General features: G+C 46.7%; 1 protein-coding gene across 1 annotated transcript; it reads right to left on the bottom strand.

Annotated features, from left to right (window-relative positions):
• Positions 1-7,902: 7,902 nt before the first annotated feature.
• CCNJL (cyclin J like) lies at positions 7,903-70,132 on the bottom strand. Its single transcript, XM_068981285.1, has 6 exons — positions 70,031-70,132; positions 69,527-69,641; positions 40,187-40,400; positions 11,432-11,734; positions 9,764-9,923; positions 7,903-8,317 (listed from the first exon to the last, which is right to left on the bottom strand). The coding sequence occupies exons 2-6, from the start codon at positions 69,590-69,592 to the stop codon at positions 7,903-7,905; spliced, it is 1,158 nt and encodes a 385-aa protein (XP_068837386.1). The 5' UTR covers positions 69,593-69,641; positions 70,031-70,132.
• Positions 70,133-109,030: the final 38,898 nt, after the last annotated feature.

The raw sequence follows: 109,030 nt of genomic DNA on the forward strand, positions 1-109,030 counted from the left end.
GAGGTCCCTGTGGGCCCCATGTCACCACAGAGACTTGGGGTGTGGACAGGTGTGGACCTAAGACCCCTGGCCCCAGAGAAAGGGCACAGATGGTGCTCGAGAGGCATGGTGGGCACATCTCTGTGGTCCCTGCCGCTACCTGCCACCCACACTCAGGGTGGAGAGATCACTCTTTCTCAAGAGACAAATGTCCCCCGGGAGGGGTGACACACTGACTCTCAGATGGGCCACAAGAAAGTGTATCAGAAGCAGGGGGCAGGACTGGTGATTCCCTGGCAGGACTCGCTGCTGCTGGGCGCCGAGGCTGCACAGACACTGGAATGGATGCGCCAGCCAGGAGCAGTGCTTCAGCATGGCTGGGGTCTCTGCTCATTCACTGCGGAGTCCTTCCTTTGGGCCTCAGTTTACCCACGGGTACAAGAGAGGGCCAGGAGGACCAATGAGGGACTGAGGAGAAATGGGAGTCATGAGATGACAAAGGGGTTATGGGTGCGCCAGGCAGGAACTGAAACGTCATGGATTGAACTAGCAGGGCTTGGATGGGGGGCCAGGGAGGAACTTGGAGAGGCTGCAGTGGGATGGGAAAGGTGATCAGAAAGGTCACTCTGACCCTCAGGTAGGTGCCTGGACCTCTGCATCAGGGAGGATTCCAAGGCCGCACCTGGACTGAGCAAATGTCCCTGCCTGATCGCAGTGTCTGTTCGGGGCATGGAGAGGAGGAGAGGGGTCTGCCTGCCCCTTGGATAGATCATCCCTAACCTCGAATGGGATTTTTTCATTCTCGTCTTTCCTCGGTGCCACCCTGAGTTGTTCTCCCTTTTGTTTAATTGGCTATACCACACTGCACACAGGATCCTCAGCTCTGGGGATCAAACCTGTGCCCCCTGCTGTGGAAGTACGGAGTCTTAACCAGTGGACCGCCAGAAAAGTGCTTCACCCTGACTTCTTTTTACCCCATACTTTTCTCCAGGACAATTCTTTTGTTTTTACTACAAAGGAAACTTTTTATCACTTTCATACATGGAAAGCCATCATCATTTTCCATAAATAGATTTAAACTATTTTAAAAAGTCAAAGCTGAACAATATTGACTTTGAGCTGGATTCTGTTGTCAAAGCTGTGAGCCTTAGGCCTCCCTCTGTGAAAAGGGAAAGAGCCGTACAATAGCCAGTAGCACCAAACAGGAAACTCTCTCCTTCCCTCATCAAAATGCCTGCAGGACTCCATGACAAGAGAAAAATGCACCCTCCTTAAGAACTGAATTATCTAAGTGTCCATCAGTGGATGAATGGATAAAGATGTTTCACACACACACACACACACACACACACACAGGAATACTATTCAGCCATAAAAAAAATTAAATCCTGCCATTTGCAACAACATCGATGGAGCCTGAAGTGGAGTGAAAGTGGCTCAGTTGTGTCCCACTCTTTGTGACCCCATGGACTATACAGTCCATGGAATTCTCCAGGCCAGAACACTGGAGTGCGTAGCCTTTCCCTTTTCCAGGGGATCTTCCCAGCCCATGTTTCCCGCATTGCAGGTAGATTCTTTACCAGCTGAGCCACAAGGGAAGCCCTAGAGCCTGAAGGTATTATATTAAGTCAGATGGAGAAAGACTTTTTCGGTGGTCCACATGATTTCAAAATAAAATAAACTCATAGATAGATACAGAAACAGGTTAGTGGTTACTAGAGAGTCTGGCATACAACAGGTGCTTAATAAGCGCTATGCTACCTGACCTCAGGTACTTGCAGCCTGTGTAATCTACAGTCTTTCACTCTCAGGAGCCTGCCTCAGCCTGGACAGATGGCACAGCCCAGCTCACTGGCAGCTCAGCCCTTGCCTCCTCCCACATTGTGCCCTGAAACTTGTTTCTTTCCAAGAACAGCACTCAGCCTCCCCTACCCACCCACCAAGTCAGGACCCTGTGAATTCCAGCATTTTGCCAAGACTTATTGTTAATTAAGTGAACTAGAAAAGCATTAAATTAAACTAACACTGTTCCTGTTTTCTGTTCAGACTGAATAATTACTCATAATGAGCTTGGATAATAAGTCTCTAAATGAGAGTTAAATACAACTAGGTGGAAAACTGAGAGAGAAGGGATAAGAGAAAGAGTAGAAGAGAAAGGAAGAGTTGGGAGGAGAGAGATTGTTTTTGTTTTGGTAACCGACTCAAGAACAAATTCAAACACTGCAGCCAGTGTTATAGAGTCACAGACTCAGAGAACAGAACCTCAGAGCTCAACTAGTTTAAATTCTGTATTTCAGATATGAAAACCAAGGCTCAGAGAGGTGAAGAGATTTATCTAAGGTCACATAGCTGAGCAAGTCTCCTGAGAGAAATGTGGGGCTGGGCATCACCGGCTGATGGAGGCTTCAGGTTCTAATTCCACTTCATGGGAGTAAGTGGAGTAAGGTGAGATGCGGTGAGGTATCCATTTTACCGGCATCTTGGAAAAGAAGTTTCCTCACCCAGAAGAATGGACACAGGTTAAGAGCTCTGACTCCAGAGTCACATTGCCAGGGTTCAAATCTCTCTTCTGCCACCTAGAAGCTGTGTCGCCTGGGGTAAGTGCATCCATTTCTCTGAGCCTCAGATTCCTCACCTGTCGGTGGGGATCAAAACTGCACTTACCTAGGAAGAGCTGCCACGCTACGAAGTAACTAGCCACTGTGAAATGGCCACCATCACCTCCATCATCAGCACCACCATTCTCAAGCCAGTGCGATGAAAGTGCCAGGAGTGCCTCCTCCACTCACGCGTGAGTCATGCGGGCGTGCTGCGGTGTTTCTCAGCGTCTTATCTTGTCCGTGTGTAAAACAGCTAATAAAGCCTCCCCTTCTTGGGTGGTAGAGGCGTTTCACGGGTGAAAATCCATGAAAGTTAGATGCGCATCACCATTCTGCTGCACGGTCGAAGGTGCCCCTTTACCCTGACCCTTGGGAACCGTCGCTACCAACCACTTCCCTCCCACCAAGCTCACTTGCTGTTAACAGGAGCTTCTCAAAAGTATCCTTAAAGACCACCACTAGGTGGCGCTCTACCACGCACCTGTGGTCCCAGGGACCCCTGGGTTGTGCATGTATGCTGGGGGCGGGACAGGTGGTTGACCAGTGAAACCCGGAGTGATTGGGCCTTGGGGTGGGTGTGGATGTGTTCTCTGGGGGGTTGGGGGGTCAACTCAGAGGCCACGTAGCTCCTCAGTCCAGCACATCTAAGTGCAAAACAGTTCACTATTGCCTGTGGGCCTCTGAACCTCAGTATCACCTGAAAAACTGTGATTGTAGATAATGCTAGGTCATGATGTTGAGAGAATAAAAGAGGAGCGGGGGGTAAGAGAGCATGAGGAAAGTGTCACGTACAGGGCCTGGAACACAGTAAATGCTCACTGAACAGGATCCTTACGGGTGGTTTGACTGGTAGAATAGGCATACAGAGGGTCAGAGCTTCTAGAACAAGAAGACCAAATCCTGACATGCATACACATTTCCTCGGGGGCATATTAAAAGGGCAGCCCAGGCCCAAACGCAGACCTACAGAATGGGACACTTTAGGTATGAAGACCAGAAAGCTGTAATTCTTCCAAAGTGCTGTCCAGCCAGGTGTGACCTTGCAGATCATTCCAGTCCCAATCCTCCTATTTCACAGATGAAAAAACTGAGATCCAGAAAAGGGGACTGACCTGCCATGTCTGCACAGTCAGGGAGTAGCAGAAGTTCTGACTTCTAGTATATGCTGTCTGCTGTGGCTCTGGCAAGGGCAGAACTTGAAATACTCACTGGAGATGGGCCAGCAGAAGGCTGACCACTTAAGTTCCTCTCCCTTAAAAGTCAGAGCTGGGCTGAAGGGAGGTGAAGCTCTGGGGCTCATCTGAGCACCACCCCTCAAAAAGGAGTGGTCCACTTTTGAGTCCTCAAAGGATGCACTGTTGGATAATGATTCCATATATTCCATGCTTTCTTATCATAAATCTAAAATGCAGCCCAGCCTGACAATGTTCCCACCTTTACAGATGATGAGACAGAAGTTCAGAGGAGAGAGGAAGCTCTTCTCAAGGTCACCTAGCTGAAGGCAGGCAAACTCAGATCTTCCACCTCTTAGGTCCAATGTTCTTGTCTACACACCAGAAATTGTAAGTTTTTAGGCTAAGAATCTCCCTAACCGCCAATGTGTTTCATTGGTCTTCTATTGCATTACAATTTTTTTGGTAGCTTTTAAAATTACAAATAATTAGATTTCCTAGAAAGTGTAGACTTTCAGGTTCTCTGAAAATTTGAAGTGGCAATATACAGCTTACATCCCTGAAAGGCATGATGATGATGAAGCCAGCCGTATCCCTTACAGGGGAACACAGGCTTCAATAGTCCCCACCATCTCACACTGTCTCAGTCATCCAGCTGATCTACTCACTGTTACCTGCCTGATCCTGATGGGCCTTTGGATTTGACACTCCTGCTAAGGGCTATGGCCTTTCTGCTGAAATTTGTCACAAGCGGCTTCCCTGAGGAACACAGAATGAGATTAATGAGACTGCTAAGATTCTTTCACTGGAACTCAGTGCCAGCTATTGCCAGAACCAGCCCAAAGGTAGGGTCCCTGCCAGGGGATGCTCGGGGAATGCCCCAAGCAGGATCTCAGATCTTCACCTTCACAGATGAGGCTGGAGGATCCCCTCCCAGGTCAAGAGCCTGTTGGAGGCAGGCAGATGGAGCTGTAAATCATATTAGCCTGCGGCAGCTGTGCGAAACCGGCTCTGTCTGCTACTGAGCATGCTCTAAGAACCCCCTGGGACCCTGTCAATCAGGAGCACCAATGCCTGGTAACCCTTTTACAAACCTGTATCCATTACTCTGTTATGTCTTCTCCAGCAGGTGAGCGGGATGGCCCGCGGGAGCCTTGCACTCATCCTAAACCCCTGAGGCACCTCAGGGTGGCAGGGCAGCTCCTGGCTGCCTGAGTTTGAATTATGGCTCCTTCCTTCACCTGACCTTAGGCAAAGAACTCCTCTGTGCCCGTTTTTCTGGTCTGTAAGATAACAGCTGATAATAGCTCCTACTTTGTAGGCTTATGAGGATGATTATATAGGAAATAATATGAATGAATTCCTTAGCACAGTGCTTTACTAAGCAAATAATAAACGCCAGCTGGGTGATGAGCACTACTATCTACAAGTATCTATATATTTTATTGGCTGGAGGTGGTTTAGGGCACAGCCCTCAAACTCAGTAAACAAGATGATTCCAGGTGATTTAACAGCTATGATGAAAATGAAAGGGGTAATGAAACGGACCTGGGGGATGATAGAGACCTCATTGGAAGGTGTTCTGTGGGTTAAGGTTTTTCAACCACAGCACTGTTGTCATTTGGGGCCAGTCCATTTTTCACTGTGGGGACTGTCCTGTGCATTGCAGGACGTTTAACAGCATCCTGGATTCTACCTGCTAAATGCCAACCATGCCCCTCTCCCAACTGTGACCACCAGACGTTGCCAAAATCCCATGGAGGGCAAAAATGAGCCCTGCAGAGAATCACTGATTAAGGGGTTAGTAGAGAGGAGTGTCGGAGAAGGCAATGGCAACCCACTCCAGTACTATTATTGCCTGGAAAATCCCATGGGCGGAGGAGCCTGGTAGGCTGCAGTCCATGAGGTCGCTAAGAGTTGGACACGACCGAGTGACTTCACTTTCACTTTTCACTTTCATGCATTGGAGAAGGAAATGGTAACCCACTGCAGTGTTCTTGCCTGGAGAATCCCAGGGACGGGGGAGCCTGGTGGGCTGCCTTCTATGGGGTCACACAGAGTTGGACATGACTAAAGCGACTTAGCAGCAGCAGCAGAGAGGAGTGTTCAGATGACAGAACAGATGGCTTTGGAGAGATGGATTTTGAACCTAGAGGGCATGAGGAAGTGGAACCTTAGCTCGGATCCCAATGCAGGCATTCACAATGTTTGGCCAATTTTCTTAGAATAAATCACTCTCACTACATATACAATGGGCTCTGTTTTTCTGGAGAGCCCTGCCTATTTGGTGGTGGTGCTGGGCTGACTCTTGCAGCTCAGCCCAGGCCCCAGGGAGGCATAGCTCCAGCTCAGAGGGCAGGAGCTCTTCTTGCAGTCACCCACTCCTCCCCGACAACCTCTGGGTACCAGTGTGAATCCCTGGGGCTAACGAGGAAGAGAGAGGGAGGGCTAGCTGAGAGAAGGCCAGGAAGAGAACCCAGAGAGGCCACAAATAGGTGATGTATTTATTGCAGGACCACTTTTTCTCTGGGCTGGGCTGGCTGTGAGGCTCTATTTGGGGGGAGACCCTCACAAATGGCCAGACCCAGAAAAGACAGACACAATAACTCGGAATCCAAACCAGTTGCACATAAATAGAAGGAGGCTGGCAAGGAAAAAGAGAAAACAAACGAACGTGCACTTTCCTATGCTAGTGTGACAACGTGACCCCTCCATGCCGGTGTCTAGGCTCTTCTTTCACTCAGCTTCCGTGCTGAGGCTCCCATCAGCTCCGAAAACCACCTTCGGATCTGACTTCCAGCAGTCCCTCTGCCAGTCTCCTAGACTGGCAACCAAGTCAAGGAAACCAAAATGGGTTCTTCTTTAAGAAACAAACCAAAATACGCTTCCATGGTTCTTTGCACCTCCCGGTCCCAGGGGATGAACAATGTGACCACTGACCCCAAACCAACCAAAAAATAAAATACACTGAGCACAAGCCGTGAGTCAGAATAAAAACATATTGCACATGGTTCCAAGAGTCTTCCTGAGAGCCCTCTCACTGCAGAGACCCAAATACCAGCTTTTGATCCAATCCATCGGTGGCTGTCAGTGGTGTCACAGACCCCACACGCCCCCAAATCCAGCTGGCGTCAGGCGTACATTCCACATTATGATCCTTTGCTCTGAGCCAAATGCAAGGCCAAGGCTGGGTTTAACCTCATGCACTAGAAGCATGCGGTGGAGGGAGGGAGGTGGGGGTTGCTGGTGTTAAATCTTTGTCTACTTTTCAACAGTCTTTTTTCTCTGGGTGGTTATCGAAGTTCTACAGATGAACAGAGCATCCAAGATGTGGAATCTTCTGGAACCGAGAGCTTGGAAAGTGGTTCTCCCCAACCATACATTTTTGCAAAAGGGAGCTCTGTGGTTAATCAGGGGTCCATCCCAAGCTGGGTTAAAACCTACAGCCCACGCATGGGACGGGCAGTGTAGCAATCACCAATGTTTTTCTCCTAAGCAATTTTCAAGTATCACAAAATCCCTGATATAGCATGTAAACAAGACATCTTACTGAACAGAAAGCTAGGTCACTTCGGGAAGCAGCAACACGTGAAACATCTAAAAGGCTGAAGAAGGTTTTAGGTTCCACAACAAATCAAGACAGCTGCTCACTGTGTCTCGGGAGGCAGACGCATACCCAGGCCCCTGCGGATGGAGCCAGATGGCATCTACTGGGGTTCCTGAGAGCATGTCAGGCCACCCCCTTTTCAATGGTGTAGCTGCCATCAGCAAAGAATAAAGGCGTCTTCGATGCTAAAACCTGGAGGTGCTCGTGCACTGCAGGTCTGCATCCAGCCTCCTGGCCTCTTCCCAAGTCGTCCTCGACCCACTGGGCCCCTCTCCAGAGGGGGGCCACTGAGCCACCCTCCTGCACCCTAACCACAAGTGGAAGACATTTTTCCAGAGGAATGCTCTCGGGTGAGGTATGTCATTACTTGTTTTGCTCTGGGTCAGTTTTATTTAAAAAGACCACAGACGCGCTCTGTTCAAGGGCCCTGAGGCTCTCTGTGGGGATGGCCCCTCCCAGGTGCCTCGCTGGGCTAGGCTCCCCTGGTCAGCATCCTCTTCCTCTGCCCGGGTCTCCAAGGCCTCCCTGTGTGGCTAAAGGTGCCCTATCTATCAAAACAGCCTGCGGGGAATGCATGACCCCCACTGAAGTAACTGCTCCCATAGGTGGCGGCGAGGCAGTGCCTGGGCTCGGCTGCGATCGCCATCTGCATGCTGAAGGACGCGGGCAGCGGCACAGGACACACGTCCAGGGGCTGGAGGGTGGGGTACAGGGCGTGGAGGGATGAGCTGGTGCCCCCTGAGAGCAGGGTCCCCGAGCGGTGGGCTTGCAGCGAGTCCCGATAGGCCAAGCACAGGTCCTGCACGGGGGCCTGGAATTGGGCCAGCGCCGTCGCTGACGGCTGGCTGAGGCCCGGGTAGGCGGGTGGCTGGAACAGCACCTGGGTGGGTGAGCCGGGCACCATTGCCAAGGCCTGGCTCTTGACAGCAACGGCATCCTTGAGGACGTTGTCATAAGCTCTGAAAGGAAAGGACTGGGTGAGACGTGGGAGGCCAGAGGCCGCAGCGCCAGTCACCTGCCTTGCTGAGTGGGATGCGACCCATGTGCTGCTGGCCTCCCCTGGCTTGTGCTCACTGCCTCAGCTGATCTCCGACTAAACCCAGGCCCCAGATCTCAGTTTGGATCTGCTTCCCACAAAAGCCCGGCAACCCGCAAGACTAACCTAGCTGTTCATGCAGACCCTCTGCACTGCCCCTACTTGGCGGTCAACACTGCAGACGATAACTTTCAGGGCACTACGTGGCCCCTAGTGTGGAGTTTAAGCTTCGAGAGGGAGGGCCCGTCTGCTTTTGCTCATCACTGCATCCTCACACAGGGCACAGGAACTGCCTGCTGGTGCTTAGGCGAGCACCCCTTCTGCCTTCAAGACACTTTTGGTCAGCTCCATTCCCGGCTGAGATGGAGTTATGAGACTTAGCAGATTTCAAACAGGTTGTCCCCAGGGGCCTAACTGTCTCCATCTGAAAAGCAGGATAGAACAGGTTTTTTTCCATCTCAAAAAAAGAGAAAAGCTTCTCATAATAAATTTGTTTTGGGAAAACAATTAGAGGCTTTGGTAAGAAAAAAACAAGTGAAGCTGTAGCAGGTCTGAGCAGGGGGCTACCCCAGAGCCTTGGAGAAGAGGCATGGCTGGTGGCTAAGTATCTGGGACACTTGTCCTCATTCAGGTCAGACCATATTCTCCAGCTTTCAAAAGGCAGAGATTTTAAAATCAGGGCTAGGGAGCATGACTGATTTCAGAGGATTGAGACAAAGGCAGCTGTACCAGGAGGGTGAGAGATGGCTCTTCAGAGGCGTGGCTCTGAAGTGAGCGGGACCAGCACACAGGAGATGCTGCCAGCCGTTGGATGCAAGAGAGACCAAGTACAGCCAGCTGAGAGCTTTCGGTCCTCTCTGTCCTCCTCCCTGCAGTCACTACTCTTTGGCCTCCAAGATCAGTTTCAGGGTGCTGTGTCTTTCAGCATCCTCTCTGAAACACTGAACATTTCCTCCACAAGATTCCTAGGCTATGGTCTCTTAAGTGAAGCCACTCTGGGCTGAGCAGGCTAAGAGTTCACTTTGTGACCACGTCTGAGAAAAGCAGCTCATAATGAGGGTCTCTCCATGTGATCACCCAGAAGACTGACTGATATATTGGGTCAAAGAGGCCAGACACTCAGAAAAATGTGCAGTGAGCCCCTCTTCTCCTGCACTCTTGACCTGACAACTGCAAACCCAAAGCTACCCAAAATAGGAAGGACCAACTCCCCAAATCTGAATTCTATCAGGAGTCATGGTGGTTCACTTTCTGTGAGCCACCAGGACACCATAAGCGTTTAACTGCAGAAAATCACCTGAGGTGGGCCTTATGAGCAAGTGGAACTTGGCTATTTCAGAAACACAAAAGGATCAGGAGAGGAGCTTACACCAGCAGGATTTCGATGCACGTGCTGAGATGTTCCAGGGAGTAGTTTGAGATCCTCTGCAAGTCTCTGGTCCAATAGGGAGAAAGCTGAAGGCAAATCCTAGAGGCCCCAACGCAGGCTGCAGCCACCACGGAAGGCTGGAATTTATAGAAAATATGATCTGGAAGAGAATCACAGAGAGAGTCACCATCAGAAGCCTGGCCTTGGAGCTCTGCCTTGTGCTCCCTGGGAACTGGGAGACAAACGATTAGGTCCAAGGTTGTTCACCATACACGCAGTGCAGAGGGTCCACATGAAAAATTAAAATAGCATGAATTTTCATTCTTAAAGCACCTCAGCTCTCGGTCTGCGATTTCTGATGTCAGCCTAGAGCAGCGATTGTCAAAATACATCCCTGGCTTCCAGGGGCTGCAAGGGACTTGCTGATGCTACAAGGAGAAACACTAAACATCTGTCCTTCCTTTGAAAGACAGTGGTGAACACACACCATTTCAAAGACTTCTGTTTGGGGTGCTGACTAAAGGCTATTTAGTAACGAAGCCTGGCCCACAGCAGGAACTCACTGAAAATCTGCTGAAGAACGAACAAACAAATGAATGTTAAGAATTTGATATTCATAAATTTACTCAGTAATCTTCCCCTCACCCCACCCCAGATTTATTGACAAACAACTGACAAATACTGTATATTTATGATGTACAGTGTGATGTTTTGCTATAAGTAAACACTGAAATAATATGAGAAATCTTAATGTCCTACTAAGATATTTGGCAACCCGGCAAAGCTGGTACTAATATGTGCAAAGGCAAACTGCTCAAATTCCCACAATTCTCATGAAGAATAGTTGCTTATCTGCACATTACTTTCCTGTCTTAAACTGTTCATGACTTTCAATGATTTCAACATTTGCCTCTTAAAGTATGAATTAGGCAGGGTGGTATGGTTATAAGCACAGTCAAGAGTCAGACTCCCCAGCTTCAAATCCTAGCAATAACCTTAGGATAAGTTACTTCACATCTTGAGTATCAATTAAGGAAACTGATTTGTAAAATGAGAGTAGCATAAGTGATCTTCATGTGAAGTTGCTGTGAGGTTCAAATGAAACAAGACATGCAGAGCACTGCCTGGTGTACACTAAGTGTTTACTTACTGCTTAATATCACAATTGTTGATATTGTTACTCATAACCATTTTGGCTTGGAGTGGGTTATCAGGTGGTTAAATCAACAGTATTTCTGACCTAGTGTTGTACCTAATACCTAGATCTTAATACCCAGATCTTAAGACACTTTAAGCAAAAGTCTCCAAATGGTAAAAGTGTATTGCTAAAGCAGATGGAAACAAAACCCTCTTCCCCATCCTACCTGTACGATACTCTTTCAGAATGACCTACCTGTGACTCTGGGCTACTCAGATCATTTGCAGTGTTCCAAGTGAGTTAAAAACTACCAGGCAGGTGATCAGTAAACAGACTACAGGCTGCCTGCACACAAGCTACTCCTCCTTTACATATTATTGCTAACTCACTCCGTTTCTGCTTACCCCTGCAAATCTTTCTCTGCCTATCCCTGCAAAGTGGGGGTGATCTGGTGATGTGGATGCACTGGCCCCTGACTCTGGCTCCCATGTGGGTGGGGAAGCATGGACAGGCCTTGACATTGGCCCCACCTTGCAGGGTGACCTCTAGGAAGTAGTGGGCATACTCCTTGAGGCACTCTTTGGTCTTGCGGGGGCAGGTGGTGGGCCAGCTGTGGCAGTGGTGGTCCTTCTGGCTGACGGAGGCTAAGAGGTAGTAGTCGAGGAAGTGGGCAGGCGTAGGCAGGCAGAGGTTCCAGCCAAAGGCCTCCAGCAGCAGCAGCTCTGTACTCAGCAGCTCCTTCCTGGTGAGGGAGAAGTTTTGGCTGCTCAGGATCCTGGTGCTGTTTATCTGCTCCAGCTTGGGGACGTGGTCTTCCCGATCCTCGAACTTACCTAAGGGAGAAGCAGAGATTACGTAAGACAGCACTTGCTGTAAAGGCCCTCTTTATAGTACCCAGATGGTGCTGGCAAGGAGAAGAGCAAGCCCAAAGGCACAGATTACAGATCTATCACACTTGAGCTCGAATCCCCACACCATCACTTCCAGCTGTGTGATCATGGAAACATGTCTCATCCTCTCTGTGCCTCAGTTCTCTATGTAAAATGGAACTTATACCTCCTAAAGCTTTTGTTAGATTCAATGAGATAACACACACCAAATGTACAGACCAGCGCGTGGATCACAGAAGATGTTCAACAGCAGTTAGCAATAGCAGCAAGGGCCTGGGCCCTCCTGTCTGGTCTGTACTAATTCAACATCAGGACTGGTCAGGGGGCCACAGTCACGGGGACCTTGTAAATCTGGCCTGTCGTTGCAGATGTGGAAGAGCCCTTCAGTGGCTCCCCAGTATCTTCAATACTGAGCTTTAACGCTGTCAAAGGTTTCTGAGTTTGGATTTCCTTAAAACAGTTTTCTTGGGAGGTGAGCCTGGGGAAGATCTATAAGTAGGAGAAGGTAGAAAAGGGATGAAAGCCAAAGGGGCATTTTATCTTGAAGAGGTATCTAAACGCCATGTTCACTCCGGCATGATTCACAATAGCCAAGAAAGCCTAAGTGTCCACTGACAGATAATGAATAAAGAAAACAGTTATTTATATACAGTGGGTCCCATCATTTCATGGCAAATAGAAGGGGGAAAAGTGGAAACAGTGACAGACTTTATTTCCTTGGGCTCCAAAATTACTATGGATGGTGACTGCATCCATGAATTTAAAAGACACTTCCTCCCTGGAAGGAAAGCTACGACCAACCTGTACAGCATATTGAAAAGGAGAGACATCACTTTGCCCACAGAGGTCTGTATAGTCAAAGCTATGGTTTTCCCAGCAGTCGTGTACGAATCTGAGAACTGGATCATAAAGAAGGCTGAGTGCCTAAGAATTAATGCTTTCAAACTGTCGTGCTGGAGAAGACACTTGAGAGTCCCTTGGACTGCAAAGAGATCAAACCAGTCAATCCTAAGAGAAATCAACCCTCAGTATTCACTGGAAGGACTGGTGCTGAAGCTGAAACTCCAATATTTGGCCACCTGACGTGAAGAGTCGACTCACTGGAAAAGACCCTGATGCCAAGAAAGACTGAAGGCAGGAGGAGAAGAGGGGGGAACCGAGGATGGTTGGATGGCATCATCAACTCAATGGACATGAGTCTGAGCAAGCTCTGGGAGATGGTGAAGGACAGGGAAGCCTGGCGTGCTGCAGTCCATGGGGTTGCAAAGAGTCGGATATGACTTGTGTCAGAGCCTTTGTTCTTGAGGTCAGGTAATGATGTTCCTATAAAGCTCCACCAAATGAATGTTATTCCCTGTTCTGACACGAAAGGGCCAGGTCCCAGGTTCTGGGACCTTCACCCTCCAAGGCCCAGGTTCTGCCTGAGAGGAGGCAGAGCTCAGCTGGCAGCTTCCTCAGGGCCATGTCCCAATATCCTGCCCAGCTGTCATTGCCAAGGGAGCCAGGCACTCAGGACCCAACTGGCCCTCACGCTCCTCAAGCTGCCCATACGGCGGGGGCAGGTCCTGAAAACTGTGAGCCAGGCAGATGGCCACTGCTGTTAGGTCACAGACAGGGACTGAGGAGAGGTTCACAGCTGCCTTAATGCCTGGGCCAAGGCTAGTGAGTGGCCTTGGCAAGGGCTCTGGTGCCCTGCAGGACACAGTCCCCAGTCTGTTCTCTGGGCCCCCAGTTCACCCGCTGGCCCAGGGCTGGGTGAGTTGGGGGGGCCTAGGGGAGAAGGCCGCGATCCTCCTCTTAGCTCACTCTGCACCTCAGGACCACCACTTTCCAGTTGTCTGAATCCCCTCACTAACTGTTGTTGCTTGTGGGCGGGGCCCACTGCCCCGCTGTCCAATGGCAGAAAAGGACCACTAACAGTTCCTCTTTGATAGTTGGTTGCCAGTGGGCAGGGCCCACTGAAGCACCTACCAACGACTGAGCAGGACCCACTGCCTGGTAACGTGCAGAGTAATGCTGCACAGCAATGGCTACTATGCTAAGGGCTGAGCTCCCGGCACTGCGTTACAGTATTTGTTACATGCAGAATCTTTAAAAAATTGAACCCAGATACAGATAACAGATTGGTGTTTGCCAGAAGCGTGGTGGGGAATGGGATCAGAAGGTACAAACTTCTAGTTATAAGATAAATTAGTCCTGGGGATGTAACATAGGGTGTAGTGACTAGTTAACCATATTGTATATTTGAAAGTTGCTAAGACAGTAGACCTTAAAAGTTCTCATCTTAAAAGAAAAAAATTCTATGTGAGATTATGAATGTTAACTAATTGTGATTTCACAATATATGCATACATCAAACCATTATGTTGTACAACTTAAATCAATACATTATGCCAAATGCATCTCAATGAAACTGGAAAACATGGTGTCATGTAACTTCCCAGACAATGCTTTAAGAAGCCTTACAACTTTTTAAAAAATTATTATTTTATTTTGGCTGTGTTGAGTCTTAGTTGTGGCACACGAGATCTTCACTGTACCATGGCGGACCTTTCATTGCAGCACACGGACTCTCTAGTTGTGGCTTGCAATCTTAGTTACTCCAAAGTATGTGGGATCTTAGTTCCCCAACCAGAGATCGAACCCGCGTCTCCTGCATTGCAAAGTGGATTCTTAACCACTCGACGACCAGGAATGTCGAGAGAGACCTTACAGATTCAACTTAGCCCTACATGGAGTGTCATTCCCAGACCTCCATGTAAGGAAGCACATTTAGCCTCCTGGAGTCAAAGAAGCCACAAGGATGAGAACAGATGTGCCCAGGCAACATCCAGCACTGATTCTCATACATGAGAATGAGGCCACTCGGGACGTTCCAGGCCAGTGGATTCTCCAGCAACTCTATGAATGAGCCAAAGTGAAACCAACACAGAACCACCGTGCAGTGCACATTGCTGGTGTTTTAAATCACTACGTTTTGGGGTTGTTTGCACGAACAGATAACTGGAATATACTCATACCGGTGCACAGTGACAAAAAGATGTGAAATCCCACAGACTGACCTGTCACAAAGCTCGGAAAGGGACTTCCCTGGTGGTCCAGTAGTTAAGAATCTGCCTGCCAGTGCGGAGGACATGGGTTTGATTCCTGGTCTAGGAACTAAGATGCTCAGAGGCAACTAAGCCCATACACCACAATACTGAAGCCTAGCCACCCTAGAGCCCATGCTTTGCAACAAGAGAAGCCACCACAGTGAAAAGCCCTCGCATCACAACTAGAGAAAGTTCTCACACAGCAATGAAGACCCAGCACAGTCATAAATTAAATTAAATAATTTAAACAAATTTTTTTTAAAAGAAGTAATAGCCGAGTCCAGAGATAAACAGGCTCTAGGTTAGACATTTACAACTGGCTTCCTATTTGCATTTCTTGGGGCAGGAAGAAGTGGGCTTCAGACTGGACACTTCTAACCAGTCTCCTGCTTGCATTTCCTGACATAAGAGATAGGTGGGCTCCAGTTAAGGCATTTACAATCAGCCTCCTATTTGCCCTCCAAAATGGAAGTAACAACAGAAACAGGGGAAACAGCCAGACTTTGCCTCTTGTAAACACCTTAAGGTAATAGTCACGGCAAGGACAATGAGGGACAAAATCCTGCTTGAGTAAAGGATTAAGGAATTTCTGCTCCCCACTTTTTTGGATAGACACTACACATGCACAGAAAGGCTCCTTGTGAGCCAAAAGTCAGGGAATAATGCTGGACCATAATGAGTCCTGATCCTCCCAGAAGACTTCACTTCAAAATCTATCTTGGTTGAGGGGTGTGCGCACATCCAAGAGAGGGTCCCAGGGTAGGTCAGATGTGGAAAAAGAAACCAGATAATTGGCTAAAGGTAAACAAAGACCTGTAAGAACTGACCTATACAAATGATTTGCCCACCTCTTTACTGCATTCCTCCTCACTAAGGGGGACATCCACAACCTTTCTCTCTGGGCGTGCATCTCTGCCTTGCTTCTGTCTTAACAAACTGCTTCTCTGTGTGCTCTCCCACCTGTTACACGGTCTCTAATGATAAACTCTGTACCTGCATTTACAGTTCTTATCTCTATGATAAATGCATTTTTCACTGGGGGCAAAGATCCACAGGAAAATAGCTTCCAGCCTGTAACCCTGGTTGGTCTGGTGGCTGGGATTCCTGGTTTTCATCCAGGCTACCTGGGTTCAATTCCTGGGTAGGAAATTAAGATCCTACCTCACACACTGCTCACTGCTGCCTCACTGAGGTCATGATTACATACTGGAAGATCCTGGAAATAAACTGCATGAAATACATCCAAATGGAGCTAGATACAAACAAAAATAAAACACAAACCTTGGGTTATCCTGCTCAGGGTCAAGGGAATGGAGGATTTCCATAGTAATGCCGCTGGGCAGTCATCCATGGTAGAAGCCCCACAGGCAGCCTGAGCTGGAGGCAGCTCTACAGGAGAAACTGCTGGGGACTCCTAGCCTTCACACCAACGCTCAGGGAAACCACTCACACCGGACTGTGGCCTTGGCCACTGAAGTTTCCTGAAGGCACTGTGCCCTCCTTGCCGACGAGCCTTGGTTAGCGCAGCCCCTCTGCCCGAAGCCCCTTTTCCCATCGTCCTGCCATTCCACCAAGCTCACCCTGTCCTCCACCTCAAAGCCACTCCCCTTCGGAAGCCTTCCCTGACCACAGTCCCCACGTGCTGCCTGACACCCACCTCAGACGGTGTACCCAAGGCCTGACCTCAGTCCCATCACGCTGGCCTCCAAGTCCAGCCTCGCTGTGTGCAGAACAGCTGCTGGAGCAGGTGTCGGCAAAGGCAATGGGCGACCTAGTTGAGCTTGGAGCACACATCTGTTCCGACAGCGGGAAGAGCCAACAAAGAGTCCACACACCTGTGCACAACTGCCAGCGCCCCGTGACCCAGTTCTCAGCCGACACTCTCGCTCGCAGAGAGATAAGGAAGTAATCACTTCAGGCAGGCAGCCCTGCAGCAGAGACAACACACCCCTCACCAATGCCTCAGACGACGTCACTGAGAAACGAAAACACCGACTCTGGGAGGCCTGCATCTTCTCAGGGAGCCAGGCAACAGCCAGCCCACCGGATGGGCAGAGACGATGACATGCAGTTCTGGTCTTTGCCTCGGAGGAGGGACCAGTGCAGCCCAGACTCATCTCCTTCCCAGCCTGCCAGGCACAGCCCTGCCTCCAGAGCACACACCTTCCCTTGTACCAGGGCAACTCGGACAGGAAAAGGCGAGGACAGTGCTGCCCCTCCCCAGGAGGAAGAGGCCTTTGTATGATGAAATCCGGGGAGGGGGTGCTGCCTGCTGATCAGGCCTTGCCACGTTCCGCAGCCTCAGGGCCCCATGCCCTCCCCAAACACTGGATCCAACCACACCTGAAACGTGACCCCTCCTCCAGCGGGGTGTGCTCATGCCCTCACCCACCTTATCTCATGTCCTCCAGAGCTTTGATCAGAGGCCACTGGGTGTCATCAAGGCACTTCTCACACTCAAGATTTTTAAATTTCAAATCTACTGTCAGTGGCCAGCAGCTGGCCATTAATAGGTCACTAACAAGTATGAGAGCTTCCCTGGTGGCTCAGTGGTAAAGAATCTACCTGTCCATGCAGGTGATGTGGGTTCGATCCCTGGGTTGGGAAGATCCCCTGGAGAAGGAAATGGCAATCCACATCAGTATTCTTGCCTGGAGAATACCATGGACAGAGAAGCCTGGAAGGCTATAATCAGTGGGGTCGCAAAAGAGTCAGACACGACCCAGCAACCAAACCATCAACAAGTGTGAGCCCCAGAAGAATAGGAACCACATCCCACACGTTCTCAGCTGTGCCCAAGGTCCCAGCACAGTCCCTGGCACACAGTAGATGTCCCATGCCTATTTGTTGAGAGAATGAATGGTTCTCTCTGGATAGTTGAACTGTGCTTGTTGCTTCAGTCATATCCAACTCTTTGTGACCCTAAGGGATGTAGCCCGCCAGGCTCCTCTGTCCATGGGATTCTCCAGGCAAGAATATTTAAGTGGGTTGCCATGCCCTCCTCCAGGAGATCTTCCCCATCCCACCCAGGGATCGAACCCACATCTCCTGTGTCTCCTGCACTGTAGGCACATTCTTTACTGTCTGAGCCACCAGTAAGCCCTAGTTGAATTGCAAGCCGTATGAATTGTTCTCTGATGCTCTCTGATTATCTGTACTCCCTAATTTTTTTCTCCAATGATTCACATATTCTTTTGGCAACTTGAGAAAAAAACTTTTTTTGCCAACTTATTAAGGTTTCCCTGAACCTTGGGCTCACTTGAGTCAATGCTGTTCACAGGCACTCAATAGCTAGAGCTCTTTTCTTCCCAGAACAGAAGGTGAAGGTGAAGGTCACAGCTCTGGCAGAAATATCAATCATGCCGTAGTGGCACTGAGACCCTTCCATGGCTCTGCTGGCAGTCAGCCATCTATCCCAACAGGCTGCTGCTGCTGCTAAGTCACTTCAGTCGTGTCCGACTCTGTGTGATCCCATGGACTGCAGCCTACCAGGCTCCTCCGTCCATGCGATTTTCCAGATGAGAGTACTGGAGTGGGTTGCCATTGCCTTTTCCTTCTATAGATGAGGCTGAGGTTATTTAATGAAGCTGGGAAGCAGCATATCCATTTGAGAACCACAAGCCTCAACATCACCTAGGAACCTGTTAGAGAGGTGAATCCTTCAGCCCCACTAAGACCTACTGTATGAGACTCAAGGTGAGGCCTAGCAATCTGCATCCTAGCAAGCCCTCCAGGTGGCTCTTCGGCACACTCAAGTTTGAGAACCCCTGCTCTGGCACACTGTACTTCCTGCAGTTCTGTGGAAGTAGAAGAATCTCTCATCCAACCCGTCCCTTTAGATTAGTTCAATGTCGTACTCTGTGAAGCCTTGTCAAACTCCTCAGTCAGTAGACTGGGTTCCTAAAGCACCTTATCCTGCCCCTATCAGAGCCTTTGCCACACTGACTTTAATTGTCTCTGATGCTGGGCTACCTAAGGCAAGGAAGGGCATCTTATTCATTTCTATATCTTCAGCACTGGAATATAGTAGGCACTCAAAAACCGCTCCTAGAATGAACACATGAGTGAATAATCGATGCCACAGTGCAGAGTGGAGGAGGGGTAGAGAGTGAAGGGGTGGAGGAGGGTGCAGAACGAACCTCCCAGGGCCTTTCCAGCAATTTCACCCTGGAGTTGACTGAGCCCCAATTAACTTTTTTTTTTTTTTGGCCTCACCCTGCAGCATGTGGGATCTTATTTCTCCTACCAAGGGTCGAACCTGCGTCCCCGGCACTGGAAGTACAGAGTCTTAAGCACTGAACCACCAGGGAAGTCCCAAGGCCCAGTTTACTTTGCCCACCCTCCCCTGGCCTTCTCAGAGTGACACTGGCCTCTGAGGGTCCATATCCCAACAGGCAGATGTACTCAATCAGATTAGTTCCTCCCTGCCCTTGTTGCTTTCAAACTTTTCAGAGGTGTGCCTTTCCCACAGCTACCAGGACCCAAAGAATCACCCTGAAATGGAAAGGCCAGCAATTACTGAGGAATCTGATTCTCCGGCTGCCTCTGCTCCCCACACAGGGGAAGCTCCCTGGGGACTCACCGCACTGCAGGCTAGAGCAGGGCAGAGCTGGGTCTGAATCCTCAAGTTGACTCTGGACCTAAAAGCACTGAAATCCACAAGCTGTTCATTTCCTCTCTAGAAATATGCCCCATGTGGAGAAAGCATGGCTGTGCAGTATGCAAAGTCCTCTAAGACGTACCCAGCACAGAGAGATGGATGGAGCCCCATGCTGGGCTGGGCACTGGGCTTTGTGCTGGACACATGCTGGATGCCCCCAGGTAGGTTCTGTTCAGAGCCCCAGGGACTTAGAGGAAAAGGGCCTGCAAGCACTCAAGTCCATACCTAGGAGCGACCTCACAGCCCATGCTATTAGAACAACACATTTCACAGCCAGCAAAGATTTTATGAGTTTCTGACACTGCATATGCAGGGCATCCTTCTTCCCAGGTCTGGGGGCCAGGCAGCCCTTTGTTCCCAGCCTGCCAGCACCAAGCACCGCCACCCAGCTGCTTGCTCCTGACTGACAAAGGGCACAGACAACAAATGCCAGGAGTCTTCAGGCAGGTCCCCTGGAGGAGTGGGGGACAGAAGTCTAAGTCTTTCCAAGTCAGGCAAGAGCCACAATTTGCCTCCAACTTGTTTGATGTTCTTTTATTAGGAAAATTTTCAAATCCACAGGAGAGATGAAAGAACAGAACAATGAACCCAGATGACCCCTCCCCAGAGTCACCAATTGCTGACACAGAGCCACAAAATTCTGTGTGTGTGTATGTGTGTAGTATATAAATATTGGTTTTGCTGGACTATTTTAATTAAGTTGCAGACATGACATGCCACCCCTCGTTACTTCAGCATCCATCCCTGAGGTCATTTTCCTATATTATAATGCCAGTCACAATTCCAAGAACATCAACAGTAATGCAGTGACAGTTTCTAACATTCAATCCATATCTGGCTTTCCCCAAGGGTCCTGAAAATGCCTTTATAACCTTTGTTTTTTGGATCCAGATCCAACAAGGCTACACATGGTGTCTATTACATCGCTTTGGCCCCACTCTTTGTTTTTCATGACACCGACTCTGGATGAATCTGGGCCAGTTGTCTGGTACAGTGACCCATATCCTGGACTTCCCTGATTGTTCCCTCATTATCAAACAGTTTGGTCAACAAGACTACAGAAGCGATGCTTTGTTCCTACTGGGTCTCCTCAGGAATTATACAAGGTCAGTTTGTCCCAGCAATAGCGATGCTACGTTTGATCACTTGGTTAAGGAGCTGAAACCAGATCTCTCTATTTTAAAGGTACCACTCTCCTGTGAAATTAATAAGTCATCTGTGAGGTGACACCTCAAGATGAAGTGAATACCCTGTTTCCCAACAACCTTTAACTCAATGGTTTAGCATCCATGGATGATCCTTTCCTAAATAAATTGTTATACTGGGGTTGAAAAAAAAGAATTTAATCTGTATTTCATCTACATTTCATCTACCATTTCACCTACATTTTTCTTTTCACACTGTTCCAATTTCGAACAGTAGGAGTACTATCAACATACTAAGGTTAAAAAAAAAAAAAAATCCTAAGCTTCCCTGGTGGCTCAGGGGTAAAGAATCCACCTGCCAATGCAGAAGACATGGGTTCAATCCCTGGTCTGGCAAGATCCCACATGCCAAAGAGCAACTAAGCCCATGAGCCACAACTACTGAGCCTGTGCTCTAGAGCCGGAGAGCCGCCAGCAACTAAGTCCACGCACCCTAGAGCCACTGCTCCACCACAAGAGAAGGCACCACGATGCAGAGCCCATGCACCACGATGCAGAGCCCATGCACCACGATGCGGAGCCCATGCACCACAATGCAGAGCCCATGCACCACGATGCGGAGCCCATGCACCGCAGCTGGAGTAGCCCCCCCGCCAAAACTACAGACGCGCCCTCGAGACAAGGAAGACCCCGCACAACCAAAAATAAATAAACAAAATTATAAAAAGAAATCCTAAGCCTATCAAAGCACTCACCCTGAATCTGGGAGGCCAGTGGCACGCACATGAGCCCAATGCTAGTGGTGATGGCGAAACATGCAAACACCACCTTTGAGGATGTTCTGCGCATCAGCTGGCTGACTGCTCCCACACTCCGAGGGGCTGGTTCAAAGAGAGCCTGAGCCACTCTTGGAAGGTCACAGTTAGTAGACTGATGACATGTGTCCACCAAGTGGCCTAAACAGTCTCCACCACGGTGGCCAGACACTGAAAGCCAGCAAGCCTTGGAAAGGATATCCACACAATAGCTTTTTCTTTTTTAAAAAATGGTATTTTTAAAAATTGTAGTAAAATGCATATAACATAAAATGTACCACTTTAACCCTTTTAATTGTACTGATCAATGGCATTAAGTACATTCACACTATTGTGTAACCAATCTCCAGAACTCTTCATTTTGCAAAAACAGAAACTCTGTATCCACTTAACAACTCTCTGTTCCCCTCTCCCAGCCCCTGATAACTGCCTTTCTACTTTCTGTCTCTTGGAACTGACTAAAGATTAGCTCTTTCTTACTCTACCTACTGTCCTGACAATCAAGCCTTCAGTTCAGTTCAGTTCAGTCGCTCAGTCATGTCCGACTCTTCGCGACCCCATGAATTGCAGCACACCAGGCCTCCCTGTCTATCACCAACCCCTGGAGTTCACTCAAACTCACATCCATCGAGTCGGTGATGCCATCCAGCCATCTCATCCTCTGTTGTCCCCTTTTCCTCCTGCCCCCAATCCCTCCCAGCATCAGAGTCTTTTCCAATGAGTCAACTCTTCTCATGAGGTGGCCAAAGTACTGGAGTTTCAGCTTTAGCATCATTCCTTCCTAAGAACACCCAGGGATGACCTCCTTTACAATGGACTGGTTGGATCTCCTTGCAGTCCGCAGGACTCTCAAGAGTCTTCTCCAACACCACAGTTCAAAAGCAGCAATTCTTCGGCGTTCAGCCTTCTTCACAGTCCAATTCTCACATCCATACATGACCACTGGAAAAACTATAGCCTTGACTAGATAGACCTTTGTTGGCAAAGTAATGTCTCTGCTTTTGAATATGCTATCTAGGTTGGTCATAACTTTTCTTCCAAAGAGTAAGCGTCTTTTAATTTCATGGCTGCAGTCACCATCTGCAGTGATTTTGGAGCCCCCCAAAAATAAAGTGTGACACTGTTTCCACTGTTTCCCCATCTATTTCCCATGAAGTGATGGGACCAGATGCCATGATCTTCGTTTTCTGAATGTTGAGCTGTAAGCCAACTTTTTCACTCTCCTCTTTCACTTTCATCAAGAAGCTTTTTAGTTCCTCTTCACTTTCTGCCATAAGGGTGGTATCATCTGCATATCTGAGGTTATTGATATTTCTCCCGGCAATCTTGATTCCAGCTTGTGCGTCTTCCAGCCCAGCGTTTCTCATGATGTACTCTGCATAGAAGTTAAATAAGCAGGGTGACAATATACAGCCTTGATGTACTCCTTTTCCTATTTGGAACCAGTCTGTTGTTCCATGTCCAGTTCTAACTGTTGCTTCCTGACCTGCATATCGGTTTCTCAAGAAGCCAGTCAGGTGGTCTGGTATTCCCATCTCTTTCAGAATTTTCCACAGTTTATTGTGATCCACACAGTCAAAGGCTCTGGCATAGTTAATAAAGCAGAAATAGAGCATATCAAATAGAATACTGACTTTTCTGAAGTAGGACCAAGAGAAGCAATATTTTTAATTGCTTAAAAAACCCCCTCAAACTCTTAATTTCAGAAAATTTTGAATATTAAAAAAAAAAACAACCCACAGAGAAAATGTTATAATGAAACCCGATGAACGCATTATGAACCTTTAATGATCATCCACATTTACACTGTCTTTAGAAGAAGTCTTGCAACTTCCCTGGTGGGTCAGTGATTAAGACTCTGTGTTTCTATTTCAGGGGGTTCAGGTTCAATATCTGGTTGGAAAACTAAGATCCTGCATGCCACACAGGCAAAAGAGGAAAAAAAGAAAAAGAAAAGAAATATCCTTAAACAAAAAGGTAAATAAGCACAGAATGGGAGTTTTTCTTAAAAAAACTGGCCTTTTAATAAAAAGTTGACTGTTTCTCATGCCCGAGCTCAGTGCTGCCCACTCTCTACTAGACAGATTCCAGTTAATTTCTGCAAGAATCCTACATCCCTGGCAAGACACACACTTAAGAGATTCATTTAGGATTACCTGCTGCTCATTCAGGAGTTAAAGCTGGGCTCAGACATGAGGCCAAGGCCTCCTGGCTACAGAGACCAGGTTTTAATGCAACAGCTATGAAAACAATTCTTCTTTGCTAAAGAAGTGCAATGCCTTTTAAAACAGGCAAAGCTGCTCTTTCTCAAGAAAGGCCACTCTCCTATTTTAAAGTCTCCCCCCACACTCACCGCCCCCGCTTTTCATCTGAGACGGAGAAACAAAATGTTCTCGATCAGGGATTGAGACCCCATGGCTACTCCTTCTTCCAGCAGCCCTCGGCCCTACTCTGTGTGCAGCCGATGATAAAGGGAAGGGTGGTAAGCAGGTCAGAGGGTAAAGAGCCACTCTGGTGACTGCCTGGTCCTCCAGTGAACCTAACATCTTCTGACATGACTATAGAAGGTGCTGGGTGGTAGAGGAGGTGAAGACCCAAGAGGAAAGAGAAAGTCCTGCTGGAAAGGGCTTTTCCCCAATGGCTGGGAGAGGAAGTACTTGGGCCCTTTAGTTCCCAGGCTGGGCCAGGCAGAAAGACCTTTCTGATGCAAATTCTTCCTTAGATTCTTCTTTTAAGGGAGGGGAGACAGGTGGCCTTCAGGAAGAACAGGATTTTTTTGTTTGCTTTTTGTTTTGGAGCAAGATATTTAATGAGGGCTGAGCATCCTGCTACCAGGGGAAACCCAGATTCTGGGGGAGGGGGGTCCTTAATGGAAACAGTCAAGAATGCCTCCTCTCGAACCGTCACCCCCACCCCCACCAAGGATTTCAAGTTCAGGCTCAGGTGTTAGTTCTCCATCCTCACTGCTGTTATGATTTGCACGATTCTGGGCAATCACACGGAAACCTACACCCCAAAGGATGGTTGGGAAGGCTCAAGGAGACAGAAGGCAATATGATTGGCAAAGGACCCGGGGTAAAGCAATCGCTCCATAAATGGTAGCAGCTGCTGCTATTATTTGCTGAACATGGTATTTATTCTTTGCACCTTGGACCTGGGATGTTCTTCTAAAGTCCTGTTAGTTAAGCAGAGATGAACTAGCGTTGGCAGTCAATACTACAAGCATTTTCTTACAGGCTCTGAAAAAGGGGTGAAAGTAAGTCCAACCAAAGGCTCCCTCAGCCCCACTGATCCCACCGGCCAGGCTGTACCAGACCCCCAGAGAGAATGCCAGAGTGGCTCCAGCCTCCTTGCCCTAGACTGTGACCTTGAATTCCACCCTTCTGCTGGTGATTTCAAGGTTCCCAGAGCCCAGGAAGTCAAGGGCAGTGTGGGGTCCAAGGCCTTTCCCGGATGGGTCCTCCTCACAGGGGAGGGACTTTCCTAGTCTAACTAGTTGGCAAGAGGCAGAGAATCCACACACCAGGATGTGAGCCCCAGAGGGCATGTGGTTCACTCTGGGCTCCCCTCTGTCTCCCAGGCTCCAGCACTGCACAGCAGGCATCAAACAATGCAGGCAGCCCCCAGGGAGGCACAGCCTCAGGAACTGACAAGCAAACTCAGTTCATTCTGGGAACAACCCCAGAGGTTGGGAGTGTTTTCCACATGGAATTAGAAGCTCAGAAAGGTTAAGTGAGTTGCCCAATCACCCAGTTGTGAAGAGCAAGAGCAAAACGCAGTCTGGCTAGCTCCTTATTCCAATAGGATGGGAACATATCTGTCTTTGTAACATTGTAGATGCCCTTCACTTAGCACACCAGCCAGCACAAATTTAATACTTAAGCAGTTCTTTTTAAAATGTATACATAAATGGTTCCAAAGTCTAGAGTTTTCTATTCCACAAGCAAGAAATCTCAGATACAGTCACAAAGATCCTTGCAATCCCAGAAAGTCTCCGAGAGTATATTTATCTGGGCGCAGGAATCATGAACATGGGTGTCAGGCCAGCTGCAACCTCCCCATCTAACCACCCTGTTGTCCACAAATACTCACCTCTGTCAATCCTCCTCTTTATGCCATTTAGCAATTTAATCCCAGAGCCTTTCCACTAAAGATGTGTATGATCAAAGAGACTTACTTTTTCCTTCCAAAGCAAACTTTCTGCAATAAAGAATAGCCTCCCCTAGAGGATGTGGGGAAAAAAGGAAACCTCCTACACTGTTGGTGGGAACGTAAATTGGTGCAGCCACAGCGGAAAACAGTGAGGAGATTCCTCAGAAAATTAAAAACAGAATCATCATACGATCCAGCAATCCCATTCCTGGGCATATATCCAGGCAAAATCATAATTCAACAAGATATTATAGTCACATCACGTTACTCACAGCTAAGACATGGAAACAATCCAAACGCTCATCAACAGATGAGCAAGATGTGGAGCATGTATACTACGGAATACTACTCAGGCACAAAAAAGATTGAAACAATGCCATTTGCAGCAACCTGGATGGACCTGGAAATTAGCTACTAAGTCAGTCAGAAAGGGAAAAACAAATATCCTGCGGTATCACTTATATGTGGAATCCAAAGTATGACACAAATGAGCCGATCTATGAGAAAAACAGCATCAGGGACACAGAGAACAGACGTGACTGCCAAGGGGGAGGGTGATAGGGGAGGGATACACTGGGAGGGTGAGGCGAGCAGATGTAAGCGTTTATATATGAAATAGACAAATAACATCCTACCGTATAGCACAGGGAACTATATTCAACATTCTATGATCAGCCATAATGGAAAAGGATACATTAAGAAAACAATGTGTGTGTATATATATATGTAGGTATAAGGGAATCACTGCTGTAATGCAGGAATTAACACAACATTGTAAATCAACTATACTTCAATAAAAAGAAAATTTTAAAAAAAGGACAGATTCCTCTCCACCCAACCAGCTTTTCAATAAAAAGAAAATTTTTTTTTTTTAGTTATTGAGGCCAGAAGGTTGCTTCCTATTCATTCCCAAACAGGCCATGCTCATATGCAGCAGACAAGTGTCTTTCCAAGGAACCAGGGGCGACAGTCTGAGCAATCTGATGGAGAAGCCAGAGCCAGCACTGCGCGCAGGGCCACCCAGGCTCTCTGGGGGCCCGGTCAATCACCGGCTGCGCGGCTGGGGGCGAGCCTCAACCTCAGGGCATGAGCAACAGGAGTGACAGGAGGAGACAAAATGCTCGAGAGGATGGCACAAGGGCTCAGCATGCTCAGAAGGGCCCAGAGCTCAACAAACCCTGGAATGTGCACTGCTTTATAAACATCTGCTCGCTTCAGAGCCAACCATGCAGTCAGCCACAGGCGCAGTGCCAGCTTCACCTGAGGACCAGATTTCAGGTGGGAGAGAGAGAAAGCCAGGGACAGAGCAAGAAAACCCTCCCGCTGTAAGACAGTACTTCGGGGACTTCCCTGGTGGTCCAGTGGCTAAGACTCTGCACTCCCCATGTAGGGGGCCTAGGTTTGATCCCTGTTCAGGTTAGATCCCGCATGCCACAAATAAAGATTCCACATGCCACAACTAAGACTCAGCATGGCCAAATAAATAAATATTTTTTTAAAAAATTAGATCTTTAAAGAAAAAAAGAGTGCTTCGGTGGCAGTCTTCAGTGAAGGGAAGAACCTATAAAGACCACTATAGGTGGGAAGTGGGGAGCATCCTACACCCCCAGTCTGTCCTTGAAGACCTACCCCAGATGCACCGAATCCAAGAACCCCAGCCCCTCCAGGGATCTAGAGGTTAGGAAAATGTCCTGCAGAAACAAGCCTGTGATCCCAGCCAAACTGGGGCATCTGGGAGACCCAGCGGGAAGGTAAAGTGGGGTTCTTCCATGGTTGAGCTCCCTGCCTTCCTCAGGACACAAAGAAAGGCCCTTAAGGAATGTCCATGGTCCCTGCAATTCAAGATTCCTTTCACACACACACACCTACTACGCGCTGAGCCTGGGAGATGGTGGGGCCCGAGATGATCAGGTCCCTGGGCTCACCCTGCCTTTCAGAGCCTCCCCTCCTCACAGCAGGCTGTTCTGTTATGACTGCATCTTCAGGGTCCAGAACAGAGCAGAGCTCAATAAATAACGAATGAATGACTGAAAGCACATTTCTGACAGGCTGGCTCAATTCTGGAGTTTAACTCTGGACTGGAGGTGAGGCTGCGGGTAGTTGTTTTCTCCAGGAGGAAATTGTAAAAATGCCTCCGAGTCAGAGGTGGCATTCAGCCAGCTGGGTCACACACCGGCTTCCCTTCTGGCCGTGAGGGCTTCCCTGTCTCAGGATGGAGCAAACTGGCGCGATGACTTCACTCGCTGACCACAGCAAAGCCTGGGCTCTTTTGTGCTCCTCTTTAAAAGGGACTCAAATAATTTCAGAGTGTAAAAGCAGGGCCATGCAATGTGGTCCCCTGTCATGTACATAGCTGGTTTCTGGGGCCAGGGTCAAGCAGTGCTTTGTGCAGAGGAAGGGAGTTCTCCCTTGTAATGAAGGCCACTGCTTTGCAGAATGCCCCTGCCAGCTGACTTGGGCAGCTCCAGACCAGGCCTGACTGGGCTGCCAGCCACAGAAAAGCTGACAAGTTCTCTTCTGAGCTGAAGGCGTGGATGTCAGGAGTTCTGGATCCTTTGTTATTCCAACCTCTCTGCTTGGAGAAGGGAGAAGGGGGAGGGGGAGGAAAACGAGGAGGAAGAAGAGGAGGAGGTGGCGGGAGGAGGAGCAAGGCAGCAACCTTGGCCGCCTCTCTCAAGGTCAGAAAGGGGAGCCGCTTCCAATCAGGAGACCTGGTCCCTGGGGCTGAAGCTTCCATCCAGGTCAGCTGAAACGCGGCTCAGCAGACTCAGAAAGCACAGGAGCCAGGCATCTCCCAGTAACCTCTCTGGTTGCTGGTTTGAGTCTTCCTGCTATGGCCAAGAAGAGAATGACCTGCTCGGTGACAAAGGCTGCTGTTGTGTAGTGGCCGAAAGCAAGGACTCGGGACCACCTGGGTCCCCATCCGGGCTGCTCACCCAATTGGAAAGTTACCCAACCCCTGGGTCTCGGTTTCCTTCTCTGTCAACTGGAGGAAATAACAGTGCCTACTTCACAGGATGGTTTTGAAGATTAAATGAGCAAATCCACACAAAGAGTTCAAAACACCGCCTGGCCTGTAAACAATAAATCTTAACCATCCCATGATCACTGAGGCCAGGATCTGCCCTCCACCCCCAAATTCTGACTGTAGGAAAATAGGCAGCGGGTTTTCAAGTAGCTTTTATTGTAGCTACTACTTTTTTAAAGTAGCTTTCTACTTTTTTTATTTTCTAATTTTCTACAAGGAACAAATATCATTCTGCCACTGAGGAAAAACAGTTTCAACTTCTCGGAAATCAAGACGCCACTGTTGGGACCCTCGAAGCCAGAACCAGCAGACTAAGTGCCAGAGAAGGTTCCTAAACGTGGATCTGCCCTCGGTCAAGACGAGGATGTAGGGAGAGGCGAGGCATGCTCACTGAAGACCATCTTGAAAATCTAGGCAAACACAAATAATACAGTCTCATCTCGGGGGAATTTCCTGGCAGTCCACTGATTAGGATTCCACGCTCTCACTTCTGAGGGCCCAGGTTCAATCCCTGGTCTGGGAATTAAGATCTGCCAAAAAAAGAAAAAGATTAATCTCATCTGACCTCCCAGGGAAGGCTAGGTTGGCACATTTCCTTTGGGTCTGAAAGGAGTTTTAAAGCAAACCTTCTCTCTCGCCTCATTTCCAAGATCACCAAGAAAAGAAGGAACAATGATCCTACAGAAAAAAAGCCATGGTCACGTGCAGCCTGTTCACAGCACCAACTATGCCCAATGCTTGCCCAAGGATAAGGCATTAAAAAGTTTGTTGTTCAGACTTCCCTCGAGGTCCAGTGGTTAAGAATCCGCCTCCCAATGCACGGGACATTGGTCCCTGCCACCCCCTGGTCCAGGAAGATCCCACATGCCTCAGGGCAACTAAGCCCACGCGCCACAACTACTGAAGGCCACACCCTAGAGCCCGTGGTCCGCAACAGGAGAAGCCACCGCAATGAGAAGCTAGCAGCCCCTGCTCGCTGCAACTAGAGAAAGCCCATGCGCAGCAGCAAAGACTCAGTGCAGCCAAAAATAAATATTTTTTCTTTTTTAAAAAATCTGTCATTCGGAACACTGTAGAGGCCGCAGCCGTCAGGGACGACAATTCTGAAGCAAGTGTTTTCGACACCTCTGTGCATCCCAAGCTGTATGTGAAACAACACTATTGCGTGAACTGTACCATTCACAGCAAAGTAGTCAACCAGGCAGCATTCTCAGAAAGCGCCACCCTGAACAGCAGCACCCTGATTTAGACTGCAGGTGCTGCTCCACGACCTCCGCTGAAGCCCATGAAAGGAGATGAGTCCTTAAAGACTGAAGAAATACTGTTCTCCGAAAAGACAATAAAATGGAAATCATACTTTTCTTTTTAAAAAATAATTCTATTTATCTTTTTCCTTGGCTGTGCTGGGTCTTTGCTGCCTTGGGAGCTCCTCCCCATGTGCAGCGTGCAGGCTTCTCACTGAGGTGCCTTCCCTTGTTGCAGAGTACAGGCTCTAGGGCGCGCGAGGGCTTCAGTATGTGCAGAATGTGGGCTCAGTGGTCGGGGTGCATGGGCTTAGCTGCTCCGTGGCATCTTTCCAGACCAGGGTTCAAACCCACATCTCCTGCATGGGCAGGTGGATTCTTTACCACTGAGGCACCAGGGAAGCCTGGAAATTATACTGAAGAGAGAGTGGGAAAAAAAAGAAAAGAACCGAAAGCTGCCTTGCTGGTCCTACTGTAACCAATGCAGACATTGGTGGGTTTCTCACAGAGGGCAGAATGGTATGACCAGAGGTGTGGACCCCCACCACGCAGAGCCCAAGTCTCCTTGGCAAAGCACAGAAGGGCTCTAACCTGGAGGACAGCCTCTGGGTGTGGGGAACTGGTGGCCCAATGATGAAGGACTCTGAACTCTGCCCTCTAAGCCTTCAGCATTAGCAGGAGGATGCTTATAATGCAATTCTGGCTGTGAGAGCAGAGAAAGAACTGTAAGACACTGAGCATTCACTGCTCAGTGGGTTCAAGGTTACTGGAAATAAGAAAATAAAGATGCCTAGATTCCAGCAGCCAAACCGCAAATAGCATGAGGAGCAGAGAGAGTGCCCAATGTCGATATCCTAGTCATGGTGTGAGCTGAAGTGTTCTCCTAACAGTAAGGACACTCGGATCTTCGCAGCAGGGTGACTGGCTTGTTCTTGGCGTGTGCCCAGGACTTGCTGGTCATGCCTGGCTTGAAGCCTGCTTTCTTAGGATGCCGGCTTGATCTGCTTTGTGCCCTGCTATGTGCCGCTGAGTCTTCCAGGTAAACTCTACCATTCACCCCGACTCCCTGAGGTTGACTGCTGCGTCTGGCATACAGCAAAGGCGGAATACAGGTTTTTTGTGACTATTTTACTCATGTTGGGCCAAGGGCTCTTGAACACCTCATGATAGATCAACTCATGCAGCTCAAGTTTCCCCATCCCCTCAAAAAACCTCTGAGACCAGAACAGCAGGCCTTAGCCGAACAGGTCTGGGTACTAGACTTGCTAGGGCAAATGGCGCAATTTCTGTGTCCAGCCCAGTCAGCTGTCTGACGGGCACTTCACACAGAATCCCTCCCCTCAAATAGTTCTAAGCCTGCCAGTCTGCAGAAACAGGAACAGGAAATGGAAAATCACCACATCCTCGTTCACTGTACAGTAACACTGGAGCTGCTTGGCGTGGCCCTCACGTGACACACCACTGTTTCTAGCCTGCCTTGTGCTGTGTGGGCACCGCTGAAATACTACGGATTAGAATACGCACCACGGACACTGCAGCAGCTTTCTGGAGGAAGTAACACACACTGATCATATCAAGTGCATGCATCAAAAGTGAGACCCATCCTGACTTCTGAAATGTGAAACCATGGCTGGAAGGAAACACAGGGCCGACCACTCTTGCATGAGAGGCAGGGAGCACTGAATTATTTCCTGAACAGGGACAGCCAAGTTTCCTTGCAGATTTGAGTCTAATTCTATAAGCAAGTCTCACACTGTTTTGAGGCACACCCCTGAACAAGGCTACCTGGAAAAATTGCCCCCACTTACATCTGCTGAGACACAGGAGATGCAGGTTCGATCCCTGGGTTGGGAAGATCCTCTGGAGGATGAAATGGCAACTCACTCCAGTATTCTTGCCTGGAAAACCCCATGGACAGAGAAGCTTTGAGGGCTACAGTCCAAAGGGTTGCAAAAGTTACTCCGACATGACTGAGCATGCCGGCACACAAGCAGCCTGTGACTGGTGCCCCAGTGGGGTCCCAAGAATCCCCAGCTTTAGGGCGAGCTGGCATCTTCCTTCATCCCTGTCGAGCAGGGACATCAGAGGGATTAGGCTGCTTTCAAGTTTCCGAAACCTCAAAATCTCAGAGGGAATGACCCATCCCCCCACTCCGCTGGCAAAGAAGCTGCTTCTCAGCAGCTAAGTAGTCAAAGCAGGGGAAGGGGAGGGGAAGGATACAGGGGTGAGAGAGAGAGGAAGACAGTTTACTGAGAGAAAGACAGGCCTTTTCTGGAATCTGCGGAGGCCCAGAGGCAGTGCTTCTTTTGGTACCTTCACTAAGAGATGAGCCTACTGATGTCCGGCTTAAGAAGCCTTAGAAGCAGTTGTTGTGGGAACTCATTTCTTACCTGGGCGTCCTGGACAGGACAAGGCAGAAAGGTGGGATGCAAATACACTCCCCGCTGGGAAGCCCTAGCGGACAGTGATGAGGGGCCAGGATGAGGGAGGGACGTGGCTCTCCTTCTGATGGTGGAGAAGTGTGGCTCCAAAGGCTCCTGCACACTAAGTTCAACTGAAGGAAAAAAGGATCCTCAGCTGTTGGTTTCAGTGCAACCTACCAAAATCTTAAATGCACACACCTCTGACCAAAACCATCCCATCTCTGGGCATCTATCCCACAGACATACTTCAGTGTGCAAAGATGCAAAGGAAAGGACAGTTGTTGTCACATTGTGTAAAGCAGTGTAAAAAAAAAGGATGACAGTGTAAATATCCGTTGACAGAGAAATCATTCTATAGATGTCGGTGTTTATAACATGGAGAATTCTGCACTCAGTATAAAGAGTAAGGTGCCTCCACAAAGACTGACAGGAAAGATGTTCCCTAACGAACCACAAAGAAAGCACCTTTGGTGTTAACCCACTTGTGCAGATCTAACTGATTCTGATTATTCATGGTGCACACTGATCCGGTGAACAAAGAACCATGCTCCTAGAGGGAAGATACAGGGTTAGGTTCCTGTGAGTCTGATCACAATCAACCAACACATAAGCTTCTTTTTGGACTTCCCTAGTGGTTCTGTGGTTAAGAATCAGTCCCTGGTCCAAGAAGATGCCACATGGCACTGAGCAGCTATGTCCACATGCCACAACTCCTGAGCCCATGTGCCTAGAGCCCAAGCTCCAAAAGAGAAACCATGGCAACAAGAAGCCCACCCACAGAAGCTAGAGAAAACCTGAGTGCAGCAACAAAGACCCAGTGGGGCCACAAAACCCGCTACGTAACCTTTTCTGTGTATTTTTGTTTAATATATCATTGATTTATGATCACTGAACTCACAACTAACAGCACTATACCTTCTGCCTGAACAAAGCTTACCTAACACACAAATGTTCTCCTAACACACAGCACAGCCTTCCTAAAAGCAAGAACAGAATACTGTAGTTCAACATGATGGTGGGGGCTCATGTCACACAGCAAAATCACCAACAAGCAGAAAAATCAGAAAACATGACACTAAACAGAGTGGAAAAGGCCAGCTGACACTTGCTATTAGTATGAGAGCCGAAATGAGAAAGCACAGAGCTGCCCCACAAAGTTCTAGAAGTACAGGTTTGGGAGTTACAAATAAATTCCAGTGAGCAGGTGAATTTGCAAGTATGGAATCTTGGCTCATGAAAGCTGACTGACTGTATGTTTGTATACACACAGAATATTCCTAGAAAATACATTCGATCGGTTTTGGGCAAAGATATAAGAAACTGTTCCCATGAGTTGTCTCTGGAGAGTGGGATGGGCAACAGATTTTTTATTTTATCTTTGAATCTCATTACAAGTGAGTGTACCACTGCTAATTTTAAAACTCTACCAGAGGGAGATGGGCCTGCTACAGTTCTGTTCAGTTCAGTTGCTCAGTCGTGTCCGACTCCGTGACCCCGTGAACCGCAGCACCCCAGGCCTCCCTGTCCATCACCAACTCCCGGAGTTCACTCAAACTCACATCCATTGAGTCAGTGATGCCATCCAGCCATCTCATCCTCTGTCGTCCCCTTCTCCTCTTGCCCTCAATCTTTCCCAATATCAGAGTCTTTTCAAACGACTCAGCTCTTCGTATCAGGTGGCCAAAATATTGGAGTTTCAGCTTCAGCATCAGTCCTTCCAATGAATATTTAGGACTGATTTCCTTTAGGATGAACTGGTTGGATCTCCTTGCTGTCCAAGGGACTCTCAAGAGTCTTCTCCAACACCACAGTTCCAAAGCATCAATTCTTATGCGCTCAGCTTTCTTTATAGTTCAACTCTCACATCCATATACAACTACTGGAAAAACCATAGCCTTGACTAGATGAACCTTTGTTGGCAAAGTAATGTCTCTGCTTTTTAATATGCTGTCTAGGTTGGTCATAACTTTTCTTCCAAGGAGCAAACGTCTTTTAATTTCATAGCTGCAATCACCATCTGCAGTGATTTTGGAGAGTGGGATGGGCAACAGATTATTTTATTCTTTGAATTTTATTACAAGTGAGTATACCACTGCTAATTTTAAAACTCTACCAGAGGGAGACAGAACTACTACAGCGCAGAATAGCAGGACTGACTCAGGCCCAGCTAAGGGAGCCTGCCCTGCAGGAGGACCCAAGGACAGAGAGGGGTCCTTTCCTTGCAGAGACCACGGGATCACCCTCCTGCTTGATGCCTCCCTCTCCTGGGGAGAAGGATGAGGGCTTAGATGAAGGCCAGCACTGGACTCAGGCTCAGCTACAAAAAAATGGAAGTCAGAATTTTATCCCAAGAAACACACGGACTCATCTCCCTGAGCTCCCACAGCTTTTCACAAATCAGAAGTCAGGGGCTCACCAACAATTCAGCATTCAGAAACCTTGTTTTCCCAAGGAGTGGTCAGGGGTCCGAAAGTCACAGTGAAAGAAAACAGAAGCTTGCAAAGAGAAAGTATAATGGAATTGGGATTAGCTGGAAAGAAAGAATGAAAAAAAAAGAATGATAAAAGGAGGAAGGGAGGAAATCTGGCAATTTTGTTTACTGGGCAGTTTATACAGCTGTTAACCTATGATTCATTCCCTCCCCCACTCTGAGAAATGAAAATAGGTTTATTTTCTCAATTATGAAAATACATAAGTACATCTAGATCTGGAATGATACACCCCAAACTTTGGGAATGGGACTATGGATTTGGGGAGAAACTAATTTTTTCACGCTAGGTGCTTCTGTTCCTTTTGGATTCTTTTTAACAATAAAAACATACAGTAAAAAAAAAAAAATATATATATATATATACAGTAAGTCTCCTACATATGAACCTTTAAGTTGCAAACATTCAAAGATGCAAATGTGTGTTCTGTCAATGTCAGGCATGAGTGAAACTGCAGCTTGCTCTCTGTCTCCTAGTCCTGACAGTCCTTCAGCTCTACCATCTCCCGCCTCCTCTCCCTCCTCCCGTCAGTAATTCTTGCCTGTTCAATCGATACCAGCCCCTGTATGCCGGCTATTGTACTGTACTAGTGTACTTTTCAAGGTACTGTACTGCAAGATTAAAAACGTTTTATTTTTTGCTTTTGTTTTCATGTGTTATCTGTATGAAAAGTATTACAAACTTATTACAGTAGAGTACTGCACAGCAGATTGTGTTAGTCAGGTACCTAGGCTAACTTTGTTGGACTTACGAACAAGTTGGACTTATGAATGCACACTCAAAACAGAACTCGTTCGTATGTCGGGGACTTACTGCATCTCATACTTTTTATATCATCATCGTTAAGATCTTATACTACATTTAAGGCCTTGCCATCCTAGCTAAATGCCACTGGTCATGCCTCTTGCCTTTCTGGGTTTCTTTCCCTCCCTCTCTCCTTTCTCTCCTTCCCCGGTCCATATCCTGGGGATAAGGACTCAGCACACATTCATCCCTGAATGGCAATAACAAGGCAAAGGCGAAACTCCAAGTTTCCTTCAAAAAGTTCAGCACAGAATAACCACATATGGGCAGCAATTCCACTCCAATGTTGATACCCAAAAGAACTGAAAATAAATGTTCTAACAAAATTGGTGCTCAAATGTTCACAGCAGCACTAATCCTAGCAGCCAAAACGTGAAAACCACCCCAATGTCCATCAACATGTGAATGGATAAACAAACTGTAGTCCATCCATACAAGGCTGTATGTATCCATACAGCCATAACAAGGAATGAGGCACTGAAGTACTGACAGATACCACAACATGGATGAACCTTAAAAGAAACCAGACATGAAAAGGTCACACATTATATGATTCCTTTCCATATGCAATATCCAGAATAGGCAACTCCATACAGACACAAAACAGACTGGTGGTTGCCAGGGGCTGGGGACGGGCAGGAATGGGAACTGACTGCTTAATGGGGTACATGGGCACCTTCCAGAGTGATGGACATGTTCTGGAACTAGAGAGAGCTGATGGCTGTACAACAGTGGCATGTGAACTGAATGTCATGGGACCGCACACTTTACTGTGGTTAAAATGGTAGATTCTATGCTGTGATTTGAATTCTACCTCAATTTTAAAAAACAAAGCAAAATTCCAAACTGTGTGACTCTGGGCCTCTCTGAACCTACAGAATGGGCGGATGACTACACGGGCTGGTTGCGAGGCTTCCAAGTGATGTGCGTATGAAGTGGCTGGCACAGGGCTGGGTGTGTAGAAAGAGACCAGTAAACAACGCAGCCACCCCATCAGGACGATGATTATATGGCACCATCAGAGCCAACTCACCTGCAAGTGGTGGGGTTTCTGTGTTGTCGAATTGCCCTTTTAATTAAACAACAACAACCAAAAGACAGCTGGGGAGGGGTGCTGTATAAGACGTGAGACTACAGAAGAGAGTGGCTCTATTCGATTTATGGCACACTTATATCTAGATTATATCCAGATTGGGGCTTCCCTAGTGGCTCAGAGGATAAAGCATCTGCCTGCAATGCAGGAGACGGGTTCAATCCCTGGGTTGGGAAGATCCCCTGGAGAAGGAAATGGCAACCGACTCCAGTATTCTTGCCTGGAGAATCCCATGGACAGAGAAGCCTGGTGGGCTACAGTCCACAGGGTCGCAAAGAGTCGGACACAACTGAGCGACTTTACTCACTTATATCTAGATTATACTTACAGAAAGAGTCTCTCCAGGCTATCCTAGTGGCTCAGTGGTAAAGAATCTGCCTGCCAATGCAGGAGACATGAGTTTGATCCCTGAGTCGGGAAGATCCCCTGAAGGAGGAAGTGGCACCCCACTCCAGTATTCTTGCCTGGGAAATCCCATGGACAAAAGAGACTGGTGGGCTACAGTCTTTGGGGTCACAAAAGAGTCGGACACGACTAAGCAACTGAACAACAACAGGAGTCTCTCTTCTGTTAAGGAAGGAAATGAAGTTAACTTGGTCATACAAGGACTTCCCTGGTGGTCCAGGGGTTAAGAATCTACTTAGCAATGCAGGGGATGAAAAGTAAATAAATAAAACTTGATCACAGAGAGGCAAACGGCGGCTCTGCCACTAGTCCAACATGCACCAGCCCACAAACTCTTGCTTTTCTTCCTCCTTCCACAATCTGGAGACAGGGGTCCTTGACCGGCTCCTGTTTTATGGGAGCAGAGAAAGTGCATGTGGGTGAGGGGGTTCCACCTATGCAAGACCCTCACCTGGAAGCAGCTGCAAAAACCCAAGAACCGTCATCCTTCTTATCTGGGAATTAATTACTTGCTAGGAAATTAGCAGAACTCAGAACCTCCTGAGCAAGGTGACCTCCCTTGTGGCTGACAGTTGGCCTGGGGAGAAGCGGAGGAGGAATGAATAGGATTTCAGGCTGTCATGGAAACTTTTCTTGCCTGGGGCCCCTGAGCATATGGCAGGTGTCCTGAAAAATCCATTCCTGCCACTCGAGGCTGGCTGCCGCCCTCAGACGTGTGGGTGTGTCGGGGGCTCTGCCTCTCTGTCTGAAAGGCCCCCTCCCTCTGCCATGGCAGCCACTGAACAAAGAAGTCCCCAGCGCACACCTCCCGCCCCAGCTCCCCAGACAGACGCCGGAGCCTCGGGGGACCCATGGAAATCCAAGTCCCCCGCCCCAGGGGCCTCGATGCAGACCACAGATCACAGACAGCAGCAAGCCAGAGGCCACGGCGCAGACTCCCCGAGGCCCCCCGAAATGCGACACCCGTCCTGCCTTCCACTGACAGGGACGTCTCACCAGCCCCCAGCTCCTCCCAAGACCAAAGAGAGCTGTGTGCTGATTTGGGACTTTGAAGTAGCAAGCAGGCCAGTCTCCCAGCAAGCCGGTCTGCCTTATATCACAGGGGAAAGCCAGCTGGTCCAAGGTAGAGAAATCACAAATCCGGAAGGCTGTAAACCCAAAGCTGGCACAGGGATTATAGATAACTGCAGGTGGCAGGGTGGAAACCAAGGCAGAATGCTAAAAACTCTAATGCCATGTCTTTGGAACTGGGTGATGGTGATGAAGGGTTCGCAGCAGTGTGCCAGGGACAGACAAAGCCACTGGAGAAAATGGGCATGGTCTTCTTGAAGCATCAGTGGGAGTCAAAGAATGGGGAAGGGCCCCCTGTAACAAAATAGGACAATAATGTAATACAGCGACGAAGGCAAAATCTGATTAGATGGCAAGGAAATGTGACTGCAGCTGGTCACTTTGGGGTATCTGCTCTTCTGCATTAAGGGCAACTTGGAGAAGTGCGGACGCCCCACTCTAAGCGAACCCTTGGCTCCACTCATTTCCTTTAGTCCACAAATACTATATTCTGAGGCCTTCCTATGTGCTCCTTTCCCCTCTGAAACTCACTGCTTAGTGGGAGTGTGCTGCTCAGTCATTCAGTCCTGTCTGACTCTTGGACTGTAGCCTGCAGGTTGGACTGTGACCCCATGGACTGTAGTCTGCAGGTTCCTCTGTCCATGGGATTCTCCAGGCAAGAATGCTGGAGTAGGTAGCCATTCCCTTCTCCAGGGGCTCTTCCCGACCCAGGAATTGAACCAGCATCTCCGGAATCTCCTGCGTCTCCTGCACTGCAGGCGAATTCTTTACAGCTGAGCCATCAGGGAAGCCTGCTTAGTGGGGGAGGTGGGTTTTAATTAAAAATCCACGACGCCGTGGAACTGTACCTCAGAGACACCTTACGCCTTACATATGCACCACTCACTCTGCAGGCAGTGGTGGAGTCTTTCTTGGGGATGCAAGCGCAGGGCCCAAGTGCCGTCTAACCAAGACCGGATGGGCGGGGGAAGAGAATGGAGGCTCTGGGCAGAGGGAACAGCAAATGCAAAGCTCTGTGACAGGGGAACAGGGGGACTGGCTGGAATCCAGGGATGGAAGAGGAGAAAAGCATGAAGTCAGACAGGCAGGACCCTGACGGCTGGTCCTTTTAAGATTGTTGGCAAACCAGGGGGCAATTTTAAAGTGGCAGCATGGTATGGCAGACTGTGTTTGGACCAGACTAGGAGCATATTCATTTCCTACCCAGGCAGACAGACAGATGGTCAAAACCATGCTGTGTTTTAGTGAGGCCTCATTCAAAGAGGCCTGTGCCCAGGCCTGACAAGTATATGAAGGTCCTGCTTGGGCCCCACACAAGCAGTCACATTTCTAAACACGTCTAAGGACAGTGGTTGCTAGAGTTCCCCAGCCACCCACCTAGCACATTCAGAGGCCCTGTGTCAGAAAGGAGGTAACATGGGGTTAAGACACAGATTCTGGCATTGTGCATTTCTGGGCTCAAATCCTATCTGCTATAGACCCAAGCAAATTTCTTAACCTCTCTGTGCCTTGGTGAAATGCAGGTATTCAAACATCTGTCTTCTAGAGTCATTATGTAGATTCTTTTAAGATCAAGTTGCTAAAATCCTTATGCCTTATAGCCTGGTACATTTTAGATGCTAAAGAACATGCTGATTATTATTACTATAGCTTGCATTCAGCTAGGGCTTCCCTGGTAGCTCAGACGGTAAAGAGTCTCCCTGCAGTGCGGGAGATCCAGGTTTGATCCCTACATCGGGAAGATCTCCTGGAGAAGGAAATGGCAACCCACTCCAGTATTCTGGCCTGGGAAATCCCATGGATGGAGGAGCCTGGCAGGCTCCATTCCATGGGGTCACAAACAGTCGGACACGACTGAGCAACTTCACTTCTTCGCATTCAGCTAAGGATGAACACAGAAGATGCACAAAGACCATGGAAATGTAGAACAATTTGGGAGCATGTGGGCTCATGGAGGAAGCAGGGTCCACGTACTTGCGAGCAGGAGGCAGGAGACCGCCACGGCGTAGAGCTGCTTGGAGGTGGTGATGTCATAGCGATCCAGGAAGTGATCCAGCAGGTAGACAGCCAGGTGCCGGGCAGCGGGGCAGAGCTGGCAGTGGCTGCTCAGCCGGGTCAAGATGTCAACTAAGAACCGGCGGCTCTTCAGGAGCGGGGAGTGGGCTCGGAAGGTAGGCAGCTTCAGCTCCTGGAACACGTAGGGCAGAAGAGGGGGTCAGGGCTGCCTCCTGGGAGCCTCAAGCAGCATCAATTTCCTCCATTCCCTCTTTGCTTTCCTTCAGGCCCCAGATGGCCTTCGCTCTATTCTAGAAACTCTTGGACCATCCCCCTCCCGCCCTTGCTGAGCACGTGAAGTGTCAAGAATGTCAAGACAGAGGCAAGGGAAGCAGCCTGATCATTCCCAGCAAAAGGTCGACTGCCTGAGATGCACAAGGCCATAAAACACATAAGAGGACTTAAGTTGGAGTCCCAAGTCCAAATTCAGGTTTTTCCACTCAACCAGGTTGTATGACCTTGGTCAGCCCACCTTCACCTTGGCTTCCTTTCCAACAGCTGAGGATTAAATGAAAAATGGATATAAAGCACCAAGAACCCAGCAACCTCTCAGGGTCCTCGGCTTAATTTCCTCTGTGGGTAGGATTGTGAGAAACACTGTTTTGAAAAAAATTCAGTGTAAGAAAGGTTGTTAATTCTGAGCATAAGGACTTCCCTGGTGGTCCAGTGGTTTAGACTCCATGCTCCCAATGCAGGGGGGCCGGGTTCAATCCCTGGTCAGGGAACTAGATCCCACACGCCACAACTAAGAGTTCATATGCCACAACTAAGGATCGTGTATGCCACAACTACAACATCCTGCAGGACACAGTGAAGATCAGAGACCCTGAGTGCCACGGCTCAGACCTGGCCCAGCCTAATGGAAACTAGAGTACAGAGAGCTCCAAATAGCCTTCGCCCAGACTCATTAGTTGTTACTTACCTTTTCTTTCTCTATATACACACTTTTTCTAAAAGTAAGTTCCAGCCATCATATGTCCCCTTGAAGAACCTAAGCCACCCCATTTTGTTAAAGACTCCATTTTAGAGTTCTGAGGAAAGAGTCTTTGGAAATCCCCTGACCTCACCCCACCACCTGCGAGCCAATTAGATCCCAGATCAGGATCTCCTGACTTTATGTTCAGGACTTATGACCTGCCCGGGAAAATCGAATTAAGCCCGGGAAATGGGAACCAATTAGAACCCATGGCCAGTCCGGGAAATGAAAACCAATCAGAACCCAACACCTAACCCTTCCACAGAAGGTAACCAATTAGACATCTCCCAACCTGGAAACTCCCATTTTTCGAATTTTTTGCGCGAGAATACCCTATATAAGCAATGTAACCCAGAGTTCGGGGCTCCTCCCTATAGACGCTGTGTCGGTAATGGTGGGAGCCCCAGCTGGAGCTTGGTAATAAAAACTCTCTTGCTTTTGCATTGGATATCGGCTCCCTGGTGGTCATTGGGAGATTTCGCGACTTGGGCATAACACCCTGAGGAGGTGACTCTTCCTTCATAATTTATATACTACTGTGTCATCTGAATTTATCAGTCAAACACAAGTAAACGCAACAAGAAAACTATGTCACCCAAGATTTTGATGAATGAAAAAATTTTCTTATACCTCTACCATACATTTAACCAAGCAGATCAGACATAGTTTACTTAGGAAATGTCTTGGCAACATTTTGTCAAAAAGGGAAACAAAAAAAGAAGCAAAAATCCAGGAAAAACGTAAAGAAGAAGCTGCAGAAAAGGAACTGTGAGAGCTCACTAAGGGCAGGTCAACTGGGGGATGAGATTAAAACAAACTGGTGACCCTCCCCTGCCTAACACCCTCTCTTAACCCTGGGGCTGTGAATAGCAACAGCTTTGGGACAAGGTGATATCTGTTCATTCACTCATTTAAGAGATATCAATTCATTCATTTCACTCAGTAAGTTATCAAGTACCTTTTATATACCAGGCATTATTCTAGGCAGAGGGGGTATAATCAGGAATGAGACAGACACAGACATGAACGTAAGATTAAAACTGTGAAACTCTTAAAAAAAAAAAACAACAGGAACAAACCTTTATGATTAGGTTAGGCAGTGGTTTCTTTGATATGACATCCAAAACAGAAGGAATAAAAAAAAGAAGAAAAAATTGCATAAGTTAGACTTCAAATTTTAAAACTTTCAAAAGACACCATCAAGGAAATGTAAAGATAACCCACGGGATGGGAGAAAATATTTGGAAATCACAGATCAGTAAGAGACTCTAATTCAGAACATAAAAAGAATTCTTACAAATCTTCAACAAAAAGACCAACAACCCAATTTAAAAATGGGCAAATGACTGAACAGATATTTCTTCAAAGAAGGTATAGAAATCGCCAATAAGCACATGAAAAGATGCTCAACATTATTTTAGGAAAATGAAAATCAAAACCACAATCAGATACCACTTCACACCTATTAGAATGGCTATTATAAAAACAGAAACAGAAAATAAACACATGCTGGTGAGAATGTGAACAAATTGGAACAAACTGGAACCCTCAGACACTGCTGGTGTTAAACAAAAATGGTGCAGCCACTGTGGAAAATGATTTGGCAGCTCCTCAAAATGTAAGAGTTACCGCATGACCTAGGAATTCCAATCCTTGGTGTACACTCAGGAGAAATGGAAACACATGACCACACAAACACTTGAACTGGAAAGTTCATAGCACCATTATTTATAATAGCCCCAAAATGAAAACAACCCAGATGTCCACCAACTGATGAATGGAAATATATGGTATACCCATCCCATAGAATATTATTATTCCACAAAAAGGAATGAAATACTGGTATGTGTTAGAACTTGGATGAACCTTGAGAACATTATGTTAAGTGAAAAAGATCCAGTCATAAAAGGCCACATATCATAGGACTCTCTTTGTATGAAATGGGCAGCACAGGAAAATCTGTTAGGGAACTGTTGACCAAAACTGTCTGCCTGGGTCAGGCATGGTAATAACCACTTGCATGAGCTGTCTCACAACAGGAGGTCAGAGATCCCCATAAGGAACACGGTGCTGCCACTGAAAACTAACCAGGAAAATCTGGGAGGGGCCAAAAGGAGAGAGGAGTCACCAACCCATAATATGTCCTGCCAACCTCCCAGAAATCCTCCCTTGGCAGAGAGAATCTGGCGCCATCAGGAAGGACCCTAGTCAGACCAAAAGTGGGCACAAGCAAGATGACTGGCCACAGACAACCTGATAAGCTAATCCCATTACCATAAAAACTGAGACTGTGCGCCACGAGGCAGAGGAACCCTCTGCCCAGGAGGAGGGAACCCCCTCCTGGGTTCCCTCATCCCACTGTTCTCTGCCTGGGCGCCCCTTCCAATAGTCTTTTGCTTTGTAAGGACATGCGTCTTCTCGGACGATTTGCTTCCAAGTGTTAGACAAGAGCCCACTCTTGGGCCCCCCTTCTGGTAACAAATCCATACAAACAGAAGTTAGATCAGCGAATGCTGGAAGCTGGGGGCAGGTGGGAAGGTTAACGGCAGGAGGAACCTGCTAATGGATACGAGGGTTCTTTTAGGAATGATTAAAATGTTCTTAGTGTCGATGGTTGCACATCTCTGTGAATACACTAAAAAGCAACTGAATGTGACTTCAAAAGGGCGAATTTTACGGTATGTGAATGATATCTCAATGAAGCTGTTATAAAAAAAAAAATAACAGACACATCACCCACTCTAATGGAGTTTATGGCCCTGTTGGAAAGAGATGACCATCAAAGAGTAAGGCAACTGCAGAATTCCAAACCGGGATCAGTACTGCAGAGAAAAGCTGTACAGACGCTGAAAAAGCTGCTTGTCTTCCCTGAGGGAGGGGAGATCTGCCCTCTGAAAGCGAAGCCTGGTAGAGATTTCATGCTAGGATCTCTTCTCTGACTTATTCCCCCAGAACCTGAAGCCACAACACCACTCTCTCAGTAGCCCTAAAGCTGTGATCATGGAAGGTGCCCAACGTCTGATCAACTATTTCCTGTCCCTAACATTACACATGGAGAAACCGAGTGTGACGAAGTCCTATAGCCCCAGGGCTTAACTAACAAGAAATATTCGATCTGAGACTAGAAGGATTTTAATGTATCCTTTTCCTCAACCTTTTATTTTTTTTTTTTAAATCATGGAGAAAATCTTTTCTAATAAACAATTTTTAATTGAAGTATAGTTGATTCACAATATTTTGTTAATTTCAGGTTACATTAAAGTAATTCAGTTAACATATATATTTTTTCAGATTCTTTTCCAATATAGGTTATTACAAGATATTGAATACAGTTCCCTGTGCTATACAGTAAATCTTTATTCTTTATCTATTTTATATGCATCTGTTAATCCCATATTCCTAATTTATCCACCCCTCCTTTCCCCTTTGGTAACAAAGTTTATTTTTTATGTGTGAGTCTGTTTCTGTTTTATAAATAAATTCATTTGCATTATTTTTAGATTCCACATATAAGTGATAACACATATTTGTCTTTCTCTCTCTGACTTACTTCATTTAGTAAGTCACATGATAATGATACTCTCTAGGTCTGTCTATCCATGATGCGGCAAATGGCATTATTTCATTCTTTTTTATGGCTGAATAACAATCTGCTGTAGATATGTACCACATCTTTATCCATTCATCTGCTAATGCACATTTAGGTTGCTCCCAAGTCTTGGCTATTGTGCTGCTATGAACATCGGTGTGCTTGTATCTTTTAGAGACAGAACTTTCATCTTCTCTGAATATATGCCCAGGAATGGGGTTGCTGGATGTTATCACAGATTTTTTTTAGTTTTTTTAGGGAACGTCCATACTGTTTTCCACAGTGGTTGCACCAATTTACATTCCATTCCCTGGTGGTTCAGTGGTAAAGAATTTACCTGCAATGCAGGAGATGTGGGTTCAATCCTTGGGTCGGGAAGATACCCCCGGAGAAGGAAATGTCAACCTACTCCAGTGTTCATGACTGGGAACTCCCAGGGACAGAGGAGCCTCGTGGGCTACAGTTCATAGAGCTGCAAAGACTTAGCAACCAAACAACAAAACAGAGTCGAAGGGTTCCCTTCTCTCCACATCCTCTCCAGAATTTATTATGTGTAGACTTTGATAATCATGGACAAAATCTTCACTTCTTTAAGGAAAGGATTTGACTTCTTTGGGTATTTTTCATCTTCATTGTTTGATGGATTCATGCTACCACCATGGGACTTCAAGCTCCTTGAGGGTGCAAGTCTGGGTCTGCCACTGCCCTGGTGTGACAAGAACATGGTCAGATGCCTGGAATTAAATGGTGAAGGAGTGAAGGAAGGGAGGGAGAGAGGAAGGGAGGGACTGCAGTGGTGAGTACTGACTGCCCAGGGCCTGCCCAGGGCCCAGAGGAAGGTGTGGCCACTTGTGTAGAGTAGCAAGTCAGTGGGAACCTCAAGGAGACCTGTCTAGTCAAATTCTGGAAGGACATCTAGGAACTAACCTGTTGAAGATGAAGGGGAAAAGGAAGTTCAGCTGGAAACACAGCACCTGCAAGGCCACACTGGTGTCCTGTCTGGGGAAGCTGGAGCCCTTGGAACAGCCAGAGAGGGAGAGTATGCTTGAACAAAGTAGGTTGCAAGGGTGGACGGGGTCTCAGTCTATATGTCCTGCTAAGATGGTAAAAAACCCACCTGCCAATGCAGGAGACGTAAGAGACACAGGTTCAATCCCTGGATTGGGAAGATCCCTTGGAGGAGGGCACAGCCACCCACTCCAGTATTCTTGCCTAGAAAATCCTATGGACAGAGGAGCCTGGCAGGCTACAGTCTATGGGGTCGCAAGAGTTGGACACGACGGAAGGGATTTAACATGTAAGATATCCCGCCTGCCCTGTGGGCAACGGGAGCCAGTAAAGGGTTTGGAGCAGGGCAATGACAGTAAGGGGTTTAGAGCAGAATGGCCTTGCAGGGAAGAACTCTCAGTCGGTCTTGCCCTGGCTTATAGCCAGACAGCTGGTAGCAGCAGCCAATTTGCGGCTGCAGCCCTCTCATCACCAGGACCCCCTCCCCACCCTCCAGCAGCCCCCACAAGCTTGCAGCCTACTTGGGTATTTCCTTTAAGCAGAGGGTTCTAAGGCTCTTGATAAGAAGCAACAACAATCTCAGATATTTAGTGTTCCATAGGCAACAGCTGCCGGAAATTAGCGAAGTGACCTTTGGCCCGGGTTGCACTGCCCTCATCCAGGCGGTTCAAAGGCTCCAAACACAAGAAGTCAGATATGCAATGTCCTGACTGCTCTCTGATTTTAGCTCAGCCCGACAGAGCTTGTGTAGGAAAAGCTCAAAGCCAGATGCTGTATGTCTTTCCTCTGCACACCCTCCTGCAGAAAGAGCCCATTGGCTTGAGCAGATTCTCTGAGGAAGCCATCGGTAGATAAAACAGCTATGGACCTTTGGAACAGGCAATAATAGCTCAAGAAGGAGTCAGCAGGTAGGGCTTCATGGAAAAGGCTCTTCTCAAGGGTGTGCAGGCTTCTAGGAAGGAGAACAGCTGTCTGTGATGCTCCCCAGCTCCACTTCTGCTCGTCCCTCAGACAGGTTTAATCGTCACTTATAAAGAGATGCTTTCTCTGATCCCTCACCATTCTAAATCAGGTGTCCCTTGTTAGCACGCTGTTCTTCAAGGCCAGATATTTACTTATTCACGTGTCTCTTCCTGCTAAACTCTAGCTGCAAAGAGCAGGAGCCACATCCCCCCTGCCAATACCAACTGCCCAGAGCCTAGCACAGGGGCAGGTGCTCAAAAAAAATCTCTGCATAAGTTAAAAAAAGGAATGAGCATCCATCAAGAAGGCAAGGAGGAAACGTACATGCATATTGCTAAGTGAAAGAAGGCAATCTGAAAAGCCTACATACTGTGATTCCAACTATATGACAATCTGGACCAGGAAAAACCATGGAGAAAGTGAAGAAAGATCAGTGGATGCCAGAGGCTGGGTCGGGGAGAGATGAACAGGGGGAGCACGGAGGAATTTCAGGGCAGTTAAACTACTGGGTATGGTACTACAATGGAGGATACATGTCATTCCACATTTGTCCAAACTCACAGAACGTACACCACCAAGAGTGAACCCCAGTGTAAACCGTGGTCTCGAAGTAATGTTTATGTAGGTCCACTACAGGAGCGCTTCCTGAGCCGCCCCTCACTGGCTGCTCCTTTCGTTTCTGGAATTCAGGTGAGGATTTGTAGGTTCACTGACTTGTTAACAAATGGACCCTTCTGGTGGGGGTTGTTGATAGTGGAGGAGGCTGTGGATATGGAGGGGAGGCAGGGTACACGGGAAATCTCCGTACCTCCTGTTCAATACGCTCTGAACCTAAAACTGCCTGAAAACACAAAGTCAGTTAAAAAATAAGAATGAACACAAGGACATCCCTCCCTGTTCCAAATACCCTCCTCCACATTTAGGGGAACCGCCTGGCACGGAGTGCAGCATTAGGCAGTTCTGGGGTGGAATCTCACCTCTACTGTTTACTAACCCTGGACATGTGAATTCTGAACCCCGGTGTCCTCACCTGAAAAGGAGGTCACACTGTCATAATGCAAAGCGTGTGGCACTTAACAGCACTTAGGCCTGCCTTTCCCTCAAACCGGGCAATCAACCTTCAGATAAGCTGAGCTTATCTGCCTCGGTCGGGCTCTCAAAGGATCCTGATTTGTACTGCTGAAGGAGGCATTCCACCTGAGGGTTTATAGCTGGGCTGGGGTCGGGAGACGGGGGTGGCGGTGCAGAGAAAGCTGCCTGCCTCCACATGCTCTGCAGAGACTGAGAGCCAAAGGAAATTAGCACTCTGAGCCTTCACTTCTGCTCAGCACCTCAGAGCAGGGCGATTCTTTGGGAAATGAACAACAAACCAGGACGCCAGCATGCCTACCCTGTTTAGTTGAGAGTCTGGCCAATTATTCCCCTAACCCAATTGTGAGTGGGGGGTGGGGGGGGGCGCCAGGGAGGGTTGGGGGTGGGGGGCGGGGAAGGCATCCATTACAAGGGCTTTGCTCTAAGGATCGCATTCCTCCCGGAGCACTCTTGACCTAAGGCAGCTCGAAGCAGCTGGGTGCACGAAGCCAGCCCCTCTGCTGAGCTGCCTGAATTCCAGGAACAAAAGAGCAGCCAGCGAGGGGCGGCTCAGGAAGCGCTCCTGGATTAGGCAGGCACTTGGCTGGCAGGCAGGCAGCTGCTGGCGAGGGAGGAAACCGGGCAGGAACCGGCCAGGCAGGGTGACCCTGCTCATGGCAGGGCCAGGGGCAGCGTCAGTGTGGCCAGCACAAAAGCCACACTGAGAAGGGGCAGGGCAGAGGCTTCCTGAAACTCTCCCTCCCTAGACCTTTATCACCTGAGCCAGACGGGAGAGCTTTTTATTTGCCCTCCCAGAAGGTTGATTGCCCAGTTTGAGCAGGTGGGGGCACAAAGACAGATGGTTGTGATGGGGTTGGGGAGGGCGGGCAGGTGGGACTCCACCTTTAAAAAAAAAAACTGCTTTTGCTATCTCAGTTGTTATTGTTTAGTTGCTAAATCATGTCGGATTCTTTTGCGACCCCATGGACTGTAGCCCACGAGGCTCCTCTGTCCATGGAATTTCGCAGGCAAGAATAGTGGAATGGTTGCCATGCCCTCCTCCAGGGGATCTTCCCGAGCCAGGGACTGATCTGGATCTGGTACAGTTAAGGGCAAATGAACATCTCGTGAATGAGGGGATGAATGTATTTATGAGTGAATGGAGTGTTCTGTGATGAACACAGGTACAACCCAATCAACACCAGTTGGGGGAACTTCCCTCCACCTGGAACCTTCTCTGCCCTCCTCCCCCAGATCTCCCTTACCTGGTCCTGTACCCTTCTCTGGGGGTAACCAAGATGGTTGGGGGGCAGTCCCAGGGGGAGAAGCTCCAGAGGTGCCATCCTGGAGGAGAGGAAGGTGATGGGTGTCAAGACAGGCTGGAGTCCTTTAGAAACACTCTCCTGCCTGCCCAAAGGCTCTTCCAGAGGCTTACAAAGCAGAAAGAGAGGGGCAGGGCTCCACGAAAGACCAGGGACAAGTGAATCATGACCTACATGAGGCCCCAAACCAAGTTACACACAGAGAAGGCAGGGCCGCCCGGAGTGCAGGCGTCCAGACCCCTCCCTCACCCCCAGCACAGAGGCACTGACCTTGGCAGAGGTGGCAAACCCTGCCCACCTGCGCTGTGCTTAGATGTGACTGGGAACAGGAGCGAGGCCAGCTCCAAGTGCAGGCTGACAGACCTGGAGCCCACAGCCAGGAGAGCTGGGTGGGGACCCCAGCCTGTCACTGCTGCAGGACAGATGGGCAGGAAATTCAGTGTGCTCCTCACACACAGGCTCTGCTCACATTTTGAGGCTAACCTCAGAGGGCTCTGAAGGTCACATGCACTGTGAAAGTTCAGCCAGTCACCCTCGTTTCTCACGATGGGAGGAAAGGAAGTCTTCATTTGACCCCGTGGTGTCTTGCGCTGTGTTACTTTCTAATTGCCTCTTAACCCACTCTTCCTGCCGATCTCAACTTAAAGGTCACTTCTGAAGAGAGTGTCCCCAGGGAATGCCCCTGTCAGAACGCAGGGGCATCCAGGACTTTCTGTCCATCTCTCCATCCATCAACCCACTGTCCTTCTTCATCCCTGACCACAGACATCATGAGGACAGGGGCTGGGTTCGTCTTGTTCAGCTCCAGGACACCAATGCCTGACACAAAAGAGATACTCAATTCTTCTAATCTCCAAATTTTGGGAAAGGTAAATACTTGATATGAAAAGGCAAGAAAAAAAGAGTTGCTCCTGATTTATGTTGAATAAAACTATTCATCTAGCTGGGCAATTCAAACTACTCAAAGCCTGGCAGTGTAGGGGCAGGGGTTGGGGGTGATGCTGAATTCCAGGGGAAAGAGAATGTTGTCCTTGCCTCGCAGTGGCATGTCCCTCAGTCTACCCAACAGCAAAAAGGGTAGGGTAACCAAGGAGGAAGCAGGTCAGTGTTTACAGAGGACTGGAAGCTTTAAGAACCTAAATCATACCCTCCATACTTGGTCATTCCAAAGATACTGCTTGCTGACATGTGTCCCATGACACCCCAGCCCCTGAAGAGGATTCTGTGGGCCACTAGTTTGGGGAACACTGCATACCACATTCTGTGTGCACGCTCAGGCACTCAGTTGTGTCCAGCTCTTTGTGATACCATGTGCTGTCGCCCCCCCAAGCTCCTCTGTCTATGGGATTCTTCAGGCAAGAATACTGGAGTGGGTTGCCATTTCCTACACCAGGGGATCTTCCTGACCCAGGGATCAAAGTGGCATCTTCCTGAAAGTCTCCTGCACTGCAGAGTCTTACCTCTGAGCCACCAGGGAAGCCCAGGACTACACTGTTCCTTCCTAAAAAGCATCATATATTAGCCCATTAGAGGCCCAGAAATATGTGTTCAGAAAAAACTCACAGTTCTGTGAAATTCTGAGTTAAATTTACCCACTGACCACTACACCCCCACCCAGCCTTTTCGGTGATTTACGGTGCTGGCAGCTGGGACCCCAGCACATCTGCAATGCAAGACTCTGGTGAAAATCCCTGGCACACTGCCTAGTAATCTGATAACTCTAAATTTAGAGACTAACTGAAAAGTTTGCCGAGATGGAAAACCACAGCTTCCACCTGCAGAATGGCCCCTGCTAAGAACTTCCACATGGCAGTGGTATTAAGGAGCCTAGGAACGGGCACAAGAGGTCAAAGACGCCGGCCACAGAAGCCCCAGGCAGCCAGGTGCTGGGTGCCCTGCCTTGAGGGGTCCGGGGACTGGGCCCCAGATTAACCCCCGCCCACCCCAACCCATCTCACACCTGTGCTGTGAACGCGGGCTCAGTCACCTCAGTTGTGTCCGACTCTTTGCAACTCTATGAACTGTAGACCACTGTCTATGGGGGGGATTCTCCAGGCAAGAATACTGGAGTGGGTTGCCATGCCCTCCTCCAGGGGGTCGTCCCAACCCAGGGATCAAACCTGTGTCTCTCGCAACTCCTGCATTGCAGGCACATTCTTTACTGCTGAGCCACCAGGGAAGCCCATCTCACACAAATATATTTATATATATAACTGGCAGCATCCTGTCCTCCATAAACACAGACCTGGGTTCCTCCTTGATTCTCCGTTGTTACTGGATAGACTGAGGTACATACTACCCCAAGGCAAGGACAGAGCTTTCTCTCTCTCCTGGATTACATCTCCCCTCTGGTCTCCATGAGAATCTGGACTTGCTCCTTACGACGAATAGTTTTATATAACCTCCCATTTCATATATATGTATCATATATATATATATATTATATATCACATAATTTGAAAGCTTATATGTCATTAGCCAGACACTATGTCTCATGCATTTTGTCCTCTCATCCTCCAACAGGCCACAAGATGGGGATCATTGGTGTCCTCGTGTTCCAGACCAGGATGGCTCAGAGAAGCTAAGTAACCTGCTGAAGGACATCGAGGTAATGAAGGACATATCTGAGTCTCGGCTTTCTGACTCTGTGCTCTTAACACGATGTTTTGGGGCCTCCATGGGACAATTTAGGCTTGTGTTTTCCTTCCAAAATAATGTTATATGAAACAGTTTATAAAATAAAGGCAATGGCACCCCCACTCCAGTACTCTTGCCTGGAAAATCTCATGGACGGAGGAGCCTGGTGGGCTGCAGTCCATGGGGTCGCTAAGAGTTGGACACTACTGAAGCAACTTAGCAGCAGCAGCACCACTATACAAATTTTAGAAAATATGATAAGTACTAAGAACATTAAATTACTAGTAATCCCGCACTGGGAGATAACTGTGAGTCCATACAAGTCTCGTTACATGCCCTTCTGACATTGCTTCTCTACACAGAGATGCCCCCCAACAACTTAACCCAATTCAGGCTCTCCTCTCAACACTCCCTGTCTTGAGGTGGGCCCAGGCAGGGGAACTGCCACTAACACTAGCAGAACCCAGGAGACTGAGGCTCAGAAGTGCAATGGCCCAGGCCACACTGCAGGTCAGTGGCAAATCCTGGCGTGGACATCAGAGGAGCTGGCTGGGCCTGGGGTGGGACATGGCTTTGAGTGTGACAACTGCTGCATAAACAGGCCAAGGTGCAGAGCAGGGCCAAGCTGCCCTCCCATACCAGCCACTGAAAGAAACCCACTCGGGGTCTCCTCCCATGTGCCTCCCACCAAGCTCTTACTCCCTGCTGCCAACTGCTGCCTCCCTAGGGAGGCTGGGCCTCCAGGCACCGGGCCAGCTGCTTGGGAAACAGCTCCAGGGCTTGAGTCCGCCTGAGAACAAAGAGCAGCAAGACGGTGAAGAAACACCATGGGTAACCAAGGTGACCAACAGGAAGTGGAGACTTGCAAATGGAAAGGGAGAAAGAAAGGGGAGGGGTGGGCTGATTCTTCAGAGGCCTCAGGAGGACAGGCCACAGACCTGGGAGGCCCTGCAAAGCCGGAGGGTCACCCAACCCTTCCCTCCCCTCGCAAACCGATTGCTTCATAGAGCCCGAGGAGGCATTTTCCGTAAAGAATCAACTTCTCTGCGGGAACATTATTTCAACATCCTCGAGAGGGTGGCCTGCAGTACATGAAGCCAGCAAGGCTGGTCACATCCTCTCCTGCTGATGTCTGGCCTGCAGCTTCCTTCCAGCAAAGAGAGGTCACTCTGAGCCACCCCACCTCTCGTGGGGACCCCCTGAACTCTGCAAATCATAGGAGGGCCAGCTCCAAACACACTTCCTCATTCCCAGGAGACAGAGCCACTGCCCTTCAGGGCACAAAGGCAAGTCTGAGCACCCACCATCCTGCCCTCCACTCACAGGTGGAGGGCCCTTACACCGCCTCCTCGCCCCCCCCATAAAATGCCAGCACCCCCCTGAGTTCTTAACAGCTTCCTGATACGACCCTGTCCCACACCTTCTGTACTGGAGGTGCCCCTCATTCTTCCACACCCTCTGTCACCTAGGGACATGGGTCATGGTGTGCCCCCTTCCATGCTGGTTCCTTGCAATAGGCCCAACCCTCACAACTCTTCTCCTTCTCCCCTGGGTCACCACTCCTAAGCTGCGGCTTTCACTCCACACTTTCAGCTACCTGCCCTCATTTCCAGATTCCTTTTGATACATTCTCCTGGGCATCCTAACCCTACTGTGCAGCCAGAAATGGGTCGGTAGTGGTAGTGGTAACCACCACCACTAAGCCCCAGCTGCTCCAGCTGGGATTCCAGTCCCCTGCTGACCAGGGCTCCCGCACCTGTGGCCAGTTGATCACAGGCACTGGAATCTCCTGGGGATCTACTGAAACATGGAGGCTGCCCCCTGGTACTGAGTTGGATGGCATCTCTGCCAGACTCACATCCGCCAGAACCCTAGAACGTGACCTTATTTGGAAATAGGGTCTTTACAGAGGCAATCAAGATAAAATGAGGTCATACTGGATTAGAGTGGGCCCTAATCCAATGACTGGTGTCCTTATAGGAAGAGAAAACAGAGACACGCAGACACACAAAGGGAAGACCAGAGACACACAGACACACAGAGGGAAGACCAAGCAAAGGCAAACACAGGAAGAGGGCTGGGTGAGGATGGAGGCAGAGACCAGACTGATGAAGCTACACGCCAAGGAATGTCAAGCATGGCCAGCAACCACCATATGTTGGAGATCCTCCCTTCAAGCCTCTGGAGGGAGCACCATGCTGTAAACACCCTGATTTCAATACTTCTGGCCTCCAGAACTACAAGGGAATACACTTCTGCTATTGTAAGCCACCCAGTTTGAGGCAGCCCTAGGAATCTACTATACTCCCCATTTCCTGTCTTGCTGACTCAGTCCTCCTGGGATGGAGCTGGGCATCTCTCTGCACCTTACAGGCACTTCATGTGAGCCTGATGCTCAGCTATAAGCTCCATGAAGGTGGAGAATTTTATTTGCTCACCACTTATATCCCCAGTGGCTAGCAGTGCATGGCATGTGATCAGCTGCTAAAAGACATGTGCTGAATGAAAGAATGAAGGTGGACCAGCATGCAACAACTAACTCCACCTTGGTCAGGGCATTTCAGTTCTTTTCAGTCACTCAGCTGTGTCCGACTCTTTGCGACCTCTTGGACTGCAGCACGCCAGGCTTCCCTGTCCATCACCAACTCCTGGAGTTCACTCAAACTCACGTCCATCGAGTCAGTGATGCCCTTCAACCATCTCATCCTCTGTTGCCCGCTTCTCCTCCTGCCTTCAATCTTTCCAAGCATCAGGGTCTTTTCAAATGAGACAGTTCTTCACATCAGGTGGCCAAAGTATTGGAGTTTCAGATTCAGCATCAGTCCTTCCAATGAATATTCAGGGTTAATTTCCTTTAGGATTGACTGGTTTGATCTCTTCACAGTCCAAGAGACTCTCAAGAGTCTTCTCCAACACCACAGTTCAAAAGCATCAATTCTTTGGTGATCAACTTTCTTTATAGTCCAACTCTCACATCCATACATGACAACTGGAAAAACCATAGCTTTGACTAGATGGACCTTTATTGGCAAAGTAATGTCTCTGCTTTTTAATATGCTGTCTAGGTTGGTCATAGCTTTTATTCCAAGGAGCAAGCGTCTTTTAATTTCATGGCTGCAGTCACCATCTGCAGTGATTTTGGAGCCCCCAAAAGTAAAGTCTGTCACTGTTTCCATTCTTTCCCCATCTATTTGCCATGAAGTGATGGGACTGGATGCCATGATCTTAGTTTTCTGAATGCTGAGTTTTAAGCCAGCTTTTTCACTCTCCTCTTTCACTTTCATCAAAAGGCTCTTTACTTCTTCACTTTCTGCCCTAAGAGTGGTGTCATCTGCATGTCTGAGATTACTGATATTTCTCCCAGCAATCTTGATTCCCGCTTGTGCTTCATCCAGCCCAGAATTTCGCATGCTGTACACTGCGTATAAGTTAAATAAGCAGAGTGACAATATACAGGCTTGAAGTACTCCTTTCCCAAATTAAGCAACTTTAACAATTAAATGAGATAATGTGCATCAAACATTCAACAATGTCTGGCATGTGGTACCCGATAAACGCCTACTCCCTTAATTTAGAGGGCAGTGGGAGTCTTGAAAAATTACACAGAAACTAGCAATTGCTGGAAGGAGCATTCCAACAAGAATCTTCACCATGAAAAAGGCCAATCCCTCAGCAATGGAAAATCACTTTGTTCCAACAAGTAAGAAACATTAAGTCTTTCACTCTGTTTGTTAACTTGTTCCTATGATCCTATTGCCTAATACTCTCAAGTCTTCCCACTTCCTCCGCTGGTTCAGAGGCCATCTCTTTGGAACACTGCCAACACCTAGGTCTTCAAGGCCAAGGATATTTTCCAGTGATCCAGCCCCCATTCCTCAGAGTTCTCTATGTCTCAGGATAAGTGTAAATGTCTACCGAGACCCATATCCCAGAGCCGATACTCCTGGTCCACCTGCCCGCCCCCTACTCATCAGACTGCCCCAGGCAGACCACCAATGCATGATCACCATATGCTGCAGCCCTGGGCCCTAGTAGATGACATTCCTCTATGTCTCACCTTTTGGAAGCTTTTCATATTTCCCTAGGCAATGGGATGTCATCATGGGTATAGTGGTTAAGAGTGTGCACTTTGGAGCCAGTCTGCCTGGGTTCAAATTTTGGCTCTTTCATCTACCTGATGCATGACCTTGGATAAGTTATTTAACTCTGTAAACTTTAGCATCTGTCTCATCTGTAAAGTGGGGGTAAAATGAAGATAGTTTAGTACCTACTAGAGGACTTAGGGGATTCCCAGATGGCACTAGCAATAAAGAATCTGCCTGCCAATGCAGGAGACTTAAGAGATGCAGGTTCAATCCCTGGATCAGGAAGATCTCCTGGAGGGGGGCATGGCAACCCACTCCAGTATTCTTGCCTAGAGAAGCCCATGGACAGAGTCCATGGACACTGTCCACCAGGTTCCTCTGTCCATGGGATCACAAAGAGTTAGACATGCCTGAAGTGACTTAGCAGCAAGAGCAGAGGATTTAGATAATGGGAGGTAACATAAGTCAGGCACACAACAAGCACCCATTAATGGGGAAGAGTTTTGCTAACTTTGACAAATACAATGGCCAGAGTGGTCTGAGATGATTATCCTCAGTTGTACTAAGAATAACCCCCCAGGAGTGAGGCCAGGGGCTGTGATATCTTCTGTACAGCTTCTCGGTGTCTGCAGGTGACACACGAGGTTTTGTGACCCCATGGACTGAAACACACCAGGCTTTCCTGTCCATCACCATCTCCCAGAGCTTCCTCAAATTCATGTCCACTGAATCAGTGATGCCATCCAACCATCTCATCCTCTGTTGTCCCCTTCTCCTCCTGACTTCAATCTTTCCCAGCATCAGGGTCTTCAAATGAGTCAGTTCTTCACATCAGCTGGCCAAAGTACTGGAGTTTCAGCTTCAGCATCAGTCCTTCCAATGAACATTGAGGGTTGATTTCCTTTAGGATGGACTGGTTTGATTTCCTTGCAGTCCAAGGAACTCTCAAGAGTCTTCTCCAACACCACAGTTCAAAAGCATCAATTCCTCGGTGCTCAGCCTTCTTTATGGTCCAGCTCTCACATCCATACATGACTACTGGAAAAACCACTGCACTGCCTGATAAAGAAGTGGTCGGCCAACAAGGCATGGGACAGTCCAAGGAAATGAGCCAAAATTTGTCTTCCCAGACTCAGAGCCAGGCCACCCTTCCTCCTGATCCGACTGCTGTATCCCTTTCACCCAAAACAGGCTTCCAGAGAGGATTCCTAGCTGGGAAGGTGCTGCTAGTGGTTTGACCAAAATTCCCCCAGAATTTATGGCCCATCTTAAAAGAAACCATTGTAGGGACATCTATGGGTGTCCAATAGCTAAGACTCCAAGCTCCCAATGCTGAGAGCCAAGGTTTGACCCTGATCGGGGAACCAGATCCCACATGCCACAACTAAAGATCCTGCAGGGTGAAACTATGACCCAGCGCAGCCAAATAAATTTTTTAAAAAAAGTAACCATGCAAAAGAAACCCTGAAATGTTAAGGGATAACAGGGTATTGCATCTCCATCTTGATCCGGGAGAGGAAAAAAATGCCTAAAGAAAGAAAACGGTGATGATAAGGCAAATGTGTTAAAGTGTTTACAATGTGTACTGTGCTGGCAACTCTGCTAAGTTTGAAATTATTTCAAAACAGAGAGTTAACACGAGAGACCCATGAGAGATTTCCACTCAGAGCCAACAGCTCTGTACCACTCGCCTCCGCCTTCTCACCTCCCTGTGTGGGTGCCCAGGTGTTGCCCCGCCGCCAGGGGAAGTTCCTGTTACACATCACTGCCTTCAAGGCTGCGTGCAACTCTGCTTGTTGAAAGTCAGATTCCGGACAGCAGATCTCGAGGTTTTAAGGTCCCAGCTCTCCCACTTAATGGCCAAGTGATGAAGTCCTTGGAGGCTGTTACTCTCCCAGCAGACGGAGTTACTGGCAGTCATGCTACCTACCCCACCAGGCAGTGAGGTCCAGGAAGGTGAGGTGTGGACTATAAGACACAGACCCCAGACCAGGCGTCCGTGATGAGCACATACCAATGGGGGGCGGGGAGCTGCTCATATGCAGCAGCTGCTCTGCTCAGAACTGGGGAGTTACAGTCCCAGCCTGCCATCCAGGGAGATCCAAACGGAGTAATTCCATTAATAAGTATACAATTACAAATTGTGCTGAGTGCTGAAGGAATAATCAAGGGTTGTCTAAGAACACAGCAGCAGCCCACACTAACCTTGTATGGCAGCCAGGGAAGGTTCTTCTGAGGAAGTGATGTTTGATTGACAGCTAGAGAACAAGAAGGTTACAGCATGTCCTAGCCCCACAGAATAGGGAAGTATACAAGCCAAACTTAACAGTGAAATTAAGGACACCAGGAGGAAGTAATAGGTCAAATCAAGAATATGGGGTGTCCTTCAGGACACATGACCTGCTTTAGCCAAAATTCAATGGCATGTAAAATAATTTTTTAAGGCAATGGGAGGCAGGGAGACCATTATAGAATGAAAGACTTAAGAATAATTTTTAAAAACCTACTGAATAGTAGAAGTTATTTGCAATGATATGACTGATACAATTCAACAGATCAAATACAAATCAAAAAAACAAACAACTGGATTTTAAAATGGGTAGAACTAAACAAATATTTTTCTAAAAGGAAATGCAGATGGCCAACAGGCATATGAAAAGATGCTCAACATCAATAATCATCAGGGAAATGCAAATGAAAACCACGAGATATCACCTGACATCTATAGAATGGCCATCATCAAAAAGAACACAAGTAATGGACTTCCTTGGGGGTACAGTGGCTAAGAATCCACCTGCCAATGCAGGAGACAAGGGTTTGATCCCTGGTTTGGCACGTGCCACAGAGCAACTAAGCCAGCGTTCCAAACTACTGAGCCCCTCCTCTAAAGCCCTGAGAACCACAGCTAACAAAACCACGTGCTGCAACTACTGAAGCCTGTGAGCCCTAGTACCTGACTGCCTAAAGCTGGTGCTTCAAAACAAGAGAAGCCACTGCGACGAAAAATAGCCCCCCGATTGCTGCAACTAGAGAAAGCCCATTCGCAAGAACAAAGACCCAGCACAACCAAAAGGGAAAAAAAAAAAGAAAAGAATACAAATAACAAATGTTGGCAAGAGAACCCTCCTACACTACTTGTGGGAATGCAAACCGGTACAGCCACTGTGGAAAACAGTATAGAGATTTTCCAAAATATTAAAATGGAACTACCATATGACCAAGCAATTCCACTCCTGGGCAGACAGCCGAAAAAACCAGAGACACAAATTCGAAAAGATACACATACTCCAGTGTTCAAAGCAACATTATTTACAACTACCAAGGTATGGAAGCAACCTAACTGTCCTTCAAAAGCTAAATGGATAAAGAAGATGTGGTGTGTACATATACACAAAGGAATACTACTCAGCCCTAAAAAGGAAATTTTGCCATTTGCAGCAACATTGACAGATGCTAAGTGAAATTAAGTCAGAGAAAGGCAAATATTGTATGATATCACTTATCTGTGGAATCTAAAAAATGTAACTAGTGAATGTAACCAAAAAGAAGCAGACTCACAGATATAAACAACAAACTACTGGTTACCAACGGAGAGAGGAAAAGAGGAGGGACAATATAGGAGAAGGCGTATTTTTTAAAAGTGTTATTTCAGGATTATATTAAATCAGGTATGTGAAACTTCTGAAATTTTTATAGCACTACAGAATTTAAAGAACCTGTCATTCAATTAAGAAAAATGTAATGCATGGACCTTATCTAGATCATAATTGGAACAAAACAACTATAAAAGCCATTTATGAGACAGCTGGGAGAACTGAACATGAACTGAGACATGCTGCTGCTGCTACTGAGTCGCTTCAGTTGTGTCCGACTCTGTGCAACCTCACAGACGGCAGCCCACCAGGCTCCCCCATCCCTGGGATTCTCCAGGCAAGAACACTGGAGTGGGTTGCCATTTCCTTCTCCAATGCATCAAAGTGAAAAGTGAAAGTGAAGTCGCTCAGTTGTGTCCGACTCTTAGCAACTCCATGGACTGCAGCCCACCAGGCTCCTCTGTCGCTGGGATCCTCCAGGCAAGAACGCTGGAGTAACTTGCCATTTCCTTCTCCAATGCATGGAACTGAGCCATAGAAGACAATTAATAAATGATAGTGAGTTTTGTAAGACTGGCATAGTTGTTATGTTTTTTAAAAGTGGCCTTTATCTCTTAGTAGATATTTATGGGTGAAATGACATGCTGTCTGGAGAAGAAGAAGCAGGTACTGAAGCTAGGTGGAGAGTACACGGGGATTCACTCCACTATTCTCTCTACTTTTGTGTATCTTTTTAAATTTCTACAATAAAAAATTAAGGACAAGTTCACTCCAAAGAGTCAGACCTATTAAGTCATTCGATCACTTTTACAATGATCAGAAAAATCAATTGTTATTAAGTATAAAGTTATGCACCTCGCCACATCTAATAATTCCACCTGTTTTAGTGCTCGGATGAACCAGAGTGAAAGCAGCTCCTCTCTGATGGGCACTGAGGCTTTCTACAACTTTTCCTTACAATAATTCAATCAATCCAATTCCTGATGCTTCTTGCTGTTCTTACGATCCTCCCTACCCTTCCCTGTCATCCCAACCCAGCTACTCAAGTCACCAGATGATCATTTGTCGACTCAGTAGGTAGCTGGTGCTACCAGCAGGGATGTCCCTACCAAGAGAACGTTCAGGCTCTGGTACCATCTGCTCCAGTGACCTACAAGGGGGCCAGTGCCTCAGGACAATTCAAATTCAGCCTCAGGATTCAGTTTCCAAGTAACTGCCATGTGAGGATAGAGGGAAGCACACACTGCGGTGGCGGGGCTCAGGGAGTGTTGGAGAGTTCTGTGGCCTGAGTCCCAGGTGAGCAGGCCTCCCCCAGCATGACGTGAGTCTCAGGATGGTTCTCTGCTGCAGATGGGCCTCCCCGGATCCTGGAAAGTGTTCAGAGTTCCCTACCCCTTCCTTTGTAGCTTGTAGTACTTTTCCTATTCAGAGTTCCTGATTCTTTTTAAACACAGACAAGAGACACCATTTTGACCTATTAAAACAGAACAGACTTTTTCTTTTTTTACCATTTATTTTATTTGTCTTAGTAGCAGCATGTGGGCTCTTCGCTGAAGTTTGGCTCGCAGGCTCAGTAGTTCTGGTGTGTGGGTTTGTTACTCCAGGTATGTAGGATCTTAATTCCCCAACCAGGGATTGAACCCGTGTCCCCTGCATTGCAAGGCAGATTCTTAACTACTGGACCACCAGGGAAGTCCCTGGACTTCTAGAAAAGGCTAATACCAGGGTTGGCAAAGTTACTGGGAAGCAGACACCCTCCCACACCACTGGTTCGAGTGAAAGCTGGTGCAACTTTTGAGAATTTATTAACTGATGAAATACAAAGTTCTTAAAATCATACCCTGTGACAAGCAATTCCATTCTAGGCATTTATTCTCATGAGCACACTCATAGACAGCAGAGCGGGATCAGCACTGCAGTGTTGTATAAAATCAAATGGAACAAGAGAAATGACCCAAAAGGCCATCAAGAGGGGGATGGACAAATTATCTAATATACATACAGTGGAATATTACTCAGCAATAAAAAAGAAACAAACTCCTAATAGATACAACACAGGTGAATCTCAAAAGTGTTAAAAAACTAAGTTTAAAAAGACAGACAGAAAAGAGCATACACATGTAACTCCATTTCCACTCTGGAAAAGATAAACTAATCCACACAGACAAAAAACAGCTCAGTGACTGCCTGGTGCTGGGAGCAAGATGGGGTGAGTGACTGAGAAAAGGTACCTGGGAACTTTCTAGGTTGGTGGCAATGTTTCATCTCTTGACAATGGTGGTTGCTACATGTATATACATTTGTCAAAACTTGCTGTATACTCAAAACTGCATAACCACTTAAAGATCTGTGTGTTGTATCATATATAAATTAACTTCAGCTTAAAAAAATGAATAAGCAGCTCCATATACGTATTCAACAAAGAAACGAGTTAATCCAATCATGGTATATCCATACCATAAAACATTATGCATGATACCTGTTGACCAATAGTTAACTTAGAAAGTTATTTAGTATATACAGTTAACAAAAAAATTATGAAACTATAATATACTATAATACACTATGACAACATTTATATAAAATAAATGTATACATTTGGATAAAAAATGGCCAAAAAGAAACATTTCATTCATTCATTCAACACAAATATATTGAGAATCTACACTATACCTTTATTGTTACAGTGAGCAGAAAAGGCCAAAAAAATTCCCTTCTGGTCATGGAGCTTCTGTTGGTGGTTTCATAAAGATATTTAAATTATTAAAATGTAAACATTTAAAAAATCAAGTGGTACAGGGAAGTGTATAAATTCTACTACCACTTGTGTCAGAACACACACACATGGCTTGTTCACACACAGGGTAACTCTGGAAAGATTCAGGAGAAACTAGAGTCAGTGATACCTTTCAGGGAAGGAACTAGAGCCTCTTCACCATCCAACCTTTCATATGTGTTTTTTCCTTTCTTATCATGTTCTTATATTGTCTATTCTAAATAAACACAAGGAATTGTTTCAAATTTTTTTGCAGAAGTCCAATAATCAGGATTGGGTGAAGAAGAATGATATGGAAATGTGTGAGCATGATATATTATGAAATCAACAGTGTTTTAAGAAAAGATATTTTCCATCTTCACTAAGTAAAAGCTCTATAAAAATGCTATGACACACACACAAAAGAACAGAAGGACCGATACTAAAATGTCAACAGATTTCTCCAAGGAGTGGGATTGTGGGGGGAGTATTACTTTCTTCTGTTTGCTTGTATTTATTTTCGTAGTTTCCTAGAGAAACAAAAAACATACTTTGTGTGTTTAATAATTTTTTGAAAAAAATGAAGGGAAACCCCTGGCCACCCAGTGGTTAGGACCCAGTGCTTCCACTGCAGGAGCATGGGTTCGATCCCTGGTCAGGGAACTAAGATCCTGCAAGTTGCGCAGCATGGTCAAAAGAAGAGAAAGAAAGAAAAGAAAGAAATAGCAGACCAACAATGTCACCTGTTTCTGGCACGTTCTCTCAGAGAGAATTGCTGGCTGCACTCCCTTTACCCAAGGGGCTGTGTGGTTTAGGAAGACAAAGAACAAGTCAAGGGCAAGGGCACAGAGCCAACCCAAAGTCTTAACTGTCCTCCCTTCACTTAGGGAGCACAGACCTCCCCAGCCAACTAGGATGCCCGCCAAGACCCTTCCCCACTCCACAACCCAGAGGCCCGGGAGACGGAAGGAGGATACCCATACCCATTTTCTCCCAGGATACTTGGGAGGCAGGGAACAGGAATCACTCTCCTGGTTTACAGATGAAACGGAGCCTTCGAGATAATCTGCTTCTTCCACAGATTATGGATAATGTGCAAAGATCTAGTCTCAGCTGAGTGTTGAGGGCACACTGGGGGCTTCCACAGTCTAAGGCTGCTAGGACTAGGGAGAAAATGCCAAGTTCTGGTTCAGTTTTGTTCCCAGCTTCCTAGAGAATACAGGTAAGGCAGAGGAGTCAGTGAGTCTGCAAGCCAGATGCCACTTTGAAGGCCATCTCCTCCTGCCTCTGAACGCCACTTCTAAATCCACCTTCCATCCTCTGTTTGCACACACCTCCAGGGCAGCCTGCAGCAGCCCTGGAGGATGCACGCCAGAGACTTCCGCTTCCGCTGAAAGCTTCACCCTTACCTCTGGGCTGGCTGTCCTCCCACTTGAAGACCACCGCCACAAGGCGCCCCTGTCAGTCCCCAAGGGCTTGTCCCAGCCAGCATTTGGGGTTGAAAGGCCTGGGTGACACATTCCTGGAACTAAGCTGGCCAGACACATCCCAGTATGTGGAACTTTTTCTCATGGGTGGACCAGGGTGTGCCTCATGATTTAGGAAGAACTGCTCCCTGGGGGTGCAGAAACCCAAAAACGAGGGGAAGAGAATAGAAAAACCAAGTAAGAGGTAACCTGGGTCAACACCTTCTATAAGGAGACAGATGTTCAGCTCTGCAGTGGGGACATTCAAGGAATGTAAGGGAAAGAGTGAGAAGAGGGACTACTGATGTTGGAAAAGAAAAATAAAAGAATGTACGCACTTTAGGGGTCACTAGAAGACAGTGTGGTTTTAATCCAGGTGAAGAACAGAGCCGGGGTGAGACCCTACCACAGGCGGCTGTCAGAGTTCCAGGAAGAGGAAGATCCCGAGGCATCTCATCCTTTTCTGGGCCAGGAGAAACAGGAGCAGCCCCCCAGGTGCACCCCGGGGGCAGGCAACAGCGGAAGCCAGATCACTTCAAGGTGAGAAGCCCCATGCACAAGTGCGGCAGGGGACCCACCAGGACCAGATAAGCGAGGCCCTGCCCTGGGAGTCAGCAATTCCCAATGCCCAGGTTTTTCAGGATGGTTTAGGGAGAACCTAGCCCTTGGAGAGCCATCGGACCACAAACTAAGATACAGAGCCTACAGTGTCATGGAGGGCAGAGCCTTGATTGTTCCTGGCGCTGTACTTCTATTTTTGGTTAAAATGGGTGGTTTTCTCCCAAACAAATTTATGTTCAGGCTGTGATACAAGCAGGGTTTTGATCTCACGACAGCTACTGACACACTCTGTCTTATAGTTTCCATCTACAGGGTCAGTCCCAGAACCGGGGCAAATATGAGGTGTAAGTGAGATAATATGCAGGGGCGCGCTTGGCACACTGTCTGAAACATAGGAAGTGCTCAAGAAATAGTAGCCATTAACATTATCATCACTAAACATCATTTCTGTTGGTGTTTCAGAATTTCTCTGTGTAAATTTAGTCCCAGATCAGTAAAAATGTCCTTTAATACTCCACTGGTTCAAAAAATACAGTCTCACACAGTTAAAGGCCTTTAAGTGTACAAGAAGGCCAGCTTCAGGAAAACTGGCTGGGAAGAGAAAACTGGCTGTTTTAGGGAATATACATTCCATGGCTGCTTGCTCTGAAGATCTCAAATCTGGGGTTATGGAGAAGACCCCAACGGTACCACGTGACTCTGATCCTGGGAGAAGGTGAATGCCTGATGGAGGAAGAAGGGGCTGGAGGAGGAGTAGGCCTCTGGCACACAGGCTCCCAGAGTCCTGGAAGAGAAAGCTACCAGCGCTGTCAACGTGGCTTCGGGAGGGTGGGAGTACTTCTTCCCCAAGTAATCCTCTGAAATCCCCATATTCAGAAAGTCTTCCACATACCCAAGAAGCCTTAAATCACAGTGATGAGAGCTCTTAAACATTTTGTTTTACTAACATAAGCACTTCCTCCTAACTGGAATGATGATTATGTGTAAAATGGACGTAAGTCAAAAGGAGACCAGAGTGAGTTCTACCTACTGTACTGCTCGTCCAAAAACAAAATTCAGGGAGGAAAATGGGACCTCCCAGCAGAAGTGTGGGAGGAATGATCTAGGTTTCTATTATTCGGGCTAAACCTGTAGCTCTTTTCCTACAATCTCAATGCAGGACTTTGGTCCAGGGCAGTAGGTCTGTCTTTGTGGGGAGTTCTTTTCCTACTCCCTCCTCTATTCCTCTCCTCCCCACTCCCACCCCCACATTATCCCAGAAGAGAATGAGACTATCTACTGTCAAGGCTATAGGAGGCCAGGAGGCGGCCTTCACCTGATCCTGTCCCTGGCACCACGGCCAGCACTGCAGCCACTCACGTGGACAGGCCCCGCCAGGCCAGGGCGACCCAACAGAGGGCTCCTGGGAAGCACTCCTGCACCACCGTTCGAGTGCCCCAGGAAGTCCACCTGAGCCTGGTCCTTCGCCTCTGTGCTCCCCGATGGCTGTGCCTGCAACAGGTGAGGCAGCGGACACCCCTTGTCTTCCCTCCATACCGCACGCTGGTCTGGTAAAGCTGAGATAGCACACAGCACGCCGCACGCCTGTGAGAGGCTCACAGTCTGGTGAGAAGGACACAGGTAACAGGACCATGAGGGAAGCATGAGGTTGGGGCCGGGACACTTTGGGGAGGGGAGAGAGAGGCTTGAAGGACCACGAAACTGGGCCTCAAGCTGAAAGCCATCCCCTGCCCTAATTCTATCATATGTACCCAGAACCTGCTCATTTAAAATGGCTGGATGCATCTTTTGGCAAAAAAAGAAAGAAAAAAAAAGGTGGGAGTCAGTCTAATCCGAACACTCCTGGGCCATATGCCTGAAAAACATCACCAACAGCCTCACTGTCACCACCAGCCTGGTGGGGATGATCTGCTCCTCTCTCATGTTCAGTGAAGAAGTTCAAGGCCACAGGTGTGATGGGCAAGAATCCTGACTCCCTTGTACTGGGGGGCACCCCCAGGCCCCACCAGAAAAGTAGTTAAATGAGGAAGAGCTCTAAGTCTGCTTCAACAGAAGCAGTAGGGCCAGGTAGGATGCTGAAAGAGTACTTTAATATTTACAAATGTTGTGACCTACAGGGCTCAATTTCCAAAATATACAAACAGTTTATACAACTCAATAACAAAAAAACAAACAACCCAATCAAAAATTGGGCAGAAGACCTAAATAGACATTTCTCCAAAGAAAACAGACAGATGACCATTAGTTACATGAAAAAATGCTCAACATCACTGATTTTTAGAGAACTGAAAGTCAAAACTACATTGAGGTATCACCTCATACTGCTCAGAATGGCCATCATTAAAATGTCTACAAACAATAAAAATCCTGGAAATAGTGTAGAGAAGAGGGAATCCTCCTTAACAGTTGGTGGGAATGTAAATTGGTGCAGCTACTATGGAAAACAGTATGGAAATTCCTCAAAAAAACAAAAATTGAGGCACCATATGATCCAGCAATCCCACTCCTGGGTTTATACCCAGAAAAAAACACAAATTTGAAACGCCATTCACAACCCAATGTTTATAGCAGCACTATTTACAATAGCCAAGACATAGAAGCAACCTGAATGTCCATCAACAAATGAATGAAGATGTGATATATATACAATGGAATACTACTCAGCCGTAAAAAGAATCAAATAATGCCATTTGCAGCAACACGGATGAATCTAGAGATTACCATATCAAGTGAAGTTACATCAGAAAGGAAAAGACAAACACCATATGATATCACTTACATGTGGAATCCAAAATATGATACAGGTGAATTTACTTACAAAACAGAAACAGACTCACAAACTTGGAAAACAAAGTTATGGTTACTAAAGGGAGAAGGGGGAGGAGAGGGATAAACCAAGAGTTTGGGATTAGCATATGCAAACTATTATATAGAGAATGGATAAACAGTAAGGTCCCACTGTTTATAGCACAGGAAACTATATTTAATATCTTATAATGGAAAAGAATATGAAACAATATGTGTGTGTGTATATATATATATATATATATGCATAGCTGAATCGGTTTGCTGTACACTAGAAATTGACACAACATCATAAATCACCTATATGTCAATGAAAAAGAAAAAGGAACTAATAAGACCAGTTTCAAGTCACAGGGGACTCTGAGCACTAACTCAAGTGAGTTTTCAACCTCTAACACGTAAGACCTGGACAAACCCATCCTCCCTCAAGGCAGGCAGCCCAACAGTGAACTAACATGACATGGGTGAGGTACAATTAATGGGGAACTGCCTGCCCTGCTCCTTTGAGTGACTGAAGGAGCGATTAGAACATTCTTATTTATATACAAACAGTCGAGGATTCTCAGGTAACTGAGCTGGTTGAGTTTATACTGCTCTCAGAAATCCTTCCTGCCAGAAAGGAACCAATGAGGTCAAAGCCATTCCCCTAAGCTACCAGCAGAGCTGACAACCACTGGCACCTGCAAAGAACAAGCAAGCCCCGTTTTTCCAGCAGGCCTCACTAATTCATCTAGCCACCACCTCCAGAAAAAGACCAAGACCTTATTACCTGGTCTACCACTCCCACTGCCTGCATGTTAACTGAACCACCAAGATCTGGATTTCTTTTCCATATGCCTTGCTATGCTTGCACCTTGTTCTGGGGAGAAAAACGAAGGGAAGCAGAGGAAAGCCACAGCCTGACAAGCAATGCAAAACAGAGATGGACTAGTAGGTACAGGAAACAAGATAAGATAATTGGACTGGAATACAGCTACCCCCTCATGAGGAAAAAACTCTGAATAGCTAATGACTTTTAAAGCAGAACTCCACAGACCTTGGGTGCAAATGCACTGGATGTGAGACCTGTCTATGCAGGGACCCAGGGACTCACTAAGGAGACCTCCCCCTCGCTGTACTGGGTTGGATAGCGTCCCCCCAAAATTCATGTCTACCCAGAACCTCAGAATGGCTTTATTTGGAAATAGGGTCTTTTCTGATGTAATTAATTAAATTAAGATGAGGTCAAGCAGCCCCCATTCCAACGACTGGTGTCCTTATAAGGCGAGAAAACAGAGGCACAGACAGAACACCATGTGACAAGAGGCAGAGGCAGAGCGATACGCCTACCAGCCAAGGAAAGCCAAGGAGCAATGTGGCCCTGCTAACACCTTAACTTCGGACTTCCAGCCTCCAGAACTGTCAGAGAGCACATTTTTATTAAGGCCCCAGGTTTGTGGTAGCTTGTCCAGCAGCCCTAGGAAACCAATGCTGCTGCTGCTGCTAAGTCGCTTCAGTCATGTCCGACTCTGTGCGGCCCCATAGACGGCCTCCTACCAGGCTCCTCCGTCCATGGGATTTTCCAGGCAAGAGTTTTGGAGTGAGGTGCCATTGCCTTCTCCATACACACCTTTCATTACACACCTGTTCCCCAAACCACCCTTCCCAGTCTCAGCTCAGGGGCAGGAGACAAGACACACAGGCCATACCTCTAACCCACCTGGAGTCCACCACCTTCCTAGAGCCTATCAGCACTTCTCCCTTTAAGGGGTGGGGGAGAGCAGAGATCATATTTCAGCTGTCCCACCTTCTGCCAGTGGAGGCACACTGGCAGGGGAGTGCTGGTTTTCTCCCCACAATCTCCTAGTTCTGTAGCCTCTCCTTTAGACTAGTGTTTCTAAAATCTTATTCAGTCCCATCCTAGATATATTTGGGGTGGGGCATGACTACATATGCCTTAGTCTAGCATTAACCTAACTGTTCTTTATATCATGTTACTACTTTTACTTAAATAAACGTATTTAAAGGAACTGCTATATCGTTACAATAAATGGAAAATCAGCATCATTTATTCTACACAGAGCTTGCTAGATACATGTTTTTAAATTGCACAGTCAATACACGATAACTTTTTTTTTTAAAGTCCGTTCATGTATCCTTTAAAATAATCTCGGGTGACAATACTATGGGAAATACCACCTTAAGGAGTACAGTTTAGTTGTCTAAGAACTCTGGGCTCCTATGCAGAAAAACCAATTTAAGCTCTCCAGTCCCGTTTCTCATTCCCCTTCTTCCCGCGACTGTCCCCGGAGGAGGCTAAGAGCAGAAGGAAAGAAAGGCACCGGGAGTTCCTAGCTCCGACGCAGGGCGACCCGAGGATATGGAGTCAAGAGCGAAAGGGACTTTAAATACCCAGTCCTGCGAGTGACAAGGACGGGGAGGGACTGACCTTCTCGCGCAGGGTGCAGTGGACGTCCGAGGCGACGCGCCCTTCCCACCACGGCTCATCCATCATCGCGTCTGCAGCGCCGCTCTCCGAGGCTACCGGGTTTTGAGGGCACACCCTGAGTGGACACAGGCAACTTCAGAGCCCGCAGCGCGCCCCCCAGCTCCTACCCCGGCATCCCCATCCTCTCTTGTCCTCGGCTCGGGCCTCTGCCGGGCGCCCCCTTCTGCCCCACTCAGCGGAGGACGGTCGCCTCCTATCCCAAGAAGGCTGCACCGTCCCCTCCCCTTTACTCGTGGGACCTGAGGCGACCTGGAGCTCTGCAACAACTTGCAGAAATTTTATCTTCCTTTTTGCAAAAGTTGCACAGAAAGTTGCAGACTCCGCTAGCTCTCCAGAGGCCAGGGCTCCGGCAGCCGCCACCGGCTCGCGGTCCCCAACTCCTCCCCCGCCGCCCAGCCTTTGTCCTGCTCCCACATCCTGCCCTCCAGCCGGGGCGAAACTCACGCATCCCTCTCCGGAGGTGGGGGGCTGCGGGCGCCGGGCCCTTCCCAGGGCCGAGCCGGCTGTGCCCTCGGGTGCCTGCAAGCAAAGGGGGCCCTGGCGCGGGGCGCTCCAAGCTCTCGACGGCCGCCTCCGTAGCCCTGCTCGCCCGTGCCGCCGCCGCGCCCCTGCTTGCGCTCGGGTCCCGCCGCGGCTCGCAGCCTCCGGGCCGCCGGGGGCCTCCCTCCTTCGCTGGGGGAATTGGGGGCCGGGCCTCGCGCATGCGCCGCCGGCCCCCGCACCCCGCGGGGCTGGGGGCTGGGAATTGGAGTCTTTCTTTCGGCAGAGCTGGCTGTTTTTCCAGTCCGCACTCCACTCCCGCCTGGGTGGAAAGCTTCCTCTCACCTTCGCGGGGACTCCCGGTGGTCTCCTGGACACCCGTGTGCTCACGCGGGCAGCGCTGGGACCGCGGCGCCACCTGCGCGCGCCGCTCGTGAAGGACGCGGGCAGGATGCCCGCAGAAAGTTCTCTCGCGTGCGCTGTTCTAACCTACCTTTAGTCGGTTCCACCTGTTTTTTCTTTTTAACTAGTCCTGAAATGCGGAGGTGGATGTCTAAATGTAAAATTCCCACGGAAGCCCCCCAAACCCGCTCTTGATTATCCAAGAGTCCCTGTTTCTAAAGGAGGCTCAGTAAATCAACGGATTTTGTTTTGTGCTCCTGCAAAGCATAGATCTTCTCGTTACATTGGGAGAAAACCAGTGTTTCTGGAGGGTCAGGTGGATGGAAAGCACTGTCTTTTTAATTTAGTTTTAATTTGTTTTCGGAAAGACACTCCCTTGAACCAGCCCCTCTGATGGAACAACAAATTGATTGCTTTTTGTGATACTTTTGGAGATTCACCCGTTTCAATTCCAGCTACCGACTGGATGACTTTTGCCATGTTCCTCAGACTCTCTGGGAACCCACCCTCATGTGAAAATTGGGAATAAAAACTACACCAATCTGCTGGAGATACTGCATCGTTAAATAAGATAATTCGTATAAAGGGATAATCCCCATGCCAAGTATAAAACAAACACTCAATAACTAGCTGCTACTAAGGAGGCTTTGGTTTCTGACTAGTTTCCTACAGGCAGGTACCAACCTAGAAAGAAATTTTTAAATCAGCTTTGATAAGCTTCAATAGGTGCTTAAAGAGAAGTTTTAATGTTAAAAAAAAAACAACTTGTAAAAGTGAAAAATAACAATGAATAAGCATTAATAAATACAGGCTCTTAATAAAGAAATTATAAAGGTTGAGCAGAATAAGAAAAGTTTGAGGAAATAGAAAAAGGTGAAAATACCAACTTTGCACAAATTAACTTTTTAAATAAAATTCTAACAATTGTGGGTAGATGGGGGGGAGGGATGACAACACTTCTTTTTCTAACACTTAAATGGAAGAATATCAATGAGTAAAGCTAAGATTTTTATCTTTTAAAAATGAGGGATAGAGCTATATATTGCCAAATCTTAAAACATATCGCAGATCTATGATTCAAACAGTGTGGTGTTGACACAAGAATGGGTTGGTAAGTGTCAGTGGATTAATCGAAAGTTTAGAAATATATTTCACATACTTAGAAACTAACTATGATAAATGTGGCATTTCACTTTTAAGGGGAAAAGGATAAATTCTTCAATAAACTGGCCAGGGGAAATTAGTTAATTTGAGGAAAAAAAGTAAAATTAGGGATTTATTTAAACCATTATCAAATTAAAAATAAGAACCTGTCAAATGATAAAACTAAAACAATTTAGTGATGGTTTGATGTTATTTATTTAAGGGAAAATAATTCATGGATTGGGAGAGTACAGTGCCTTAGAAACAGTGGAACATTCTTCCCAAGGAATTTTGGGCAAAAGTGAATTTTATATGCATAATGATGGAATCTAAAAAGTTAATACTAATGATCCTACTCGCTGGGCAGAGAAGGAGACACAGACACAGTGGGGAATGGAGAGCACCAGATGGGAAAATTTGAGAGAATAGCATTGAAACATATATATTACCATATATAAAGTAGACAGCCGGTGGGATTTTGGTGTCTGACTCAAACACCTTGAGGTGATTGGCAGCGAACCCAAAGCTGGTGCTCTGTGATAACCTAGAGTTCAAGAGGGAGGGGACATATGTATATACCCATGGCCGATTCATATTGATAAATTCCAAAAACCATTACAATATTGTAAAGTAATTATCCTCTAATTAGAAATTTTAAAAGAGAGATAGTTATGTAGAGTGTTAGAAGAAGGAGGAAACAGGGCATGATTGACAAGGAGGTCCTATTTTTTTGGGTAGGGTGGGCCAGCTTTAGCTCACCTGGAGGACTGATTGCTGTACTTAGGTTCCCTAGACAGTGAGATGTTTCCAGTCAGTGTGGGCTGGCTGACTTAGGTTTAAATGTGTGACGTAGGCCAGACCACTGGGGTGGCCTCCACACAACGAATTAACTTTATCAAACCCAAAGAACAACAAACAAATGACAACCTCTACCATAAAAAAAAAAAAAATCACAAGATAACTAAGAATTAAGAAAGAAAACGTAGGTGATTTATTTCAGACGAGAAGGTCTAGAGGTTAAGGCACAGGAAGAAACAAAAGGCCAGGATGAGTATATATAGATTTGAATAAAGAAACCCAGAGAAACCCATGGAGAGAGGAGCCTGTGTCCATGCGATCACACAGCCGGACACACTGAAGTGGCTTAGCACTCAGCACTCAGCCATCAAATATCACCAAAAAGGCAAATGGTAAACCGGAGAGAATGTTGGTAACAAATGTGACATGGTTGATCTTACCATATAGACCTCTTGTAAATCACTATGTAAAACACTAACACCTGAGATGCAGGAATGGATGAACAGGCAAGCGTGAAAGAGGAAATTCAGATGGACAATTATCATTTTTAAGAAAGCTTTTTTTAAATGCTCATACTCACTAGCCAAGACATTAAACATGTTTTAGAAATGGGGTGTATCTCTGACAAGAATTTCTTAAAGTACAATATACAGGATTGACAGTGTTGGTGGGAATGAAAATTAACACTGTCTTCTGATAGACAATATAATTGTATTCAGACGCAGTTCTAAGCTGATTGGGAAGCAGACGACACAGCCCAAGGGCCTGGGCCCTGCATGGCCCACAAAACTGACCCACATTCTCCCCTGCGGCAGGGCTTCCTCCACTTCGTGGTGAGCTGAGCGGGCATCTTAGTCCTGGAAGGTGCCCGGCCCTCAAGTCTTCATCAGAGACAAAGATCGCTATTTGCAAGGCTCAGTAAAACCATTTACAGCCTTTCTGCACATAGATTGTAGTCACTTTTCTCTCCAAAACCTTAGGCTTTTGCGTTCTGTTTTTTTTTTAATTTCAGTGATACACTCGATTATTGTCTTTTATATTGAGATACTGGAAAAGCAGGAGACAGTTGTGCCTCATCTATTATTGTAAAAATATAACAATAAACTTCCTCAAACTAAAAAAAAAAAAAAAAAAAAAAAACCTTAAAAAAGTATCACCGGATCCAACTATTCCACTTCTGGAAATTCACTCTAAAAAATAAGCATATGAGTACAAAGATTTCTTTACAGGGAGTTTCATCACAAATCTTTTCCATTATAGTGAACAGGGACTGGTTAAATATTAATTTGGCTCAACATTTTTTAAGAGAATAAATAATTATCTGAGGAAATGTTCACAAGATATTAAGTGAAAAAGCAGATTAGATTATGATCCCAATTATACATTATGCTCACATACACACACTCAAAAAAACAAAATGTCCATAAAAACAGTCAGTTCAGTTCAGTCACTCAGTCATGTCCGACTCTTTGTGACCCCAAGGACTGTAGTACGCCAGGCTTCCCTGTCCATCACCAACTCCCAGAGCTTACTCAACTCATGTCCATGGAGTAGGCGATGCCATCCAACCATCTCATCCTCTGTTGTCCCCTTCTCCTGCCTTCAATCTTTCCCAGCATCTGAGTCTTTTCCAATGAGTCAGTTCTTTATATCAGATGGCAAAGGTATTGGAGTTTCAGCTTCAGCATCAGTCCTTCCAATGAATGTTCAGGGTTGATTTCCTTTAGGATGGACTGGTTGGATCTCCTTGCTGTCCAAGGAACTCTCAAGAGTCTTCTCCAACACCACAATTCAAAAGCATCAATTCTTTGGTGCTCAGCTTTCTTTATAGTCCAACTCTCACATCCATACATGACTACTGGAAAAATCATAGCCTTGACTAGAGGAACCTTCATCAGCAACGTAATGTCTTTGCTTTTTAATATGCTGCCTAGGTTGGTCATAGCTTTTCTTCCAAGGAACAAGCATTTTTAAAACATTATCCTGTGTAATCAGAGTGGTAATATTATGGGAAATTTTAATTTAGTTTTTATTCTAGTATATCTGAGTTTTCTAAATTTTCTTTAAGAAACATGCATTACTTTCACAATCGGAAAAAAAGAATGAATGCTATTTTTAAAAAATCACTTGATATATTTACAGAGTGGCCTTCCATTGAATAACAATTCACAGGGTTGTTTTGTTTCTGATTTGGTTTTATCTTTTTCATAGCAGTATTGTTTCTTTCTCAGGGTACACCAAAGGAGGTCAGGTCTTTATTGTTCATTGATTTGGAGTTCTCTCTTCCTAACTTCAGGTTCTCAATTATCCAGAGTCCCAATAGGTGAGCGAGATGCAGAGACTTTGATCTTTTCTTCCAGGGCTATTTTAAGAGGATACTAAACATCATTCATATTCTTCAGTCTTTTGTATATAATTCTCAGGAGTCTCTCATATTCCCTGTGTCTCTGAAAGATGAAAACATGTTGCACTGATGGTTTTGGTAGTGAGTCCTGTCCACGGGTAGAAATGATGTCGGTGCCCTTAGCAGAAGAGGCTTCCTATGGTAGACGACAGAGGAAAAACGCAACTGGAGTTATTTCTCCCACTCACTGCATTATGAGAAGTAAATAAGCCAAGGAGTATTCATTCATTCATTCAAAACCTACAATTTTATCAAATATGAACTATGAACCAATTACTGCCTTTCCACTTCCAATCTCTGAAACTCACAGGATGGGAACCAAAGATTTAGAGCAAGACCATCCTACCTATCTAAAACTTTCCCATGTATAAAATGAGAAAATAAGTTTTTTTCCTCTGATCTTCTCAATCTTCCTCAGAGGACAAATCAATCTAATATTATCAACTGCTCACTTTTTATTTTCAACTGGTCACTTTAACTTTCCTTTGTCTTTTTCCCCCTCATAGGATACAAGCTCTCACATTATAAATATATATTTATGGTGAAAAGGATGTGTTCTCATCCTGTTCCCAGGCTTTGATCTCCTCCCCAAGGATAAGCAGCGCCTGATGTTTCCTTCCAGAAGTCATCCACACACTTACCAACATGAATACCCATGCCTTTCCCCTTTACATGAATGGCAGCGTATGGAACACACCCTTCTGCATCTTGTTTTCCCCTTTTGGTTGTCCCGTGGCAGTGCCCATAGAGCTGCACAGTTAGCCTGTGTACTCAGTAGATCAGTCATGTCTGGCTCTTTGTGACCCTTTGTACTGAACCAGGCTCCTCTGTCCATGGAATTCTTCAGGCAAGGATACTAGAGGGGGTTGTCATTTCTTTCTCCATGAGATCTTTCCAACCCAGGGATCAAACCCCCATCTCCTGCATTGCAGGAGAATTCTTTACCACTGAGCCATCAGGGAAGCTCCACAGTTACCCCATAGTCGCATAGTATAGATCCATCCACCATGATATATGGACCCACTCTTCTTCTGCTGGACACTTGCATTGTCTCCAGTCTTGCTGCCATAATCACATTACAGTAAATATCCTGGGTGGCAGGGGGGTCCATGACACAAATTCTTCAGGCACACAGCTTTGCAGGTCCTAAGCTGAGGCTAGACTTTGAGTAGTATTTCCATAGAGCCTTTGTCTGTTTGTTTGTTTGTTTTAAAATTTTTATTGGAGTATTTTCAGGCATATACCAAAGTGAATTAGTTGTACATATACATTCTTTTTTTAGATTCTTTTCCCATATAGGCCATTACAGAGTAGTGAGTAGAGTTTCCTATGCTTTACAGTAAGTTCTTATTAGTTATCTATTTTATACATAATAATGTGTGTATGTAAACCCCAATCTCCAAATTTATCCACCCCCCCCCCCGCCCCGCCCCTTATTTCCTTAGTGTCTTAATGGTTTGCATTGCTCCATTTAGGACCAAAAGCACGAAGCCTGGCTCAGTTTATAGGGACAGAAGGAAGACATCTGGGCTATAAACTTTGAGACATAAGCCTTGTTTACCACTTTGGTCTTTAACCAAAAACCGGTCCAACCCTTTAAAATCTCTCTAGTTCTGTGCTCTACAGAGTCAAAAGAACATTGACCAAATCCTTTATGATCCTCGATTAGAAATTCTTGACTTAAAACTCTACAGATTAGGTCTGAGACCCCAGCAGGATGAATTTTTAAAAGGACCATTTTGGGAACAAAACTTGAAACCCAGGATATTTATAAAGCAGGCCCATACTACTCTTTTCAATTAAAAAAGGTAGCATGGCATCTAGAAGGCACAAAAGATAAGAAAAAGTAAATTTCCCTCTCATTGGGTCAATTCCTGGGTGTGTGACTTATGCAGCTGCACAGGCTGAAGCTCAGAAGGGCCTTGTGCTTTTCATGTTCTACTGTCACACCTTGAAATTCTTAGAGAGTTTTATCTTTGAACCTGTGTTTTGTAAACGAAGTCCAGGACAGAGGAGCACGTATGTGAACAAAGGAACTTTGTGCCATAGGTGTCTGCTATTCCTTGCTGCCTTGGGGGCATGGAATTCCAGCGGACCGACAAGGCACAGGAGTTCAGTGAAATCCAAAGAAGTAGAAGGTAAATGTGTTACATCTATAACTGCAAGTCACAGGGCGGGAAGAACTGCCCACCCTGAGACGCTATACTTTCCACTTGAACTAGACTTGCTTTAAATGCAAAAAGAAGGTGTGACAGCTTCCCAAAGGCTGCTATTAACAAAATACCACAAACCGTGTGGCTTAAAACAACAGACCTGTACTCTCTCACAATTCTGGAACCTAGAAGTCTCCACGGTGTTGCAGAGTCTGACACAACTGAACAACTGAACAACAACAGAAGTCTGAAATCAAGGTATCAATGGGGCTATGCTCCGTTGTAGGCTCTGGGTAGAATACTTCCTTGCCTCTTCCAGTTTCTGGTGGTGGCTGTCAGCCCATGGTGACTTGGCTTCCAGCTGCTTCTTCTTCATCTGCCTTCACCTTCATAGTGTTCTTAAGGAGCACTAGTCACTCAACTAGATTAAGGGCTCACCCCACTACTGTGATCTCATCTTAACTAACTATAACTAGAACAAGCCTATGTCCAAATAAAAATTAACATACTTTGGTGGGGGCACAATTCAGCCCACAACAGAAGGCAGTAGCATTCTGAGAAATATGAACAACCAGAGAAGCCTATCCCAGTGTTTCTTACTGGTGTTGCTTACTTGTATTAAGCAACCACATATTATGACAAAGAAGGAAAGGAAAAGATGGCACATCATTCCTTTTCCTTTCCTCTCTTCCCTACTTCAGAGAAGGTAATGACACCCCACTCTAGTATTCTTGCCTGGAAAATCCCATGGATGGAGGAGCCTGGTAGGCTACAGTCCATAGGGTCACTAAGAGTCAGACACGACTGGGCAACTTCACTTTCACTTTTCACTTTCATGCATTGGAGAAGGAAATGGCAACCCACTCCAGTGTTCTTGCCTGGAGAATCCCAGGGACAGGGGAGCCTGGTGGGATGCCTTCTATGCGGTCACACAGAGTCGACTGAAGCGACTTAGCAGCAGCAGCAGCAGCTTCCCTACTCATGAGTGAGCCAGAGGTAGAGAGTGTTGATTAGATGTGCACATCTCAAGAAGTCCACTGCAGCAGTATTCACAACAGCCAAGCATGGAAACAAATGAAGTGCCCATTGATGGACGAATGGATAAAGAAATTGTAGTATATTTACACAATGGCATATTATTCAACCACAAAAATGAAGGGAATCTTGTCATGTTTAACAATATGGATGAACCTGGAAGGCATTATGCTAAGTGAAATAAGCCAAACACAGAAAGACAAGTACTGTATCACTTACACATGGAAGCTAAAAAGATTGAATTCACAGAAGCAATAGAACGGTGGTTACCAGGAGTGGGAGCTAAGGAAATTGGGAAGCTATTGTTCAAAGGGTATAAAGTTACACTTCTGTAAGACGGATAAGTTATGAGGATCTAATGTACAGCACAGTGGCTATTGTCAATAAAATTGCATTGTAGGAATTTCCCAGGTGGTCCAGTAGACCAGAATCCATCCTTCCAAGGCAGGGGGTGTGGGTTCCATCCCTCATCAGGGAACTAGGATCCCACATAAGGCATGTCCAAAAACAAACAAACAAAAACCGCACTGTATACTGGAAATTTGCTAAGAGAGGGGATCTCAGGTGCTTTCACCACCAAAACAAACAAAAACAAAACCTTAGGTAACTGTATATTCTGATGGGGGTGATGGATACGTTAATTAGCTCAGCTGTAGTAATCATTTCACTGTGTATAGGTAAGGCTTCCCTGGTAGCTCAGAGGGTAAGGAATCTGCCTGCAATGCATGAGACCTAGGTTCGATGTATGTGTATATCAAAACAACTGTTGTACACTTTAAATTATATAGTTTTTATTAAAAAACAAAAGTCCCTCAGTCACCAGTTCCTCACCTCCAGGCAGCCCTGTGTGGGGGTGAGGGTGGTAGGAAACAAAGTTGCTGAGCGGAGGCGCAGCAGAGGGTGGGCGACCAGGACGGGGCAGAAAGAGAACAAGCCCTGACCTCCTGAGATGGTACCACATAGAGCTCCTTGGTGTCCACCGGCCCCCGGCCCAGGAGCGGACAAGGCTCTGCCTCCACGAGGGCCCGCCTGCCCTCAGCTGGGGATTCGACGTGTGGCCAGCAGTCACAGTTGTGGCCACACAGGTGCCCTCAGGCCCAGGACTCTCCTGGGCCTCCCTTCCTATCGGCAGCAACTCTGGAAGCGTCTGGAGTGGCTCTAGACCCCTTTGCCTTGAGGCTCTGAGCTGGGTCTGGCTGTCTGAAGGGGGCTGCTGAATGAGTTTGAGCTCCCCCAACCCATGCCCTGCACAGATGGCCAATGGCTGATGAGCTGGAACTAATATTTATTTTAGGGAAATCTTGTGCCCACTATTGAAGGCTTGGGTCAGCCCACTACAGTCTTGTTGGCCAGCTGGTGGTTCTCTTTGTAGGGGAAGGGCCTGGTGCTGGGCGTTGCTTGTGGCCCACCCAACTTTTGGGGCGGTGGTTGGTAACCCTACTCTGCCGCACGTTCTGAACTCGCCCCGGCCCTGGCACGAGAGTGAACACCCTCAGCTGGCCCCTGCGGGCCCAGGGCTTCACCTGGCCTCAGAGGCAGGACGTGGAAGGCCCTGAGCTCACCAGCTCCCTTCCTTCCTCCTCTGACTCTGTGTGGCCTGAGGCCCCACCTCCATACACTCCCCTAGAGCTGTCTCCTCTCTCTGTCCTTCCCGTGTCACACTGCCCAGGTGCAGACCTGCACCGCTGGAGAGCTGGGTCCTTAAAGGCCAGAAAGTGAATCTGAGAACAACTCTGTCCTAAACGGAGAACTATAGGCAGAGTGTTGGGCTCCAAGATGAAGATTAGCCTTCCTCATGTAAGGAAACTGCATTGACATCTATTTTGCAGGAGATATTTTAATCTCACTGGTGGCCTTCTCAGGCAGAGGACAAAAGCAAATTCTACTCTGTGAAAACACTGATGAGAGCTGCAGATGGGGGCCACAAGGGTTTCCTGCTCACAGGCAGCTCCTGCCCTGTTCTGACAGAGCACGTTCACCCTGATAGCTGGGGCCCCAGGGAGAAACAGGCAGTCAAATCCATGGAGAAGACAACTTCCCATCCAGAAAGTGGGGACATTTAAGTGACAAACAAAAATACCTTTTAATATGCATCAGTATTTTTTGTTCATAAAAACTGGTAGATTATTGAAACAAAAACAAAATAGAAGTGAAGTATAAAGTTGGTGTTATGGAGTAGGAAACGGCAACCCACTCCAGTACTGTTGCCTGGAAAAGTCTATGGACAGAGGAGTGTGGCAGGCTACAGTCCATGGGGTCGCAAAGAACCAGACACAACTGAGCAGATGAGCACAAACAAACAAGGGCTCACCTTAATCCAGGTTGATCTCATCTCAAAACCCACAATTACATGGACAAAGATTGTTTTTCCAAATAAGGCCATCTTTGCAGGTTCTAGGGGTTACAACTTGGGCATACCTTTGGGGGCCACTATTAAACCTGCTGGCATCTGAAAAAAAAGTTGGTGTTATTCATGTGCACCGTTTCCACTGCTATTATGTAAGCTAAATACATATGTACATACAAACTGTGAAAAATGAGTTGTGTAATTTCAGGGATCCTGCATATTAGTTAAATTCTCATTTTTGCAGCAAAAAGTGACAATGCACAATATAAAGATGAATGATAAAACTCACAGTAATATTTAAATTAATTATTTTCTTTTTAAAATTTTTGGTCTGCCAGGTAGCATTCAGGGATCTTAGTTCCCCAACCTGGGAATGAACCTGGGACTGTGGGTTTGGCGGTCAGAGTATTGCAGGGAAAAGCCAATTCTGACTCCATACTGGAACTGTTTCTTTGACGTGCTTTTCACTGCTTTTGTTCTTATAATCAAACATAATGGCCTGCCTCAGAGAATACTGCCCCTCTGCCTCACTGTTAAACTGAAGTGCCTTTGTTCAGAACCCTGTCCACCTGTAGATGGCAGGAAGGAAGAATCAACACCTACCCTGCATGAGGCTTGACATTCTAGGCTATATTGGCAGGATTAATGGCCTTTTTACTTTGTTTCCTCACCTCTCCCCATCTCTAATCTATAGAAAAACCTGGCATTTGGCCCCCACCTCATAAGCTAGTTATTTTGAGACATTTATCTGCCACCTTCTCGGTCAATCAGCTCTCTGAATAATATTCCTCACCTCAACACCTCATCTCCGATCCATTAGCCTGTCATACTTAGATTGGACTCAATAACAAAAGCTTGGAGTCCTAACCACTTCACTGCCAGGGAATTCCCAATTTTTCTTAACTTAGAACAATAAATAGCAAATAAAACCATGACAAGCTGAGAGATGGCAGATGAAGTGGAAAAAACCTATATTTTAATAACTTTAACAGCACTTTTCTGTGCTTTTTGAACTAGGGCCCTGTGTTTTCATTTTGCACTAGTCCCTGAAGAGGACCAGAGCAAGCCTAGCTCCCCACTCGGGTCCTCTGACCTCTACCTAAGGGGAAACCCACTGCTATGGTCTAAATGTTTGTGTCCACCCCTCCCCCTACCTCCCAAATTCATATGTTGAAATCCTAACATTCCAAGGTGACGCTGTTAGGAGCTGGAGCCTTTGGGATACATGTAGGTCTTGAGGGTAGTGCGTTATGAAAGAGAACCCAGAGAGATCCATGGCCCCTTCAACTGCGTGGAAGACACGATGAGAGAGTGCTGGCGGTGAGCCAGGAGGAGGGCTTGCACCAGAACACGGCCATGCTGGCATGTTGATCTTTGTGTTCCCAGCCTCCTGAACTTCTGAGAAATAAATTCCTGTTGTTTGTTTGACTGCACTGGGTCTTAACTGCTGCACACAGAAACTTCGATCTTTGTTGTGGAATGCAGGGTATTTAGTTGCACCGTGTGGGACCAAGTTCTGGGACCAGGGATGGAACCCTGGGCCGCTGCATTGGGAGTGCAGAGTCTCAACCACTGGACCACCAGGTAAGCCCTCCTGTTGTTCATAAGTGACCCAGTCTGTGGTATTTTGTCATAGTAGCCTAAGAGGAGTAAGACACCCATTTATGCTCCTTCCAAAGATAGTCTTAAACCTTACAATGCTTAAACTGAACTCACCCATCCCCCTCTATGGGCAATTGTTGGGGCAAAAATTTCCCCTTCTCCTCACCCTCAGTATTTACCCTTACACCATTTAGGCTCCTTGAGGAAAAGCACAGTGCCTTATGTAAAGGAGGGGGTCAATACAGGTTACCTGAATTAACAGATAAATGAGGGGCATGTAGCTAGCAGAGCTAATAGGGTCTGAAGGAATCACCTGGCTCAGACTTCAGCTTGGTGAGTCATTACCCCCAGTTTTTAAATGAGACTCAGAAAGTTTTGTGACTCCAGACACTTATGCTCTTTGGTTTTAGAATGGAGGAACTCTGTTTCCTTAAAAGACTGTTGTGATGATGAAAAGTAGGGGGGTGAGGGACTTCTTTGGTGGTCCAATGGCTAAGACTCCACCATCCCAATGCAGGGGTCCCAGGTTCAATCCCTGGTCAGGGAAATAGTCCTCACATGCAGCAAGCAAGAGTTTGGATGCCACAACTAAGAGTTTGGATGCCGCATCTGAAGATCTTGCATGCTGCAGCTAAGACCTGGCACAGTCAAATGAATGAATTTTTAAAGACAATTTAAAGAAAAGAAAAAAGAAAGGTGAGTGGAAGTACAAAGTGCTCTCTAACAGCGTCACTCATAATGAAACATGCCAGAGCCTTCCTAGGACACTGCACTTTAGAGCCTGAAGCAAGCGCCGTGCAAGCTCACTGTAGGGACTTGATAAGCAACACTTCTTCCACAGGGCTCAGTTTCTCCTTCTGTCAAAGGAGGGCAATCAAAGGAGAGGATGGGATTAGATCCTGGCAGGGACTAGGGGGGCACAAACCCAAGGGGATCAACCTTAGAGAATCTTGTCGGGTGGAAGAAAGCTCCCAGCCCTCCTGTGTAACTCCCCCACCCCGACTCCTCATTCTGAAAGAGATGGAGGGATGGAGAAGTATTCTTCTCTGTGAGGAAAACAGCAGCCCAAGTTTGAAGGCCCACAGCCATGCCACCAGGGACAACCAGGGTGCTGAGGACTGAGGTGAGTCAGACCGCTGACGGCACATCCAGAGTGAGGCCCCTCTGTGCTGCTCTGATTGTTCCAGCTCCATTATCGCCAGTGGCTAGATTTTTCAAAGAAACCAAGACATCTTCTGACTTAAAATACTAGCTTTTTTCCCTTTCCTTTCTTGTTTTTTTAGATTATGAAAGTATGACAACACATTTACAGGAGACTTGGAAAATACAGAACTACATGTACGTCCGCTATATATTATAATTATTCTTTTAGGTAGATAAATTAAGATTTGTAGTTGGAGTTTCAATATCAAACATTCAAAAATTATCAGAATGAATACACAGAGAAGTAGCAGGATATAGTAAGCCTGAAAAGCACTGTGAATCAATTCAGCATAATTAAGATTTATACACTTCTCAGACAACAGTAGGATACAAATTCTACACTCAAGTTCCCATAGACTGTAAACTAGGAGACACTGGAACATATCCAGGGACATAAAACAAAGTGCAAAAATTTCATGGTCTAAAGCTATTGAAATCATACAGAGTCCATGCTCTTATCACGGTGGAATTATGTTAGAAATCAATATCAAAAATATTTGAAAATAACCCAAATATATTTTCGAGTGCAATGTGACATTTACCAAGAGAAATCTTCAACTTAGCCATCAAAATGCTCAGTAAAGTTAGACTGAAAAAAAAAAAAAACACAGAGGGCGATTGCAGAGAAGAAAGCATTTAAGTGAGAAATTAATATTTGAGACACTTTAAACAAATTCCCACGTATTTCAAACTTAAACATCCATTTTTAAATGATGTGTATATCTATCTTTTCTCCTTTTTTTGTTTTTTTAATGCTTGAGGCCACACTCACAATCAGCCCCAGTTTGTGAACTCTGGACTAGGTGTGTGATAAGGAGCATTCCAGGCTGACTAGGAGTCTTTGGGGAACAATGGAACAAGAGCCTAAAAACTGCCCAGACTCCAAGAGGAAATAAAAGCCGTCATTAACTTAAAAGCCCCTGAGCCTGCCAGACACCCCTCCTCTGCCAGACAATGAACAGGAAGGAAACTGAGACTGGACAGTAAAAGCAACCAGACAAGCCTACTGGGGCCTGCCCCTGGCACCCTCAAGCGGAGAGGGTCCTGACCACAAGCGGCCGGCTCTGCCTTCCTTGGGCCACAGGATGCCACGAGGTCTCCTTCCCTGAGGGGCTCCCGAAGCTTGCAAGTGCTCAGAGACCCAGGCTCAAAGAGCCAAGAATTAGGGCGGCAGTTGCTCAGCTGGGGACCCTGAGGCCAAGGGTGGGGGAAGGTGCTGGGCAATCTTCTGTTTTGACATTTTTAAGTTACACAGGTATCACTCTGCTTGAAACAGTATTAAAGCATGTTTAAAATATGTTTAAGATCCTGAACAACCCCATGGCCCCACTACCACTAGGCAACTGTACGGTATCAGTGTGATGGTGTCCTGGGCTGCGGTTATAGATGGTGGGGGTAAGAGCAACCAGGTCCGAGGCTCAGGGTGGAGGCGATGGAGGAGGTGAGAAGGAGCCAGACTCTGAGCATGTTTGGAAGTTAGAGCTGATAGGATCTGCTGATGGACCAGATGTGGGGTGTGAAAGAGGGGAATGAAGATGAAACCAAGGCTTTAGTTCTGAGTGTCTGAAGGTGGAAGTTCTCATTTCCTGAGACGTTAATCCCATCACCCAGGATATTTTTGATGTCTTGCCCTCCCCCACCCTGGCCTCTCTGCCTCCTGCAAGCTCCATGATTCAGAGTCCTGAGTGAGACTGCCCAGACTGCAATCTTTTTTTTTTAATTAATTAATTTTTAAAATTTTAATTGGAGGATAATTGCTTTACAATGTTGTATCGGTTTCTGCTGTATAACCATCTGAATCAGCTGTAAATATACATACATATATTCCCTCCCTGTTGGGCCTCCTTCCCACTCCTCCCGCATCCCAGCCTCTACGTCATCACAGGGCATGGAGCTAAGCTCCCTGTGCTATTTAGCAGCTTCCCACTAGCTACTTATTTTACACATGGTAGTGTATATGCTGGAGACGGCAATGGCACCCCACTCCAGTACTCTTGCCTAGAGAGTCCTGCAGACGGAGGAGCCTGGTGGGCTGCAGTCCATGGGGTCGCTAGGAGTTGGACACGACTGAGCAACTTCACTTTCACTTTTCACTTTCATGCATTGGAGAAGGAAATGGCAACCCACTCCAGTGTTCTTGCCTGGAGAATCCCAGGGACGGGGGAGCCTGGTGTGCTGCCATCAATGGGGTCGCACAGAGTCGGACACGACTGAAGCGACTTAGCAGTAGCAGTAGCAGCAGCAGCATTGTATATGTCAGTGCTACCGTCCTGACCTTGCTTCTTTCTAGCTGATGATCTGAGGCAAGCTACTTAACCCCAGATTCTTCATTTGCAGAATGGGATAATAAGGAATACTTCCTTTATAGAGTTATATGCCTGGTATGTAGATGGCACTAAGTGTGAACCATGCTGTGAAAGTGCTGCACTCAATATGCCAGCAAATTTGGAAAACTCAGCAGCGGCCACAGGACTGGAAAAGGTCAGTTTTCATTCCAATCCCAAAGAAAGGCAATGCCAAAGAATACTCAAACTACTGCACAATTGCACTCATCTCACACTCTAGTAAAGTAATGCTCAAAATTCTCCAAGCCAGGCTTTAGCAATACATGAAACCGTGAACTTACTGATGTTCAAGCGGTTTTAGAAAAGGCAGAGGAACCAGAGATCAAATTGCCAACATCTGCTGGATCACGGAAAAAGCAAGAGAGTTCCAGAAATACATCTATTTCTGCTTTATTGACTATGCCAAAGCCTTTGACTGTGTGGATCACAATAAACTGTGGAAAATTCTGAAAGAGATGGGAATACCAGACCACCTGACCTGCCTCTTGAGAAATCTGTATGCAGGTCAGGAAGCAACAGTTAGAACTGGACATGGAACAACAGACTGGTTCCAAATAGGAAAAGGAGTACATCAAGGCTGTATATTGTCACCCTACTTGTTTAACTTCTATGCAGAGTACATCATGAGAAACGCTGGACTGGAAGAAACACAAGCTGGAATCAACATTGCCAGGAGAAATATCAGTAACCTCAGATATGCAGATGACACCACCCTTATGGCAGAAAGTGAGGAGGAACTAAAAAGCTTCTTGATGAAAGTGAAAGAGGAGAGTGAAAAAGTTGGCTTAAAGCTCAACATTCAGAAAACGAAGATCATGGGATCTGGTCCCATCACTCCATGGGAAATAGATGGGGAAACAGTGGAAACAGTGTCAGACATTATTTTTTGGGGCTCCAAAATCACTGCAGATGGTGATTGCAGCCATGAAATTAAAAGACGCTTATTCTTTGGAAGAAAAGTTATGACCAACCTAGATAGCATATTCAAAAGCAGAGACATTACTTTGCCGACTAAGGTCCGTCTAGTCAAGGCTATGGTTTTTCCTGTGGGCATGTATGGATGTGAGAGTTGGACTGTGAAGAAGGCTGAGCGCCGAAGAATTGGTGCTTTGGTACTGTGGTGTTGGAGAAGACTCTTGAGAGTCCCTTGGACCGCAAGGAGATCCAACCAGTCCATTCTGAAGGAGATCAACCCGGGGATTTCTTTGGAAGGAATGATGCTAAAGCTGAAGCTCCAGTACTTTGGCCACCTCATGGGAAGGGTTGACTCATTGGAGAAGACTTTGATGCTGGGAGGGATTGGGGGCAGGAGGAGAAGGGGACGACCGAGGATGAGATGGCTGGATGGCATCACTGACTCTATGGACGTGAATCTGAGTGAACTCCAGGAGTTGGTGATGGACAGGGAGGCCTGGCGTGTTGTGATTCATGGGGTCGCAGAGTCGGACACGACTGAGTGACTGAACTGAACTGAACTGATGAAGTTGTAATCACCTGAATGCAGTTTTGCATCCTGCTGCTTCTAAGCCCCAAATTATCTCATGAGTATTTTTATGAGATATCTTAAAAATATCTTTCAAAAATATTTTCAGGGGCTTCTTTGGTGGCAGAGGTTTAAGATTTTGAGCTTTCACTGCCGTGGCTCAGGTTCAATCCATTGTTGGGGAACTAAGATTCTGCAAGCTGCCTAGCACAGCCAAAAATAAAATAGTAATGGCTGCATAATATTCTAGCATATTGCCAAATGATTTATTTAATTAGTTTTTTAATTTTGGATAATTTAAAATATGACTAAGAGTATTGGTAACACACTGTAGGGGTTGTTTTTTTTTTTTCATGTGTGTGTGTGTGTGTGTGTGTGTGTGTGTGTACAATATAAATAAAATCCTAAAGACATACTGTCTTTATGCTTTTCCAATTCTATCTTGAGGATTCACTTCTAGAAGTGAGATTGCTGTGATAAAAGAGTATGACAGTTTTACGCCTTCTAAAATAGATTATAAATGGGCCTCTAACAAGGTTCTACCAAAACACATTTCTGTTTTCAATACAATGTTAGAAAGTATCTACTTCCCTGGACCCACCAAGACTAAATTATCATTAAAAAAAATTTTTTTTTAAGAGAAAGTATGTTAAAATTTTCTCCAAACTGATTATGAATTTGAATATAGTGCTTCAGTTCACATTTCTTTGCTCTCCAGTGAGACTGGAGTTTTAAAATGTGATTATTTGTGTTTCTTCTACAAACTGTCCTTTATCCATCTTTGTGTTGGCATGTTACAGTTTAGCTAAAGGAAGTGCTGCCGCCACCACCGAGTCGCTTGAGTTGTGTCCAACTCTGTGCGACCCCACAGACAGCAGCCGGCTCCGCCGTCCCTGGGATTCTCCAGGCAAGAACACTGGAGTGGGTTGCCATTTCCTTCTCCAAAGCATCAAAGTGAAAAGTGAAAGTGAAGTCGCTCAGTTGTCCCTGACTCTTAGTGACCCCATGGACTGCAGCCTTCCAGGCTCCTCTGTCCATGGGATTTTCCAGGCAAGAGTACGGGAGCCTGCTAGTTATATATTAAAACTAGCAAGACTGTTAAATTTGTGGCAAATGTTTTTCCTGCTGTCTTAAACTTTATGTTAGATTTTTATGATACATATAGTCAAACCTATCTTTCCTTCCTGAGAATATGTGCTTCCAGCTGCACCTGGGAAGCCAGAGTGCAGGCCCTTCCTGCCGCCTGCAAGCCTGTGGCATCTGTCAGATCACAGAGTCTCTGCCTGGCAGTGGGGGGCAGACCTGATTAGACCTCGGAGCTTCCTCCCAGCTCTGGCATTCTCTGATTCTAGTTCTAGAACTGGAAACTGGCCTCTGAGCTCACGTTTCAAGAAGCTGTCATTGCCAATTACAATACTCTCTGTCTTACCCCAGGCTGCTATGACAAATTACCATAGCCTGGGTGACTTAGACAACAGACATTTACTTCTCACAGTTTTGGAGTCTGGAAGTCCAGGATCAGGGTGCCAGCATGGTCTGGTTCTTGGGGAGAAGCCTATTTCTAGTTACAGATGGCCTCTTTCTTGCTGTATCCTCACATGGCAGAGAGAGAAAGCTCTGATCCCCCTAGAAGGGCACCAATCCCATCGTAGGGGCTCCACCTCTCTGACATTATTCAAACCCCATTACTTTCCAAACGCCCTACCTACAAACACCATCACATTGGGGATTAGAAATTCAATGTATGAATTGAGGGTGGGGTATACAAACATTCAACCCCACTTGCGACCCCTCCATGGTCTGATGTTTTATTTGTTTATTTATGGCTGTTTTGGGTCTTACTTGCAGCGTGCGGACTCTTTCGTTGTGGTGATGGGCTCAGTAGTTGCAGTGTGAGGACTTAGTTGCCCTGTGGCATGTGGTATCTTTGTTCCCCAACCAGGGGTTGAACCCACATGCCCTGCATTGCAAAGAGGATTCCTAACCACTGAACCGCCGGGGAAGTCCCTTCATGGTGCGGTCTTTAAGTGGCATCGCTATCAACAGGGACCTTCGGAAGCTCTGAACACCCTGCTCAAGGTTCGTTACCAGACTCCAAGCAAGCCTTTGATCTCCTTTCCTGTTCTCCCAGCCTTATCGACCTCTGCTCTCTGTCAAAATGAATATTTGTGGTTCCCCAAATATTTCTGTTCATACCGTTACCTTTGCCTTTACAGTGCTCCCACACTGTAAATTTTACGTGGAAAAATATTACCTAACTTTTAACTCCAGCTATGCACCGCCTTCTCATAAAGGCTTTAGTAACTGCTTCCCAGTTCAGAGAGAATTTTCTCTTTGAACGACAGTGTCTTTCACAGGCCACTTGCATTATGGCTATTGATATTTATGCCTTACTTCCTGAACAGAAAATATGAGAAGCCACTGTATGTGGTGAGTGCAAACTGGCAGTCTATATGATATTTTCAGAACTGGGAAATTTCACATAAAGTCGCAATTTCCGTCTTCTGTTGGAAAATCAGATTTGGACTACATTCCTTTAAGGCAGGAGTCAGTAGACTACCGCCCATCACCCATCATCTGTTTTTGTAAAGGATGTTGTTTTATTGGAATACAGCCACACCCATTTGCTTACAAATAATCAGTGGCTACTTTCTTGCTACAAAGCAGAGATGAGTAACTGCCACAGAGATTATACGGCTCCCTAAACCTATTTACTACCAGGCCCTTTGCAAAAAAGGTTCACTGACCCCTGCTATTAGACACCAGCTGTGGGCCACCACTGGAGCTTCCTCTAAATGGAGCACGTGCCCTCCAGTTTGTGGGAGATCTTCCCCAGTTGTTCTTATATCAAACCAGGCCAACTCCAAGTATTTATCTTGCTCTCCAAGGCCTTTGAATCATTTGCATTTTTTATTCTTATTCATTCTCTAAATCACACCCTAATACACACGAAAGCCGTTATGCCATAGAAGCAAGACAATCTCTAAAAAGTACCTAAAACCCTTATACTGCCAAAACTAAATGTGATGACCAAGTCTAATGATCTTTCTCAGTAATTGTAGCTGCTGATGAAGGAAGTTCTTGTAGTTCTCAGCTTTGGGGTCTAAAGTCAGAGTGCTTGGATTGATAATTCCAGCTGTACCACAGCTGCAACCACAAGTAAGCAAGACTGAGTTTTAATTTTCTCATTGAAAAATGAGGATAACAGCAATACATATGCTTGGATTGATGAAGGGATTAAATTTCTTCAACTAGTATTTATTGATAACCTGCTATCTGCCAGGCACCATGCTGGGCTCTTGGAAAATAGCAGTAAGCAGAAAGAACAGTCTTCTCTCACTAAAAGTTTACACTCTAGTGGGGAGGCAAGTCAGGCAGCAGACACCTGAGCCTATAGTGAAGGCTTTCAGCCTCACTTTGAGTTTAGATAGACCTGTGCTGATGTCAGTTGCTTAATCATGTCCGACTCTTTGCAACCCTCCGGATGGTAGCCCACCAGGCTCCTCTGTCCATGGCATTCTCTAGGCAAGAATACTGAAGTGGATTGCCATCCCCTTCATCCAGGGAATCTTCCCAACCCGGGGATCAAACCCAGGTCTCCTAATTGCATGCAGATTCTTTACCATCTGAGCTACCAGGGAAGCCCAGCGCCTTCTCCAATACAGCCTTGCAGCTGAAACTAGCTTGGCCCAAAAGCAAGCAGAGCCTAGAAGTCAGGGAATTAAAGCCTCAGAGGCAGCCTTCGGTGAAAGAGCCATCAGAGCCAGCAGTTGAAGGCGTAGCCCCTATATATAGCAGGACAGACAACCCTATGAGGTGTTCTCTGTGCTTAAAATGGGGCTAATAATAGTATCCAACACAGAGGGATTTTGTGAACATTAAGCAAGTCAACTTATCGTGGAGGAGGTTAGGATAATGCCTAGCATCCAGAAGGCCCTATCTGTACTTTCCATTCTTTTCTTTCTTTCCTTTTTCTTTTCTTTTTTTTTTTTTTGGCCACCCTGCTTGTGGGACCTTAGTTTCCCACCAGGGATCGAATTCCCTGGGAGTGAGGCTGTAAACATACACTGACCTTGCATCCTCCCTGTCTCACTGTCCCTGCGCTTTCACTGCTGCTTTTTGGCCACATCTTCCAAATAAGCCATCGGCACCCAAATCCTCGTCTCAGTCTCTGTCTGGGGGGAATGCAGAGTAGAACAGATGCAAACAAAGCAAACAGGGTAGTGAGGATGCTCAGAGAACTGAAATTGGCATGAGCGAAATTAGTGAGCAAAGGCCTCGTGACACTGGGGATGTGGGAGGCCTCAGATGAGAACTCAGGGACAAGAAAAATCTAGCCGTGCACAGACTGGGAGAAAAAAATCACCTGGGCAGAGGAAACAGCTAGGCAAAGTCCCATCACAGGAGTGTGCTTGGCACGTTAAGGAAGGGAAAGGTCAGTGACTCTGGGACGTAGTAGATGAGGAAATGAGGTAGAGAGGAAGACCAGATGGTGAGGGACGTAGTAATCCAGGAATAATGATCTGGGACTTCATTCTAAATGCCATGGGTGAGCAGTCAGAGGTAGATTTTAAGCAGAGGAGTAACACAGATTGATGTGCCGTTTTGAAGTATCACCCTGACTGCTATGTGTGAGTGGGTTAGAAACAGGAGTGAAAATAGGACTCCCAGTGGGCAATGACGGTATCTTGGACCAGTGTTATCACAACAGAGATAGAGAGAAGGAGATTTGGGATATGTTTGATAAAGAATGGAAAGCACAGGGGAATTCCCTGGCGGTCTAGTGGTTAGGACTCTGTGCTTTCACTGCCGAGGGCCTGGGTTCAATCCCTGGTCAGGAAACTAAGATCCCACAGGCAGAGTGTCCCCCCGCCCCCGTGCAAAAATAAAGGAAAGAAGGAAGAGAAGGAAAAACACAAATAGGGCCTCCTGTATGCTAGGCATTCTTCCAATCCCCTCCATCATTTAACTCATTTAATGCTCACAGAATCCCTCTGTGTTGGATACTATTATTAGCCCCATTTTACCACTGGGAAAATGGAGGTGCAGAGAGATTAATTTGCCTAAAGTCACCCAGAGCAGAGATTTGAACCAAGTTCATCTGACTCCATAGTCTAGGCTCTGACTGTGGTAGTACCCTCTTATCCGTGGAGAATACATTTCAAGATCCTCAGTGGTGGTCTGAAATCTGGAATAGTGCCAAATCTTATATATATACCATGTTTTTTTCCTATACATACTTACAACTCCAGTATTCTTTTTAAAAAGTATCTATATATTTGACCTCACTGAGTGGGTCTTAGTTGCAGCCTGCAGGATCTTCAATTTTTGTTGAAGAATGTGGAATCTTTTAGTTGTGGCAAGCAGAATCTAGTTCCCTGATCAGGGATTGAATCCAGGCACCCTGCATTGGAAGCACAGAGTCTTAGCCGCTGGACCACTAGGGAAGTCTCCACTCCTGTATTCTTGCCTGGAGAATTCCATAGACAGAGAAGCCTGATGGGCTACAGTCCATGGGGTAGAAAAGAGTTGGAGGTGACTGAGCAGCTAAGTACACACACACTTTTTTTCCTACATATACATACCTATGACAAAGTTTAATTTATAAGTTAGGCACAATGGGAGATTAACAACTAATGATAAAATAGAACAATCATAGCAATACACTGGAATAAAAGTTATATGAATGTAGTCTCTCAAAATTTAATGCCTTGTACAAATGTAATGCATTTTCCTTCTTAACAAAACGCTTATCACACACTGTGGTTGTAACTTTTGCAGTTTGAGGTGCAGCAGCAAAACTAGCAGGAGCGTTTTCCTCTTATTCACAAGTTGATAGAAAATTCATTCTTACCGCAGATCTTAGCAACCTCAGTGTAAGATTTTTTTTCCTTATTAAGTCAAGAACTTTCACCTTTCCATGTAAAGGAAGCACTTCCAGTTCCTCTTTGGCAGACCTGAATTACCAGCATCATGGACGGCTCTTGCACTTTGGAGCCACGTGGGTAAAATGAGGTGACTTGGACACAGGCACCAGGATACCGTGATAGTCCATCTGATGACAGAGACCAGAGTGCTAAGGGATGCCTCAGAGAGTGGGAGGGCGACGGATTTCATCACACAACTCAGGACAGCAAGCAATTTAAAACTTATGAATTGCTTATTTCTGGAATTTTCCTTTTAATATTTTCAGACCGAGAGTAACTGAAACTGCAGGAAGTGAGTGCTTCCCTTGGGTAAGGGGGGAACTTACATTGCCCTGCCTCATGGGAGGGTGACGTGCTGGGGAATCTGATGGGAAGGAAGCAGCTGGTAGTCAGTGGGAGACCCAGAGTCCCAGGTGTTTAGGACAGGCTTCCCTCAGCCTCCAGGCCCCTGCGTCGGTACAGTGAACCACCACCTTCTCTGCGCTCCAGGCAAGACCCTGCCCCTCCGCCTCCCCAACACTCACAGCTTCACCACCACACGACCCACCTCTTCAGCTCAGGTCTCCCAGGCCTCCTGTCCCTTCCCCAGGCTCTCATCCCCATGCTCACCACCCTCCCTTGTTCTAACCTGTCCCTAAAGTCCACCGTTTTCCCTCTAACCCCAGGCCAATCCTGGGCAAAGCCCCCTACATCCTCAAACTCCTCTCTGTGTCCCCTTTAGCTTCTATTGTCATTCCCGGGCTGCACATATAAGTCACCTCCACGACTCAAAAGTACACTAAAGTCCAGGCTCCTCACCAGACTAATTAAATGAAAATGCCGGATGGTGGGGTCCAGGCACTGACAGAGACACAGAGTCCCCCCACGTTGATCATTTGTGGCTCAGGTGGAGAACCACAGTCCCTGGTTCTCCAGGGAGCTCAGCCTCTCAGCCCTCTCTGCAGGTGGAGGCTGTGGCACTCCTGCCTCTCTGCTTATGGACCTGGAGGTGGGGGGCTCCCCGTGCTCCCCCTTGTCTCTGCTGGACCTTCCTCCATTGTCGTTCCTGTAGAACATTCTGGCTTGGAACCACTTGTCATCAGAGTGCAGCACCTTTCCTTATGGCAGTCACCTCCTGACCACTAGGCCATGACTTCTTTGCTTGAGGATTTTAATGCCTGTCTGGCTCACTGTCACTCTCTCTAACTGACTTCTGTTTTAATTCTTTGTATTTTTAATATCCAAGCAGATAGATGTACCTTCCAAGATTCTGGCCTCTTATTCCTTGACTTCCCATCTTCCAATCACCCCATCTTCCTCACCATGGTCTCACCCCTCCATAAGCTCAATTTCTAGTTTTCTCTCTCTAGAACCCACATCCCAATAATCCTTGAAGTCCTGAATCCTAATACCTCTCTACTGTCTCACCTTGTCCAGATTCAGTTCCAAGGTCAATCAGTTGAGTCACTCTGGTGGCACTAGTGGTAAAGAACCCACCTGCCAATGCAGGAGACATAAGAGACTTGGGTTCAATCCCTAGCTCAGGGAGATCCCCCCAGAGAAGGGCATGGCAACCATTCCAGTGTTCTTGCCTGGAGAATCCCATGGACAGAGGAGGCTGGCAGGCTACAGTCCATGGGGTCACAAAGAGTTAGACATGACTGAGCGACTGAGCATGCATGCACCAAAGATTTCAGCCTGATGATACTGGTGGCTTTCTCTTAGATTTATGCTTCATCTTACAAACTGTCACTGACTTGCTTTCAGTGATGCATTAATGCTGACCTAGAAAGTACCTTTTCATCTGTTACCCATATTTGCCAAGAGGCAAGCTGTGGTTGACTAACTGGAAACACACAAGCAAATGGATTGACTTTATCAATGTGTTCTGCGTACCCAAGGCCATGGCCCATTTTCCATCAAACTTCAATATTATTCAAAGATTTGGCTAAGAAAAACATTGTTTCTGTGTTCATACAATGTTAATGAGTAGAATTTTAGTCACATATATTTTAAAGATTAAAACATATCAGCAAAATTCAGAAGCTGGGCCATGGAGCAAAAAATCAACAGATGGGAATTGTGGTAGGAGGCTCCATCTGCCGAGGTCCTGCTAGTTGAGGATTTAAAAGAACGCTGTGTGTCAGCACTGTGATAGAGGGAATGGCCTGACATGCCTGAGCAAGCATCAAACGTGATGACCTTTCTTGTTGCTGTTTAGTTGCTAAGTCGAGGCTGAGTCTTTGTGACCCCACGGATTGTAGCCCGCCAGGCTCCTCTGCTGCTGCTGCTGCTAAGTCATTTCAGTCGTTTCCGACTCTGTGTGACCCCAGAGATGGCAGCCTACCAGGCTCCCTCGTCCCTGGGATTCTCCAGGCAAGAACACTGGAGTGGGTTGCCATTGCCTTCTCCAATGCATGCAAGTGAAACGCAAAGGTGAAGTCGCTCAGTCTCGTGTCCGACCCTCAGGGACCCCATGGTCTGCAGCCCACCAGGCTCCTCCGTCCATGGGATTTTCCAGGCAAGAGTACTGGCTCCTCTGCCAGCTACTAAATGGGGGACCTCAGGGTAGAACCAAGGGTTGTGGGTTCAAGTCTCTGGTTTTACACTTCTAACTGCAGGAGTCTTCATTTCATTATCTGACATGGATGACTCCAAATTGCCTCAATTCTGTCATTCACTTTTTGACATTTCTAATATTGAGAGTGTGTCTTAAAATTAGCCCATTTGAAGGAATAGTGTTTGTTTTTAAATGAAAAAAGAATAAAACAGAAAGCAATTCTATTTCTTAGTGTTGAGTTATAGTGAGGGGGAGAGGCCCCTGATGCAGCACATAAGGCTGTTGAGAGGATTAAGTCAGCAGAAATGAGTTGTTGTAGGTAAAGCATTTAAGAGAGTGCCTGAACCTGAGGGGTGGGGAGGAAGGGATGCTGTAGCCCTCTGTGTCGCCCTTCCCATCCCTGAATGCTGCTAAGATTTCCATGTCATCTTATCTACGCTGTGACATGGCAGAGCAAGATAGAAAAAGGAGAAAGAAAACATCCCTACCCTGCTCTGCAGGGTTACTTCATATCTATAATTTGTCATAACGAGGTTCAGGGACTTGGATTTCTGTGGTGCTATTTCCTACCCCCCTTCCTTTATTTTGTTGATCACCCTGAATCCTATTTCAGAACCCTGTCACACCTCTCCCGCACCTCGTTCAGCACCTCCACAGGGGGACCAGCAGCCTGCATTCACTTCCAGTTTTCCTGTGCATCATTTATGCAAAACCATTGTTCAAACGCTCCAGGGACTCTCCAGGTTCAGTTCAGTCACTCAGTCATGTCTTATTCTTTGCTTCCCCATGCACTGCAGCATGCCAGGCCTCCCTGTCCATCACCAACTCCCGGAGCTTGCTCAAAGCTCATGTCTGTTGAGTCAGTGATGCCATCCAACCATCTCATCCTCTGTTGTCCCCTCTGCCTCCTGCCTTCAATCTTTCCCAGCATCAGGGTCTTTTCCAGTGAGTCAGTTCTTTGCATCAGATGGCCAAAGTATTGGAGTTTTAGCTTCAGCATCAGTTCTTCCAGTGAATATACAGGACTGATTTCCTTTAGTATCAACTGGTTTGATTTCCTTGCAGTCCAAGGGACTCTCAAGAGTCTTCTCCAACATCACAGTTCAAAAGCATCAATTCTCTGGGGCTCAGATTTCTTTGTAGTCCAACTCTCACATCCATAAATGACTACTGGAAGACCCATAGCTTTGACTAGATGGAGCTTTGTTGGCAAAGTAATGTCTCTGTTTTTTAATATGCTGTCTAGGTTGATCACAGGTTTTTTTCCAAGGAACAAGCATCTTTTGATTTCTTGGCTGCAGTCTCTCGGTCTGCATGCTAAACCGACGTGAGGTCAAAGGCCCTTACTGATCTCCTGCCATTGGTTCTCTAGCCAAGGTGGCCAGTCGGCTGAACACAGGGTGTGAGCTGCCAGCTCAGGCCTTTGCCTGTGTCATTCCTTCTGCCTGAAATGCTCCCCTCTCTCATAGCACCCTCAGATAGTTGCAACTCATCCTTAAAGAGTGAGATGGCTAATGCTCAAGTGCCACCTTTGCAGCAACACCTTGGGTTTCCCTAGTAGTTTAGCTGGTAAAGAATGTGACTGCAATGCAGGAAACCCCGCTTCAATTCTTGGGTCGGGAAAATCCCCTGGAGAAGGAATAGGCTACCCACTCCAGTATTCTTGCCTGGAAAATCCCCCTGGACCAAGGAGCCTGGTGAGGTACAGTCTATGGGGTTGCAAAGAGCCAGACAGACCTGAACGACTAAGCACAGCACAGTTCACCTTTTCTGAACATTGTTCACCTTTTCTGTCGTTAAATTCCTTACCTGCATCTGACAAGCTCCCTATGGCCTCTCCTAGTTTATTCTCCCTCCATAGTAATTAAGAACACACAGCATATTGTAGTATCTTTTTACCTGGTTTACTGCCTCTCTTTGTTAGAGTACAAGTTTCATGAAGGCAGGAATCTTCCTCTGTTGTGTTTGCTGCCTTATCACCACTGTCCAGAACAGAGCTGCACGTATAGGCACTCGGTAAGAACTAGTCTTTAGATGTCCCTGGTGGCTCAGTGGTAGAGAACCTGCCTGTCTATGCAGGGGGCACAGGTTCCATCCCTGGTCCGGGAAGATCCCACATGCCGCAGAGCAACTAAGCCCATACGCTACAACTGCTAAGCCAGTTCTCTAGAGCCTGGGAGGCGTACCTACTGAGCCCACTTGCCCTAGGGCCTGTAGTTCGCAATAAGAGAAGCTACTGCAGTGAGAAGCCAGCACACTGCCTCTAGAGAGTAGCCCCTGCTCTCTGCAAGTAGAGAAAATCCCACACAGCAACGAAGGCCCAGCACAGTCAAAAATCAATCAGTCAATAAAATTATTTAAAAAGAAAAGAATAACTAGTCTTTATATGTTTCACATATCCCTTCTTTAAATTGGAACTAAAAGAGGAGGCAAGAGGACTGGGCACAACCTCCAAAAGAATGACATAAGCCTTGAGGATACAACATAAATTGGTTAGACCCAATTTATGTTGGGTCTAACTAGGTGCAAGACGGGGGAAGATTCAGCTTCCAGGAGATCCTGAACCTCATTACATGCTCATTGTAATATATTCATGCGTGCTAAGTCAATTCAATCATGTCTGACTCTTTGTGACCCTATGGACTGTAACCAGCTAGCCTCTGTCCATGGGATTCTTCATGCAAAAATACTGGAGTGGGTTGCCATGTCCTCTTCCAGGGGATCTTGATCCAGGGATCGAACTCAAGTCTCTTACTTTTCCTGCCTTGGCAGGATAGTTCTTTACCACTAGCACCACTTGGAAGCCATTGTACTACATTTGCATAAGCTAAATGATACCCATAAGCACCAGGACAGTTCCAAGGCTGACCATAAAAGGACCAAAAGTGAGTGGTGGCCCAATTGCTGCAAATTTCCACCCCCTCTTCCAAAATAGCGGGATAATCCTCCCACTATTTAGCCTATGAAACTACCCAGCCCATAAAAACTAGCCACCCCCGTATTTCAGGGTCTCTCACCTTCTGAGATGCCCTCCACTTTGTCTGTGGAATGTGTTTCTCCCAGAGCCCTTCTCGCCTTTTGAGACAGACTGCTTGTTGTCTGTGGAATGTGTATGTCTCTAAATAAATTCACTTCTTAACCTATTACTTTTTCTCTCACTGAATCCTTTTTATGGCCTTGCCACTTGTGAGATCTTAGTTCCCTGACCAGGGATCAAACACCTGTTCCTGCAGTCCTGCAATGGAAGCACAGAGGCCTAACCACTGGACCGCCAGGGAATTTCCCTAAATCTATGATCAATTTTGAGTTACTTTGTGTAATAAAGTGTGAGATTAGGTTGAGATTTTTTTGCTTGTTTGTCTTGTTTTTCCTATGGATGTCTAATTCGGAGCCTGCATTTTAACAGATCTTTGGGAACATCAGGGTCTGAGAAATTTCGGGGAGGGATTGGTAAGATTTAGATGGTGATGTGATGGTAAATGTTTCACAGCCAGATCTTGGTGGGGGAGGGATAGTTTCCATGGTATAAATACAACACTTCTAGCTGATTGCTAGCAAATAATAGGATGCCCCTGAGCACAGAGTTAGGAAGAGATTCGTAGGAGCACACCGTTACATAATACGCTAGCACTTAGCATAGATGCACATGGCCTCAAAAGTATAGAGAATAATAAAAGGTGGTAGGAAGTGATGCGTTTTGAGTATTTATCAACTTTATTTTAAATATAACTTATTCAATTGTCAAAAACTTTGGAGGTTCTAAGAGTTTGCCGTACTTGCCAACTAATACATTGTCAGTTTCATGGAAGCTGATGGAAGACATGAGACTCCTGGGTCAGAGACAATGGACCTTATTATTTACAGCAACTACAGTAACTAGAGTGTCAGCATTGTCTTGTACTGGTTCCCTGAGCCCCAGGTCCCGAATGGTGATGCAAAATGGACCAGCTGGTACTTGCACGTGTAGTGAGTGAGTTGTGGGAGAGGAATCCTGAGCTTAGGGACCCAAATCTTCTAGAATGCTAAGTAATCATCTTTTATAATGCTCAGAGCCAGACATTATTTTTATCATTCTGGACAATAAGCAAATCTGCCTTTTTTTTTTTTTTAAGGGAAACACGATACAAACAAGCTTGAAAAGATAATCCTGAACAAAGACTGTTAGTGCTCCCTCTCACAGGACCAACTGAAATGAGGGACACTCTTGAAGAATTGGCTTCAAACAGCTTGCATAATTTTTAATTTCTATTAATGGCTGTGCTTAACAACCAGGCCACAAATTTCCTGAAAATGGAACAATAGGCCCTCAGAAGCCAGTACAAATTGGCTCCAGTATTCCAATGTATTTTGAGGGGAAAAAAAAGGAGAGACTCCCTCTGGGTTGATTTCACAAGCTGGGAACCCAGGAGGCCTCATCCTCAGAGAAGCTGTGTTAATGGTTTGTTTTCCAGAATGTTTAATTTTTATTTTCGGCTGGGTCTCCTGGCATATGGGATCTTAGTTCCCTGACTATAGATCAAACCTGCGCCCACCACACTGGAAGCTCAGAGTCTTAACGACTGGACCGATATGGAAGTCCCAGAATGGTTAGTATTATAATGGAAATTCTACTAAGGGTTATTAAAGTAAAAATAGCAACTATTCTTTGTTGCCTGTGAGTACAGTTTATTCATTTGGTGGGCTTTTTATCTCGTTTAATCCTCACAATGATCTATGAACAAAGGACTATTACTATCCTCATTAATAAATGAGAAAACCGAGACTCCTAAGAGGTCAAGGAAAAAAGCTGAGCTGGGATTGAGCTTGTCAGGCAAACTCTAACATTGAACAGTTGAGAACTCATAGTCTTAAAAGCAACATTTCCGTTCACGTCAACTGGCATTATGGGGACCCTGTCTGCCTTTTCTCTGCCCCTCTTAGAAGCAGAGCTGTGTGGTGTCATACTGGCAAGGGCCAAGGGCAGATTTCTGGTTTCTGTTCCCCAGTGAGGTCTATTGTGACCTTGGGCAGATTGTTCATCTCTGTACCTCTATTTCGCCATCTGTCCAATGGGCTGATGATACTGTTCTGCCAGTCTTGCAGAGTTATCCTGAAAATCAAACGTGCATCGACATCATCTGTGGTTGTAGTTTAGGCCGCATGACCTTGCATCAGCCATAAAATCTCTGCAACAACCGCTCCCCGAAGTTTCTTATTTGCATTATGGGGACAGGGCATATGCAGTCTCCATAAAGCCATCAGATTCTGAGTCTCTAAGTGAGATAATAGCTCCAGAAGGTTCTGGAAAAGGCAGAAAGCAGCGCCGAGATGTGAGGTACTGTTTTTCGCTCTCTGCTGCCCCATCTCTTTCTAACATCTTGCCCTTGTGCCGTCATGAGTCAGAGAGGATCAAGTAAGCATTTGTGACTTGAGTCTTGCACTGCAGGAATGATGGTGGCTCAGGGCGGGGTGGCGGCTGGTTTCCCTGGAGGCAGTTAAAGACTTATCCCAGGTATCAGAGAGAAGGTGTCTGGGAGGAGCAGGAGCCTTGGGTAGAGCCTGCCTCTGGGCCTCTCAACTCAGAGTCTGTTCAGAGCTCTGTCTGGGCCCCACTTGGGTTCTAGACCTGGAGTTGCCAAGTGACTGGCTGGGGGAAGGCAGTCCAAGCCCAGGGACCAGGAAGTATCAAGGCCTGGAAGGGGGAATGAACTGGGTAGGTTCAAGTGGCAGCAGACCAAGTGGCTGCATAGGGAAAAGGGACAGGGTCAAATACCCATACCCTGCTCTAAGCAGCAGAACCCCCAAGAAGCCAAGCAGGCCCAAGGGGGCAGGTAAGAGCTGTTCCCACTACTTTCTAAAGCTCCAGAGGCTCTCAGAGGAGTCCATCAGTCTCCGGTAACAGGGCCCACCTGAGATCAGCTGACCATTTCTCTTCGTCCTCTCCACTTGTCTGCAGGCTGGGTCTGGGCCAAAGGTGAGTGGCTGGCAGGGCTTAGAGATGCAGCGTGGAGGACTTGGCTTTCCCTGCTCAGCCATTGAAGCCAAACTGATGTCACCAAAGTCCCTCAGCTTTCATTTGTCAGTTCCTGAAACCTAGCCACTTTGGAAGAAAGGCTTCTGGCAGCAGAACTGGTGAAATCACAGGCAATCGGAGCAGGAAGGGAATTCACAATAGACTCACCTATCCACAAAAATTCCCAAAGTCCTGGCTGCACTCTGAGCTAATTACTTCATAACCTCTTCGGGGTAGGATTTGAATATGTACACCCCACTCAGGAGATTCCATTGTGCAACCTCAGTTGAGGACCAGGGCTGTGGCCCCTAGGAGCTTTCGGTGGTTCGGAAATCAGATGAAATTTGATTTGAGCTCCAGCTCTGCAACTTTACCAAATGAATGAGCTCAAGCAACTATCTGAGCCTCTGTGAGCCTTGATTCCCTCATCTGTGAAAAGTGCATCATCATAATACAAATACCTTACATGTTGTTTTCAAGGCCAAAGATATTCATGCATGATAAACATACAGCACAGAGGGCTCATTCCTAATAAAACACAATCAGTTCAGTTCAGTCAGTCAGTCATGTCTGATTCTTTATGACCCCATGGACTGCAGCATGCCAGGCTTCCCTGTCCATCACCAACTCCTGGAGCATGCTCAAACTCATGTCCATCGAGTCGGCAATGCCATCCAACCATCTCATCCTCTGTTGTCCCCTTTTCCTCCTGCCTTCATTCTCTCCCAGCATCAGGGTTTTTTTCAAATGAGTCAGCTCTTCACATCAGGTGGCCAAAATATTGGAGTTTCAGCATCAGCATCAGTCCTTCCAATGAATATTCAGGACTGATTTCCTTTAGGGTGGACTGGTTGGATCTCCTTGCTGTCCAAGGGACTCTCAAGAGTCTTCTCCAACACCACAGTTCAAAAGCATCAATTCTTTGGCACTTAGCTTTCTTTATAGTCCAACTTTCACATCCACATGACTACTGGAAAAACCATAGCTTTGACTAGACAGACCTTTGTTGTCAAAGTAATGTCTCTGCTTTTTAATATGCTGTCTAGGTTGGTCATAGCTTTCCTTCCAAGGAGCAAGTGTCTTTTAATTTCATGCCTGCAGTCACCATCTGCAGTGATTTTGGAGCCCAAAACATAAAGTCAGCCACTGTTTCCACTGTTTCCTCATCTATTTGCCATGAAGTGATCGGACCAGATGCCATGATCTTAGTTTTCTGAATGTTGAGTTTTAAGCCTATTTTTTCACTCTCCTCTTTCACTTTCATCTAGAGGTTCTTTAGTTCTTCTTTACTTTATGCCATAAGGGTGGTGTCATCTGCGTATCTGAGGTTATTGATATTTCTTCTGGCAATCTTGATTCCAGCTTGTGCTTCATCCAGCCAAGCATTTTGTGTGATGTACTCTGCATATGTGTTAAGTAAGCAGGGTGACATTATGCAGCCTTGACGTACTCCTTTTCCTATTTGGAACCAGTCTGTTGTTCCATGTCCAGTTCTAACTGTTGCTTCTTGATCTGCATACAGATTTCTCAGGAGGCAGGTAAGGTGGTCTGGTATTCCCATCTCTATAAGAATTTTCCACAGTTTGCTGTAATCCACACAGTCAAAGGCTTTGGTATATCAATAAAGCAGAAGTAGATGTTTTTCTGGAACTCTCTTGTTTTTCCCATGATCCAGCGGATGTTGGCAATTTGATCTCTGGTTCCTCTGCCTTTTCTAAATCCAGCTTGAACATCTGGAAGTTCATGGTTCACATACTGTTGAAGCCTGGCTTAGAGAATTTTAAGCATTACTTTGCTGGCATGTGAGATGAGTGCGATTGTGCAGTAGTTTGAGCATTTTTTTCACATTTCCTTTCTTTGGGATTGGAATGAAAATTGACTTTTTCCAGTCCTGTGGCTGCTGCTGAGTTATCCAAATTTGCTAGCATATTGAGTGCAGCACTTTCACAGTGTCATTTTTTAGGATTTGAAATAGTTCAACTGGAATTCCATCACCTCCACTAGCTTTGTTCATAATGATGCTTCCTAAGGCCCACTTGACTTCACACTCCAGGATGTCTGGCTCTAGGTGAGTGGTCACAACATCGTGGTTATCTGGGTCATGAAGATCTTTTTTGTATAATTCTTCTGTATATTCTTGCCATCTCTTAATATCTTCAGCTTCTGTTAGGTCCATACAATTTCTGTCCTTTATTGTGCACATTTTTGCATGAAATGTTCCCTTGGTATCTCTAATTTTTTTTGAAGAAATCTCTAGTCTTTCCCATTCTATTGTTTTCCTCTTTCTTTGCATTGATCACTGAGGACGGCTTTCTTATTTTTCCTTGCTGTTCTTTGGAACTCTGCATTCAAATGGGTATATCTGTCCTTTTCTCCTTTGCCTTTAGCTTCTCTTCTTTTCTCAGCTATTTGTAAGGGCTCCTCAGACAACCATTTTGCCTTTTTGCATTTTTTTTTCTTGGGGATGGTCTTGATCACTGTCTCCTGTACAATGTCACAAACCTCCATCCATGGTTCTTCAGGCAGTCTGCCTTGATAGACTAGATCTAATCCCTTGATAGACTAGATCTAATCCCTTGAATCTATTTGTCACTTACACTGTATAATCAATCGTAAGGGATTTGAATTTGTAAGGTCTAGTGGTCAGACTTTATTTTTTTGGGCTCCAAAATCACTGCAGATGGTGACTGCAGCCATGAAATTAAAAGATGCTTACTCCTTGGAAGAAAAGTTATGACCAACCTAGATAGCATATTCAAAAGCAGAGACATTATTTTGCCGACTAAGGTCCGTCTAGTCAAGGCTATGGTTTTTCCTGTGGTCATGTATGGATGTGAGAGTTGGACTGTGAAGAAGGCTGAGCACCGAAGAATTGCTGCTTTTGAACTGTGGTGTTGGAGAAGACTCTTGAGAGTCCCCTGGACTGCAAGGAGATCCAACCAGTCCATTCTGAAGGAGATCAGCCCTGGGATTTCTTTGGAAGGAATGATTCTAAAGCTGAAGCTCCAGTACTTTGGCCACCTCATAAGAGCTGACTCATTGGAAAAGACTCTGATGCTGGGAGGGATTGGGGGCAGGAGGAGAAGGGGACAACCGAGGATGAGATAGCTGGATGGCATCACGGACTTGATGGACGTGAGTCTGAGTGATCTCCGGGAGATGGTGATGAACAGGGAGGCCTGGCGTGCTGCGACTCATGGGGTCGCAAAGAGTCTGACACGACTGAGCGACTGAACTGAACTGAACTGAACTGAACTGAACTGAACTGAGTGGTTTGAATGGTCTAGTGGTTTTCCTTACTTTCTTCAATTTAAGTCTCAATTTTGCAATAAGGAGTTTATGATCTGAGCCACAGTCAGCCCTTGGTCTTGTTTTTGCTGAATGTATACAGCTTCTTCATTTTCAACTGAAAAGAATATAATCAATCTGATTTCAGTATTGACCATCTGGTGATGTCCACGTGTAGAGTCTTCTCTTGTGTTGTTGGAAGAGGGTGTTTGCTATGACCAGTGTGTTCTCTTGGCAAAACTCTGTTAGCCTTTGCTCTGCTTCATTTTGTACTCCAAGGTCAAATTTGCCTGTTACTCCAGGTATCTCTTCGGAGAAGGCAATGGGACCCCACTCCAGTACTCTTGCCTGGAAAATCCCATGGACGGAGGAGCCTGGTAGGCTGCAGTCCCTGGGGTCGCTGAGAGTCGGGGACAACGGAGCGACTTCACTTTTGCTTTTCACTTTCATGCATTGGAGAAGGAAATGGCAACCAGTTCCAGTGTTCTTGCCTGGAGAATTCCAGAGACAGTGGGCCCCTCTCTATGGGGTTGCACAGAGTTGGACACGACTGAAGTGACTTAGCAGCAGCAGCCAGGTATCTCTTGACTTCCTACTTTTGCATTCCAGTCCCCTATAATGAAAAGGACATATTTTGAAGGTGTTAGTTCTAGAAGATCTTATAGATCTTCATAAAACTGTTCAACTTCAGCTTCTTCAACATTACTGGCTAGGCATAGACATGGATTATTGTGATATTGATTGATTTGCCTTAGAAATGAACAGAGATCATTCTGTCGTTTTTGAAATTACATCGAGTACTGCATTTTGGACTCTTTTGTTGAGTATGAGGGCTACTCCATTTCTTCTGAGGGATTCTTGCCCACAGCAGTAGATATAATGGTAATCTGAATTAAGTTCACCCACTGATTCCTAAAATGTCGATATTCACTCTTGCCATCTCCTGTTTGACCACTTCTAATTTACCTTGATTCATAGACCTAACATTCCAGGTTCCTATGCAATAAGACCCAATTCATGTTATTAGTTTCCCAAGATTAAGCATTCGATTGCAAAGCTCCTCTTTAGGTTAAATTGCAATGGCTATGACAAGAGTGATCCTCTCAAAATCCAAGTTTGCTTATGTCACCTATCCACTTAAAATCATTCTGTTGTTTTCCTTTATTCTCAGAGTCAAGGCAGAAGACTTGAATTTGACCTAACAGCCTTCAAGCTCTGAGCTTAACCCCCTCACCTTATATTTGCAGTGTCCCTCCATCCCTGCATCATGACCTGGGGATCATGGTGGTCATCATACTTTGATTCCCCCAACCTACCCTTCTGGTCCCCCCAGGGCCTTAGCATATGATGATCTCTCCCCTTCTCCCCTCAGATACCTTCCCCACCCTGCTTCAGGACTTCCCTGGCAGCTCAGCTGGTAAAGAATCCATCTACAATGCAGGAGACTCCAGTTTGATTCCTGGGTGGGGACATTACCCTGGAGAAGGAATAGGCCACCCACTCCAGTATTCTTGGGCTTCCCGGGTGGCTCAGTTGGTAAAGAATCTGCCTGCAATGTGGGAGACCTGGGCTCGATCTCTGGGTTGGGAAGATTCCTTGGAAGAGGGCATGGCAACCCACTCCAGTATTCTTGCCTGGAGGATCCCTATGAACAGAGGAGCCTAGCCAGCTGCAGTCCATGAGGTTCCAAAGAGTTGGACACCACTGAGCGCCTAAGCACACACATACCTTACTTCTTTAATAACTTACCCTGTAGTTTTCAGCTTGTTCATATCACTCAACCAGTAAAGTTCTACCTTGCCATTCTCATGACACCATCTGGCAGCTGACAGTTTACACTTACTACCCTGGTCATTTGTCCAGCGCTTGTTGCCTGTGCTAGACTCTGTCCAGGGAGACAGAGACGATGTTTGCCTTTTGCTTATCCCAGCATCCCCAGTGCCTAACTCAGGGTTTGGTGCTGAGTTGAGAGTTGTTCAAATATCTGTTCAAATATCGTTGAATAAACGAACTGGCCAAAATTGGTCTCATGATAAAGTCCATCAGTTCAAGTTTAGCTACTCACATCAGTCAGTACCCTGGACTACAGGACTGCCCTACAGGAGTGGGCAGGTACCCTGGGGACCCCTGCTCTTCTCTCTTCTCCATTCCTTACAGAAGGTGGCTCTTCCAGACCTCCGTGTGCTCAGGAGCTTAAGTGTGATTTGTCTGTGCAGTTGTGCTGGGTGAAGGGGCTACTCAGAAGTGTTTCAGAATTTAATGCCCTCCTTAGCCTTTTACCTCTGAGGCCCTTGTTCTCCATGTAATTAAGCTCATACATTAAATGAGTTTTATAGAATGGGAAAGCCCCATGTGGAATACCAGCTTTTCACACCTGGAGGCCACTTGGGGCAATTGTCAGCCTCAGCTTGAAAAATCACTTGGGGTAGAGATGAATGTGTGTTGTGAGTGCACAAGGGCTTCGCTGAAAATAAATTCCAAGGATGAAGCTGAACTCTTCTTTGTTTCTTAAAAAATTTTTTTTTCCTTTTTTGCCTGTGCTCTGTGGCTTGTGGAATCTTAGTTCCCCGAATAGGGATTGAACCCAGGCCCATGGCAGTGAAAGTGCAGAGTCCTAACCACTGATTGCCAGGGAAGTTCCTTCCTTCTTATTTTTCATCAGGGTCAATCTGAGGCAAAATGATAAAGCAGATGATGAATGTCTTCTTTTTTTTTTTTTTTAAGTGACTGCCCAGAGCCATTTGGGATGTTTTCTGAGAAATCCTGTTTAGGCTTTTGTCTCTGAAGCAGGGAGAGGCCTAGAATTTTGCAGAGGTTCTTAGGAGCCAGTAAGTAAGCACCTGCCCTCCTCATGCCCTTGGGTGCTGCCTGAGGAGCTGGACCTCTCAGGGGAGGTAGGCTTCCATCTCAACCTGCGTGCCACGGCCAGCGGCCACCGGGCCCTGAGGACGGCTATGGAAGGGACTCCGGGAAAGCAGCAAATAACGAAAAAGGGACACACACAGGTTCCAGCCCCCATTACACACTAGAATCTGAGTCTGCTGTTTGGTAGTTTTCCCCTCAGCCTGGCCCAGGGATCGGCAAAGTGGCTGTACTCCAGAGTTGGCTTGAGGAGCTTGGTTAATGGTCCAGACTCCCAAGCCCCACTGAGGAAGCTGGAGCAGGCGTGGCCGTGTCCACACCCTCCTCTGCCCTGGGAGCCTCTGACTCCCCACATGTCTGAGGGACCACGGGCAAGTCCCCTGGCCTTAGCACACTGAGGCCTTAGGTGTCTGCTGAAAATGAAATCTGTAATCTTTGATAGTTTAGACAGAATCCTATGTTGTGGGAAGTATTTGGGGCCCAACCCGTACTGTGCAGGAGTGCTTCTAAATCTGGGCTGTCTTGATTTCTCTGGTTCCCCTCCTATGGGGTGGGGGGCGGGTGCCCACAGTGTGGCAGGGAAGTCCTGTTGCCCACCAAGGGGCCCGTTCATGGCCAATGTCGCTCTAAGTGCAGACTCTAGATTCACCCATTTGGTTCCAGCCTTAGCGATTGGACTTGATCTTGGTGAGGCAGCAGTGAACGGAGGTGTGAGGTGAGATCTTAATTTCCTACCCAGGAATTAAACCTGGGTAGCCTGGATGGAAAGCAGGAATCCTAGCCACCAAACCAACCACGGATATAGGCTAAAGATCCAGGGAAAAAAAGATCCAGGGGCAAATGCCCCCAGTGAAAAATGCATTTATCACGGAGGCAAAAACTATAAATGCAGGTATAAAGTTTATTACTAGACACATAGCACAACAGCAATTTGTTGTGTGCTATGAGAGCACTCAGAGAAATGACTTGTTTAGTTAAGACAGAAGTAAGGTAAAGATGTACACCCAAAGAGAAAGGGTGTGAGTGTCCCCCCTAGTGAGGGGGAGCGCAGTAAAGGTGTGGTTAAGTCATTGATATAGGTCAGTTCTTCCAGGTCTTTATTTACCTTTAGCCAATTATCTGGTTTCTTTTCCCACACCTGACCTGCCCTAGGAAACTCCCCTGAGTGTGCATGCACCCTTCAGCCAAGATGGATCTTGAAGTGAAGGCTTCTGGGAGGAACAAGACTCACGGACTGGCGTTATCCCCTGACTTTTGACCCACAAGGAGAATTTACATATGTGTAGTGTCTTTGTCCCAAAAAAAGGTGGTGGTGGGGAATCGGAGATCCTGTAATCTCTGATAAGGCTGGCTGTTTACTCTGTTTCTGTTGTTACATTCATTTTGGAGGGAAAACAGGAGGCTGATTGTAAAATTGCTCAACTGGAGCCCACCTATCTCT

The sequence above is a fragment of the Capricornis sumatraensis genome, chromosome 9 (genome assembly GCF_032405125.1).
Source record: "Capricornis sumatraensis isolate serow.1 chromosome 9, serow.2, whole genome shotgun sequence".
Lineage (NCBI taxonomy): Eukaryota > Metazoa > Chordata > Mammalia > Artiodactyla > Bovidae > Capricornis > Capricornis sumatraensis.

What these genes read in the sequence shown, in the direction of transcription:
- CCNJL (XM_068981285.1), bottom strand. Translation starts at nt 69,592, where the DNA reads ATGATGGATGAGCCGTGGTGGGAAGGGCGCGTCGCCTCGGACGTCCAC. An exon ending in ACTGCACCCTGCGCGAGAAG is followed by an intron (nt 40,401 to 69,526) that starts GTCAGTCCCTCC and finishes TACGTGTTCCAG; the next exon opens with GAGCTGAAGCTGCCTACCTT. An exon ending in TGCATCGAAATCCTGCTGGT is followed by an intron (nt 8,318 to 9,763) that starts GTAAGCTCCTCT and finishes CTTTCCTTTCAG; the next exon opens with AGCTTATGACAACGTCCTCA.